We start from the raw sequence: 142,576 nt of genomic DNA on the forward strand, positions 1-142,576 counted from the left end.
TTTTTGAAAAAAAAAACTATTACATTTATTGATTTTATTTAAGTTTTAGGTTTATAATAAATTAGGATTTTAATTAAATTTATAGTAATTTTTGGTATTCAGAATTTTTTATTTTTTTCAAAACGAATTTTTATCATTTAATTTTTCTTATTAACCGAGTGACCTGTTAGTTTATTATAGTATCTTTTATTACGACGACTTTTATAGTCCAGCAATGAAACTATTTTTCGTCGAACATTTACATTTGAAGTAATGAAAGTTATTAATTTTATATTAATTATAATATTATTTTATATTATTTACAAAACCTCACATCATTTTACATATAAAATCGAGTAAACTGTAGTTCAACAGAACAATATGTAACTTAATTAGCAAAAATTAAATGAGCGATAATTAATTAAAGATCATAAAAAAATATTTATGTACATTAAAAAACTAATAAAAAATACCGGAATTTATCAAAACTTATTAAAAATCTAAGTTGTTCAACAACGTCCCTAGTAACTAATTACCTTTATGAGGACCTAAAACTAATTATGTCACCAGTAAAAATATATGTACGCATGTATTTTTTTTTTATAATAACAAAAAATAATATAATTATATTATAAATACAAATATAAATAATTTTTATTATATATAATTATTATATATATTATAAGTAAAATATTAAGTAAAAAATTCATAATTAAAAAGGAATATTTAAGAGATAAAATTGGTAAAATAATTATTTTAATTTAAAAAAATATTATCGATTAAAGGATAAATTTAATATATATATATATATATATATATATATATATATTATGTATTATATTGAATATGTAATTAAAGAAAGCCTTATGGTTCTAACATATTTTTACTAACTAATTGAGTATATAATAAAGCTGTAGAATCCCACGTTGTTCATCAAATATTTATCTTAAAAATAGGTCTAGGAAAACAAAATTATTTCTTCTCTTTCCCAAAAATCTTGATACGATATGAACTTACTTCCCTCTATTTTCAAAATTTGGCAGTCATACAATATTAAAAATTGAAATAACGGAGAACAAACTAAATCCATCGAAAATCACCCACGAAAGAAATTCTTTGAAACATTCCCTTTTAATATATTATTCTCAGATTTTCACCATTGAAAATCTGTGATAAAAGATGTTATTATCCGTACATTTATTTCAAGAAATTTTGATAATGAAAAATTTCATCGTGCTATAAAATTTTCATCGTGAAACACAACACAAAAAAAAACAAATAACAAACAAGAGAAATACATACAACCAACACCATTAGTTATTGAAATAAAGAAAACTTAATCAAATCCTTATTGTATTAGGTCTTGGAATATAAATTCTCTACTTGCACATTTCTTTTATCATTTTACTAATATGAAAGATGAATCGTACATGTTTATTTAAATTTTTGTTTGTTTGAAGTACTAGTGCGACCATATATAATAATAGATACTAAAATTGTGCTTGGTCTAACGAGAGTGAAAAGAATGTAATGAAGAGCAAGAACGAGAACACGGTGATCAAGAAATATAAGAACAAAAGAATAAAATATTGTACTTTCTAGAATGGAGAACGCAATAGCAAGTTTAAAGGAGTGAGATAGGAATATTGTACTTTTTAGAATTAAAATGTTTTTGGTGAAGCAAAACTAATGGTTCATAATATTGTTTATATCAACTCTACAATAAATGAATCTAAAAGTGGTTTTGAGATTGATTCCTCATACAAGTGATGTGCAAATTTAGTTTTAAAAGTAATAAAAAGAAGTCGGTCAACATTTCAGATTGATTGTGACGAGGACAATTCAAAAGTTACTTTTGTCTTGGTATAAAGTTTGATTCAGATTATTATTTTTTTTTTCGAAAGATGTCTATGTTTTTATATTGGTTATTAAGAAATTGTATTGTCATGATAAAAAAGAGAGTACGAGTTATGGTCTTATACCACAAAGTATATTAATCAACAATCTAATAATCTACCTATATCGACGTTCACTTAAAATTTGAAATTTGGAATAAGTGATTAAGTTGTCCTATAGTTAAATTGTAGATCATTTTTGAATTAATTTATACTAATTTAAAAGAAAATTTATATCAATTCTGAAAAGATATTCGGTTGTTAAAAATTTAGGATTTAACAGAGTAAAAAAGATGTATATTTTCTTGTGTTTTTTATTTTTAAAAGTTTGTTTTTTTAGTACTCCTTATTTTTAACCTCAATTTTTGTAAGGATAATTTATTTATAAATATAACTCTCGTACGAATGATGATAAAGAACCGAATAGATGACCTTCTTCTCTCATTCCTTTTATCTAGTCACTAAATCACATTGTTATTATTAATTATATAATGTGTATATAATTAATTATTGGGTCTAAGGTAATTAATATGGATTGAATTTTATAAAAAATATATAAGTAAGTGTAATATTAAATTAAATTTGAATTAATTATCATTAATGTAATTTTATTTATTTAAAAGAAAAAACTGTTCATAAATATCGTACATGTGAGTTTCATATTTTATTTAATGTTCACCGATAAAAGTTAAAAAATAATTAAATAATAAAATAACTATGTTTTAATGTTGTTAAAAATTAAATATTATTAAACATAAGGAAGTTTAAATTAACATAACAACCAGAACAAAAAAATAGTGTTAAACATTTAAAAAATTTATAAAAAAAAACTAAAATATCAATTTTTTTTTTATAAAACTTAAAGACATATCTTTCAAAGGTTTACAGTCTTCACATTTGAAATTTTCACCTTGAGAGACTCTTGAAATGTCACCAGATATATTTTTTTCTTGTTAGTAGAGACTTAAAAATTTCAAAGTCATTCTTCTGTATGTTATTGTCTACAAATTTAAAAGGATATTTTTCTCTTTATAAAATTTATTATATGCATTTATAATATCTTATTTAATGTATTTAATTATTTCGATTTTCAATATAAAAGTGAAGAAATCAATGTAAATTAATTTTCCTTTAAGTGATCTAGACACGGGTTAACATTCTCCTTAATTATTTAATTACTAACTAAACTATTATCGATTGATAAAGAAGAGAAGTTGAGAAACATCATTTTTCTATTATCACTATACGACCTAGCATGTTTATCATTCTTTTGCGTTTCCCATTGGTAAAAACAGAACACACCTAAAATTATAAGTGATTCGATCTGATGAATGTCAAATATCTCGTCACCCCACAGTCCACATACAAGTAAAAGAAAACACCAGTTTTCAAAGGTTCACATGCTATATAGCTCGTAAATCCTTTTGAACTCGGTGATTACATAAATTTCATTAGCCATGAGGATCATTTCAGCAACCTAATACAGAAGCAGATAAAATGTTTGATAAATTTGTGAGTGGGTTGAGGATGGCATAGTGAGGAAGCATTAACAAAGAACATTGAGTTGAGAATGCACGATAGGTAGCTAGGTTTGAGAGATGCCTGAGGGTTCAGTTCTACTACTTTTGAGAGCCACGCTGATGAACAGTACACGTAAATTGATGGGAGATCATGAGAATCATAATTGGACAAGAGAAGGGACACACATGCAAGTCACGAGAAAAAGTGGTGTGGTCTTTTGGTGAGGGTGAGTGTATAGTTGAAAATGATTAAGTTTCATGTGCTTCACTGATTCAATGCCGCTAAGAAAAAGAAGGTATGAAAATGGCACGATGACCAGTAAAATAAAGCAGCATTTTCCAAAGCTGGAGGAATAAAGAAGTGGTTAAACGGGTTCCGTACACAAACTGATGATTGACACTTGGCTGAGTTGGTGCAAGTTGCGTTAATGAATCCGCAGACGTTGATCGAGGTGCCATCTGAAAAATAAAATTCCGGCGAGATCGAATCTTATTGGTGAATGAGAAGATGTTCACTGTTCACGTGGGTTGGAGAAATGATGTGTGGAAAGGTGGAGAAATTTGGAGACAAAGAGGAAGCTTTATGAGCATTTGAGCACTAAAAATTGTAGGCCAAATCGAGTATTTTTAAATTTACTAGGGACCTAAAAACCATGATCTATATTTCTAACTATAGTAGCGCGTGGGGATGTCCCAGTTTGTTTACGGGTAGCGCAAACAATGCTACCATTTTTCTCAACCTCCACACACGCGTGCCAAGGCTTCCCTCGATTCTCGAACACTGTTCTATCAACTCTTTCGCACCTCACTGCTCAACCACTTCAACTCACACCTTCTTTAACAATTCAATTCTTATTATTCAGAACAACATCAATCTACTAAATGCCAAATGCAGTTCTATATTTCTTGTTATTGTTGTTTTTATTCATACATGGTCACTAAGACGAATTTTACTTGATACTACTCATAATTCTTAAGCTAATGGAAGAATCTAAAAAGTTGAATTTATCAAAACATGAGAAAGTATTGGATTGGGATGGATATATGAGAATTTTAGCTGCTTTGTTTGAAGGTTGCTCATATTGGTCGGTATGTGAGGTGTATTGCTTTTAATTATTTAAAAAGTACAAAATTGTAATGTCATCTCATAGTCATATATGTTGATTCTAGTGTTGTCCACTTCATAGCCAATGTTTTCGCATGAAAATTAATTTCGTACATTCTTATAATGAAACTACACGTAATATATTATTCAGTTAGAACTTTTGAGAGGAAAATCTTTTATCTATATTCTTCTCTTCTTCTCCTTCGTTGACATTATTCTCTCCATCTCATTTCTTCTATGTGTTGGCACAAATCTCTTCTTCCCCTTCATTCACATTATTCTCTCCATCTCATTTCTTCTATGTGTTAGTACAAAAATAACAAGTGCATTGATCGCAATGTAACAAATAATAAGTATTTATGGTTCTCTCTCAATTGACTTGTAGAACACATGACAACTCTTACATTCAATAACTCAATTAGACAACAATATTTACAAAATGACAAAAAAAAATTAGTATTTTATCAAACACTTAGTGTGCAAGTGAAAATTAACATAAAATATTTACAATTTTCAAGATTAGATTTGAACCACTACATTCACAATCATCTCAGTTTCATATTTATGCCAAAATCAACTCACAGGCTACTCAAATTCTATCTTTAGTGACTTTTAACCTATGATAACTCACCAAGTTCAAATTCTTTGAATCCTCAACAAGTGAAATGCATTAAGTTCAAGACTCTTAAAATACTAATGAATGATGTTTTATCTCTAGATACAATTAGGTACTTAATTTTAGTTTTAGATTCAAAAAACATTTTTCTCAAGAACTATCAATCAAACCATGGGTGATCAAGTTACAACAAACATTAAGCATAGAAATAAAATATTAATATAGAAATGGAAAAACATATATATATTTTGGATGAGGTAAAATACTAACTTATCAGAACTTACAAAGAAAAAATACAACCTAATGTATTTAGTTGGATGAGGTAAAATTAGTTCATTAAGTTATCTGATCTAATAGACATTCCTACTTAACATAATAAAAAAAAGTACATCGAACATGAAATGGTATACAATTGTCTCTATCTTTCAAATTTTGTACATATATACACAAACGTAACAATATATATACATTTTTGAAAAAAAAAGAAAACTTATTTTGTTCAATTTTAGTGTTTACAAGATAAGTTTTCTAAATTACATATGATATTACTTATCATAGTCAAAGTCTAGAAAAGAATATCTTATATGATGAACATGTCATATTTATATATATTTTTCATATAACTCGAGATAATTTGATTATTTGTGTTAGTTCTTAGGTAACGTATGCTTATTGTATTTTATTTTTATTAGTAAAATGAAATACAATAAAAAAATGTAAAAGTTATCCTAACTTATATAGAAAAAAAAAGAAAAGAAAAACAAGAAAAAAGTAATCTTGTGACCTCTTCGTTCTACTTGACCAGAGAAATTTATGTAAATATTGGTAGTTAAGGACGACAAAGCGGGTCGGTCCGTGTTATTTTTCTCACTTTGATCGCTTAAAAAGCGAGTCAGATAAAAAACAAACTGAAAATCTTAATTCACCTTGTCAAAATTGAACCGTTCTTTTTAGCTTTTTAAGTTTTATATTTTTAAAATTTATTATATATATATATATATATATATATATATATATATATATATTTTAAAAGCACGATAATTATTTTTAAAGTTTTAATTGATTAACTAATTTTTGTAATTGAATAAATTAAAATAATTTTTATTTTTATAAAAAAAAATTCATTACAATTAATAATTAAAATTTAATTTTTAATATTGTTATATATTTACAACCTTCAAATAATATAATATCAAAAAATTTAATAATTTTTCATTAAAAGGAAAAGTGACAAATCAAAACATACTTTTCCAATCTAATTTGCTAAATTTTAGTGACCCTGCCTGCGTGTCCAGACCCATTTTGCTCCTGTTGACCCGTTCTTTGACAGGACAAGTTTGAATTTTCAGGCTGACTCACCTTATCCCATTCTCTATAACTTACTATCAAGATATGTTAGTTACAAGATGACAAATATATTAAAAAGAGGTAAGAAAACAGAGAAGAAAAGAAAACAATAAAGAAGCAAAAGAAGGAAGTCATCTTGTTCTCTTCCTACTTCACCAAACAGGCTTACATGTTGGTTACAAGTCAAAATACTAAAAAATAGCAATTCCTAAACATTGCAAATATTCTTCTTAATCAATCTTTCTATCATATGGTTTGTTTTCCACATTAGCAATTGCATCATAAGCTAACTCTTTGGAACTACAAGGCATGTAACCCATCCAATCTTTTCTCAAGTTTCAGCGCAAATGGAATATATTTCATTGTAAAATCTAAAGACGATAATACTACTAGTAATGTTTTACTAATATTTCAGCTACGCTATTAATTTGTCAAAACCAACTCTATCTATGTCTAAATAGAGCAAATAAACCTTTAATAAATTTATTTGAGTACAAATTTATTATATAAGAGTTAGTATTTTATTCATTTCACTTATAGTATTAATACAATGCATTATATTCCTAAAATAAATAATGTTTCTTTTTGCATATTTAAATCTAATAAAACTATATACCCCATTGTTGTAAATAAATAGAGTTGAAGTGGATGTGTGAGAATGGTTTAGTAAGAAGAACATAGTATGCACCTTTAACGTGTCAGAGGCTTATACGGCTGGCGGCGCCATAAAAATTCTCAAAACTATTGAAGCAATACATTTTATCCTTGAATACTTCACTGTACAAAGTATGCAAAAACTAAAGTCACTGGTTTTATCAGTGATCCAATTTTTAATTTAACCCCACATAGTAATCTGCCCCACTGTCCACTGCCACAAGCGGCTTATACACCTTTCACCCAGAAACTGCTTTTTCTGCTTATAAAATGGAAACCCAGCGCCACACCATTCTTCCCTTGCACCATCTTCAATAGCGTTCACAACCAAGTAAGAATTTTTTTCCTTTACTGAACTATGTCTATGCCTTCACTTTTTCTATTCATATATATATATATATATATATATATATAAATACATAACTCCAATACATAATTGCTTCAGAAACCCTAAACTGTGAACTCAAAGCTACAAATGGGAAGGGGGAAGATTGTGATTGAAAGGATCGACAATTCCACCAGCCGGCAAGTGACTTTCTCAAAGAGGAGAAAGGGATTGATCAAGAAAGCCAAAGAGCTTGCAATCCTCTGTGATGCACAAGTTGGTCTTCTCATATTCTCCAGCACGGGAAAGCTTTACGAGTATGCCAGCACCAGGTTTGATTATCATCACCGTCATCTTTTTTAGTTAATTGCAATAATACCATGTTTCTCCCACTCTATGTTTGTTCCCAGATGCATAATTATGCTTATGATTTTAATAGATCGGTACCAAAAGGTTTATCTGTTGTACGAACCTTAATTAATTCATCTCTATTTGAGCGAACTTCCATGTATTTTAGGTCTCACTCAACATATAAATCTCTCTATCTCTATAATGCAAAAAAGATAAATAAATGCATGGCTACAACTTCTGAGAGATCACGCTCAAGGCATGGACTTGATATATACATATAGTAAGAGAATCTTGTGTAATCATGTAGTTATATATATATCTGCAAAATTACTACAGTTACATGATTGCAGGAGATTCTTCTGATGCTAGACAGTCCTAGATAGCATGTGTATTCATTTGTTTCAACCCATATGAGTTAACAACACTTTTCTCAAGTTTCTGACAATGTATATAGTAAAGCTGATGCTGGATCAGAATTTAACCTGCCAGAGTTTGTGGGGTATTGGGAGAGTATCATCTTGGAAACGTAATAAATGTGCATTATGCTGAAGTCAATAATGAAAAGGGCTGCGGTTTGAATATGATAATATTTTTAAGGGACAATAGATATCCTAAATAACAAAAAAAAAAAAACCTTATCCTTGAACTCATGATGTAACATCACATCTCTGAATCTAAGCTTCCTGTTTTCCTCATCCAAAGGCAGAGACCCCTCAGAGAAGAGATAACTATATTATTTGTTTCTGTGAAGAGATAAGAAGAGGAAAAAAAGAAGTATAGGTATGATACATGATATAACATGACAGGAAGTGGGAAACTGTGGGAAAGTGGGAGATAGAGATAGATGATAAGTATTAAGTAGGTATTTGGAAAAATGGAATAGTGAAAAATCACTCCTCAGTCGTCAATTTCTTCTAGTCTCAGCTCAGCTCCATGCATGACCTATCTTATATTGAACATCACCAATCCAACCTAGCTATTTTCCTCAGAAAGAATTGGAAATTCTGCATAATGCATATATGGTTCATATATGGTTCATAAGACATTACAACAAACGATATATAGGCATTATTAAGGTGGAAATACAGAAATTGAAAGTAGAACTTTTGTGGGCATGAAAAGGAAAAGGGCATTATTAACCAGCAAATCATTGACCACAGAGCTGTAACCAACGTATACAGATTTGTTTTGAATAAGCAGATAGTATCTGATTAGATGCATCTTTTAGCTGTGTGATGCCCCATCAACCTAGTCTTTTCTAATTTTAGAAGGTTACATATAAAAGTATGCGTGATTCGAAATGTGAATAATTTTAGCCATGGAAACGATTGTAGCTGATGATACCATGGGTTTGATTAGTCGATGTCAACATCATTGAGGATGTGGATGTGTTAGGTAGAAGCACATTGGTGGCATGTCCCCTCCCATAAGCAAATGATGAAGTCCCATTTAGGATCCCTATCATTGGCAAATGCATGCATCGGATAAAGTGATGTCACCACTAATTTTGATGTAGACAACCTTATCAGGTAATTAAAACCTAGCTATCGAACCAATTTTTTGGTAGGTTTCTTTGTCATTATTGTTTTGGTTTCTTTTATAAATATACATATTTGGCCAAGTGGTGAGTGGTGTTTTACTATGATCCTCTATATATACTTGTTTCCTAGTCTTAGACCATGCATTGAACCTTTCGCTTTTAAACTAAACTTCATAACGTCGTGTAGAACAATAAGGACGCGTTGTGGATAGGTTTTCATCTTTTTTTTTTTTAAAATTAAACTTTTTACAATGATAATAATGAAAATAAAAATTGAAATCTCATACATAGCATCCAAAAGTCCTCACCACCCTGACCCTAACTATTCTTCTGGTTATTAGTTCAACCAAAATAATTATGAGTAAATAAATTTTGAATGAAAATTAAAAAAAAAAATTAAATCATAGTGGTAACATTTTTTATAGAACTTTTTTACACATTATTTATAATTTAATAATTTTTCTTCAAAATTGTTTCTCCAATTAAAATTTTGACCATACATTTAAGAATTTGAATAGACAATAAAATGTATTTTTTTAAAAAGAACGTGCTTTTAATCCTTATGCATAAGTGAGTATTAAACTAGTTGATGAATAATTAAAAACGTAATTTATTTAGAAAATTTATTTGAATGTCTCGGACAAATTATAAATGACGTAATAACTTGTTAGGTTAAAATCACTATGTTATACGTCAATTAACGTTGTTTTCTTAATATATATATATATATATATATATATATATATATATATATATATATATATATATATATATATATATATAAATTTCAATTAAAAATAAATATAAAAACTAGGTTGGGAACAAATCTTTTATTATATATTCATAAAAATTTTGAAACAGTTGAGTATAAAAAACATAGTAAAACTCATTTTTATTATTAAGTAAAATCTATTAATTGCAAAGTTACTTCTATTTAACTTTTTCAAAAAGCAAAAAATTTAAAACCTAACGCAAAACAGTATATTGAAAATAAAAACTATTTTCATTAAAAAAAAGTAACCATGCATTTTTAGACTTCTCACTGAAATTTTTAAGAGATCACTAACTTTTAAAATAAACTATTCAAACGTGTACTGTTTATTGTATTTTATCATTCGATTTTTTTTTTTTTTTACGAAAACCTTTAACCAAACTTACGCAATAGTATTAATTATATGTGTATATTAATGACTTTGCAGCCTAAAATTTATCTCATGCAAGAACAAACATTTTGGTTCGAATTCATAACTAGACGGTGGAAGGATTTCCTATAATTTTTCAAGTTTTCTTTTATCTATTCTTGTTATATTGTAGATGATATTACAATAAGAAAATTATTGAATAATGACTAATTTTAATGATAAAAAATAATTAATCACTATAATGACCAATTTATAAATAAAAATTATTGACAAATAAAATAGTTTCAAAAAAATATAATTGATCTCTAAATTAGTAACTAAAATAGTTTATATTATGAATTAGTATATAAATTAGTCACTAATATTAAATACTAAGATTTTGACCACAGAAAAAATTGATCTCTACTTAGAAAATTAATTTTTAAATTGGTCTTTAAATGAAATTTAATTAGTCTAACTCTAGATAAAACCAAAAGTAACAGATAATTTAAAAAAAAAATGAAGTGTTTAGTATTGGAAGCCTAACAAGTGAAGATATAATATGTTGTTTGTGAAGCCAAATTATTTCATTTCATGTGTTAATATTGCATATAATGTTTGGAATTTTACTTAAATATTGAAGACATATATATCAAATCCTTAGTTACATATCTCCAATAGGATAAAAAAATTTGCTTCAGTTGTGCTAGCTTGTGGCCAAAATCACATCTTCAACAACCTTATCACAAAGTATAATTTCACATTTAAAAAGATGAGGAAACCCTAATGAAAACAGAAAGAAGTTGAATTATAATTATTTGAGATATGCTTGGCGTACATTATAATACTGATAACAAAAGTTACAACAGGAAATTTGGTGCAATATGCAAAGTAGACGCACAGGGAAACATAACAAAAGCATGCATTACTCTAACATATGCGCCATGCAAGCTCGCAAAGTTTATATACCATAACTAAAGGTAGTACAAATTAAGAACTTAGGAGAAATAAAAATATCTACAATGTAATCATAAGAATGCATGAACTAGAAACATAGTGTTGGTATTGGGGTGTGGAAAACTCTAGAATTATATCATAATAGGTCAAGAACAAATAGTTAAATTAAATATGTATGTTTTTTCAAGGTTGCATGAGGAAGAAGCTACATAATTTAACTTAGGAGGATCATCAAATATATACTAGAAGTCATGAGAAGTTATAAGGGGAGAAGTACACCATAAGATAATTTGAAAATTTTTGTAAAGATCAAGGTGTGAAAAGAAAACTAACTAAAATATAAACGATAATAACTAAAGAATCAAATACTGTAAAAGGTCAAAGCCAAAGGTTTTTTTTTTTTTCCACGGAGCTAGTAATGCAATAGTTTATTTACTAAATAATATACCATAAAATTAAGGAAATGTTTAATGTTTTTTTTATACATATTTTTTATCTATATAAATATTTAGTAATTTTATTAGTGATTAATCTCTAACAACAGCTGCATGACGCAACTTTTGATAAAATATCCTCTATTAATAGCTCTCTTTTTTTTTTTTTCAGAACCCTAAACCTTAGATGCAGCTCTACTCATTGACTATAATTCTATATTAATATTTGAAGATTTATAATCAAAGATGATTATTGATTATGGATTGAATTTTTTAAATTTAATTCGGATTTAATAAAATAAATGGATCTAAAATTTGTATTTATTTTAGTTAGTTCAAATTGATTTATATTTTTTAATTCAATTTGATTTGGATTAAATCCAAATAAATTTGGTTTACTCATTAGATTAAAATTAAATTATTTTTAAATTTAAATTTGAATTGGTCTACATAAATTCATTGTGATCAAATCTAGTTTAATATAAATTTGATCACACTAGATCTAATATGACATGGGTTTAACTCTATCAAACTAAACTTCTTTTGACTAAACCTAGTTTGACTAAAACTCGATTAAGTCCAACTTGATTCGGTTTAACTCATCCTAACCTAGCTAGTCTAGGCCACTATAACATGTGTTTCCCTTGTTTGACCCACACTTGCTTGAGTTCAACCTAACTCAATCAAAGCTTGACTTGAACCTAACCTCACTTAGTTTAACTTGACTTGGATATGATCTTATCCAAATGGGATGGGTCCAACTCAACTTGATATAATAGATTTGACGTGGACATGACTTATCTAAGCCCAACATCAGGCCTACTCAACTTAGCCCAACTTGGTCTAACTCATCTCAGTCGTTTTGACTTGATCTAATCTAAATATATTATAAGTTAGGATTAAATCCAATTTAGCTTAACCTCACCTCGACCTAGCTTAACTTAAGTCCAAATATTGCCTTAGGTTTAGCCTAACTCAGTTTGACTTTGGAGTAATTTGATTTGACTTAGATCTGATCCAATATGAAATTGGATCCTACAGCCTAACATAATATGGGTTGTGCTTGTTCAAACCTAAAATGGATCTAACCTTGCTTAACTTAACTTTGGCATGGTCTAATCCTATTTGTTTTAGGTTTGATTTGACCTAACTTTGCATGATTTAAACTCAATCCAATCGACCATGAATAAGTTAGACTCAATTCAATTTTGTCTTACTTGACCTAAAATTTCATAAAGCTGGCCTAGACTTATATATTGATTTTAGATTTTCAAAACCTAAAAAATTATCCAATTTATATCCAATCCAGTGTAACTAAATGGATTGCACTGGAAATTCAAAAATATAAATTTATATTTGAGATAAATTTATTAAAATAATATTAATTTAAATCATTATGGATTAAAGTCGAAGATATATATGAATTTTTTTTGTTCAATATGAGTAAGGTAATCGTTCAAATGTGATACATATTTTAAGAGAACCTAGTGGAACCGACAAAAAGGTGGAGTAGAAATTCCGACAACTAAGATTTAGAACAATTGAACGGCAATTGAGCAATCAATTCCTAAACAGTTTATTGAGTAATAGTTAGCATGAGACGAGCCTAAAAATTACTTCGCTTTGTAGCATTGCAATTATTCAGATGATTAAACTAATGTCAAATGTATGTGTAATACGATTCTATTCATAAAGACCATGATGGTTTCTGAACTTGAGTCTTCAAGGGGTATGACATGAATAAATCAGAGAAAAACATAAAATAAGATAGAGATGAAAGTCTAGTAGATTGATAAGTCGAGTGAAGATTCGTCATACAGATGTTAATCTTTGATATGAATCGGAAGCCTAAACCAAAAACAAAGAGAATCCTCTCTTTAATGAAATCAAATTCAATATATGTCTAAAATTGTTTACATTGTTTTTGGTACCTCTGTATATAGACACATAAGTTTAAGAAAACCTGAAAACCTGAAAACCCTACAAGAAGACTCAAGCCCAAAACATAAAAGCATAAACTAATTTATAAAAGAAAGACCAAAGTCCAAAAATATAGAACATAACTGATTTCTAAGAGGAAATCCAAAATCTAAAAACATAAATTAATTTTCCTAAAAACTATCCTTGAAATGTGCTTCAAGCCATGATCTGCATATCCTTGGAATTTCAGATTACTTGTAACATCAGGAGCTTCGAATAATTTTGATCTTCCCATCTCTTACTCTTTGTCTTTGTCATAGGTTCTTTCAATTGTAAAGGTTCATCTTCAATTCCTTTTTGTATGAAATCTTGGAATAGTCTTCTATCAGTGTGATATAGGGATTGAAATGGATCGATAGTATTCACTTAATAAAATGTTAACCATCCTCCATTATTTCTTCATGGTCACCGATAATAAATATACGTCATTATGTGGCCATTTTTGCTAAAGAAACAAAAAAAGTGCATATATCTTGTTTCTACTTCTGCCTTATGCTGATATATCAGAGTCCAATTTATTGGTAGATATATCTCTCGGTGGTTTGCTGTGATATTTATTTTCACTGTGTCTTTTCCTATCTTTTCTTGATGAATGGAATTCTTAATTTTGTATACAAAATAAGAAAAATGGAAAGATTTTTTTGTTACCAGCATGAAATCCATAATTGAAAGATACAACGCATGCAAGGAAGAACAACACCATCAGATAAATCCAGAAGCCGAAGTCAAGGTATGTTCCTGCTAATCACTCTTCACAATTTCCTTACCCTTTTCAGGCTTAAATAAAAACTATAAGCAAGATATGTTTCAAACTCACACTTAAGTTTCGGACATATTATTAGTAGAATATATTCAAGCATTAAGTGTTACAAAATGTCTAGTTTCTGACATATCCGTTTGGGGAATGTTTGGATCTAAGTCAAAACGATAACAATGCATCTCTTGCATTTCTTTTCCCTCAGTATTACTTATATCATTTTACTTTATTCTTGGTAGTTTTGGCAGAGGGAGGCAGAGATTCTAAGGCAACAGTTACAGATTCTACAAGAAAACCATCGGTATAAACTTTTAAAATTTATTTAGCAATTTTTTATATTCTATAAAATTAGATAAAACAGGACATTACAGTACTATAGCAGATTGGCTGCATGTCATGTCTATGATATTTTGTTAAGATTTTACTGCCACTGTCTATTCAATCTCAAATCATTAGTAGTGACCTTTTTTTTTTTTTGTTTTTTACCGAAGTAATCCTCCTATTGAATTTGCAGGAAAACCAAAAATAAGATAAAGAAACCATGAAGTAATCAAAGATAGCTATACTTTGATGGGAAAAATAATGCAATGGTTATTGTCATGTCATGCACTGCCATTAAGCGTCCTCTTGTGTTTCTTACCCTGTCAATACTACCAAATAAAACAATTAACTCTGCACTGATCCAAGAAATAAAATGCATACTCTTCCAGAAAATAAAATATCATCACGCATACTTTCTTGCTAGGAAGAAACATGGACTTAAATATTTGAATATGCACACACTACTTTCTTGATCTAAATCTCTCACACAAATAGTTCTCTTTTTTTTTTTTCAGAATAGCATAAAAAATAGTCCATGCAGAAGAAGCACTCACTTTTATCTCCATCTTAGACTACTTACAATAAACATTTATACTATGTCTCACCAGGTACAATCCATAAAGAAGGTTGTGGCAGAATAATGACCTTCTTACTTTACTTTTTCTTCTCTAAATCAAGTAAAGGAACTTCACATGTCAATCATAGGACTATGTACATGTACACAACACGATTGGATTGAACACAAATTTTGACTATGTACATGTACATAACAAGATTGGATTGAACACAAATTCAACCGTAGAGTTCATTATCAATCTTACCCTACTTCAAAATAGTCTTTTTTCATTTTTGTCGATAGAAGATAAACCAACGGATTCACATATCTCATTAAGCCCCATGCATAAGAGCACTAACATTTTCAGGACACAGGCAAATGATGGGAGAACAACTTTATGGTCTGAGTGTGAGAAACCTACAAGATCTAGAGAATCAACTGGAAATGAGCCTCCAAGGTGTCCGTATGAAAAAGGTCAAGTGCTTTTTAAATTCACTAGAGAATGAAGTGACTAATCTCATTAATCTCATTACTAGAAATCGATTAACAAGTTTAGCCAAATTCTGCAGGAACAAATTCTAAAAGATGAAATCCAAGAGCTGAACCGGAAGGTCTTTCTGAAATAACTTGTGTTATTCGTCTCAAAACTTTTGTAACATTGACTCACCTTCACATTTTTCCTTTTTTTCACAAACAGGGAAACCTTATCTTCCAGGAAAATGTGGAACTTTACAAGAAGGTAAACCTCATTCACCAAGAACACACACACTAATATGCAAAATGGCTTCCAAAAAAATTACAAGAGACTTATTATCTTCACATAGGCCATGAAGTGCAACAAATAGAAAGCACAGATGCTTAATAATGAGGCTTGATGTCCCAGGTGTATGGTACAACAGATACAGCCACAGCAAGCAGAAATGCATTTGTTCCTCTTCCATTTGGTATGCATGCAGGAGGGCATCCACAAGAATTAGTCCAACTTCAGTTATGCCAGCCTGAACAAGAAGCTTATGAGACATCAGACACTGCCACAAAATAATGCTCAACTCTAATTTCGTCTAATATTTTAGTAAAAGAAAGCTATATAATGATATTTGCAGCTCAATAATGAATCACACAAGAAGTGAAGAGTTCTAGGCCTAGGGGATGAATATTTCTCACTTTACTTCCCTCGGAGAATCCCAGCAGAGAACAATGCACTCCCTGATATTGTATTGGTTATGTAAAATCTAATCAGTAAAATGATATTTGCTTGTAAAACTTCATATGAAAAAAAAAATCTTGAATAACACAGCTTGGACATACATTTTTCCTTCTTTAACCAATTGTTCTTGAAGGAGATAAACCATAAAGTATATGATATCCAATTCAAAGTTTCTCTGTTAAGCATACAAAAACACAGAATAGAGAACTAACCGGTGCTACTGTTAATGTAGAAGAAGATAAATATTGTATCAGCTCTAGATCTGTTTTGAACACAAGAAAACAAAGCCTTTACAATTATGAAGGTCCAACGCATCACTCTCATGTAAGCGAAATCATTAATTAGCATTTCATATACGCTATAGTAACACTCCATACGCGGTTTCTCACACATGCAAATGCTATCTTTTTGCATGCAATCTTATTGTCTGTAGCTGCACACAAATGCAAAAGTTCAATTCGCACGTGTTGGTGCTGTGTATGTCCATCGCTACAGAAATCCAATCGAACAGCATTTCATGGAAGCAATTAAGAGACATACAGGTTTAAGATAAAAATGGAATGATATAAATGAAACCTTTTTGCAATAAAGCACATACATGGCACGTTGAATGTTGATTACTGCATAGGGTGGATTTTGACGTTGTATTTGTATCGTATCCTCTTTCACATAAGATATCAAATTGATCGGTGTTTTGAGGAGAAACACGAAACCAATAAAATGAGTCTAACCTAAATATAAGAAATTGACACAATTCTAACTCCTTAATACAATAGATTTATAAGTTTTGATAGTGCTCAACTTTTTTATTTTATTTTTACGGCTTAAATATCTTTTTGGTCCTCATTTTCGTCGTGTTTGTTATGGATGGTCCTCATTCTGACAAAATGTTTAAAATAGTTCTCATTTTTTACCGAATGTTTAAAATGGTCCTCATTTTCGCAATTCGTGTTTTATTTGGTCATTTTCTGTAATGTCGTTTAAATCATTAATGGAACATTGTACAGGTGATACGGTTTGTATTAGGGTGTGTTACGTGTACTGTACAGGTGTGGTAATTAGATATTTGGAGATAAATAAGTGAGCTAGGGTTTTGGTAAGGAATGTTTGGGCAGTTGGTGAGTTTTGGCAATCTTGTTCCTCCATTCTCAATTGGTGTTGCTGCAATCTTCTTCTTCCTGCAATCCCATTATAGGTATGTTACGGTCCCAATCTTTGTGCACTATTGGTGATTCAACGAGAAATGTATTAACCCCGAGTTGTAACTGCGGAGAGATGGCAGCTTTGAGGATGGCAAGAACTCCAAAGAATATTGGTAGAAAATTTTGGGTACAATCTGTTTTTATTTTTGCGTTAATAATAAATTGGTTTATTGATTTACATAGTGGTGGTTCCAATAATGTGGGCTGCAACTTTTTTCAAATGGTGGTGTTGATGAAAAGGATGTCATCATCATGACACAAATGAGGCAGATTAATGATTTGGAGAAGTCATTGAAGGTTGTTGAGAAGAGACTGCAATTAGTAATAGGGTTCACTTGTGTTGTTATTGTATTATTCGTACTGTTATTATGTGTAATCTTTTAAAGTCCAATCTATTTTGTACTATTGTTAAATGAAGAAATGAATTAATTTGATTATGTTGATATTAGTCCCAACATGTTCAAAATGATATCTTAATCTAAGCATTGAAGTAAGTGATATTGATCTAAGCTTGGGAAAAATTAAATTGATCTAAGTCGGGAAGAAGTTAAATTCATAACGTTAATTCATCCTCATCAAAATGCACTACATCAATGTTTGGCAAAAGTGAAATTGAACGAAGTTTAAGGAAAGTCAAAATACAGTACATCAATAATGAATTTTACATCAGAAATTCCAAAAAATAACTAAGACGTTTGTAGTTGCTATCATGGCCTCCTCCTAATCTGTAATTTTATCCTAAACTGCTGAGATGGTTCTTCTGGTGTTGGTAGTGGTGCTGCTTGACTCTCCACTTCATTCCTTGGTAGTTGAGTTGTTTGAGTTTTAGCAGTTGGTGCATTCTCAGCAGTTTAAGCATCTAGTGCAGTCTCAACAGGTAATTTAGAAACCATGCAGAACATCACAACAATCGAAAAACAAATAAACCCCAAGATAAAATTACGAAAATCCTAACCCACGAGCAAACACAACCCAGAAAATCCTAAACCCACTTACCTCGTTGATGATGATTAATTGGAAAATTGAAATGAAGAGCGCAACTGCAATCCAATGATGAAATGACAAGTATTAGTTGCTTCCTCTGCAAATTCGAGCTCAAGAAAGACGAAGATGAAGAAATTTTCCTAATTGCAAAATTTTCCCTAAATTGAAAAATTAACGTTAATTAGCCACATGTACACTACACGTAACACACCCTAATACAAACCGTGTCACCTGTACAATGCTCCGTTAATGATTTAAACGGCGTTACAGAAAAGGACCAAATAAAACATGAATTGCGAAAACGATGACCATTTTAATCATTCGGTAAAAAATGAGGACCATTTTGAACATTATGTCAAAATGATGATCATCCGCAACAAACACTACAAAAATAAGGACCAAAAAGATATTTAAGCCTACTTTTACCGAGAGTTATACTTACTCTTAGATTACCAACCATTAAGTAACCATTAGAATAAGTGGTGCAATCCAAGTCATATAAGTATCTATCGAGAAATCACGCAATAAAAAAAAAATCTCTTCAAGCAGAAGCACACCCACAAATAAAAGCAGAAAAATAGAAATAAAAGCATATAGAAAATAGGAAATTTAAAATAGTTCAGCACCTCAAGGTCTACATTTACAAATACTTGACAAAAAGTATTATCACTCAAGTTCGATCTACATCTACAAATAATTAACAAAAAGTATTATCATTCAAATACAATTTTTGGAGAATCAAAACTGCAAAACCTTTTGCAATTTTTCTAGCATAAATTAGAAACATTCCAATGATACAGAAGTACCCAATCAATACTTTATTTTTATAGTACTTTCCTATTGTTCCCTTCTTCATATTATTATTATTTTATGTGAGACTTTGGTGAATAAGAAATCATACCAACCTAGTACCTACACATGTTGTTTTTCACATGTTTTCCATGACAAACACGAAACTATAATTGTGGCAAATATTGAAACGTTACCTTTCCTGATATGTCTCTCAATACAAGGGAAACAAATTGGTTATATATATATATATATATATATATATATATATATATATATATATATATATATATATATATATATATATATATTTTGGAAAATTTGTTAATTCACTACTTTTTCCTTTCCATTTTTTCAAAACGGTCCTTAGTTTGGGCAATTGTCATGATAATCAATCAAAATAGTGTTGTGATAAAGTATGATTTTAGGGGAAGGATGTTTTTCTTCTTTTTCTTCGAAAACTTGTTCCTTGTTAGTCTTCTCTAAATAAATAAGGTTTAATTACTCAGATAGTACCCACTTTGATAGAGATGTGTCAATCTAGTACTCTATCTCACATTTTGAAAAAGTGCTTCAATTAGGTCTCTTTCAGACGGAGTTGACTAACGTCGTTAACGACGTACCACGTGTAAGTATGTGGTTTTTGTAATTTTTTTAAATTTTTTGAAATTTTTTTTAAAAAAATACCACGTGTCAGTGTCACTATCAGATGTCATTGTGTTGATTTCAATTTAGTTCCCATATTTGTCTTTTTGTTTCAATTTAGTACTTACTTATGTGTATCTGATTCAATTTTGACCTATTTTTTTAATAATTAAAATATTTTTGTAATCCATTTTTTATAAGATTCAAACTAATTAAGTATAAATATTTTTACTAAACTAAGTACTAATATTTATATTGTTTCTCTCAATTGAAACACTTTTTCAAAAGTTGAGATGCAATTGACATTTTTTTAAAAGCAGGTACCAGATTGACACACCTCTACCAAAGTGGGTACCATCCGAGTAATTAAACCAATAAATAAAAAATGTGATTTTAGTCTTATCAATCTTTTATAACTTGTGATGGAATGTTAGTTTTGTTTTTGTAATTTTTTAAAGAATGAACCTTTTGAACCATCTCTGTTTCTTTTGATAACCCAAACCTTGATAGCTAATGACTAACTTAGAGTTTAATTGGTCACTAATTATACTTTTTTATTCATAAAATAGTGACTATTTTAGAGACCAATAATTTTTAGTTTATAAATTAGTCATTGTAGTGACCAATTATTTTTTTGTCTCTAAAATTGGTTGCTAATTAAGAATTTTTTTTGTAGTGCATATGAAAATCTACATAGAGTTTAGATACATCACATTCAACCATCAATTAAGTGGACGTTTAGCTACTCCTATACACATTTGAAACTAAAAAATGGATAAAAAGAGTGGGATGGATGAAGAAAAAAGAAGTATTTGAGCTTTAGACGTGCCTTTGTCGTTGCTCTCATCCCAAGTTGCGTTTCTAATCGGAGAAACTACTTCATTTCATCCAAACTTGACTTTTCAACCACTACCAAAAAGCATCTTCTCGCTAGGTGAGCATAACCTCTCACTCACTGGGCGAGTATTGTACTTGCTGGACGAGTGTACAATATTTTCGTTAGGCGAGGATTTAAGTGGCTAGGCGAGAGAACATTCTTTTGGTTGAGTGAGCTATCTATTAGCTGAGCAAGAAGGTCCTGAAAAGTAATTCTTCATTACTCTCCAATTTTTCACTTTTCTACAAAATAATCCAATAAAAGGTTAATTTTATCTATCTTAAAAAAAATATTAAAATCTTAACTCTTTCCATGAAAATAACATAAAATGCATGATTTGAAGACAAATAAGAAGTCATAACAAGCATGAAAAATAAGTAATTATCACATTTATCACCTAAGTTCAAGTCAGGCTGAGTTGGCTTGTGCCTAAGTTAAACAAGATCCACCTCAAACTAAATTAGAGTGGGGCCATGTTTATTAGGGTTTAAGTCGGGCCGAGATAGCCTCAAATCATGCTAGAAGATAAGTTGGATTGGAACTATGTTGGGTTGGATCCAAGGTAAGAAAGGTTAAATATGTTTGTGGCTATCACGTAAAGTTAGTTGAATTGGATCGAGTCAAGTCTAGGTTAGGTTTAACCTAAACTAGCAACGAAGTCAGAGTTAATTCAAATCAATCTTGATCAGACCAAGTCAACATAAGTTAGATTAAGTCTTGCTCAACTTAAATTTGTTCATATTGGGACAATCTCAAATTAAGTTAAATTAGATCAAACCTACATTAGACCAAATCATGTTTAACCTAGATCGTCCTCGATTTAATTGAGTTAGATCAACATCAAGTTAAGTTTAGTAGAATCTAACATACTTAGACTCATTTTAGCTAGATTAAACTTTAATCAGACCAATTTAAATTCAATTGAAAAAAATATATTTATAAATTGCATTTAATCTAATTTAATCAAAATATGAAAAGTCCAATTAAATTTGATTTAATTAAAAATAGATTTAAATTTTTCATATAATCGAACTTTTGAAAAAGATCACCACCCTTACTCAAACATGAGTTTGTATATGCATTAGAAAAATATTAGCTATTATATTTGTATACTAACTATTTAATGTAACAGGTTCGTAAAATATAATGTTTTATTAATATTATCTTAAATCGGTAAAGCAACCATACTTTTGAAACAAATTAAATTGTTAAAATAACGATACTTTATATTAACCTTCCCTAACATTTATTATTTATAAACTAAAATAATTAAAATTATTTTTAGAAAATAAAATTTAAATATAATTAATTTTAAAAAATTAATATGTATAATTAATTTTAAAAAAATAATATGTAAAATAAAGTTTGTACTCATTGTATTATAAATTTTATTAAATTTCTAATTTGGGTAGAAACTCCTAGATATCTTGATAAAAGATAATTATTATTAAGTTAACTTAGTTGAGTTTAAAAAATAAAATGAAAATTGTAATTTTACTTTAACTTAATATATATTATTTACAAATTAAAAAGAGAAAAAAGTAGAAGAAAAATCAAAAACAAAATAAGTAATATGATAAATGAATATAAAGTATAAAACTGTATGCGCTCAATTTTGATATTTTTTTTAGTATAAAGTTTTGCCTTTAATAAATTAAATACTTATTCTAAAGTTAACCATTTTTAATCATTTCTATTGTTAAAGATTCTAAACATTTCATAAATTAAAGAAAATACAGGGTGAAAAGAAATGGTTAGGTGGCCGTCATATTCTTCTTGCTTTTTCTCCTTTTCATTTTTTTGCTACAGCACGAGTTCCTTAGGTTGTACTCTTCAGATCTACTTCTTAATTTCATATCAGCGTCTGATTCCTGGAATAATTGTCCCTTTATGTGTTAGAATACCAAAAAAACTTAAGTGAAGTGCAACTATGCTACCCTAAACCCAAAAAAGAAAGTAGCAAAATGCAGATTTCTGTAAATAATAATTCTCAATACCAACCACTATCATGTTCTTTCTGTACATGTGAATAAATAAACGACATATACCCCACAACCACACCCCATGACATGATCAAAATCACAAACAAACAAGTTAACATGCTTGCCTCATTACAATTTTTCAAACGTATTACACATCTTCAAACAATTTCATCTCAGTTAAGAGTGTGGTGGTGGCTTTTTGAAGCCACAATAAATATTCCAACCATACATCATAGTCCTCAAGACTTCACTGTTAAAAAGGCGTTAAATTTCACACCCCAGAATCTGCATTCTTCTGTCTTCATAATCCAAAGAGAAAAATTCATTTGCAGAGCATCTCCTTTTTTCTCCTAATGAAAAATATGAAGGGGGTTTCTTAGTTGATAAACACATACTCTAGTTCACTCACCAGAAACTGCTAGAGAGCATCATGCGATAAAACACAGACAACAATCAGAATTGAAGCAAAGATTGCATAGTAAAGTAATACTACTGGTGGATCCAATATATATACAGAAAAGTTTTCGATTGAAAGAACTATGGTACTTTGAGAAATGTGAATGAGATACACCATATACAATCTTGAAGAAGGAATAACTTGTTTGTGCCATACACTAATTAAAAGATGGCATGTGTGGAAACAGAAGGGTCAATGTCCTTGTTTTGAATCCTAAGCAGGTAAAAACCAGAGTTACATAAAATCAATGATGTAAATCCCACCTAAGATCTTGCAACCCTGGTCTTGGTTGGTGAAGATGGCAACCCTCATCGAAGTTCTGGGAGTAGCTAACAGGGTCATATTGAAATGATATAGGTTTGGATCTACACAAGGTCTTGCTCTCCCTCATGAACTTTCTGAGGATGTTCTTCCACCTTCTCACTCTCTTTCTGGGGCTGCTGCAGTAGTGGATTCTCGAGTACTGGAACTCGTTGTGGATTGGCAAGCACGAAGGGGACATCATGCACCCCGGCATGTATGAGGAACGCTGCACTGTCACTGTGAGATCCTTTTCCATTGGAGTGGAGTTTGACATGTTATGTTATCCTTCCTTTTGAGGTGTGTGTGTGTATGTGTGTGAGTGTGAGTGTGTATGCTTCTTTATCATCTCAATTATTTTCTTTGGCTAAGAGTTAGTGGCTTTAGGCTGTTACCATTTTTGCATAGTACCATATGCTGTAAAAGGGTAATTCTCATTCAAAGTTTTCTTCTTCAAAGATTTTTTAAACGTGTTGGTTTAATCTGTCATTAATTATATAACAGGGTACGTTGTCTTATTCTGGTTATTAATTGGAGTTAACAGTATGGATTAGAAAATAAGTAGCCGTATGTAAGTGACAAAAGAACAATCGGTGTAAGGTATAGAGCCAAATCTGAAAATCAATGAACTGAATTATTATCAGGAAATCGTCATATTAGTATCAATTATTAGTTTGAAAATATGAAACAGAGATATTAATTCCTTATTTTTTTAGGGTAAGAGACATATAGCATCAATCACTAAAGATAAGTGATATTTTCTTTTACTGAATAGAAACTTTCACCCAGTAAAGAGTAACAATGATATCTTTCAACACATTTTAAGGGAGAAAATATTATGAATTTGGAGCTAATGGATATTGCACAATACAAATTGGAAAAACTAAACCATATTATGATAAAAGGGTAAGATAAAGATTTTGAATTTTCCAATCAATGTTAAACAAAATGGGATTGATGTTCATGACTGGAGGATTAGAGTTATGGAAAGGGGAGAGGAAAAGGACAGAACATGAGCCAAGCAATTCCTTGGAATAATGTCTTTGTAAACCATTCAGTAACGGAAACATTGGAGAAAAACATAGTGAAAGAAAAGGTAAAAGAAATTAATCGATGGCAAAAAGAGCAACAAATCATGAGGATGGGGGCATGTGAATTTGGTACAATCACAGCTCCACAAACCACACCTAACGCTGTATTTGTGTGGGGACTTGGGAATCTGTCGTGTCTCTCTAACTCACCAAGTGCTGAAGCAGAGGATAGTGTCGTTAGCTAAAAGAAAATTCAGCACCTTCCTTGGTCTTGGTGCCATTTTTTTTTCTGGCTTGCCTTAGTTCATAGCTGGATTCCTTTTACATCTTACTTCATCTTGCATCTCTTACACACATTTTATTTTAGTCTTTAGGGGCACCATTTTTTATCAAGGGAGTGCTAGTTTATTTTATTTATTGTTTACAAAGTTTAAGATTTTCATACACGCTTTGAAACTACTTTAGTCCCTTATCATCACAAAAAACAAAAACTGGTTTTAGTGGTTTGTGAGCTAGTAAGTGTGATTGTAGTTGGATGCTTCAAAATTTGAATTTTTGTGTAGACTTACTGTCATGAGCAACGTAGACAAGCATAAGGGTCATCTGGGGGGGCTATAAGAATCTTATGCACATGTTGAATGTGGATCAGAAGATGGGAGCAGAAAGATTGTGAGCCCACATGCACTCACCTACTAAATGATAAAACCCTATCCCCTACCCTTGTTTCTTTCCATTGCCCCACATTCAATCAACTTATTATAAAATTGAATCAGATCAAATGAAAAAGACTTCTACAGCTATAAACAATTATGCACTATTATCTGGTTACAGAAAAAAAGAGTTTAATGTTGTTGGTGTGCATTCATTATTTTCCTCATAAAGTAAAACTATTATATTGTTTACATAGTTTATATACAGAGGAATGTAAAAGAATAATAAATGGAATAACTTTGAAAGCATATTCTATCTGGTCTGAAGTGATTTTGTTTTATTTTATTCACTATAGTCTTAGTCTTCTTCACTAATTCCTAGGTTAGGCTCCTGTTTGGTGAGAATTTTAATGTAGGAGTTGCTTGATCAGTTTGTCCATGTTCCAAAAATGGTTATCAGGTGTGTTTACCTGTAAAATGAACAGTGTGATGATAGTAAAAATCAATTAAGTATGTGCCTAGCTATATTGAACATGTAAGAAATGGCTATGATGTAGGTTGTACATGAGGGACCCAAGAACAGGACACAGCACATATGAATTATGATGATGATCTTCCTCGTCACAAGCCCTTTAAGCTGCAAAATTGTTCTTTTAAATGGCTTAGAATGAACTCAAATTTATGCACCTGCAATTGGATGAATCTAATTCAAAAGCTTCTACATATATTTTATCCATATATTTTAAGATATATTAAATATATATTTCATATTATAATCAAAAAGCTGGAATAGCTCAGTTGGTTAGAGCGTGTGGCTGTTAACCACAAGGTCGGAGGTTCAAACCCTCCTTCTAGCGTTTGTTTTTTTTTTTCATTTGTATTTTACTTTCGTTTCTCTGCACTTTTTTTTATTTTGTTTTTCTTGGGCCTATGTTGGGTTCATATTGCTGTATACACGGGCTTAGCCCAATCCGAACGGGTTGCTTTGGGCTATTATTCTAATAGAACTTCGGCAAACATAAAAAGAATATTATAATTTAAGTTTTCTTAAAATGGTTGAGTAATTTAATCAAATAATTAAACAAATACACAAACAAAAATGATTTTCAATTGCTTTAGAATATATAACTGTTTTCTTCTTTATTTATATGTGTGATTCATGAACCAGTCTATGCAAAAGACCTCACACGTGTCAATCCACGCCATTCTTATATTTTATAATCACCACAAAAATGAAATTCTAAGATGTGTATAGTTTATTTTTCACCAATAAGAAATTAAACGTAAGACTTGTCCACCAAACCTACGTTTGGGATTTTTTTTCACTTATATGTCTTTTAATTTTTTCACTTATAATTCAAGAACCCTAATGTTGAATACAGAAGAAAATATATGTATGTAATGTAAACTTGTGTATGCTATTTTATTGTAAAAGGAAAGATTGCTATGGGTGGATGTTGACTTAGATTTGAAACGGCTAATTCCTAATAAATAATACATAAAATAAATTTATTTGATATACTGAAACAGAAGAGTAACTGCATAAAATAAAATATATTCTAAACTAACCCACGTACTCTCAATTCTAGGAGAGTTTTTAAGGATTTCCTAAAGGTGACAGAGTTTTGTGATGCAGTATTATGTTTGGCTCTGAAGATCAAGTAAAAAAATTGATCTAAAAATAAATAAAAGTATAACTTATCTGACAAGCATCGAAACCAAATCAAATCAAATGAAATGAAATAAAATAAAATAAAATAAAAAGTACTTAAAAAAAAATAATCTTTTACTTTATTCTCAACTTATCATTTCATATTTTAGCTAAAACAACTCTAAAAAAGTTTCCAATAATAACAATTCAAAACATGCTCATCAACCCTATTTCCTTAAAGTTCCATGCTTGTATCTTTTGTTCAAATTAAAATTTTCAAGTGCAAAGTAAACTCCAAAACGCGTATCTCATCACTCTTTCGAAAAGGATACATCTATAGTGAACAAAAGAAAAACCTCAACACTTACACCGAATCATAACATTACACAAATATCAAAACCAAAATCAAGCGAAAGTAATTGTCATAACTGGTTTCACAAATTTTAGTTAACTAAGGTGCCCTGAATAAGACTTTTGGATGTGAAACAGAATTGAACTACAACAACAAAAGTAAAAATAGGAAAGTAAATAGAAACAAAATTGTCCCATGCTAGATTTTTGACGAACCTGGACACAAAAATCATTGTATACAGAAACTCTCAAAATGAGACGCACAGGTCTATTGGGTACCCTTCTTATAGCAAACATTCTCATGGCAACACGTCTCACCCTCACTTTCTCTCGTTCCATTCCCCCATTACTCATAACTCGCACTTCTTGTTCCGTTTCACACCTCAAACAATTCCCCAAATCCCATCCTTGTCCCCTCTGGTCTTCCTCCTTCTCCTTCTGCCTCAGACTCCGCAAGTCCACTTCTCCTCTTATCGCTTCTTCTTCTCCCTTCATGGCCGCTTCTTCGCCCAACGCCCTCGTCGAAGACAACCCTCTTCTGCAAAACTTCGACTTCCCACCCTTCGATGTCGTCGAGCCCAAGCACGTGCGACCCGGAATTCGCGCCCTCCTCGGCGAGCTGGTAATTATGACAAGTTCGATTCTTTTCTCTCATTTTGGATTCTCCGTCGGGATTCGGGAAATGGGTCGGGGCTGATTCGGGTTTTTGTGGCTGGTTTGTTGATGGGGGTTTTGATAGGAACGTGAATTGGAGGATCTGGAACGAAATGTGGAACCGTCGTGGCCAAAGCTGGTGGAACCGTTGGAGAAGATAGTTGATCGGCTAACTGTTGTTTGGGGCATGGTCAATCATCTAAAGGCTGTTAAGGATAGTTCTGAGTTACGTTCTGCTATTGAAGATGTTCAGGTATTGTTTTTAAATTGAAAATTAAATAAATTGGGTGCTTTTTTTAATGTGTATTTGCTTAATTTTTTATTCTTTTGGTTCTGTTTTGTTTTTGTATTAGTATATTAGTATACTTGTTTTTTATACAATTGGGTTGTAGTCTAACAATTTGTGGGATTTAGTATGTTTTGTTTAGTTGGCTTATAACACATGAGCCATGTTGGAATATGTTATTCAGCTTTTTATATTTGGATGATGAGAACAGTGGCTTTGGTGTGCTAACGAGGATTGGTGGATTACTTTCTGTTTGCAGGCAGAGAAGGTTAAGTTTCAGCTTAGACTGGGTCAAAGTAAACCTATTTATAATGCGTTCAAAGCCATTCGAGAGTCTCCTGATTGGCAGACACTTAGTGATGCTCGTAAGCGCATTGTTGAAAGTAAGTTATTATGATATCTTATTGATATGCTGTTGTTGTGATGTGATTTTGTTTCAGTACCGCCATGCTTTTACGGTAAAAGTTGCTTGAAATTGATGTCTGTATCCCAATGCCTCTTTTCAGCTTATAGACTTTCATTTAATAAGGTGAAAGACGCAGGGTGTGAAGTTGGGGTAAAGTTTTCTGATTTCTGAGTCAACTTGGTCACCAATTTGATGCTGAGCTTTTTAGTGTTTGATTTGTGATATGTAATATCTGTGTGACATTGTCTGTCTTACACGTAGCTAAAGACCTTGTATAATCAATACTCTAGGCCATGCTAGATCTCAGACTGTTGTTCCATTCACTGTTCACTCAATTTTAAACATGTATTATTTTGAGCCCATCATTTTACGTTTAACTAATAAAAGAATGTGTGTCTTTGCAGGCCAAATAAAGGAGGCGGTTCTGAATGGAGTTTCCCTTGAAGATGATAAAAGAGAAAGTTTTAACAAAATTGAACAGGTGTGCTATTTTAACTACTAAACAAAATTATAAACTATAGCTTTTAGTCGCACATGCTATTTGATTCCCATCGTTTAGTGATTATGTACTAGGTTTTGTAATCTGGTTATATCTTGATCTTTTTTCTCTATTCTGTGGAAGTATCCAGGCCTATCCTTTTCTCAGTCAAGGGTAGAAATGAAATTTCAATTATGCACATTATGAAAATGTGAGTGACAAATAACATAATAGGCAACATGAACTTTGAAAATTGAGAAAGATCCAAATGCAGTATATGGATTTTAAACAGCACTTCGCAATCCCAATGTTATTAGCAGTAATTGGGAAGAGTGGAGGATTTTGCTTAATATCCCAACTCCAAATTAAACCAAGTAATAAATTTTTTATTAAATAATTCTTTGTGTGTGATCAAATTCCAAAAGCACAGTGATCGGACTTTCATAACTTAGCAATATTCCATGCACTGGTTCTTTTCTTTTAGTTACAGTTTTATTTTCTCTCTGGATTTTATCCATAGGAACTGGAAAAGTTATCACAAAAGTTTGGAGAGAATGTTCTAGATGCAACAAAGAAGTTTGAAAAACTAATCACAGATCAGAAGGAAATCGAAGGATTACCTGCTACTGCTCTTGGGTTGGCTGCACAAAGTGCAGTAACCAAGGTATATATATCTTACATGTTTTGAATTATTCTCAAGTTGTGACAATCATCTATGTTTTTGAGTTTTGATTACTTAATGGGCAAATGCAGGGTCATGAAAATGCCACCGCTGAGAATGGACCATGGTTAATTACATTGGATGCTCCTAGTTTTATTGCTGTTATGCAACATGCACGCAACCGATCTTTGCGTGAGGAGATCTACCGTGCATATGTATCACGGGCATCTAGTGGAGATTTGGATAATACAGAAATAATTAATCAAATTTTAAAGCTAAGGTTGGAAAAGGCCAAACTTCTCAACTACAATAACTATGCTGAGGTACGATTCATGTGCCATATTATGAATACAACCCAGTTGTACGTTGCTTATGTATAAATACTCTATCAGGTTAGCATGGCAACCAAAATGGCAACTGTTGATAAAGCTGAAGAACTTCTTGAAAAGCTTCGCAGAGCTTCCTGGGATCCTGCAGTGCAAGGTAGTGTGTATAAAATGTGTTTCTGATTGTGTTTGCATCAGGCTTTGAATTGTATACCCTTTTATTATTTATTCATGAGGATAATGCATTGCATATAAGCTTTCTGGAGTTGGCCTTTCATTGGCATTGAATATGTTGTTTTGGAAGGATTCTAATTGCCAATTCATGATAGTTCTGACATATATGCACCATGGGGGACTGTATTATCTATCTAAAATTTGGTTTTTTTATATAGATGTGTGTCTTCGTTTAATCAGGAAATAAGTTAGGTGTTGCATCTTTCTTTGCAGATATTGAAGACCTTAAGGAATTCTCCAAAAGTCAGAATGCATTAGAAGCTAGTGATTTGACTCATTGGGACATTAGCTTTTGGAGTGAGAGGCTACGCGAGTCAAAATATGATATTAATGAGGTTTCTCTATTGCACTATCTCAGTTATCTTTTAGAAAGACAAAAGAAATTAAGAAACAAGCTCAATTAACTATTACATTGGAGAATTATGAAATATAGAACGATTAGAAGAAAGATCTACATTATTTAGTATCAAATACATTGTTCATGTATTAAATTATTCATGCAGTCAATACTTTTTATACAACTATTTTATTATCAGCTGTAGAATTGTTATGGCTTACAGTCTGTTTGAATGCTCTTTTCCTATGGTAAAGTAAGAAGAACTTATCGTCAGCCTGCAAAATATTGACTGTTGCAAATTATCCATTGATGTTTGTTTTCAAAAATATTATTGTTTAAAGTTTCACATTTCACAATTAGGCTTATTGCACATTTTAAATTCTGGAAGCTATTATTTGTATTCATGTCAATTGCCAACAAGAGTTTCTTCCTCTCACAGTCCTACCCTCTAATTACAGATTATGGTTTGCTAATACTTGTTCACACCATTGACTGGTGTACTTGCTGTTTCAACAAGATTTTATTACTTTCAATGTGTCTGTCTTATTTTTATTGTAAACATTTTATTGGAGTTGGAAATGCTCATGCTTCTGCTTCTGCATCTCATAGGAAGAACTGCGTCCCTTTTTCTCTCTGCCAAAAGTTATGGACGGTCTCTTTAAACTTGCGAACTCACTTTTTGGCATTGAAATTGAACCAGCTGATGGTGTAGCTCCGGTAAACTTGGTTCTTTTTCGTTTAGCTATGATTCTTGAATGGGGAGCACCTATTTAAACTTCCTGACACGTTATTATTGTTAATCAGGTCTGGAATAATGATGTCAAGTTCTTCCGTGTTAAGGATTCTTCTGGTAGTCCAATTGCGTATTTTTATTTTGATCCTTATAGTCGTCCTGCGGAAAAAAGGCAAGGTGCATGGATGGATGAAGTCTTTGCTCGAAGTCGTGTATTATCACGTGATGGTACCTCAGCAAGGTTGCCCGTTGCTCACATGGTGTGCAATCAAACTCCTCCAGTAGGAAACAAGCCAAGTCTAATGACATTCCGCGAGGTAACCTCAAATTTATGTTATGTGTCTGTCTATTTTATAACTTTTTGCTATGATCGTTATCTGAGATAAAAAAGGTTTGCCTACGCTATGCTTTAAAGCTAATTAAAACACTCATTGTGACTGGTAGTGTCTGCTCTTGATATGTTTGCATATTTTAGTCTGAGTAAAGGGAACAATTACTGTCTTTCATTTATTATTTTGTTCGGAGAAATGATATTTGGTTTGATTTCAATGGTGTTCAGTTGATATTTTTCCAATTGACTGTATTCTAGTCAATTTGTTGAAGTGAAGGCATTTGTTGCAGTGCAATCAAAATATTCATAAATTAGTGTGTAATGGAAAACAGAATATTTCCCGTCCATACTAAATTTGTAAAATTTAAAGTAAAATCTTGAAACATCTTGTTGGATTTGGTATAGTGTACAAAGACAAAGCCATACTAAGTCTAAACTTTTCAAGGCTCTCATGTTTCTGCCAATTGTTAAACTAATCAGTAGTTGCACCAGATGACTGCTTATAATAAAAATATAGAATGGCTAAAGGTTCGTTTCAGAAAACCCCAATATGTTCTGAACTCAACAACTTGATACCTGATTCAGAAAACCCCCATAATTGGGCAGCACACAAGTCAGGTTTAGGGGGAAAATGACCTGATTGGATAATTTAGAATTGGGTTTGGTTGAGTTGGTTTTGGCATATTTTTGTTAACTACCCAACTGAAACGGAACAAGTAAATAAAAATTATTAAAATTTGGCCTAACAATATATCGACTGAGATACAATATATGTTTGGACAAATTTCTATGTGCATCTTAGAAAGAAAAGAAAAAAGAAAAAAGAAAAAATTGAAATGAATTTCTCTGTAAGTTAAAATTAGTGTATTTATAAAATAGTTTGTTAAAGTTCTCATCGTTTTTCTAAATTCTTATTTTCAATTTGTGAATTAGCTATTTTTAGCTTGTGAAGGAGTTCATCTCATTTCTTTCTTATTTTTCTTTTATAGAAGTGCTTATGATAAGTTTGTCCAAACAGACCATATTTTACATACATTATTGTGTATAGAATTGGCGGCAGTTACTAATTTGTGCACCTATCTATAATATCATGTGGTTTAAACTATCTTTTTCTTTTTTTTAGGTGGAGACTGTCTTCCATGAATTCGGTCATGCACTTCAGCATATGCTTACCAAGCAAGATGAGGGTCTGGTTGCTGGTATTAGAGGGATAGAGTGGGATGCTGTTGAATTACCTTCTCAGTTCATGGAAAACTGGTGTTACCACAGGTAAGTAAATATGTCCATGTCAGAATATACAAATAAACACTGCTTATGAGAATCTAACGTCCCTTGGTGATGAATATTACAATTTGTTTTTCTTTAAGCCTATAAGGTTGAGTAAACAGCTAGCATTTTACATCTGTATGCTCACACAAAACTTTTGCAGTTCTTTTGCATGCGAAAGATAGTTTTATGTTGACTGTTCTTGTTCTTCATGCAACTGAGTTTCGCCTTTTACAGAAATGTTCATGCATGTAACCGTTGTCTGCTGTTTTTGAGCATAAAAGGTCAAATAACACATGAAGTTCTGTTTGAAATTAATTAAATTGGTGAATTCTTGTGTATATTGTAACTTGAATATATCTTAAACATTAGTACCTCAAAATTTAATCTTAGTTGTTATCATCAAAACAGTTAATGGAAGGGTTGTATGATATGACTAGACTGTCTGAGACTAGATTGTTCGAGTTCAAGTCTTGCAAAACTAACATTATAGTTTTTGAATTAAAAAACATCTGGTATTTTCTATTTATGGTGTTTCTTTTTTACTATAGAGAAACTTTAATGGGCATTGCAAAGCATTTTGAAACTGGTGAGAGTCTCCCTGAAGAAGTATATTTGAAGCTTGTTGCTGCTAGGACTTTTCGAGCTGGCTCTCTAAGTCTTCGACAGGTCAGTGTGAATGTAATTGCTGGTTATTCCTTTCTGTAATTTTGAAGTTGCGGATGTTACTCTCATTAACTTATCAATCAAAGCTGAACTACTTCATTTCTAATTCAGAACATTATTATGTGATAACTAGTTTGTTCATGTGGGTTTGGTGGTCTAAAAGTGGTCTGCCTCAGTATAGGTTCATTTGGGACCTCCCATCCCTTATTCCATATTCTTTTACATAAATATAGTGCTTTGGCACCCCTGCATCCCAAAAATTAAAATCTGCACCATGGCTTTACTTCATTGACTTTTCTGTAAGGCTTCAATATTCTGTTAATTGATCCTAGATTTTATTTATCAATGCTAATTGTGTCCTTAGATTCTTGTATTGTTAAAATATGCGTTTTCCCATGATTCCTTCTAATCTGTCTATAAATATAATGTGCAGTTAAAATTCGCAAGTCTAGATCTGGAACTTCATACAAAGTATGTTCCTGGGGGACCTGAGTCCATCTATGATGTTGACCGCAGAGTTTCTGAGAAAACTCAAGTGATTCCTCCATTACCAGAGGACAGGTTCCTTTGCAGCTTTAGCCATATATTTGCAGGTTTGCTGCACCTCTTGTTTTTCTTGGTAGTTGGTAATTATGCAAATGTCTCAACAAAAAAAAAAAAAAATAAATTGATTTTTGGGGTTTCCATTTGTTAGGTGGATATGCAGCTGGATACTATAGCTACAAGGTATATTCCGCATTGCTTTAATGTTGATTAACATTGCTTATGTGTTGAGGATCTCTTTTGGATGTGTTTTCCTCTCCTTTTTTGGTAGACTCCGTTTTCCCCTATAGAAACATCCCTGTCCCTCCAATGAATGGAGACAGAGCTATTTGTTTCTTATGGTAAATTTTCCTGTTATGCAGTGGGCTGAGGTGCTGTCTGCAGATGCTTTCTCAGCATTTGAGGATGCTGGATTGGATAATGACAAGGTACATTTCTTTTTTCTTTTTATTGTGCGGGATGGAGGACCTATACTGTTAATATTGTTGTACTTTACTCTTTATGGACTTGCCTTTGTATTTAATGAACAAAATCCTCTGTTTTCCATGTTTAATACTCCTGATTAGTAGTATGAGAATAGGAGGAAGAAAGTGGAAATAGGGTGTGTGATTATAATTGTTGTTTGGTTGAACGGAAATAGAGTGAAATTAGGATGGAGTCCAAAGCTATCCTTTTACTCTGTTTTTTACCTATTTTCATTCATCTTTCTATCTTTCCTTATTTTTCTCATATTTTCATCTACCATTTTTCTTTCTATCCAATCTATTTCTTTTTTTCTACCAAACAAACCACAAGAGGACGCTATCGTACATGTTACTTGCAACTTGGTATAGTTACTGATGGTTTATTGTTTACAATAATAAGGTTAAAGTAGTCAGTTAGTGTCTACAGTTGAATAAACTATACCTTTTATAGTTTATATACTTGAAAATATTTTATTTTTAAAAACATAGGGTTTATAAGGTAAAATTTTTTAAACTATTAAGATGAGAAATAAGTGAGTAATTAGTCTTTCTAATAATGATGTCTAATGAGTCCTCAACATGGTCCATAAATGGGCCAAGTTGTTCCTCCTTGACCTATGATTCTTACATGTTTGAGTTTTATTATTATGTTTTTTTAATCGGCAACAAGAGTTTTGATTACTATGTGTTTTACTTACATGTGCACAGGCTGTTAAAGAAACGGGGCACAGGTTCCGGGAGACCATTCTTGCTCTTGGAGGTGGCAAGGAACCACTGGATGTAAGATCATTTCTTTTGTCCACTCTGTTAATAAGACAGTTCAATGTAATAATGGTGCTGCTGTTTATGCAGGTTTTTGTGCAATTCCGTGGTCGAGAACCAACACCAGATGCGTTGCTTAGGCACAATGGCCTATTACCAGTTGCAGCTTCATGATAGAGTTGCCACTTCTATACTTAATAAATGGGACTCAATTACGGAAACAAAAAAAGGGAATCGTACTTTTTTCATTTATAGTTTTTCTTACTCTTTTAAATTTGCTTTTACGACACTCAAAGGAATTTAATTTAAGAAATGATTATTCTGCCATTTACATTTCAAACAACATCCCCTTATAATTTATGGTTTATTCGCTTTCTGAAAGAAAAGTCGAGGAAAGAGTGTCAGAAAAACTAGCAGAAAGAAAAATAGCTGTACCAAGACTGACATAGAAGTAAGATAAAAGGGTATCTATCTATCACACAAGTGTCAATAAGTCGTACAGAATTGCACTTTTCTCTTGGTATCTTTCCAAATTGAATCGGAAGATTTTAGGGGGACTCATCTTTTTTAAGATTTTCCTTTCTGTCTTTTGAAACTACCAAACAATTGAAGGATTGAAATTTGTAACGTTCTCTTTTCATCAGCAGTTTTTCCTTTCCCTTTTCATCAAATTAAGCACATTAATAAATTTCATGTATGATTAATCTATAACAAAATTACATTTTCGGAGTTAAAACATTGGTTTAGTGGTAAAAGTTAGAAGGACGGTGGAAAAATTGAGTTAAATTCTTTTTACTAATAAAAAATTAACAACTAAGATTTTTCGATAAAGAAAAAAAATTACAGTTTCTAGAAATTTTCAACTTAAACCAACAATATCTATGCAGGAAGAAAGGCTTTTCTTCTTCCTCTTACAAAAAGTTGAAATTACAAATTGTTCTGTGGGAGTTTTCAAACTTTCTTCACTCTGTTGGAAAAACAGTATTGAAACTTTAAAAATTTGTAGAGACATTCGAGAACATGCAATAAGATTTATAATCTAAAATGAAATTTAAATTGTTTTGAGAATGAATTTGATTAAATGGTGTTTGAGAATGAATAGAGTGAGGGCCTAGAATTGTTAGTGTTTGGTACATGATTGTGAAGGCTACGTTCTAACAACTTCTATTCCTTGCCTTCACGTCTTCCAAATAGGTGGCTCCCCTATCTACCGTCAACAAACCTTTCTTTCAACTTTTGTTCAAATATTATCTTCCATTTTCTTGAATGCAAAATTATTAAACAAAATCAAAATGAGCAAGTAGTAGACACTACATAAATTATTTATCTCTAAATTAATCCAATTTAAACTATTAACATTCTTGTCCAACCACTTGATGCTTTGTTCGGTAGACACAATCTACTATTTCTGGAATGGAATTTATTTGAGATGATTTAGGAGAATTCTTTGTGTTTGGTTTAAGTTATTTATGACAATCTATAGGACTAGTTTCAAAAGAAAAATATGAGGTGTAAGACCATAAGGAAGGGGATATGTGGAGATTGTTTGGTAAATCCATTATGATACACGAATCTTTTCACGGAAAATTCAGAGCCTCTATTATTTTTTGTTTTCAATTTTTTATTTCTCGTGTTTTTCTTTGATTTTTTTTCTTCCAACTTTTCGCGTTTTCAAACAACCGGGCGTAATGGTCTTTAATGCATAACAAAAATTCTCATCAAGTCTTTTCATTTAATTCACATGTTTTATCTGTAACAAAAATTAAACAAAAGAAAAATCACACATAAAAGTTTCATAATGATAACCTTCAACCAAAGGGGGATATGTTAGTTTGGCATTAACTCTCTCTTCTCTCTCACTGGCAATAATGAAGTCAACCCTCCATTTCTTCCCCTTTCCTTGCCATTACCATTTTTCAACTAACTCACTTTGTCTTCCTGCCACTGCAGAAAGCAAACAAAAATCTTCCTATCTTTTTTACTCTGTCAAAGAAGGACAATAAAAATTTATCTTCAATTGAAAAACAAATAAGTTAGTATCATAAAAACAATAGAGTTAACTTGTGTCAACTTATGATTCAATTTCCATCCACATATCTATCCTTATCATGGTGTCACTGAAGAATCTTTACCACCTAATTTTGAAATCTAAGGACAAAAAAAGTGTACTCTAAGACAAATCTCACCTTGTAATAAATTAGTAGTCTCCACTAAACTCAGTCACTATTGGTAAAACAAAATAGAGATACAGTAAAAAAAATTGTCTCTTTTATAATAATTAACTTCAAAATAGCATTTAAAATAATGTATAATTGATTACATCTAACAAAACTAAAGTTATAGTATGAGAGAGGAGTAGGAAGCAAACTGTGCATTTTAATCTGCAGAGTTAGCATTGGATCTGAAAGCGAGCTGAAGAAAAAGAGAAAGAAAGGAGAATGGCTCGCGCGGGAGGGATAACAAATGCAGTAAACGTTGGAATCGCAGTGCAAGCCGATTGGGAAAACCGCGAATTCATCTCTCATATATCTCTCAACGTTCGTCGCCTCTTCGACTTCCTTGTTCAATTTGGTACACACACTTTTCCTTCTCTCCCAAACGACCCGTCACGGTGTCGTTTTGTCTATCCGTGAAACCGCATCACCATTGTGTTCTTCACCTTATTGGGTATCCCATGAGTGTTGGAGCACGTTGAATCACGCCAAAAGTATTTCAAAGTTTGAGTTTTTATTCTGCCCCTTTAAAATTTAATGTGTTTTTCAGAGGCTACGACGAAGAGCAAGTTGGCGTCTCTGAATGAGAAGCTGGATGTGTTGGAGCGCAGGTTGGAACTGCTCGAAGTTCAAGTGGGCAATGCCTCGGCCAACCCTTCTCTTTTTGCCACATGATTTTGTGTTGTAATACGATTTTCCAGTAAGCACTCTCCACCTATGATGTAAAATCTAAACGGAATTCTTGATATGTATCTCGTTTATAAATCAAAAGTGAAGTGTTTCATCATTGTCATGCTTTGTTTTGTAACTATAGCTCTTGGTTTCTCTATTTATTGTGTGATCCTATATTTTACTGCACTGCTTTATTTGCAAGTTGGAGTTCATAAGCACGGGTTGTTGCAATTCTCAGATTCTTACCCTGTTTGACATGTGACTTAACTCACAATGCCTTCTAACTTAGTCCCTTCCTATGCCATTGTATATTTGTTTGGATAAAATTCTCTTGAAGCATCTGTAGGAAAAGAATAAGTAGAAAAAGAAAAAAAAAATTCTCCATAACCTTAAATTAGCCGAAATTAGGCTATGTAAATAAGTTATAAAAATCAGCTTTTAAAAAAAGTAATATAAGAAGGTTTCTGTAAACCAACTAATATATTAAGTTAATTTTAGTTTTCTTTTTATTTTTCTCCTTTTTTTTTCTTTTTTATAAGTTTTTTAAAAAAAAAAATTATCTACGTAGGCTTGTAGTCCCTCTCATCGTAGATATGTGTTTTCATTGCACATGCCCAGTGCTTAAGCTTACATGATAAAGTGGTGTTCCTCTGCCACCTCAGTTTCATTTGCGACATACTTTTAATGCATAATCAATCGCTTGAGGTTTGAAGCATCAGTCATCTTAGATGTAGTAAGTAATTGAAGAATGTAGTAATAGAAAGAACGCATCAATTGATTGAGAGCGTTATTATTATACCTTCAATTTTGTAGGAAAAGGAAGCTTAGTAGAATGAATACGGATTTCTGGTATAGATAGAAATGGATTATTACATACTAATTTGGTGATGTGATGTGACATAAGTTACACCACGATTTAAAGTACCATTTATACTCTATTCTTTGTTTTTAGTCTGTACTGACTGTATACTATCTTTTTTTCTTCATAACGGTCTACTGAGTTTGACATTTTACATATACACAGTGAAGAATGTTAATATTGCCCTTAACAGATTTTTCGCCAATTCCCAACAGCATCCCTGTTTTGCCTTTGGAGGATAAGTTCTGAATTTTTCACACTGCCCAATCTCTTCCCTTCCACCTTTATTTTTCTTGTTCTCATTCTAGCTCGGACTTTGGTGTTCTTAAGGGGGCATAATTTACAACTTAGAGGAAACAGTGTAGCTTATGAATATGAAGTTGATCACGCAAAAGTCTCAGTGATTAGTTGTTCAATATGTAGGTCATTTTTCCTTGGAGGGCAAAAATTATTATCACTTTGTAACTATGGAACTCAAGCTTGCCTTTGAATCAGAAAATCGTTTCTTATGCTAACTTTTAGTATTGCAACTGCATAGTATGGCAGATACGCTGTCACTACAATTTCGGACCTTTTCTGCAGTATTGTCATCAACACGTTATTTCTTAATTAGGGGGCATGCCGGGGAAAAAGTGGAGGAAGAAGAGTGTTCGAACTGGCTCCTTGATAACAGTAGTAATTGTCTGTTAAATTTTGAAGAGCTTAAAGCTTCCCTCTTCTTTTCTCTGAAACAGAAATGAAAATAAGTTTCATTGAATCAGGCGCCTCTAATAATCTCTTTTGCCTACATTATCTTGTTCAACCAAGCATCAGGACATTAATTATGATTTATTCAGTCTCTATGTACATTTTGAATGTATCTCTACTCAAGGCTATTATAAACGAGAAATATTCTTTCTGCACTTGTTTTCTGACGTTTTTTTACGATTAGGAGAAAGATAAGGAGATAGGGTAAGATAAAGACAGTAATGAGAATATATGGAAAAAAAATTAAGTTGTGAAAAAATGTTATAGAATATATTGTAAGGATGTAATAACTCGTTAAAAACTATGCGTTGTAATAGTCAATCATTTTTTCTATAATACCCACCAAAGAATAGGTGTTTCAGGGACGCGATCAACTCAGAATGAGGATGGTTGGTTTCCCAGGAAATTGTTTTCTTTTAATAAAGTTGCTTCGCAAAAACCTTTCTTCTCCCTCCGTGTCATTTGAGAGTTTGGACAGTCCAAAACTTGGAAATTGTCTTTTATGCTGAACACATTCCTCCTCCATGAACCGTGGATGTAGGAAGATACTGACGCGATGATTATTTATCAGTAGTACTTCAATCGTGATTCCACAATAATAAGAACATACAAGTGGCCAACATTTATGTTGTTGACATGTTTCTACCGTAAGAAAAAGGGATAAAAGGACCCCTTAATAATTGCTTGGCTGGACTTAATATATTCCCTACAGATTTAGGTGTTCGTCCTGCTTTATGTAACCTGTCCAAGTCCATCAATAAAAGATTTAGCTTTGTTCGATGCACAGTTGTACTTTTTTAAGATTAAATCACAATCAATTTAGTTTACGCAATTTTTTATCAGCCAAGCTTGGACTTGGCAAATGATATGGCCTTTTGCATTTGACACCTACTTTATTCTTTTCACTCATAAAATGAGGCTGAGCAAGAGAGATTAGTCTGAAGGTGCATAGAGTGGATGAAAGTAACATCACAAAAACTAGCATTTTCTCCTTTACCATATGAAATGTATAATTACTAAAGAAGTTATGAAAAACGAATCAAAAGAATTCCATTTTCAACCATTTACTATCTCGGCTGAGGATGGGATAAGGCTTGGGTTGTGATGGTTGATTCTGCTGTTGATGAAGTTGAGGGCAGCACCCTTTTCTCTATGACAATAGAGTAGCGGTTGGATCCTCCAAGACTGTCAATGGACTTCATGTATTCTGATGCATTGTTTTCTATGATGAGAGCATCCTCTAGCTCACGAACAATGTCTACCATGCTTGGTCTATATGCTGAGAAGGGTTCAAGACATTGCAGTGCTACTTCCACCACTCTCCACATTGCCTCTGCATGGTATCCCCCCTTGATGCCAGGATCCACAATTTCTTCCATCTTTGATGCTCTTATATATGGCTTAGCCTGCAATGCATGCAGAGTTATTTCTTAGTTAGTGATGTGAACATAATGTGATTCCGTACAGTCCAGTAAAATAAAACATTTAGGACATGGAGCATACCCATTCAACCAAGCTCCACTCATTCCGTGGTCTCTTTATGTCAAGAGGTTCCCTCCCAGTCACAATTTCAAGTAAAACCACGCCATAGCTGAAGACATCACTCTTCTCAGATAATTGTTGAGTTTTGTAGTATCTGCAGTACATGGGGACAAAATTCTGGTATTGTCAAAGTTGTTTAGATCATAGTTGCGTTTTGCAACAAAGGAAAAATAGAGTTGAAGTGACAGATTCTTCTTCATCTCGTTTGAAATTGCTCAGATTATCATTTGTCATTTGTCTTGTGTATGGAACAGTCTAGTTTCCTACACGTTTATGAATAATTATACACTTCATATAGGAAATTCTAATCAGAAACATTTCTTCAATCTGTTTGTTGTTGACAGGGCTTCCATGACACAAGTCAATTGGTACATGATAGGAGAGTTGAGCCTTTTTCTTTCAGATATTATTTGTGTTTAAGGGCCTTTCTTTTTTGAGATGATTCCTAGAATCCTTCATGTGGGTAGTATTAATAAATCTTTTTCTCAAAGTGATGGAGTAAAGCAGTATTAGAATTTGAGGTTAAGACATGGTCGAAAATGTCTACTTACTCAGGATCCAGGTACCCTGCAGTTCCTCTGACTTCAAGAGAAACGTTACTGTCTCCTTCTTGAGGAGCATATTTTGAGAAACCAAAATCGGCAACCTTAGCGCACATGCTATGATCTAGAAGTATATTACTTGATTTCACATCCCTGTGTATTACTGAACGTCCTGGAAATGTGTGAAGATATGCCAAACCTGCTTGCTAAAAATTTGTTAGCATTCAAGATGATATAGATGAAAATTGTAACGAGGACAGTTAAGTCTAAGGATGCATCGTGCCATGTTTCTCTTTATATCAAAGTAGATTTATGATGAACCAATTAAAGCATTCTCTCTCTCTCTCTCTCTCTTTTCTACTGTATTGAAACAATGAAGAAAAACTATCAATGATGTGGTTTCTGTCCCTCCCAGTAAATCGCACTATGTTTCCTTTATCTAAAATACTAAGGAAAAAGTTTCATTAACTCCTCCTAATCTTCCAACCCCTATTTAACACCTAATAAATTATTTTATGCAGTGATAGTCTGACAAAACTTAATCTTCTCTTTTTTCTCTTTTTTAATCTTAACATCAAGAATTCAGGAGCTTGTTCCTCTTCCAATTTAAATCATTATTTGCTAGATTTAATGTTTTAATTTAAAAGATTAACGTCAACACTCAACATTGTCAATAACACCAAAAGAAAAATATTAAAACGAAAATTGATAAATTGTTTGAAGAAAATTGAAGTAATACTTGTGGAGTTTGTCCAAAGTGTTGCCATAGGGTATGAAAAATACTATTATGAAATACATGCTCTTTGCCGGATTTTTCTGGTATTCCCCCTCAAATACCTTCACCCTAATCATTCTAAGCTACAAGGTGGTAGAAACCAATCATCGTTGTCAATCAGTGAAGCTTCATCACTTTACTTATGATTTCCTAGAGTTCTTTTGTTCGATAGAATCAATATGCATCTTTTTAGTTTATTTTCCTGCCTGATTTGGTTCAAGCTCATGTGTTAATTAGGTATATTTGCTGCATCTTGGGAAAAGTAAAACATCATATTACTTGCCTCGAGCTGCACCAAGAGCAATAGAGAGTCTAGTTGGCCAGTCTAATATTTTTCTCTTTGCAGGTTCCCCTGTTATAAAGTTGAATTTTAGAAATTAATGGGTACCAAAACAAATAAGCGGAAAGGATTTTGGAATATTTACCATAGAGTCTGTCTTGCAAAGAACCATTGGACATGAAAGGATACACGAGAATTTGTTGATCATTTTCATTACAGTAACCAAGAAGAGGCACTAGGTTTTCATGCTGTATTGCAGAAAGTAGGTTTAGCTGCAAGATACATCATAGACTGGTCAGATGGTGGAAAAGTAGGCCATTGTAAAATGTAAACAAAGAGGGTTCGGGAATGTAAGAGCCAGGGATGTAGTGAAAAAAAGGAGAATATCTTATATTTTCTTTAGCATTTGCCAGGATGCAAATATCAGCTTTTGAATTACTTTTGAGCCAAAAAATGTTAATTAGAAAAATTTCCTGAGAACTTTGATAGTATAATAAACTGAATAATGCCTATTGTACCTCATTATCAAATTCTCGAGTTCCCTGAGTTGATGTGGCTGAACGGACTTTCACTGCCACTTCTTGACCGTCATTTAGAGTGCCCTGGTAAACAGAACCGAATCCTCCTTCCCCTATCAATGTTTTGTACCTTTCTGTGGCAACCTCTATATCTTCCAAAGTGAATGTCTGAATTGATACAGACTTTATTAAGAAGTCATCTTTGCTTGGCAAAGAGAATATTACATCTGCATGTTTTTTATAGAAAATTATGTCATATACTCGGTGTAAATTGAACAAAACTAATCAGCATCCCTATCACGCAGAAGAAAAAACACATTGATAGCGGTGTGATCAATGAAGTTCTCGTGCTTAGTGCACAGGTATGGATTGCAAACTTGTAACAGTCATTTTGTTAGAAATTTGCACGCTATATGTTAATTTTTTAGTATTTTTTCCCCTTCTTTATTTTCATCACTATACACAACATTATGTGCGAGTTCCTAACTGAAATGGTAGCTTAAACCTAAATTTGTTTAGAAACAATGGAAGGAAGTGGAATTAATCTTGGAGAACGGGGCTGTTGGGATTAATAGAAGGATAATGCAATTAAAGATGTATGGCTCTTTAAACCTTTCTTCAGAACAGCAGAATCTCATTTATATTTATCTTGTTTTTGTGAAGCCAATCGAAGTTTAAACTAATTCTTTTTGTTTGTAAAACTATGTACATAATAAAGATGATAATCTTTCAAGACCATTGATCTCATGATCTGGGATTGTATTTAAAGAGGGAAGTGAGTATATCTAATCTTAAAAGTAAATGTACTGTTTTAGAATGCTGAGAGACATAGGATAAAAAAGGAAAAAATGATTAGAGAAGACAAAAAGCCTACTTGTTTCCATTAAGTAGTTCTTTCCACCAAATCCTTCCCATGGAATCAACTTTTGTCTATAGCGGCAAACAAAAATGATTCCAACTGCCAATGTGATCAGAAGTGATCCACATGTAATAGCACCAATGACAAATACTTGTCCAAATCTAGGTTCTTTTGCTTTGCATCTTCCGTAACTGAAATATTAATACTAAAAAAATCAAATTATGCTTTACTTAAAGTGTCTGTTTTTTCGTTTCAAAGAGTGCATCATACTCTGTATTGATCCGGGAACCATTCAAATTAGCTGGAGTGTCTTCACTCATGCGTTTGTTGCAGCCATAATACCTATGAATGAATAGAGTACAAACAAAATGTGTAGAAAATATATTAAAAAACTAAATAATCAAAAGTGACTTCTTGGTGTTGAAATAGAATGTTAACTCAAATACTTACAAAGATTTCAAATATGGCAGTGAGACAATTGATTCTGGAAGTGACCCCATAAGATCATTGTAGCTTAGATCTCTGCTCGGAAATATATATCAATCAACATATGAACAAGTTTCAGTGGTAGGAAATTTTCTTGATGACACTACTAGGAAAATTCTCTATGATTTGAATCTAAGTGCAGGAAGGAACAAATAAGATCATTATATCTGCACCTACTAAAGTGTCATAGAGAAATAAGGGTCAGTATGCTCATGAATATTATAGATACTGCCTAATTTGATATTTTCTACCTCTTATGTGACTGACCTAATTCCATAGAGTTATGCATAGGATGTTAGAGCATGTACAGAGACATCAAATCAGAAGGATTTATTTCAATAGAGTGCTAACCCTAATGAAATTATGTGTTGTCCATATGTGTATAGGATACTGAATCCATGTAATACTACACGGTTATGCTTCCTCGCTGCTTCAAGACAGAGAACGAAGGCTAGGAACTAAACTTGCTTATTAAATCATGCAATTTTTGCCACCCATTTAAATCAAATTTCAGGTAAATGCATGTTGAGCCGTGTAAAATTAAACCTGACTAGCAATTCGTTCAGTAATTAAGTGTTTTGGTTCTGCTTATTTTCATGTTAACATTAACAAGTATAATAGAAGTACTATAATTCAGCTTGTGGCATCTAGTCATAGCTAAACATTAGAAGGGATCATTACATTGACATCAACAAGGAGGACGGTGGAAACGAGGGAATATAACCATTGAAATTGTTGTGGCTCAGGTTCCTGCACATGACCAAATAGTTACATCCATGCATACAACAGAGTCCCTGGTTATCCTCCAAAAATAGATGCAGAAGCAATTGAAAAAGGGTTTTGAAGGCAATACAGTATTTTTAAGTTGGTCATCTCAGTAACAGTAGAAGGAATTTGTCCTTTGAAATTACTTGAGGAAAGATCCCTGGAAATAGAGAAAAATATAGATAACATAAAAAAACACTTCATTTATCTAAACAAGAACCTACTTAGCTAGATATGTGGATTGGTTGACAATTGCATGTATCAAAGCGTTAAAGCCATTGTCTATATTGGTCTTTGACTAGTATTCCTATAGAAATAGTTGTGAGATTGAGTGCATGTTTGGTAAAGTATACATGGAGTAAAAATACATCTTTCTTGCTTGTGGCAGTGTTTTAACTAGAACTGACGGACTTACAGCTTGGTGATAACAGACGAGCCATTTGAACCATCACACTCTATTCCGTGCCAGGGGAAAATACAAGGGTCTCCAGTCCAACTCTCTAGCACTTTAGTGTTTTGGTTTTGCAACAACAGTTCTTCTCTAATCTTCTGAATCACTTCCACTAAAGTAAAAATAAGAGAAAGAGATTGAAGACTGGTTACAAATTAAAATACATCCATACACCATCTTAATTATAGAAATGAATAAGAAAATGGAATGTAAAACACTTAAGGGTGTATTTGGACAAACTTCTCCATAAGGTTTTCTAAAAGAGAAAAACAAGAAAAAATTATATGAACTACTCAAAATTAGCTCACCACAAATTAAAAAATAAAAATCTATAGAAGTTATACGAAAAAGTTTCTACAAATTAGTTTGTGTAAAATAATTTTAACTTTTGAAGAAGCTGATATAATTTTTTTTCTCGTTAGCTTTCTCTTCTAGAAATTCTTAGAGAGAAGTTTGTCCAAATAGGTCCCCAAGTGAAATAACCCCACCCAGAAAAGGAGGAAAACAACACAGACACACTACCATCTTTTTGGTTGGTCTCTTCAATCCATGATCGCATTTGCAAGATCTCATAAGCATTCAAAAGGGGTCCAAACTCAGCACCAGATGCCTTGACCAAGGTTAAATTAAGTAAACCGTTTGCGGAAACATTCAAGACAGTGTATGTATAGTTGGACCCTCTCGCCAATATGTCAAATTTTTCCCTTTGAATCTCACTATTAACATAGATGTCAAACACCCTTTTTCCTTCTTTGACGGTGCTATTTAATTCAAGGAAGTAGAGAAATACACGATATTCATAATCCTCAGTGTCAAGGCTGCTGTGGATTTCCAATCTCTCAGGGTGGGTAAGAGCTGTCTGTAGGACTCGTAGAGGTGGTGTCATGTTGGATTTGAGGTCAAAATTGCTAACATTGTAAGACAATTGGAGAGCAGATGATGGACTTGAAGTTGCTTTCCATATTCTATCACTTGGGTCATCTGGGAACCTATAATTTGGAAATAGCCATATTATAAGACCTTCTGTTCATGTTCATAGTCCATGATACCAAGAAGCTAAACAAGTTTATAAACCAAACACTAAACATAAATCGCTTTAATAAACTAAGGATAAATCCCTTTGACACCCTTTTTGCAATTTGCACTACTTATGGTATATACGTTTTGACAGTAATTCTTGTGCGTCACATAATAATGGATTGAGTGATAATAGATTTTTGGCTTCGCGTTTTCTTGTTATTTTCATTACGATGCATCTTATTGCATCATAAAGAAAAGAAGCTGTGCATAAAGGTGTGTTACACTTCTGTCTATTAGGTGAAGATAGGTTATCTCATGCAGTTATTGGTGTGATCCTTGCACATGGAGCTCAACTTCATTGTGTCTAAATCATTACCAAGAAAAATGCAAAATTGCTATTATTTATCCCATAAACATGTTGATTGAATATTTAACATCCATTCCCTATATTGTGAATATAATGCTTTCAGAAAAACCTTAGTGATAACTCCTAAGCCTTGTAGATTTCTAGGAGATACACTTCTTTGATAAATGGTGGTGAAGTTTACCTCAAACTAAAGTATATGACATACCTGATTTCATCTTTTGTACCCCAGAGACTATTTCTGCTTATCAATTTTAAAACACTGGCAGGCAAATCATGTAGTAGGTAATCTTCTGGCAATGGCCTTAATTCCAGCTGAGAAATAAACGGATCCACCTCCCCCTTCACTAAGCAGAAGTCAATGTAGTCTTTGGTAGCCCTAAAAACTCCCTCAATCTCAATTTCCAAGTCCTGGGGCGTGGATGGTCTCACTGCACCTAATTGTGTTACCCCAATTGAAACATTAAAGGAAGAATTTATACTGTCAAATGGAAATGTGCCCCTTATCAGATATACTTTATTCTTAATTGTTGGTAAACTGTAACATCTCTTTCCTTCATCTAGAGAAAACAGTCGAACTTTTTCATTCAAATCAATTTTAGGTCTTCTGCAGCTTCCTCTGTCAGGGAACCATGTGTAATCTGTTGTGTAATTTAAGGTGGTCTGGGGATCTGTGTAATTTGAATCAGCACAACATGCTATGTTTTCAAACCCTACAAAAATGTCACGGATTAGACTTATTTTGTACTAAAAGGGATGTTCCCCTAAATAAATTTGAGCAACATAAATAAAAGAAAGTGTAAAATGGTTTTAAGATTCTCTGGGTGGAAACTGGAAAGCCCTATCAGTTCTATTTCTTCATCCTCACAAATTTTGTTTGTTTTTTCTCATTTTAACCTTGATCATCAGTTGACCTTTAGTTTATATTAAATTTTTTGCTATAATTATTGGAAAATATACCAGGTAATAGACATCATGATCTAAAAGAATTATAATCTTAACTTACTAACCTTCAGTTGCAGAGCCAGAAACTGATCTGATAAATATATGCAGACAAACAGCGCATGCCACAACCAGTCTCAATACCCAAATTTCTGGTAACTCCATCATAATCTGAAATAGTGGTTACCCCATTGGTTTACAAACTTGAATCATGGCAACTAACTCTTCATCTTCCACCTAGTACCATAAATTTTCTTCTGAATTTCATTTCTTTCTCTGCCTTGATCACCAACACTCTTGAGTTTTCCTATATCTCAGATTAGGGGAGAAATAAAAGAAAGCTTGCTTAATCCCATAATTCTGAGAACTTATGTCTTGTGGAAGACTTTGAAGCCATTTTGCACATGTACTGAATTGGATGGAGGATTAGAAGAACAAATATCTTTGAGAAATAGGGGTTTGACTTCAAGCCTGGAAACTGCAGGAGGTAGTAGCTAGGAAAGAGATGGAAGACGAGTAAGGAGATTGAATTAGTATAAATCCATTGTTAAATATTTCTTTTATAGTTTTATATGTTATTGATGTTAAACATTATTTTTCATGGAGTGGTGGTGGTGGTTGCTTGATTATGTGTATTTAATATTGATATAGTTTAAAATAATTGGACAGACCACTCCTTCGTCTTCTTCTGCCTTCATTCCTCTCATTTGAAACCATGGATGTTACATGATCAAAATAAGAGTGGTATCTTGGAACAAATTTGAACTTTTCTGGAATACATACGTAGCAATTGTTAGTGACGTATCGTTGAATATATTTATTATATATTGCATACTTAGCTTTCCACTAATGTTGACCTATGCATTTTTATACTAATGGTTATGAGCATTATTGTTAGAGTCTCATGTTTCTGATTACGCTTTAGGTAGGTAATGAAGTTATTGGGGGAAAGAATTCAAATAAAAAATTACTAAAGATAGGAATTGTGAAGGGTATCAAAGATGAGACTGTTCATTCTCATGCCTAGCACTATCAACACACCAATTATTCCCTTTCATGTTTTCTATAATATTTTGCTTATAGATAAACATTTGAAACCAAGTATCAAGAGGAAGTGGCTCAAGGAAACCCCAAAAGAGCAGGTAACCCCTTCACATCCTTGTAGTACTAGCCTAACTTTTAAGCGTGATCTGACTAAAAATTTACTTTGCAAATTAAATTAACATCCATTTTGCAAGATTTAGCAGAATTTCTGGTCAATATAATTGCTTACCTAATCTCATATATAACTTCTTAGTCATATATAAAAAGAAAACTCCAAAGGGCATAGGAAATAGACTCCATACTACATCCTATTCATTATTCATTATTATAAACATATTTTACACTTAATTATTTTGATAGAAACAAAGCGTGCTTAGGATCCAATCCCATTTGTGTTTGAGCTTGTTACATATATTGATTAAAAAATTCACATACCGAGTCAAAACTCAGATGTTCAACATGTGAACATAATATTATCATGATTAAATTTGCTGTAATGTGCACTGATGAAATCAGGTTGTTATGTGGTAGGATACCTTAAGGTAAACTAGAATTCAATAATTTATCTATTAGTATTTTTAAGGTTTGTGAGCGTAATAATATTACTGATAGTTGAAGTTATTCTTTCTCTTCTTGAGTGCTAGGGAGCTGTTGCATCAGTAAATTTTCAAAAGGAGCAGAATATATATTCGTTTCTGAATTCTTATGTTTGGGATCTGTTATAAGGTTTTAACGTATAACTACATGATGGGTTGCTGTAATGATCAGAAATCTTGCACCCATATGTACAGAAACTGATTAAATCAGCAACAATCATAGTACTAAGGTTGAAATTAGTCTCAAATACAGTGGATAAGGAAAATTCTGTAGCAAGAAGAAAAAAACTAGGGTGAATGTAGAAGGTTCTGTTTTGCCTAGTAAAATATAGAAAAGAATGTTCAAAACTAGGGTGACATGTTTAACTGGAAATGATAATTAAGAATTAAGAAATTATAGTTTGTCATTTATCTAACTAAAGCCCTTTTAACTTTTTCTAATTCAAACAACCATTAGCAGGTAAAATTTGTAATTCAGTTTAGGAAATGCGTTTTTCCTTGTTCCAATAATATAAAATTTTCTCATTATTTTAATTTTATCTATCTCTAGTCAGAACAATCAGATTATAATGGAAGGCATTGTAAATACAGAAAGGACAGATGTCGATATGATTAACATATAATGTTATGCTTGGTCAGTCTCAATCCCATAGCACACGTTCAAGAACATCTCATTAACTAAAAACTTCTATTCTGTGTAAAAAGAATATTGTTATTTATAGAATTAGTCCGAGTAACAAGTTGCATAGAAAATTTATATATTGCCGGTAATTTCAAAGCTGGTAAAAGGATTCAAATAGAAGATCAAGTTAGAAGAATTTGATGCAGCCATCATCATATTTTTTGGAATTTTACATGAACATTAAGTCAATCCAATTCAATTTCCTAATTCTTCACTTCAAGTTTGAAATCTTAATCTATGGTGACATTCATTAATAAATCATCTTGCCAAACTCAGGTTAAATTGGCCTTTTGGGTATGATTAAAGGTTTTCCCCATTATATATATATATTGTATATTTTGGCCAAAGATTTTAAATATGATTATTCCATCCAAGTTGGCTTGCCTATACCCGACAAAGCGAATTTGATACTTCCAATGGATTTAGTAGCATATTTCTGTATTAAGCTTTGTCTGTTAATAATACATATATATGTCCAAAACCTTCGTTATAAGGCCAAACTTCAACTCTGCGAATTATCTTTGAGAAACGAAATAAAAAATCATCCAAACAGTTGGCACGCCAACTGGTAGAAGACCTTTCATAATCAATCATCAACCAAAGTAATAGTAATAAAAAGCAAAAGGAAACATTCGATTCATCTTTAATAAGTCAATCTAATTGGAATTATCTACTAACATTAATCAATTTTATATTACTGTCAACGGGAAAACCCAAGTTTTTGAAACTCAAGTAATATTTGCTTTTCATTCATTTCAATGGATTTGATGTCAAATTCTTCTTCCAAATGGAAATGAACTAGAGTTACTACCATCCCTCTTTTAGTCTTATTATTTTGTACCACATTATCTATCGTATCTTTTTTTAATTTTGTCGGATAAGAATAAAAAAAGTAAAATTATTGAATATAGGAAACTTAAAATATAACATAAATATCGAATAGATTATTTGGTTTGAGAAAAATGGAAAAGAAGGATATAAAAAAAAAAAAAAAAAAAACCTAGCATTTCTTATGTTACTCACAGTTTTAAACAGCAAAAAAAAAAAAAGAAGACAGATTTCAATCAACCAAGCAAGCAAAGCAATTCCAGGTTTCCGTTTATTTATTCTCTTTCATTTCTATTTCTCCACGATTCTCTTCTGTCAGTTAAAAAACATACACACACACACACACTCATACTTATATACTTGTAATTTTTTTCTATCTCTTTATTATATTATACTACCTATGCTTTTCTCTCATACTGGGTGTAATTTGGTGTTTTGAGTATTCTTGTGTCATTTTTCTTGGGAAAATTTTGTACACTGTGATTAGATCTAACTTTAAATTCTATTTTAAAATACTTTTTATTTTCTGAAAATCAAGCCTAAGAAAGATCATCAGCATGAGGAAGTTCATCAGATTGCCATAAACTCATAAACACATTATATCACATTGACTTAAGAGAAAACACTGAAAAAAGCCAGATCATTGGTAGGTCTATGTCTTTCCTTATGCAAAACAACAGTTAAATATCGCTGAGATTTGTTAAAAGGTTTGCTCTAATTCCTTGATTTGCTTTATTGTACGGTATAGAAAAAGCCCATCAAGCTATATAATTTACAAAGCTTGATGCAAAACAAAATACACTGAAGCAACATATTTAACATCATAAAACAATGTTTGCAGTGCAAAACAAATGAAATGATTCACTAACTCACACAGTTTCCCTTAGATACAGTTCTCTACGACCTCTGGTTTTTCGATGCAAAACGAAGGACTAGATAAAATAAAACCCTGTATAGCACAGCCCAACCAAACATTATAAGCACAACTGTTCTCTTCCTACGTCCATCTGTCTTGATGTGTAGACTCTCCAAGATCTGAAAACCGGTAATGGGTACTCCATCCATATATCCAAAGGTATCGTTCACCTGGTACTGGTTCATCAAAAGCCCTTCATAAGGGTATGTCATCGTTGAAATTGTGTTCATCCAACGCCAGTAACGGGGAATGTCATGGCTGCTCAAGAAGTATCCACAGAACAAGAAGAACAAGGCTGTGAAGGCAATAACCATAGCATAACCCAATATGTAGTTTGGCACCACTGAGCTCACAAACACCACGAATGAATTTGTTGACAGAAGAGAAACAAAGAGAACAAGCAAGAAGTAAAGAAAAGGGCCTCTGAGTTTTAGGGCAAACCAAACAATGCCTGCATAGACAGCTGCTTGGAGAAGAATAAATGGCGTGTGAGTGATTATGCCTGCAATGGTGTAAGTGGAAGCTCTGTAGGCATTGTGAGAAGTTTCCCTTATGAAGATGAACCTTTCTTGGATGAAGGCTGGGACAGCATCGTTGGAAGAGAAGAAGAAGAGGCACACTGTGAAGATGAAGAAGCTGAGGCGGTTGGTGATTCCTTGCAAATCTTTTCTAGGGTTGTGGAACATGGTGGCCATCATGAAGCCCATGAAGGTGAGAACCATCAATCTTGAGAGAAAAAGCTCAGGGGTGCGCCTTATGTTTATGAAGTTGCGGCGAATGAGTATCCATATCTCCGTTATGTAAGAATTTACAAACTTTGGACCAAGGTGTTCTTCTGTGCCATTTGAGGGAGTGAGGTAGTCATTCTCATTCACTGTGTAGTCACTGCTGCGTGGTGTTGGAGTGGCTTGAAAGATTTCACTCGAGTACGTGTAGAAGCCAGGTGAAGTATTGTTTCTGCATAACAACACCAATATTTATATTGCTATATACGTAAACCAATGAGAAATTATGAATGATAGGTATAATTTGAAAATAACAAGTTATATAAACCTTGTGGTATTGTGGAGCTTGTGATCATTCTTAAGCCGTGCTGGTGTGAACTTGAGAAATGCTGCACTATTCCCAGTGCTCCACGACATGGAAGTGTTGTTATAGGGACTTCTGAGACTGTGATCAAAATCGTCCATTGCCCTTCTACTCACCTGCGAGGAGTGAGAAAACTCCGCAGACTTCTCCTCAAACCTGTGGCTAAGGTGCGAGGAATTGGCATAAGAGGGTGCAACAGTGGACACTGAATGAGGGTGGTTGGATAAAGGAGGTGGTTTGACCCCAGTGCGTGCAAACTCTGCAAGTGCTTCGACTCCAACCTCACTCTGATCGTACTCTTGGATCACGTCAATGAGACTTTCAATGGGGTTCTCTCCCTTGGGGACTTTGCGTGGCATGCGTGACAAGTGGAGGGTCACGTCTTGCGGCGACCCTTGAAACATGAGCTGGCCCCGTGCGAGGATGATGAGGTGGTCGAGGAGGAGCTGGATTCTGGACGAGGGCTGGTGGATGGTGAGGATGACGGTGCTGCCGCTGCGTGCGATGTCGTGCACTTTCTCGATCACGCTGTGGGCGCTGGTGGAGTCTAGCCCTGAGGTTGGCTCGTCCAGAAAGAGAAGCGATGGGCCGTGGATTATGTCCACGCCGATTGACACGCGCCGCCGCTCTCCGCCGGACACTCCTCTTGTCCCTTCATCTCCTATGTAGGTGTTCCGAGATGACTGCAGCACCAGAACAGAGGTAAATGAGAAGAAGTTTCAGTCACACTTGAAGGATGTACATACATAGAGAAGATAGAACTTGGAATCAGAGAAACCATATCATCTTTAGGAATGGAATGGCAGATGCTACATAAATATTCACATTGACACAATTAAAAACATTGGATGGATAAGTAATAAATATTGTAAGAGTAATCAACAACAAAGCATGTTGAGGCAACACATCCAAAGAAAATAGGGATTAAAAAAGAAGCTGAAAAGGGATGTAAAATTAGAATGAATGAGATGGGGCAAATTTGGTCTAACATAGTCACATTAAGAAATGGGTGGTAATTTCAAATAGTATGGCCGGTATGCCTTAGTTTGGGTAATTCAATTATGTAATTGATCATTCATATTGGCTTTCTAAATGTAATTTGGGTAAGTGTTGGATCTTAGTTACGAGTAATGAAAGTATAATTATGATGAGAATAAGGATAATTTTTGAATAATGATATTTTTATTCACTTTTTTATCTATTTTTAATTCATTATTTCAATCATTATTTGATTTTCTATTTTGATTTATTTATTTTAGTGGTGTGATTAATGATCTAAAAATAATTGAAATAATAAATTACAAGTGAGTAAAAAAAGTTGGTCAAAATATTATTATTTATAATTTTTAAGTAGGTTTTCTATTGGATTTTGTATATATATTATATATGGATCAGAGCATTTCAAATTATTTATTTAATATATAAAAACACAAAGTAGAAAGATAACTGGTTATTGGTTTCTTGTTACTTTCATTCGCTTGTAATGAGAGTTTAATTTTAGTCAAAGGTATGGATTAACAACGAATGTGTATATAGGCTTCAAACTAAGGTAATCTTGCTAGAGGTCAAGATATGTAGTAAGTTATTATTTTCACATTGGACAAATTATTACATACACTTTACATTCCTATTTATTTTTCAATTTCTCTCTATCTCTACAACTATAAATGTTAATTTTTTTAATAACCAAAATATATTTAAAAGTGGATAGAAATGTCAAAACGAGTTTCATGTGAGTTAACCCGGCTCACCATGTGTTCGAACCGGCACTTAATCCACCTGTTAAACAGGTTTGAATCGGGCTGAGGGTGGGTTGACCCACTTAACCCACAAACATTTCTTTTACAATTTTTTTAAAGTTTTTTTGTTATAATTATATACTACTTCTAATTATAGAAGTTCACAATTTCATATTTTTAAATATTAGAATATTGCTTAATAATATTTGAATAGTTTGAATGTTCAATTAATTTGTTTGTTTAGTTATATGCATTCACTTTAATCTTTATCTACTATAAATATAATAACATTTTAAGAATTAGGTGAACACTTTGATTTCACTCTTATAAAAAATAAATTAAGTCAATTTACTCTCATTAAAATACAATAAATATATAAAATAAATTACAAAAAAAATTCGTAAGTGAATCAATCCACTAACCCACCAACCCATGGTGATCGGATCAAGTTGCAAAATTTGTGGGTCACCAAAAAGTGATACGGGTTGAGTTGGTCCTTTTTTAATTCAACCCGTGATTAGTCAATCCATGTGAGTCGGGTTACCTTATATGTTGACACCTTATGTCATGTAATATATTTAATGTTAATATATTTTTTTTGTTGCACTAGATACTCTACTTAAAAATCCACTTTTAAAAGTGTGTGAACCATTAAAAAAGTTAACTTTTATATTTGTAAAGAAAGAAAAATATTAAAAAGTAAAATAACTTATATAAGGTGTGTGTAAAAATTTGTTGATTATCAAAATAATAGCAATACATAAACTAGAATGCAAGATGCATTGCAGATAATGAAGTCTAGAATGCATAATGCATTGCAGAGAATGAAGTATAGAAAAAAATTCTTAGACACGGATAACTACCATTTAAGAATCCATTATAAGAATAAATTGTTCTAATAAATGTAAACTTTTTCATTTGTAAAATATATATATATATATATATATATATATATATATATATATATATATATATATATATATATATATAACGGATAATAAGGAAGAATGGTGTCATAATGAGAGAAAAAAACATTTTATAAGTATCAAATAATCATTATCCAAAGTTTATCAGTTTTTTTTTTTCTCGCAATTTTGACTGAGTTATTATTATGAGTTGAGATAGGTATAATCATACTAAGTCTTATTAATCTTCTACTGAATAATTTAGTTTATATTTTAATTAATAATAGATTGTTTAGAAGAAAAAGTTGGTTGAACATACTATAAACTGCATTCGCTAAACTGCGTGTATTTTAAAGGAGTGAAACCCTAAATCATTGTTACTTCTTTATCTACATCAGTTAAGCTTTCGAATAATGTTCATGACAACATATAATCAAGAAATTATATATATCTTAAAAAGACATCAAAGAATGAGATTTGAATACCGTTAAGCCAAGCTGGTCAATGAGCTTCTCCACCCTCTGTTTCTTATCAGCAAGAGAGAGTGGTCCAAGGCGAAAATCAGCAGCAAACATGAAAGTCTCATAAACAGTTAGCATAGGGAAAAGCCTATCTTCCTGCATGATATATGCAGAACTTCTTTTGATCAAACTTGCATTCATGGTTGCACCATCCAACGAAACCTTCCCTTTGAGGCTTCCACTAGCAATCCTCCCAGCAAGACCATCCAAGAGAGTGGACTTTCCTGCACCACTAGGACCCATCACTGCAGTGATACAACCCTTTGGTGCATAACTAGTGATATCATGCAGCAAGTCCACCTCTTCACTCGACCAATTCCCATCCACTTTGGCCTTTTTTGTGACAGTGTAAGTGAGGCACTCGAACACAAGACCCCCGGTGAAGCTCACCGGTGGTTTCCTTATGTCAATCACTGTTTCAACGCGATGGTGGTGGTGGCCATTGGCTTGAGCCATAGTTGAAGCTAAGGTGTTTGAGAAAATGTTGAGAGTAGAGCCTGTTCAGAAGGGCTCTGAAACTGAAAGGGTGGAGCGTTAAGGACGTATTAAAAGAAGGGATATTTCAGAAAAGGACTTTTTGCAGCCGGTGAAAGATGGTGCTTCCAAAGCTATTCACGACGCTGTCTTCGTTGAAGAATCCATTTCAGGTTGTTTCCATCGAAAAGGTGAAAGTGGCTTCTCGTTTTCTTCATCGCTTGCTTCCTTATATTCGCAAACATTAAGCATGCATATGTCTATCATTTTTCATATAATATTCAGTAAACAAAGGCTGGCAATGAAGCATACCTTTTTGGATTTATATATACATTTCATTATTGTATTTATGTGTAATGCTAACGGACTTACCAATTACAACTATTACAAAAACAAAAGATTGTTACTTTCGAATTCCTTTTCTGGCATAATATTAAAGATTAGATGTGATTAATATGATTCATTGGAAAATGGTATTATAGCGCCATCCTTTTCAACAATGGATATTGAAACGTACGTTTTGCTTCGGTATTCGGCTTAAGATCCTTGTCCCTGTAACTCCCTTTCAAAAGTAGAAGTTACCATTAGGTGTTGAACAAACATCAAAGGACAATGAAGTGTGATTTTCTTAGCTGGAATCTCTTTTTCTTCCGAATCAAGCTATATGTTGATGATGATCTACAACGTTTTTCTAATAAATAATTGTGTTATGAATTTGACTTACTTCAACTTTTTTTGTGTTTATGAAACACGTGAAAAACTAAAACGATTTGATCCCCGCGAAGTATGTTTTAGGATAAATAAGTCACCTATTGTTAATTAGTAAACCCGAAGAAGATATTTCAACGAATGCATGTTTTATAAATATATGTCTATAATGTATAACTAATAATTTTATGGTGAACAAATGAGATTACATGTTACCTTAATTGAAGTGGGTTTCTTAATCTAAAAAGCCATAAAGTAATTAATTTTTTAACAAATCTTTTGAATGATAAATAGTACATTAATAATTAATATAGTAACTAAAATTTATTAATAATTTAGATATCAATTTACAAAATAAAAAATTATTGGTTACTAATATAGTAACTATTATGAATAAAAAATTATAATTAGTTGTTAAATTGGTCACTAATTAATTAGAGACTAATTTAAAAATCAATTTATTTGATACCAAAATTCTTGGTAACTATGATTAGTGATCAATCTCCTTTAGTAGCTAAATTTTATAAACAAATTTAGTGACCAATTATAAATTTTATTCTTAATAGTGACTATTTTAGTAACCAATATTTTTTATTTTGTAAATTGATATTTAAATTAATCACTTTAGTGACTAACAACTTTTGGTTGCTAAAGTTGATTGTTAATAAAATATTTTCTTATAATGTATATTGAGAGAGAAAACAATATTTTGACCACATCTCAAAAAATTACACCCATTATAACTTACTTTAATAATATATATATATATATATATATATATATATGTTGGAAAAAATTCAAATGAGTCAAAAGTTCCATATTATATATAATAAACAAGTTAAAACATTATATGAGAATAAAAGCTCATAACATCATTACCTTAAGACTTTTGGGTAAAAATGGCATCAAATGTCTTATATATGTAAGACTAATATCATATATATTTAAGACCACAATCTCTCGATAACCATAACTCATATGAAAAAATATATAAATCCAACAACAGTATCAGATCCAATGGTCCGCAGTGACTAACCGCATAACCATAACGAAAAGGGGTCACCATACACATGAAGGGAAATATATCATAGGAAAAAGAAAAAAAAAAGGACTCACCCTTATGGGAGATTGTTGGAAAAAATCCAAGTGTGAGTCAAAAGTCTCACATTGAATAAAATATACAAGTTAAACACTATATAAGAATAAAAGCTCATAAAACTCTTGAGGGGATATTGTTGGAAAAAAAATCTAAGTGTGAGTCAAAAGTCTTATATTGGATAAAATAGACAAGTTAAACACTATATATGAATAAAATTCCATAACACCATTATCTTAAGGTTGGTGTCATATATATCAAGTGTGAATGATCGCATAATCATAACAAAAAGGGGATCACCATACACTTGAAGGGAATATCATATGAAAAAGAAAAAAAAAAATACCTTGAAGGGAGATTGTTGGAAAAAATCCAAGTATGAGTCAAAAGTCTCATATCGGATAAAATAGATAAATTAAACACTATATAAGAATAAAAGCTCATAACACCATTATCAAAGTTTTTGGATTAAAGTATTAACAAATGTTTTATATATATATAAGACCAATATTATATATATATATATATATATATATATATATATATATATATATATAATTACAATATTCGTCGACATGATAATTAAAAGTTGTAAGGTTAATCTTTATTAACTAATTGTTTAGTATAGAAAAATGACAAGATGTTATCTCTCTGTATGTAATATGTTTTCGCCGAATATTTGGAAATTTTACAGGCAAGTCGGAAACAAAACTTTAACTTTGCAAAAAACGGATTCTATCTTCGACCTTTTCACGATGCCATCTCAAAAGTGTCCTGTGCTTCTTAATTTAAGATATTATAAAGTACTTGCAACCAAAATCAGCAAACTAGGACGGTTCACGACGTCTTCATAGAATTTTATAAAATAATTTTATCATTATTTTTATTTTTATTATTACTTTTTAGATAATTAAGGTTCTTATTTAATAAATTGAAAAATAAAAATATTTGATTCTTATATGAGCCGACTCTATGTTGACTTTTTTATATTGTCTTTTATCCTCTACTGAGTATTAAAAATATATTAATATTGATATTTTAAAAATCTTTTTAATATATTTTGTAACATCAAAATTAGTATTCATTAGTATATTTTCAAGCACAATAAAAAAACAATACAGAAGAACTCAGCAAACAATCAAATCCTTCTTATTTGTGAAAATATTGTGCAAATAAGTGAAAATTGAAGAATATAAAACAAAATCAATTATTAATATATTGGGTTACTTCAATTATAAAAAATAATATAAATGAAAATTATTGATTATCGAAGAATATCTTAACAAAATCAGTTATCGACAGATTTAGTTTAATTACAAATTTCAAACCTATTCCAATTCGAGAAGATCCTGTGAATAGGAGTTTTGACAAAGTTAGAGAGACAAGTCTTTTAGGGGGGAACGAATAGGGAACTAACCCTAAAGGTCGAAGACTCATTCCGAAGGCTGGAGGCATTCATTTGTTTTTTTCTAGTGTTCAAAATGTATGAGTAACTAACTCTCTTGTTCATGGGAGCTTGACATAATCTATTTTTGATCTTTAAGATTTCTACTATCTAGTATATTTCTTTTCCATTACCGTAGACATTCATTTAAGTCCGCATTTTGATTTGGAGAGCTTGGTACAAACTTAACTGGGAATCAAACTTATAAAATATTAATGATCATACAATTATAAAATATTAGGGGACATATAATTATGGAATATAAGGGGTCATATAATAAACCTTAACAATATATAAAGAGATTCCCTCTTTTGTGTCCATATTTCAAAATACCAATTTTACCCTTTAAAATATAATTATTTATAAAAATTTTGAAAATTGGTCGTTACTTTTACAAATTTTGTTATAAAATCGTCTATCTCTGCTCTTCTCTTTTTCTCTATTTATCTGCAGATATTCTCTCATTTTTTTTGATATATTTCACTTTATTTTTAGTAAATATAATTTTATTTTATATATTATAACTTAATAACATTACATTATCATCACCTACTAATATAATATCACATATATTTAAAAAATGCGTATATATGTCGCGCCTGTGTCTATGTTAGTTGACTGTAAAAACAATTCACCTCATTATTTAAGATGACCGGTTAGTTAATGAGGCACAAGATGCAAAAGTCAATCTACTTAAATCCACTCTTCCAGATCCATTTTCAAATTCAAACACACTCTAAATATATGTGAGGGGTGTGATAATAATCTATTAAGAAAAAAAGATGAAAAAACATAAATACAATCAGATTAAATTACGAAGGAAAAGATAAAACACAATATTTTTTCATTCGAGCTCGTTTTTTATCGGTTTAATTTCAATTTAAAAGATCGACCCATCACATCATATATATATATATATATATATATATATATATATATATATATATGGTCTCCCTTTTTCTTTTTCTGTTTCTTATTTTACTTTACCAGTAGCTTTCTTAGTTAATATACCCAAAAGTATTGTTGAAGACAGTCTTTGTGTTGTGTGTTGCTGAGGAGAATATGCCTGAGGTGGAAAACTCCATCAAAAATGTTTTTAATATTATTATAGTCATATATGGTAATTTCTTTTCTGCATAGCAAAGGGTAGTTAAGTGCAAAGAAAGTGAAAATATATTTTCCAAAGCTTGTGATGTTTCAGTTGTTGTGTTTCTTATGTGACTTATTTTGCTTCATTTGCTTGTGAACAAAGGTGAAGAAAGGTGAAGAAAGGACAAGTCAGGGAATGAAATAATTTGTTTGAACTTCATTACAACAGGATTTCTAAAATACTATTTATTGGATGAACCAACCTTTAATTATTTATTTTATTTAACGCTGTGATTCTTAATATTGTCCTCTCCTTCGAATATTAACATAGTATTTTGTTTGTATCTAAATCTAACTTATACGTAATTGTTTTATATAACTCAACTTTTAATTAAATAATTAATGAATGGGACAGAGGAAAAATTGAGATCAGAGAACATTGAAGTTTAAGCAACAATATGGTATAGGCCTGGTGCTTTTATGGTCTTTTTAAAATCTTAGATTAGAGTGGTAGGCCATCTTACAAGTTGAAACTTCACTGCTTCACGGTTCAATCCTCAAACCATTCTACAATATTATTAGAGAAAATGTTGATTTAGTTGATGATTTTATTGATTTCTTTGAGGGAATATACTCAAAACTTTACTTTGTATGAAAATTTTCGAACAATTTCATTTTTTAAATATTTTGTTTGAATAAAATAATTTAAATTTAATAAATTTTGAGTTACTTGTTTAGATAAAGTATTTCAACTACCACCAAATTAAAAAAATAAATATCAAATAATTGTTAAAAAATAAAAAGTATAAATATGGATAATTTTTGTTGTTGATATGGATTGATATCATGTTTTCGTGTCAAAATTATTTAAGAGTTATTTTTTTCATTTTATATTTACATTTTTTTTCTTAATTTACGATCAAAGATATTATTTTCATGTTATAAAATGTTAGATTAGACCAAACCCAACTAAGATAGTATTAGAGGAGGCTCTCGAAGATTGCATCAAGGAGTCAAACCAAATCAACTCAAGTCCAATTGAATTGAGTTGGTCTACATTAACTTAAGCTAAGGAGGCTTGAGTTTCGATCGAGTCAAGTTGGTCAGACTTAGGTCGAGTAGAATTAATCAGTGGCAAGTTCATCCAAATTTATCCGGTCCTAGTCGGATTTATTTGTCAAGTCGAGTCTTATGTTGAACCGATTCTACTTAGGCTCATGTTGAATTGAGTCTATCCGAATTCATATGGACTTGATCAACCTAAAATATGAAGACTAAAATATGAATTTGAGAATGAGAAAAATTTTAAATTGTTACTTTTTATGTTATCCAATTACACTAATAAAATTATAAAATTTCAATTTTTTTTTTCAAAACAACATATTTTCTCATAAAGCATTTAATTTTTTTTAGATATATCATGTTCTTATTTTATCCCAACGTAAATTTAAGGTAATGTGTTTAATTCAAAATGTGAAGACAATTTGTATATGTTTTTTTATTATATATTGCGCATATTAGTTATCTATCTTCAATATGAAACCAGGGATGTGATTGAAATCCCTACATATTCCTAATATACTTAAGAATATATTAGTAGTCACTCATTGAAAGTATCGTGTGATTTGATTCTTACACTATGTTTTTTGAGAGAATTTATTGTTCATGTGAAATGGGAAGAGAGGATTAGTATGTAATTATCTTATTTCTTTGGGGTGATAGAAACGTTTAGCAATGATTAGTGGGGTCATTCCAGATGCAATCTTCCTATTAGAGATGTCAAAAAAATCTGTACCCGCGGGTATCCATGGATAAAACCCGCAACGGGTAAGAAACGGGTATTAAAAATGGATACCCGCTACCCGCGGGTACGAGTATTTTTGATACCCGCATGTTAACGGGGCGGATATGGGTATCATAGTATCCGTACCCGTGGATACCCGTACTCGCTAAACTTTAATTTAGAAAAATACCCTTATATATATATATATATATATATATATATATATATATATATATATATATATATATATATATATATATATATATATTAGTAAAAAACATTATGAGTCTTCATTCAATAATGGTGGTCAGATTCTTACCCCACAACTGAGTAAATTACTTTGAGATACTGTGGAGGCATTGATGTGTCTCCAAGACTGGTTATGGACCAACATGGAAGGTAATGAAATTAACACTTTTACTTAAATATTTTAATTAAGTGATTGTTAGAAATTTTTAATGAACTTCTTATGTTTTCAGGCTCTTCTAGATTAAAATTGGACAACATGAAACTTTATAAAATGTTGCAAGAGGTGTACATTAATGAAGTTAGTAATTTCTTTAATATTTTATTCAAAAATAAACTACAATATAAATTGGTCGTGATTTTTTATTTGTTTGTTTTCCAAGAATCAATTAGAGAAAAGAGACTTCTTGATTCAAGCACTAATTATGGTTAAATATTTATTTTTTTAAATATTTTTGTAAATACCCGCGGGTACCCGTGGATACCCGCGGATATGAAAAAAAATAGACGGATACCCGCATAACGGATATCCGACAGATATGGGTACGGATACGGGGCGAATATTTATTTAGCGGGTAGCGTACGGGGGAGCTACTACCCGTACCCTACCCGCCCCGTTGACATCCCTACTTCCTATGCATGGTAAGATTAGAGGGTGACACACTCCAATTTATGAAATTAGCCTTCATATTTTAGTTTCCTTGCATTTGATATATTCATTTCTCCTTATTATGAAAACAACAAAATAAAAATTAATAACACAAATAAAAATTTATTACTTTTAAAATTATTATTAAAAATTTAAACAAAATCTCCATATAAATAAATTATTTCTCACCTTACATATTAAATTTATTTTCATACCAAATATATTATATTATTCGTTTTTTTATAAATATTTTTTTTTATAATTTCAATCATTTAATAAAATTTATAAAAATAATTTTAAATTATTTATATATCATTTTATTTTACTTTTAACGCTAAAAACATTTTGGTAATCTAACTTTTTTATGTATTAATTTTTTTTAATATGTCACATAAGTCAATTTAATTACAAACTGTACTCTTTAATTCATTCCAAAATCATCTCCAAATTCCAAATTCCTTAAGAAAAATAACATCAATTTTATCCTCTAATCCTTCCCATCTTTTCTTCTCTCTCTTTCAAATCATTCTTCCAATAAAAAAATACAGCCTTAAAATCTTTATATATCTCTACGATGATATATTAGTAGTCACTTGTTGAAATTATTGTCTAGTGAATCCTTAATCGGAGGTTTTACCGAAATATATTTGAAATCCCTCCCTTGAGGTTGACTAACCATTAATCCACATCTTTTATAGTTTTTTTAACATTTTTTGTATTATAATTATTTTATATTTTTAATTATATATGTTGACATTTTAGTTTTTTTAAAGCTAGAATGGTATTAAATAATATTTCATCTTATCCATGAAAAACACAAGTCTCTTAATATTCTAAACCTTTAAAAAAATTACATAAGTCATAGAGAGGATAATTTAAATTTCGAAAAACACTCATCTTTTTCTTAGAAATCAGTGTTTAACAATTTCTACTTTTAATTTAAATTGATCAATTTTTGCTTGATTAAAACTAACACGAAATTTAAAAATAAAAGTATAAATAATTAGTATATATAAATTAAGTATGAAATAAACAAAAATTCCATGATTAAGCTATCCGTACAAGTTCAACTCCAAAACACAAACATAAAAATTGGATGCACCGATTCATAGCGAAATCCAAATAATCCACCAAAATTAATAAAGAATTTGGATAAAAGAAAATAATTTTTTTAAAAATAAGAATAATAGAGATACATAAAAATAAATAAATTAATATTTTTAATAAAAAAATGGAACTAAAAAATAATTTAACCAAAAATTTATCTTATTTATCTTTGATCAACTATTAATTTCTAACTAAAGATTAAACAAATTTCCTTTTATCATCAATACATGTAGCTTCGAATAGTCTCATAATTAAAGTGAACGGTAATTTAAATAATAATTAAAGTTGAAAAACTAAAATAAAATTTTCAAAACTATTTTTAGTTTAACATCCATAAATTAAAAATAAAATAGTTAATATCTTTTGTTATATGAAAGAGTAAAAGGAACTTACTATAACTAAAGACATAACTAAACTAAATGCTTTTTCTTTTGAATAAGATGAACCAAAAGCCATAACTTGTGAGGACTATATTTAAAATTTGAAAAACTATTGATAAAACAGGATATCCAATTTCTTTTTGAAGAAATCATGAGAAATAGTTATGGATGAATTTTTTTTCACAAATATCACCATTTGTTCAAATAATTTTATTCTTATTAATTTATTCACAGCAGCTCTGCTTTGTTCATGAAACGGATAAGAGAATATGATATATAAACAAAATTCGGGAAAATTTGCCTCTGTTGAATGTCATCTGAAGAGCAAAAAGTGAGAGAATTCGGTGTTGTGGCTGAAGGAACTACCTTAACATGAAAGGGTACTTCAACAGCAACACCACCTTCACCTCTTTCAAAAATAACCTCTCCCCAACTTTACCCACATCCCCTTCCTCCTATACTTCTTCAAACTTCTCCCCTTCCTTCTTAAGCCAAAGACAAAACCTTAAAGTTCAGAATTTCAAACCCCATGTCGTTATATGCACTTCTCTGTCCAGTGAGTATCATTTCCCCCTTATTTTTTTGCAGTCATTTTGTTTCCCGTTGTTTATTTCTTAATATGCTGTATTCTTTTTATGTTTTCAACTTTATGGGTTTACAAAAAAGTTTGAATTTTGGTCTTTATTTGAAGTGTTAAGGGTGTCTCTAGGGTTGGGTAGTAATATAATGTGAAGGGGAGTGCAGACTATGAAGTTCACACTATAAAGTACAGTGACATGTTCAATATCTTTTTATTTTATTTGTCTGTTGATTTTGTTTTGTTTTAGTTTACTGAATTGTTGACAGTGTTAAGGAATTAGAATGCCACTGGTTGTCCATGATGTGCTAACAAACCACGAGAAAAGAAAACATCTTTATTTTTTTTTTTTAGGATATGTTTTTCTTATCTTGTTCCTTTTTTTCTGACTAATGCCTTGGTGTAATTTTTTGTGTCTCACTAAAAAATGAAACTCCTTTCAGGTCAACAGGCTAGCAGTGCTTCTACAGCTCAAGCTGAGGAGCAAGAGGTTGAAATTGCAAATGGTTACACCATGACTCAATTTTGTGACAAAATCATAGATCTCTTTTTGAATGAGAAAACCAAATCAAAAGAATGGAGGGGGTACTTGATATTCAGAGAGGAATGGAAAAAATACAAGGATAGATTCTACAGTAGGTGCCAAAGAAGGGCCGAGTTGGAGAATGACCCAATTATGAAGGAAAAATTTATTTCATTGCAAAGAAAAGTGAAGAAGGTAGTCTCCATGTTTTTATGTTCCTCACAACCATGCCCCCTTCCAATGTTGATTAAAGAAATAGATTATTCTGCTGCATAATGAAAGTTGAAAAAGGCAACGAAACTTCTAAACAACTATTCGTTTTCGCCATTTTTTTGTCTCAAAATGTGGAAAGCAAAAATTCTAATCCCGTATTTTTTTTAACAGAAAAGATGCAGATACATTATCCTGGAAGTTCTTGCTAAACTAATAATAAGATAACATTATTATTCTTGTTACTAATCAGTTTATTTTGTAAGAAAGCACAAATCTGTACATCAATCAAAGTTTAATTTCATATCTAGGGAGTTGCCTGGCTTTAGATCTTCTTTCCCTGGTTTTTATTTGATCAGGAGTAAGCATTGCAGATTGATGATGAAATGGAAGTACACTATGCACTCCTCAAGGAAATACAAGATAGCCCAACAGACATTAATGCCATAGTTGCACGAAGGCGTAGAGATTTTACAGGAGAATTCTTCCACTACCTCTCTCTTATTTCAGAAACATATGACAGCTTGGAAGACCGTGATGGTAATTATGCAGAAGTACAAATAAATGTTTATTTTGGGTATTTGGCTCAACGTTTGTTGATTCTGTAACCAGTAATCACCAGAAGAAATGAGTAAAATAGTTAAGAATGTTTATAGTTGTAACTTGTAATAAGAGAGAATGAACTGATCATAAAATTAGATTTCTTTTAGGAAGAAGATGTGAGAAGTTTAAGACTTGTCTGGTAGATGTTTACAGTATTAAGCTTTGAGGTTTAATGTTGGTCTTGCCATTAAATATACATAATGAGTCTTCCCCTTGCACCTTGGACAAAGATAACATTTGTGATCATGCTCCTTGTGTAGGATGTTTCTTATGAGTGGCATTGGCATGTTTTGTTTGAACAGGGATTTCCAGGCTGGGAAGTAGATGTTTGTCAGCTGTCAGTGCATATGATAATACTCTAGAGGTTGTGGACACGTTAGATGCTGCACAGGCCAAATTTGATGATATCCTCAATTCTCCTTCTATTGATGTTGCTTGTCAGAAGATCAAAAGTCTTGCAAAGGCAAAGGAACTTGATTCTTCATTGATATTGTTGATAAGCAGTGCTTGGGCTAAAGCAAAAGAATCTACAACGATGAAGAATGAGGTGTGAATTTTATGATGTCCCTTGGATTTGTTCTGTATTCCATCCTTTTGGAAGATAGGACATGGATTTCTAATTGTCCCCAGCAAATATTAATAAAAGGCTCTATAAAACCTAAAATCAAATAGAGTGTGTTTCTCTTGTAGGTGTGTATAAACATACATAAAATTTCTTTTTCTGCTGCTTTCCGCTTGCTCTGCTAATTTTAAAAGGTTTTGACTTGCATTCTTATTTTTTAAGTTTTACAGAACTTCAAAGAAAAATGGTGGTTGTTTATGTTACATTGCAGATAGTCAGAAAGGCATTAATATGGACCATCTTTCAGCATAATTCTTCACGTAGTTACATTATTACATACATTGGTTATGACTATGAAGTTACATGGGATGGAAATTTTAAGAGGTTTTCATGTCTTTCCCTATATAATACTGATACCTACCAGGATAGGAAGCTAAAGTACGAATCTTTTACTGTGGTCTTAGGAATGAAACAAACTGAATTGATGGTTCTGATTTATAAATCAATCGGTATAATCTGAACGTCTTCCTTCTTGTCCTTCTTGTTCATTAGCATGTTGGTCCTTAATTTTGACTGCTGAAGCTTAGAAGATATTATTAGACTGCATTATGATTTGTGCTCAACAACCTTGCTTTATTATGTGCAGGTGAAAGATATAATGTATCAATTGTACAAGGCCACAAAGAGCAGCCTAAGGAGTATCACTCCAAAAGAAATAAAGCTACTGAAGCATTTGTTAAACATCATAGATCCTGAGGAGCGATTCTCTGCATTGGCAACAGCTTTCTCCCCTGGTGATGAACATGAAGCCAAAGACCCTTATGCTCAATACACGTGAGAGAATTTCCTTCTGGTTCATTCTAAACTATTATCTTATTGTTGTGATAAATATGATATATTGCTTTAATTTTGATGTGGTTAAACAGCACCCCACAGGAGCTGCACAAGTGGATTAAGATCATGCTTGATGCGTATCATCTGAACAAGGAAGAAACAGATTTGAGAGAAGCCAGGCAAATGACTGACCCTATTGTAATTCAGAGGTTGTTTATCCTGAAAGATACTATTGAACAAGAATATATGGCAAAAGGTACAACAGAGAAGTCTGAGACGAAAGATGACTCTAAACCAGTAGAGTTTTGAGTTGCTTCTCATGAACATCCTTTCTTACCAATGTGTTTCTTGTTCCGTGCCTTTTTTGGATCAAGAGTATGAAGGGTTGAAGTGGAGAAAAAAAGTGAAGTTACTACCCTTTCAAAGTTTTGTAATACATTCCAGTTAGATGTTAACATATTTCTTCTGATTTTCATTGCAAAGTTGAGGATTGTACTTCTAGGTGTAGATTATGAAGCATGTTGCATGAGAAAGTTAGATGATGATAAATCATTTTGAGTAGAGGCTGGCACATAAACATATCAATCCAATTTGAACCGCTCAACCGAAAGAAAATCTAAATTTGTTTATATTGAATTGTGTTTCATATTTTATTTCTACAACTCGAAAGTAGAAAATTTAAAATGAATCCAAAATCATCTGTCAATGCAAGTATTGTATAAAATGTTTAACTCTTAATTACAAAGTCTTAGTTTTCAGTATGATGTTTTTTTAAATATAACTAATTTATGTTTTTATTTATTTTCATAGTTTAAAAATAACTATTTTAAAAGTTTGTGTTGATCTATTTAACTCATCAATCAATTTTGAGTTGAGTCAAACTAATATTTTTTAACATAATATGTTAAGTGAGTGTGATTGAAATAATTTACTTATAAGATGAGTGAGTATAAGTCACTCCTGACTTTTTCAACACTATTTCTATCAGTTGTTCACTTTTTAGAAATATGTTGATCATAAAAAAAAAAAATTATTTGTAAAGAAAATGAAGAGATTGAAAGGTAAAGTAGTGAATGTCAAATACGTGTAAAAATTTGTTGGATATCAAAATAATATTATCTTTTTAATATTTATGTCTGCAAACAATTCATATGATCATGTAATATATTTGTATTTTTAATATTTTTATTAACTTTGGACTTTATAGAATTTAGTTTTTTTTTTCATCATTTCACAATCATACACCTAATTTAAATTTCAAGATAAGTTTTCTATTTTATTATTTTAATAATGAGTATGATAGTCTAATACAAACATATCGAATCATCATTTAGTTTGATTCAGTGGGAGAACAAAATAAAAGAAATATTTGAACCAAACTAGTTAAAAATGGATTGATTTAGACGAAAATAATCACTAACCCGATTTCAATGTTTTTGTTGACTTTTTTTGTGGATCAACCTAAAAGAATAACTCCAATATCCTGAGTAAACTTGTCCTTTTATAAATGAATAACCCTCACTTTTTTTCTTGGAGACTTTTCTTAATAAATAAAAAAAAAGCAAGATTTTAGGAGTAGATAATAAACTTAGGGATGAAAAATAAATCTACATTTTCAGTATTACTTCAACTCGTCCTAATTTAATGAAGAATTTCCATATCAGAAAGCAAAGGTATAGATAATAATTATTTTTATAATTATTTAATACTTTTGTGATTATTCTTCATATTCTATTATAGGATTTTATAATTATAATTTAGTCCTTAAAATTGACATTAAAAACTATGAAAATTTTCTTTTGTTATAATTCTTATTTTTTATGGAAAAAAAAGACACAATTTTAATAGCCAATAAAGAATGTAATACCTACCTACCTCATAGGCACATTACCAGTTCCAATCACTATTATATGACATGGTTTTCTAGTTTTTGAACTTTCATTTATGATCTATTTATTTTTTCTGGGGATAGACAGTGATGGAAAACTGTGCCCATATCATATTATGGCATCAACTCAGCTGTTTTCAATGCAAAGAATCCGCAACATAACGTGAAGCATCTAACTTCAACTTTGCCCTTTAACATATTACTGGGCATTATCGTTTCTAATATATTTATATCCATATATTATTTGGTCACGCCATGGTCGTTTTCGCAGTTAGCGAAGGGTACACGAAATTGAAAAGAAGAGAGGATAGAAGGTCCTTGAATTTGTCTTCTATTATTACTTTTAGGGTTGATATTTAACCATCACTGTCTCTTATGTTATACAAAATATAAAAAGAAGCTGTTAGTGGATTTTTATACAAAATGTGTTTTGTTTTGGTCTTAAAATCCTTTCGAGTCTCTATCAATTTTTTTTATTTTAACCCGAGATGTAAGAATTTTGTATTAAATAAATGATAGCGTGATTGATAAATATTACAGAATAAATATATATTACCTAAATAATAAAAAACTAAAATGGTTTTTTTCCAATGAGATAAAAAAAGTTCACAGTTTTGTAGAGAATAAAACGACAGGGAAAATGAACTGATTATAGGACTAAAATAAAAGTAATGATATATTTTATTAAAAAATAACCAATATATTTTCCCTTATTTACTATTTTAAGAAATAAAAATTGTTGAAAATTTTGGTACAAGTGATGATTATGGTTGGATGGAGTATTTTTCTGTACTATTTATTAGAGCTGACGTACAACATTCCTGGAACTGGTTTCAGGTGCAGTACAAGTCAGAACAGATACACAACGTAAGACACCAGTTGAATCATGTAATGCCCATTGCGATGTCAAAAAGAACATAAGAAGATCAGTCAAATACAGATCCTCCTTTTGAGGAATTTCCTTATCTGCAGCTATAGTATCTCTGCCTCAGTTTCTGCGAAACTGGTAATCCCCAAATGCCCTGTTTTCTTCCATTTTTTTTTTGTTGATACAATAAATTTGTATATTGCTTGTATGTTGTGGATGATCGTAGCATGTTTGTTTTTGTTACATGAGCTTAATTTAAAGATTTCTCTTGAAATTTTCCTGTTGACCAACCTGTAGATATTTTTCCTTTATATTTGTTCTTGTGACCCATTTTTGAATATGATATTTTTCTTTTCTTGTGTGTAACAAAAAAGAAATGTTTGTGGAACATGCTTTCTTGCGAATAAATTTTCCATTTTGACTGCAAATTTTGAGACAAAACTGTCTAAAGGGCACTTTAACTTACACCAGAATGTTTCCGGAAGGTTGCTGTTTTTCAGGTTAAATTGAGAGATGGAGGCAAAACAAGAAATGGAATGGAATGAAGCTCAGAAGATTCCGCTAAGCGTGGATCTTTTAGTTGCCGCAAAAAGGCAGCTTCAGTTTCTTGCAGCTGTTGACAGGAACCGTCACCTCTATGATGGCCCTGCCCTTGAGAGAGCTATCTATAGGTGAACATTCCATGAAGTATTTCCTGCATTTGCTGCAGATAAAGTTTCGTGCTTAAATAGTTTCAAAGAACAATTGCTTGTTATTTTTACTTATTTATTTATTTCACTAAGCTTGAGTCAAGAATTCTATAAAGGGTATTAGGAATGAACCTTTAGAAGGGTGTATTCTGTTTGAAACATCCTCTTTCATCCTTTCGCATCGTTTCAACTGAACAACATTATTTTCTTCTGCTGATTTAATAACAATGAAAGTGTGTGTTCAGGTACAATGCTTGTTGGCTTCCCTTGCTTGCCAAGCATTCTGAGTCTCAGATTTTTGAAGGGCCCTTGGTAGTTCCTCTTGACTGTGAATGGGTCTGGCACTGTCACAGACTCAACCCGGTAGGCTTCAGACCAGGATATATATATTATTCCTGATTATTAACAATGCTGTTTAATTGGGTTGAGGTACTAGTAATAAAATTTGGTTCCAATTTATTACACAGGTGAGATACAAATCTGACTGTGAGGAGCTTTATGGACGAGTACTTGACAACTTTGGTGTTGTCTCTACTGTTGAAGGAGTTTGTGGCAGGAAAACTGAAGAAATCTGGAATAAACTGTATCCCGATGAACCCTACACTGCTGATTTGATTAATATTCTCCCAGGGGATATCTCTGAAAGGATTTCTAGGCTTGAAAAGTACACCAAGTATGATCTGATTTCAGCTGCTAAAAGGCAGAGTCCATTCTTTTACCAGGTAAAGGAAAGTTAAGTTTGTTCATAAGCTTGATATTCTAGCAGAATTACCAAGTCTTACCATGCCAGTTCTAGTCTGTCATTTGTCTCTGTCAAAGCCCTGATTAAAATGTTAACATGGTTTAGGCTGTGTTCACCTGACTCTTCTTCAATTTTATCAATTTGTGATTGACTGTGTTTTTCTTGCTAGCCAATACATGCATGTGGTTTCATAAGTACCTTGTTTTGAAAGATCTTAAGTTCATACAACTTTATTGAGACATTCTTAATTGGCAGCATCTCCAAATAACATTAATATCATGTGGTGATATATGAATGTAGCTTTCAGTTTTAGTAGCATTACAAACAGTTTTGAGAAATTAACTAACTACATACTAATTTTGCATCATCTCAAGGGATTCAATATCTGTTTTCTTTGTCATAGGTATCAAGACCCCACATGAAAAATGACCTCTTTATCAAGGAAGCTGTGGCCAGATACAGAGGGTTTCTATATCTTATCAAGAGAAACAAGGAAGAGGGTATAAAACGCTTTTGTGTTCCAACATATGATATTGACCTGATCTGGCACTCTCATCAGTTATATCCAGTTTCTTATTGTAAAGACCTCAATGAAGCACTTGGAAAAGTATTGGAACATGACGATACTGACTCAGACAGAACTAAAGGCAAGAAACTGGATATTGGTTTTTCTGGAACCACCAAACAGTGGGAAGTCACATTTGGTACTAGATATTGGAAAGCTGGAGCAATGTATAGGGGTAATGCACCATCTCCTATAGAAAATAACCCTCTTTCATCTAACAATACTTGCAAGAAGGTTGTTTCTTCGAATGAGTACCCACAAGAAATTTCACTACCAGATCGAAAAGTTATGGAGGTACTTTAAGATCTCCTCTTATGTGCCATATGTTACGTTTATGCATGTATTAACAATTCCGTGCAAATTTTTTTGAGTCGTGTATACGAATATGCAAATATAACTCCATGCCACATATCATGAAATGTTTGTATTACCAAGCCCTTTACTGGATCAATTTTATGTAAATGTTTCTGCCTAGAAATGCTTTTCGTCATATCACTGAGACAGCTTTTGTTTATATGAGATAACATTTGCAATTTCCTCGTACATTCAACCAGGTTTTCTTGGAGTTCGTGGGGATTAAAAACTTACCAGAAGAACAGGAAGGAGATATATTTGTTTTATTTTCCAAATCACAACCTGATGCATTCTTTGGTGCTAAAAGAAGACTGACTATTTTATCGCAATCTAGACAGAAACAGGTTGCATCTTTCCAGTGTGAACCTACGGGAGAGCTGCTTTTTGAACTCGCGTCCTATTCTTCCTCCAAATTATCTGTTGGAAAATCAACAAAGACAATGGCTTCAGCTTCTTTCTCTATAAAAGACTATTTTAACCCAGTTTCAAAACTCCATGTGGAGAAATGGTTTGAGTCGGTACCAAGTTCTGGTACTGTGAGCTCAAAGCCAATCTTGTTACGAGTAGCCATCTCATTTTCTGTCCCAGTTCCTGCCCCATATAAACTCAAAATGACTCTGTCTCCTGTTAGATCTCAACATGCTAATGGCTGGACACATGTCACTGATGAAAATGGAAACAGAATCATCCGCCTTCAAATGAGGTACATCTACCCTCTATGTTATACCAGATAACAATGGAAGCTCCTTGCCAAAATGTGTACTTCATTTTATTATGGTCGAGTTAACTGGTGTTAATTAGGTGATTGATGCGGGCTAGTTACTGCTTAAGTGATTTTCTTTGTGTCCTGAAAATATCAACTTGTTCTATCTGTATGTGAATACATTATGTTTGTCATACATGTTTTTGAATACACATTATCTAGTATTACTGGCTCTTGTAATGAAGTATTCTCAATTGATTAAGCAAATAATAATCTTCCCAATAACGAATTACATTTTAGGGAATTGGAGAATGCAAAGAACATAGGAAACCTCGGAAAGAAGGTTGTTGGCGTCATGAAGTCCGGCGAAACTCGCACTCTAGCTGAGTTTATTGAAAATGGGTGGTCTGTTTTGGAGAATCTGTGGTTCACCCACCTCCCACACAAGTGCAAAAACGATGGCCATCTCTTTGAGCTCACTGGTGCCAAGACGGTATGTATTTCCATTTTAAAATATATTGTCCTGCCAAGAGCTCTCTTGGATCTTGAATCTTGATTACTCATTTGATGTTTCACATATCCAGTAACAAGTACAACTTTCAATAGCATTGATGCACATAAGATTGCTAATGCGCATGCCTCAAATGAGACAAATTCAAAGTTATAATATTAAATTCATGTAACTTTTACAGTTGAAATTTTTTCCTGGAAGAAAGCTAGACTATGAGGTGGGACACCATGGAAAACGGGGAAGTGAAATGGACTTCTTGACAGCTATTGAATTCTCCATAGAAGAGCCTTATGGGAAAGCAGTGGCATTGCTTGACTTGAGATCTAAACATGTCACGGTACTCACTTTCTTGCTATTATATATGTTACACATTTTGTATAGAGAGACACTTTTGTTCTGCATTATTACTGAGTTTTGTTTTCTGCCTTTTCTGGTTGTTTTTGTAAAGGCAAAGGAAAAGTGGATGGTGCTGCCCGCAACCATTTTGGCTTTTATTGCTGCTGATGTAATGAAAAAGGAAGAATATAAAGGCGTCATTGCTAATGCTAACAGTAAAGATTTGAAGGTGAATGGTGTATACGAGGAAAATGAAAAGAAAGTCTGGAACGGAATGGGGCTGAGTCCTAATGTGTGCAGTGAAGATGATGGTATATCAAAGAACTCTGGACTCTCCAGTGGAGGCTGTGGCAGTGGCTGTGGAAGTGGTTGTGGGAATGCAGTGGGAAGTGCTGGCTGCGGTGGCTGTGGTGCTGGTTGTGGCGGAGGCTGTGGTGCTATCATTAGGAGTGGTGGTTGCGGCGGTTGTGGTGCTGGTTGTGGTGGTTGTGGCGGAGGCTGTGGAAGTATAATCAGGAGTGGTGGCTGTGGGGGTTGTGGTGCTGGTTGTGGTGGTTGTGGCGGAGGTTGTGGAGCTATCATTAGGAGTGGTGGCTGCGGGGGTTGTGGTGCTGGTTGTGGTGGTTGTGGCGGAGGTTGTGGAGCTATCATTAGGAGTGGTGGTTGCGGGGGTTGTGGTGCTGGTTGTGGTGGTTGTGGTGGAGGATGTGGAAATATGATTAAGAGTGGTGGTTGTGGCGGTTGTGGTGGAGGCTGTGGAGGAGAGGTTGTGAACGAGGAGATAGAGTACGTGATCGAAGAAGCAGTTACTGCATGAAATTGACATGCATGATTATGCATGTTATCAATGTAATGTATATATGAACGTGTGTCTACGACCTCAGCTTTGCTTCTCTTCCATCAATGTCTTTGTTGGACAGAAAAGGTAGAAAAATAAGAAGGAGAAGGTCGAATGTGTAATAAATAATCAACTAAACATGATAATCACTCTCAACTACCTCTGAGTGTGTTCTTATGCTCCTATGTTTGTGCAAGCTCCTATAAGTAAGGATATAAAATATTATGATATGTGAAATAAATTCTACACGTGCCAAAGTTTTCTTCCTTCGTCATTTTATGGATTTTGATAGCCAAATTTGAAAGATGGAACTTTGAGCTGTGAATAAATTGATTGTATATATCGAATTATTCCTATTAAGAAACGGTATATTCAACATTCATCAACTTACTATACTTAGATTACTAAACATGATTCATGACATAACATTGTCCTTCTCCATATTTTAGTTGAGAGAACCATCTTGCATGTACATTTTAGAAATGATCTAGTAATATATGTTTTAATACTATTTTTTTAATAAATTAATGGAGTTTTGGATGATACTCTAGTAATATATGTTTTGGATGTTCTAGAAAGTTGGAAAGAAGTTTTATTTTCTAGTATGAAATGTGTGGACTGGGAGATCTTGATTTGGTTAGAAGAGGTGTTACTTGCTAAAATTGGTTCTTTAGAAATTGTTGTATGGTTTTTTGATAGAACATGTTTGGAGGAGAGACTTTGAGAGACTTTGGTTGAAGATCGGTTCTTCTTTATTCTGTCATGGTCTTTCAATCAATGAGTGGTTCTTGCAATTTTAGAGAGAACAAGATGACATGAGTGCTTGCATCCTAAGATATGCATAATTCAAAGTTTATAATGTCTTTTGTGAAGGAAACTATTAAAACTTAGCAGAAGTTTGCACATAAAAGATGGATTTGAATTTCAAAATATGGTACACAGAAGTCATGGATACATTTTGATTATCTTAATTAAATTTAAAAATGCAGAGGATGACATTCAATTTTTTTTTAGAAATAAGAAGTGGGGTTTGAAGTTATGTGCATAGGATGAGTTTCAATTTTTTTTTTTAAATTTGAAATTTTGTATACTATTACATAGAACACGATTTTTGTACAGAAAGTCATATTTGTCAAATACGACTTATCTCCCAAATGATAATTTTTTTAATCTGTTCCTTATGATAAAATTGGTTAAAATTTTGTTCCTTATGATAAAATTGGTTAAAATTACATCATTTTTTGAAAAAAACACCAATGTTTATGCAGATGTATAAATGTCAGTGTCAACTCTAAAATCAACCACACTAGAGAATACAATATGTGGTTATGGTTTTTGAAGGACACAAGATTTTGCCGGAGAGGCTGAAAAATATCCATACTCCAAAAATTATCCCTATGTTATAATTTTAAATTGATTAAGAAATTTTCATTGTTTGAAATTAAATTAAATTAAAGAATGGAAGAGTTAAAGAAAATCTTATAAATAAAAGTTTCTTCATGAGAAGTCCTTTTACAACCAGGATCTCATTTGAAAAATGGATGAGCAGTTTCTTTGTCATTTTAGTTTCCTTAGTTTATTTGTTTCATAAGACCTAATTATCCTGAGTTCAAGTCAATTATTCCATGTAGATTTGATTGTCATGGATGCATTAACGTTAACTAATCCTAGAAACATGTCTATTTTCTCATATTAGCTAAAAACAACAATAGTTAAAAAAAATATACAATCTGGTAGAATAAGTTAAAAAATTATTAACTTACATTAATTTCATAATTTATGCATAAAAATCATCAATAATAGGACATGAAGAGGGTAGGTAAATTACACCTTGCAGAAAGAAAAAAAATTGTTGCAGAAAACTATAGGGTCACACTCAGCTTTTGATAAAGTCACATTGGCTGTATGCCAAAGTTACTAATTTCCACACTCCAAATTCAAAATGATTAGACCTAAGACAAATGGGGAACCCGTGATGGACCAACCCAATTGAATGCACAACAATTTTTTTCTTTGTAATTGCACAAGAATAGTTTGGTTTCTAATTTCGACATTGCAGATCAAATCACTGAAGAACCAATAATCTTCAGTAAGAGAGGATAAACCACACACACACCAAACACAACAGTGACCAAGTTGGAAAATACACGATACTCATATCAAGTAAAAATATACAGTACATACATATACTATGCTAACTAATAAAGCCTGATAGTGCATGCATATTTTTGTAGCTTCTTTATTTAATTTTTCCATTTGTAGTAATCAAACTTTGATGCTGTCAACTGATAAATATGATCGAAGGGTCACAGCAGCACTCGTCTATGAGGCAGCAACAACACAGAGCTGCAAGACTGAAGCAAGAACAAAAAAAGTTTTTTTTTTTCTTTTTTTTATTCCTGATGCTAATGAAAAGCGAGAAAGAAGAATAAAAGTAATAAAGGAAAAAGTGTGAACAGAACTAACCATCCTTCAAGGAATCCAGTTTGTCTTCTGGGTGGTGGAGCAGCATAATATTGCGGTGGTGCCATCACCGGAGGACCTTGATAGTACCCTGCCATCAAAAGTTTCCCATAAAGTAAAAAACAAAATAAAATTGATGCAGAATGAAAGAACACAGAACCAAATCTGAAAAAAAAAAATGAAATTTTTAAATTCAGAGGATGAAACTTGTTATGAGTACAATCATGGTGCAGTTGTTTTCCAAACTGCAGGGGATCCATTTCGATGAAACTAAGAATAATGAACTTAAAGGTTTTGCTTGATTCTGTGAGCATAAACAAAAGAGAAAAAAGAATAGAAATTTACCTTGTCCTTGAGCAGGGTAGGGATATGCATACTTGGGGTCACTCATTTATGGCAAAAAGTTGAGAGCTTTGTTGCAGAAATGTAACACAAGCAGAGAAGACGCAGAAGAAAGTTCCTGTGTGTTATGTATGTTTTCTTCACGCGCAAAATCTACTCTCTACTTACCATTTTATTCCTTTTTTTTTTTGCCTTCCCTTGTCACCTTTAGAAATATATTATTTTTAATTTTTAAAAACATTATTTTCTCATCTTTCTTCACCTTCACCGATACGAAAACCTATTTTTGTAATGAAAAGGATGTCCAAAAGAACAAAAGCAACTTTTCATACCAAGTTCTCCCAGAACCTACCCTGTTCAAAACTCATCTCCTTCATTAGACTTACGCCAACAATTTTATTTTAATAGCTTTACGTTATAAAATTAAACCCGCGTGTTTTGAAGACAGAGACTACATTATATTTCACTTTTTTAACTTACCAAAATTTGTTTTAACTAGTATTTAAAATCTCTGATTAATAATAAAAATATTTTTATGTTAAAAAAATAGTGGAGAATAAAAATTATGACATAATAAAGAAATATATAGTATAGTTTTTATTAGTTAATGATAAAAAAACAACTTTATGAAAAGAATGAATTTTTTAGTATGTTTAATAAGACTTTCTAAACACTAGTTAAGGAATGAAAAAGAAATTGAATATTTTATTTGGAGTTATATTAAGAATTAGCATTATTAAGTTGTTAATAAAAATCAATTTTTTTATCAATTCTCTTCTAAATGCAAATTTTGTATGTCAGTAAATATATATTATCCTTATTCCTTATCTGGTTCATTTGATGAGGATCAGGTATTGATAGGGTTGAGAGGTGTTTCCCGTTGCTTCTAGAAGATTGAAGATTTCGTTGATCAATGTTCATGCTTATCTTCGCCCTTTATGCTGGAACAACTAACATTTATTTTTATTTTGAAACACAATACTTGTTATTTTAAACCAGAGATTATCCGTAAAATGAATATGACATTATTTCTTACTTATACCGTATACTCCTATTTCTACAGTTAAGAAAACAACACATAAAAGAAATGGTGGGGTAATATTATTTTATTTTGTTGGAAAGCTGAAAAGAAATAATATAATGAAGATCTTGATTATATTCTTTAATTTTAGTTGTTTAATAATAGGAGGGTGTTGTTTGTTTACTCCCCAGAAAGAACCTAATTCTGCAGACGTTGGTAGTAGTTGTTTAGGTGTTATTGTGCGAATGCATTTTGTCAAAAGAAAGAATAGTCTTATCTGTTCATGTGTTTTACTTTCGGCCACATTGCAAATTTCAAATTCCTTTCAAAGTGAGGATGCATATACATTCTCATTATTCCTTTCTAAAGTACACAAATATAGAAAATCTTAAAAAAAAAAGTGTTGTATCATTTAGTTCAAATTTTCTTTATCTGAAATCTTCGAATAGATAAGTAGTGGTTAGAAGAGAGGTGTTTGAGTAGAAAGAGAGATTGGAGGTAGATGCAAATGCTCTGCAAACAAATATTTAAAGCACATTAAGAGGATATATGTTTTGTCTGACTGTATTATGGAGTCTAATTTATATATATAAAAAAATAAGTTTTTTTACCAAATTAGTATATTTTTTTAATTTATAAAAATAAGTAACTTTTAAAAAATTATTGACTTATGAATAAGTCGTTGTAAATCCTAAATTCTAAATTCTAAAAAATTTATTCTGAAAAAATTATGTTAGAATGACATGATTTTATTAACTTTATTGTGAAGAACTTACGTAAAATGGCATCATTTATGTTTGTGCATTTTAAACTAAAATTGTGTTAAAATAACATGATTTTAGTTCAATTTTAGTAAAAATTATGTTAAAATAACACGATTTCAATTTAAAATATATTAAATTAAAATACTATCATAATAAATTTTTTAATAAAATTATGTCACATTTTTACAAATTTATGAGAATAAAATCATATTACCTTAGTACAACTTATATATAAGTTAACGGTACTTAATCTAAAATATTGAAATAATAAATTTATAGATATTTATTATTTTTATATAATGTCCAACTTTTATTTTTACTTAGACTTATTAACACAAAAAACTCTAAACTAAAACATAGGAGTACATATTATGTAATTTAAAATATACATGTTAATTTTCTCATTTGTTATTATTTTTTTCCGTCACCGGTTTTGGTAAATATATATTAAGTTTTCCCGGAAACAAAAATGACTGGTCACGTTTTTGCTGTGTAAATTTTGGTGGTTGGAAAGAATATGTGAGAAAAATTCATTAAGGCAAGTGAAAAGGAGAGTTGAATTTTCAATTGGTGAGATCATGAAATGGTGTTTTTGAAGAAGTTTGATGATGAGTGACAGCTTTGGAAACTTCCAAATAACATATGACGATGAGATAGGTATTGACCTATTGGAGTAGTTGGTAATTATTTAGTTATCTTTAAATTGTTTTTTAAGTTAGATTAACAGTGTAAAAAAAAGTTAATTAAAACCTTAAAACTTATACTAATAATAAACCCTTTAGATATTCATAGTGTTGGAGTGACCAACTCCTCAAAATCAAATTGCGTATTTATAATTCCTTTTAGGCTTTCCGAATTGATTACTTTGTTAACAAGTAATTACCAGCCACAATTATTTATTAGGTTGACAAATAAATAAGCATGAGATGAGGGTTCGTGTATTTAATTAAATATGATGCTAAGCAAAGGTCCAATCACTTCTTCTCAAGGTTGTATCTGTACAATGAGAAAGGATTAATTATCTTTTTATTAATTTTAAGATCAACAAACTTTATTAAGAACCATGTAAAAAAAATTATTCATTTTTTTCCTCTATAAAATTTAAAATTACTATTTTTAGTTTTTATAAAATTTGTGAATTTTTTTAATAATAATTTCTATAAAATATATCTCAAAAATTCCAAATCACTACTTTTAGTTTATAATATTAACTTCATGATGAGTAAATATCATCTATCTTACTAATCTTAGAAATTGAATATATCACAAACTGATATTATCTCACAATTTTAATTTGTCTCAATTGGAATAATGAGTTAATAAATCATCTAAACTAGATAAAAATAAAATAAAAATATCAATTTTCAAGGATGAAGAATAAAGAATACGGAAACTAAAATTAATAAAAAATTACTTATTGTATAGAGAGTAAAAACATATTCAAGTCATAATTCAAATTAAAGTTTTATTATAAATAACATGATCATATAAAAAAATTTATGTGTTAATCTTAAATTATTAAATGATCGGAATTTTTGTATAACTTTTAAATATGTATTTTAAAATTCAACAAGTGTTTCTCTAAGGAGCTCTGAAAGGATTATCGGAAGCATGAAAATATGATTGGGTTTGGAATCGTATTCATGGTTGATAATATAATATCTGCTAAATTCCACAATAATAAATAAATGCGAAGAAATTCTCCACCAAGTTGCTTTTATTATATAATTGGATTTAAATATGACGGATTGAAATCATTCAATTATTCCAGAAAAAAAAATTCTAGTTGAATCATAATTGAATATTGTTAACTAAAAACGTGATAATACCCTAAAAGTTTTGGCATGCAAATGAGAAACTATCGTAATTTAGATAGGAAGTGTTGCAGAAAATTTGTTTATGTTATTAAACCAAAAATAATTATTACCATTTGTTATCAAAATTCAATTGCCATTTGTTATCTAAATTCAATTGTTAATTTTTGAAATTTTGTTATGTCAAAGATGATTTGCACCTTTATTGGTTTTTCTTTGAATATAGGCCCAAATGAACGAGAAATATTCTTCCACCACATACGTTATTTATTTCCTGCACCTCATCAATCTCTTCTCCCATCACAATTGTTGAGTCTCATATCAACGAGATAATTTCAAATATATAAGTAGTGCATATCTTACTTTATCTTACTTTATAAGTTAGTTTTATAAAATTAAATTAAATTTAAAATTTATTTTTTAATATAATACAAGAGTCATTATTTAAAGTCTATTATAACAAAATTTATATCTTAAGATAGTATTAGAATCATGATTTAAAAAGCATAGTTGAGACTGTGTTTACAAGAATAAATTCCGGAATTGATGGGGTGCGGGAAGAAAAATAAAGGGGTGAGGAAGTAACTGCCCATACATACTCTGAACCTTGTTACGTCCTTTCACATTCTACCATTCTTCACGCCACTAATAGTTATTCAACTGCTACACACGAAGGGTTTTAACATATTCATTGGTCATTTTCCCTTTATGTTAAACACGTCCTGCAGGAAAACAAAAACTAATCTATAAACTCCTTTATAACTGGAACCAGCGAACAACGATCATGACCAATGAACATAATTTTCTCTGTTCCCATTTTTACCTAAACAAATTCATGAGCAAAAGGCTTGGATTCTCGACGAACATCATTTGAATTTTATCATTCTCGACGAACATCATTTGAATTTTATCATATCGGCTTATTCAGTAAGTTACACATTTAGCATTTTACAAGCAATCAATAAATTTGAATTGAAACAATGTGCTCCACATCGCCTACACTCAAAGTGTGGGAGCCCATTGGCAAAATCCTTCTTCCTTGCTCATCTGCAAAGCTCAAGTGCTCACAAGGATGCACCAAAATGCTTGTGTCAGCAGATTTGTTAGCAACAGTATGCAGACTGCTGAACCCAACCAACTGGGTTTCTGGAGAACCATCTACAACTCTCGGCCCTTTAGAGAACAACATCACAACATGACTTCCATCCAAATCACCAAGGTTGGTCACAGAAATATGCACTGAGAAACTCAATGAATTGCAATTTTGCAACTTATTAATTGGAACATAATCAGCTCCATAAACTTCTTTCCCTGCCTGATATAATCTTTTTCTAGAACCATCTTTGATTATTCTTGACAGACTAATTTTACTTGGGGCTGATAAGAAATTGTAAGAAAAATGACTGTAGCTTAAACCATGGCCAAATCCGTATACTCTACTTCCAGTATAAAACCGGTAGGTTCTTCCTGGGTAACCACGTGAAGGATCAGCTCGCATGTTCATGTCATTCATGGGAACATTAGTAAATGCCTCAGGGTACCAAGTCAATGGTAGTCTTCCCACTGCATTACAAAAAGGACTTGGATATTTAAAACTCTTCTGGTGAGAAGAAAAATCATTTAACAGCAGTTAGCTTAAAATAGTAACTGTGACTATTGGAGTGCAAAGAGCTTTATCTAATTTCAAATGTTCAAAATGGATGAAAACATGAAAACACCCTTGTCTAACAGCATATTCATTTATAACTTACAAGTATACATACCTGGATTAAACTCTCCAAAGATTATTTCAGCTAGGGCTTTTCCGCCAGCTTCACCAGGGTACCCAACCCAAAGAATACTTCCAATTTTTTCATTTTTTTCAGCAAAAGAGACATCAAGAGGTCCTCCACCAATAAGAACTAGAATGGCTGGATTTTTACTGGCATCAGCTACAGAGGATACAAGGTCCATCTGTTTACCAGGCAAGAGAAGACTAACTCGATCATGATCCTCTGTCTCTTGCGTTGCATCAAGTCCGACAACTATAACAACAAAATCAGCTTGTTTTGCAGTGTCAAGAGCCTCACCGAAACCATCATCAGACTCGCACGATACATCATGGCAACCAAAAGAAAATGATATCCTCTCTGCAAACTCTTCAAGTCCTCCGTATAAGCTTGTTAAGGAGCAAGGAATTCCTACATTGTTAGGTGCAAAATCATGCAGTTCAGTATCAGGGATTTGAGGGGTCTTATAAAAGATAAAGAAACATTTAGAGTAATGATGGACTAAAAATTATAAAACACACAAGTAGTAAATTGCTAAAACGACAATTATTTCAGAATATGGGAAAATTACTACATTCCAATATGAAAATAATACCTGAGTAGCCACCACCTAGTTTGGTTGTAGTTGCCAATGGACCAATGACAGCCAAGGAGGCACCAATATCCCTATTCAAGGGAAGAAACTTCTTGTCATTCTTCAGCAGTACAATTCCCTGCCTTGCAGCTTCAAGCGCCAGTGTTTTGTGTTCTGGGTTACAAACATCCTTTGATCCCAATTTTCCAAATTGGCCTTTTAGAGGGTCTCCATCAAACAGTCCAAGGCGCAGTTGAACAGAAAAAAGGTTAAGAAGAGCTCTATCTATATCTTCCTCTTTAATTTTACCTTGTTCAATAGCATATTCTGTATTTCTAAGCATAAACGTTCCACAATCAATATCCAAACCTGATGAATTGAGAAAGGATCAGAAACTGTTGAGTTCGAACAATGTTGCTGCAACAAATTCAATGAAAGATGCATTTAAACAGATAAACGAAAGCACCTGCTTTGAGAACATCAGCGACAGCATCCTCACTGGAATTAGCGTATTTCTGATACTCATAAACCGTGGCCACAGCATCACAGTCTGAGGTGATGTACCTATAAACAAAAGTCAAAACCACCAATCCTGATAATCAACAAAAGATTCGTATCTTTTTGTTTTTCATCATAATTTTTCACAATGATACAAATTCATAGACCCAATTTCCATACCCTTTGAACCCCCACTTGTCTCTAGCCAGTCCCAAGAGTTCCTCACTTGCACAAGCAGGAACACCGTTCACCTCATTGTAGGAACACATCAAGCAGCTAGCTTTACCTTGCTGGATACAACCACGAAACGGTGGCTGATATGTATCTTCCAAATCCTGTTCTGATACCTACAATCACAAAACTAATTGATGAAGGCTAACCAACACATTACAAATCCAAACAATACTAACAACAAAAGCCTTGCAAAAAACACAATTCTATGAATTGTTAATGTAAATATTTTTACATTATCAACCAACCACATATAATTCTAACTTATAATCAAATATTATAAAAATCAATGAATTTACATGGTCAGTTTAGAAAACCCTTAGATGAGGTCTAAAATTCTACCATGTCTGGTCCATTCAAGTGGGTATTCTCTGGTTTCCTAGCATGACTGAGGGCCAGTACCGTAACTCCATGGACTGTTACTCCATCGTGACAGTACGCCAGTATGCTTGTGCTATCCGCTTAACGATATTTAACCTGGTTGCCTAAGAACTAGACAGTACAAGAATCATTTCGTCACAAAAGGCTAGCACAAATCTTGGACGTAACAATAATCTTTAAGTCTTGACCAGTAGAGGATAATGATGCTAAGGTGTGTCTGAGCTCTAGATAGGCTAGTAGCTCGGGAGGTACATTATTATCAATGGCCATTTGTGATTGTATGACTAAGTGCATTGTATTCAAATTCCAATTCTAAGCTCTCATACACTACCTTCCTACTCGTTCTAGCCAAAGATATTCAGAGATTTTAAGCTAGAAGCATATAACGTGTGTCCTTCACGGTCATGGTGTAAAGGTCTATTTATAGACCCAAAACAATTAATATTCAGTCCTTTTAAGAGAATCGGGCCCTGAGTCTTAAGATAACAACCTTTGTGAAGATAGTTTCACAAAGGTTGATGTGTTTTCTAGGAAAGTTGAGATGGCCAACTACCACATTCGAGTGAAGTCCGATTAGTTCATCTAAGACATCATGCAATGACTGAGTTGAAGAGAGTCCTGAGCGTATACTACTGATTCTGAAGATATTAAGTACATATCCATTTACTTGTTTATTTGTTTAGGACTACTATTCATTTCTGCGTATAAAGAAGAAATCAATCATCAGAAAATATGATCACTAAGAGAACTCACCACAGCATTGAAGTTATACCTCGAGAACTGCTTCCACATGTCCAAATCATAAGCAGTGAAATGTTTGCAACACGCAGACACCATAAGTTTATCATCATCATCATCGCCAACAGCATCTTGGATTCCGCGAATCCCCTGAAGGCCTCGGACATACTCAACAGCATAGGCAGAAGCGAGCATGGGATCTTCCCCGGGAGTCTCCTGGCCGCGGCCCCACCTGGGGTCTCTGAAGATGTTGATGTTGGGGGCCCAGAAGGTGAGACCGGCCTGGCCCACATTGAACATGGCGCGGGCCTCGCGGGCGATGGCGGCGGCGGTGCGGAACCAGAGGGAGCGGTTGAAGGAGGCGGCTGAGAGGATGACTTGGGGGAAGTTGGTGGCGGAGGGGATGGTGCCGTTGAAGGAGACTCCGGGGCCATTGATCGCAAGGCCGTGGAGAGACTCGGACCACCACTGGTAGGCGGGGATGCCGAGGCGGGGAATGGAAGAGGCGTTGTTGGAGAGAAGGAGGATCTTCTCCGGGAGAGTGAGGAGAGAAACGATGGATCGCGCTCGAGCGAGAGTGGGAAGGGAAGCGTCGCAGAAAGGGTAAGAGTGGTGGGGGAATTTGCAAGCGTAGTCGGTGCTTCTTACGGTGGCTATTTCAGAGACAAGGAACAACATCAGAAGCAACATCACCGTGGAACTCCATGCCCATTGCTTCCTCATCTCACTCTTTCTTTCTTCGAAACACTCACTCACTCTGTTATGTTTTCTTAGTTAATATACCAGATACTGTCAAAACAGTTTTCTATTTGCGTTGACGAGTATTAAATTAAGCAATAAATCTTTTCACGGTTTTGATTATATTTGGTAATGTTCATTTATTATTTTCGTAAATGCAATCAAGTGTTGAAAAGTTTATGTGACATGTAAACTTCATCTAAAATATAGAGATTATTGCATAAAGAACTTTTTTAAAAGAAAAAATATACAAGAAAGAAGAAAAATGCCCCATTAAGAGTATGTATGGAAAAAAGCAAGTATAGATTTACTAAAATTGAAGTTGGATTTAGTTAAACATCACTTACTAATATAGAGTTGCAAACTTGTGTCAGAGAGGCTTTTATCCATTTATGCACCAAGTTATTTAGCTGTTTACGTGTCTTATATTCCTAAAAGTAGACTTTGCGTGTTTTCTTTTTAACTTCTGTTTTTTTCTTAAATGGGAATTGTATATGACAATTTGTTGAAAAATGTAAACGGTTAGCGTTTAAACTTTTTAAATTACATTTAAAAGATTTTGCATTCTCATTTTACATTAATCAATTTGAAAACATTTTTGACATGATTTTCAAATAACAGGCTTTTGTTTCGTGCATCCTCGTGTTTTCTTCTTCTTGCACCCCAGCATGCTTGAGGAAACGACATTTTTATCCTTCATACTCCCTGTACCAGCGGCACCCCTTCACTTCCATTGAGAGCCACCGCCAAAACTACTGTTAGAACGACATTGTCCTCCATCACTATGAGCTATCCAAAGTAAACACCGTTGTTGCCTCCAAGAGCGGTAGCAAGCTAAAGGAAAAGAGAGAGTTGTCGCCTCCTATGCCCGAAATGGAATTTGTGTTCAAAGGATAGGATTGAAAATAGATATTAAGAGAGGAAAAAGTGAAGCATTCAGAGTCCACAAAGCCAAATGGATCGAATTCTAGATTCTAAAATATACGATTCGTAGTGTAACCTGTAATCTAAGTTTTATATTTTTCGACAAAAAAGTTTGTGTTCCCACAAAAAGTTAGAAGAGATTTGTTAACTTAGGTAAAATTGAGAGCTCTAAAGCCAAATCGAACATTATCTCTTTTTTAAGATGAATTTTTCTATTTGTAAGTAAATAAAAAGAAAGTTTACATGTTTCCACCTCTCATTGAATTTTGGGAGTGGGTAAATTCTTGTTACAACTAAAAGTTACCTTAATATATGACAATTTTTTATTAAAACTCGTTTTATAATAAGTTTTTATTGAATCGAAATCAAAATGATTATGTTGAAGTCAATCATTTCCTGAATGATATAATTATAAATTACATAATTTAAAATATATTATAAAATTTAATATTTGACATTATAAAATCTAAAATATATAATAAAATTAGTATTTTGAATTATTTGAAATATAATTTTTTATTAAATTACGTGATCTAAAATACTAATTTTATATTTTGAATTATATAATTTGAAATAAAAAAATTATAATACTAGGTTGTTTAATTCGTAATATTTACGTATTACAAATCTAAAACTTAAATTAAAAAAAAAAAAACATATGCTATTTATTTCATTAGGGGTATAATATGTATTTTGAATATTATGAGGGTGCCAGAAGAATACATGAAGTGCAGAAAGCAATGTCCATAATATTATCTTATGCTCTTTCTCTCTTTATTTGGGCCGTAACTCATATTTTCCGCTTCTCAAAACATAAAGGCTACTCCTTTCCTTTTTTAAAAAAGAGACAAAGTATCAACTAACTTAAATTTACATTAGAAACATTGTGATATGGATATAAGATCCTAAGTAATTTATTTTTAAAATAATATAAATTAATAATGATTATCATCATGTAATTTAATAACAAGTATCAAAATAATACAAGAAGACAAGGGAACAAATGTATAAAATTAGGGGAGCAAAATAAACTTTTTTTTTTATATATTTGATAATAATTTTAAGAAAACCAGATTATAAGTGTGTACTTTCAGACACTCATATACAAGTAGGTCTGTCACTGACAAAAAAGAAAATAAATAGACAAAGAAATCAAGAAATGAATCAAATATCATTATCTTAAAAGATTACCATCATATCATACATAATAATTTTTTAATATAAAGGAATTATTTTAAGTTATCAAATTAAAAACTTAAAAAATATTTTTATCCTTTAAACAAAGAGTCTTTTAATATTAAGAATAATATTGTATTATAATAAAAAATTGTTAAGCACAAATTAAAATGTATTTTATATGTTAAAAAATTTGGTTATTATAAATTTTAGCCACAGAAAATAAACATTTATCATATACACGTGTTGAAATAGTAGTTATTATGAAAATCAATCATGTACAAGATGGTGTATTCCAATTAAAGTTCTAAAATAATCATTACAAAATTAATATTTTTATATGACAAAATAGATTATTAAATAACAAAGTAAATTTTCTTTTTACATAACTAACACATCTCTATTAAATTCTATTAAAAAATTGGAGCTCAAAGTTTTAGGAACACTTATCAATGAACATAAAAATTGTATAGTTTTTCACATCTACTCTTTTATATATAATACTTCAATCTGACGATATGTTTTAAAATATCAAACTCGCTGTCTCTTGGATTAAGAAGATAAGGTGGATTGACACGTTTTTCTTAAAATAATGAAAGATCACAAGTTTTAACAATAATATACAAATGCTGTTACTTCAAGCAATTCTTATTGAGGAATTTACATTGGGTACGATGAGACGTTCTCATTCTAAAAGAACCGAGACAAGAATAAAGTTTTTATTTCATGATACCAAAAAAAATCATAAATTATAACAAAAAGGAATCAAACACATCATTGAGAATGACGCGACAAAATCTATCCATGAAAAATGACTGACACAGTTAAATTCTTTACTCTTCTTTATTGGTCCGAAAAATTCTACTTTTGTTGGGCTTAATGAACTAATTGGGCTTAAGCTTAACTCAGTGGCCCAAATAAACAGTGAGTAGTAGGCCCAGACAAGCCACATGCACCGTACATGATAGTGGTGTGAACATATATAGCTCAATAGAAAATCTGTTTCGACAAAAACAAATACACTTTGTCTCAATCTATGTTTTATGTCTGTCTCAAATCTTAATAAACATGTTGAACATATGAACAAGGTATTAGGATGAAGTTAGAATGTATTATGCAACATTAAAAGAAAAACAAAGCCTCTCTATAAATGGAAACAACCCCATTATTCTAGTTTCTGCACCCCAATTCAGTCAGAAAAATTTGTGAATAAAGTTTGATTTGGGTGGCCCCTGTCTCATTTGGATGATTATACAAAGATTCTCTAGCGTTTGTCCTGGAATCTTTCAATTTCATATAGTTTATATAGTTTCATGCATCAATAGTCAGAAGAAACAAAGTGTGTGCCAATCAATGGATTAGTGTGTGTTAACTGGTTCTTCCAGACACCAAAATAACAAAAAATAGAATGGGTCCAAGACAAATTGGATTAACTAAGACAAGAAAGTGTAGATCACGGTCTTCATTATTTGTCGTGTTATAACATGTCGTATTAATCGGTGATCATAGCATAAATCTATTGTGGGTATTATCTAGTATTTGACATTCTGCAAGTCTGCAATCAATTGAACCTGTGAAAAAAAAATGTAGCTAAATTTCACCACCTCGTGTGGCTGTAAACAGAAATAACAGTGCAGAAATATGATTTGTTTTGTTGATGCAAATGCAAGTAAGCTGCATGAATGAATGATCTAATGATCACGATCTCATTTTTGGAATTTAGTTAATGAAGCATTCCATTTTACACACATTGTGTCGAAAATAATGTAGCATGTGAGTTTTGAGAAAAGTTACAGTAATGATATCTTGGTTTGATATGGTGATTTAGTGACAGGTAAAAGCAGACAAGTAGAAAAGGTGAGAGATAGAAGTTTCAATTGGATGTGATATAAAGCGAGGAATGTGAATAGTTGGATCCACATGAAGCTATGTTTTTCATTAGTAGCTAGAAGGCTATAAAGTTTCAAACCATGAGTATCACTTGATGCTGACAGTGATCGGAGACTTATCATGCAATGATATTAGTGATATCTTGATGTAGCAAACAAAACAAATGGAAATGATAACTATATACAAGATCTCAGTTTGAGGTATTAAGCAAATGGAAATGATGATTACCACGTTTTAGGAGCATTTTCAACAAGGTTGAATTCATTTTTCACAGAAAAAGGAATTACACTAGGTTGGTGGAAAAGAATAGTGGTAATAACGTGGACTTGTATAAAGTTGAGGAAATAGTTGATATACAAATATTAACATGTTTAGCAGTCACCTCAATATGATGATGTTATGCTTACAACTTTAATCATATATATTACTGTCATCATTAGCTACCACCATAGCCTTTTCGTATGATGTTTAATTTCTGATACTATATATCACTTTGACATTCGGTTATAGTTGCAGCTAACTTTAGTTAGCTACTTTCTTTCACCTTTTTATTTTTCTTTAATGTCATTGTTAGACATGGATGCGAGAGTTTCAAGTTGCAGCTAATTACTTATAAGCACTCTTAAAAGAGAAATAAGTCCTCTGGGTTATTCGGATCTAACTTGGATATATGATTGTTGTAGCCATGAATTTCAGTGTCGTAAGTTGCAGCCACTTGTGTGTGTTTTCGTTAAAAGTTGGAAGTAATCTCATTTATTCGAACAAACTCACTTCCATGAATGATAGCATATACGTGTGCATTGCTTTAGATTGTTTCCTCCTTACCGTCACTATTTGGATGGTTATAAGTTGAATATTATAAATTTAAGTACGAATAGAAAGTTTTAGAGTTTAAGTATATGACTCTGAATGTATAAGATACATAAATATTAAACCCATAAACTAAATTATATTTTATAATGTATATTCTAAAATAAATTATTTTAATATAAATATAATTCCATGTTATACATTTATTCTCTTTATGTGAAAAAGTTCTAATCTTTCTAATACATAAATAGTTTAAAATATTTATTTTTAAAGGCTATGATGAGTATTAGCTGAAATTATTTAAATCAAAACTCAAATTCGTTTCAGAATTAACGACGGGTCTAAGTTTAAAATTAAAATTCCACAAAATTAATTTTGAAGCGAATCATGCAGTAAACTGGAGCAAATAATAAACATCTCAAGGCAAACATTTATGTCACTTTTACATATGAAGTTCAAAATTATTTTATTAGTATTTATTCACGCTATTATAAAATATTGTTCTTTTTAGATTCTATTTCCGAAATTATCATTGTTTATCACTAAAGGCGTAAAATTATTTCAATATTTAATTATTCAACTCTAAGCTCAAACTAGTTCTGATGAATTTAAATATCAATTTATAAATTAAAAATTATTAATAATAAAAATAGTTTCAAAAAATTATATTGATCTCTGTATTGGTAACAAAAATAATTTCTATTGTGAATTGGTATCTAAATTAATTACTATTAGTAGCCAGTAAGGTTTTTCTTATCAAAGAAATTGGTCTTTAATTAAAAAAATTATCAATAAATTTATCTTTCAACATGTTTTTAGTCGTTAAAATTAATCATTATATTTAGTTGTATATAGTAATTCGAATAATTAGTAATCAATAATTTTCATAAGATAATTTTAGTAACCAATAATAATAACTAACTATTTTTTTTAAATGAAATTTTTTTTGTAGTATTTCAATTAAATATGAACTTAAGAGAGGTGAAAAAAGAAGTGCCTGAAAAAACTACTACTGTTATTATTTTAGAAATAAATACTAGCCATTGAATTATGTAAGGCCCCTTTCTTTTCTGCCCCCTTTTAAGGGCTGCCCTACAGTAATGGACCTAAAGGTCGGCCCATAGGATAAAAGCCTTTCATGTTGTCCTAATCCCACACTCACTTTCACTCTTTCAGAAATCAGCCATCACCCTTCTACTCCGTGAGAGAGAGCTCTGCTAGGGTTTGGAGTCGTCATAGCATTTGAAAGCTCAGCCTCGTTCTTCCGTTCCACGTAAGTTCTTCCTAACTCAGACCCCATGTTCTTTTGTGTCCCGTATGTTCTCAGTTAGAGTTCCCTAATGAACTCGTGTTCGGAACCTGCCACAGATTTCAGCTCGCGAAACTGTCCCGTGAGCTATCGATCTTCACTGTTCGAGTGTCAAAGCTGTAACTAAACCAGGTACGGGGAGTTAGGGTTTTTAATTTCGAATCATTCTTCTGAACCGTGTATGAGTTGGGTGTTGATTTTATGGTGTGATATTTCATTTTGATGCGTGAGAGTATATTGCATGAATTGTGTGGGTGAAGAACATGGCTGCTGCAGGTGAAACAGTGGCGAGACCTGTTAATCTCGCTCAAGCGGGCCAGTCTCGCCTAGGCGAGACAAACAGGGGCTCGCCTAGACCAGCTTACGCGAGTGGTCGCCCAGGCGACCCGCTTTTTATTTTGAGCGAGCAGGCAACTCGCCCAGGCGAGAGGGATCTCGCCTAAGCGAGATCCCGTGCGTGCTCCTGCCCCCTTTTTGAGCCCTCGCCTAGGCGAAGAGGGACTCGCCTGAGCGAGCACGTCTCGCTTGAGCGAGACCCTTCAGCCCTGAGTGAGGGGCTGGGCGAGGCAATGTGCTGTTTGGATGTTTGGTTGTTCCTGGATGGTTAGTATTGGTTTGGAAATGAATGGGATAATGAGAAATATGTATATAATGGGATGTTATGTATGCTTGGCATGATTTGTGAATTTGCGTATGAAGGGTTGAGTATGATCTTGGCATGTGAAATGAATGAGTGGTTTGGGACCAAAGGAACACGATATTGACATGAGATGAGACCCTAGACTCATGGGATGGTGATGATCAGATGTATGGATTCAAAATGTGATGCATCTGAGGAATAAATCTCATGGATGGGTATGGAATTGTAAACATGATTTTGATGTTCTCCTACTGCTGTTTTATGAATGTTGGTCCGTGTCAGCGTGTAATTTCTTGGGGTCTCTAGGTGAGACCTCCGGGGCTACGCTTCAGTGGTCGGGACGTAATTCCATGGCCCTGTTAGTGGGTGTCCATGGTGGTGCCCCATCTGTATAACTAGGTAAGGATTCAAGGTAAGGACTGCATCCTGACACTCTAAGGGGCCAGTTAGTCTCACTTAGAGCGGACTGACTCCTGTGGTGAGAGTAGCAGGAGGCCTGAAATTCATTAAGGGCTAACCTTGTGGTGAGGGAAATTTGATTCATCGTAACACTTGTAACACATAGCTCAGGATCGAGCAGCTCAGGGTCGAGCAGAGATATTCACTACAAGTGCAAGCATCTGCTGAATCCGACCAAGTTATACGTATCCGGATGAGTCGAGTCGAGTCGTAGTGTATTGAATGAGGAGTCATAACATGTTTGGTTGTTAGATGGATATGAGATGATGAAAATATATTTGACTGTATGATGAATATGTTGTTGGCTCTAGCTTATTCGTTTTGTTGCATGGTTTTGTTGTATGTGGTTGTTCTTCCTTGCGATGATCGTTAACTTGGTTGATGGGAACAGATGGGCGAGGTTCTCGTGATCAACAAGGGAATGACGATTCCGCTGCTTAGCCATCTGGGCTAGAGTTATTTTATTCATGTTATCTCTAGGGCTACGGCCCCTGTATCGTTTTATGTTTTCCTACTCTACACTCTTTGTTAGTATTGCATTCAGCTTTCCTTTGGCATCGTGGTGTGCCCGACTTTTGTAGGGGTTGTGTTAAGGACCCAAAGACTACGCTACCATACTCTTATCGCGTGACGTTTCCTTTAATTTCGTCTAATAATTAAATGGGACGTTACAAATTGAATTTTTATTTCTAAATTCTCTTTAGACTTTTTCCTATTCCATAATCTTGTAGTGCATTTAAATATATATTTCGTTTTATTATATACACTTCTAACATGTTCTATGAAATTCTTCCATTTAATTGGTTTGAAGTTTATAATATATAAATAATTATTAAGCAAAAAAAATTTCTTCCTCAAGAGAGTATATTTGCTGCTAACGATGAAAATAATTATATTAGTATGACTATTTATTTGGCGGTAATAATAGAATGAAATTGTAATTATTATATTGAAATAAATAAATAATAATTAATTTAAAAGTTAAAAAAAAAACTTAAACTATCGTAAAATGTGGGTTTGTGAAAGGCTGCACATAAGAATATTTTAGTTGAAATATACTATATTTGATATTGATTGACAATTTCTTAATTTATATGGATGGGTCAACCATGATAAAAAATATGACACTGCGTTCAAATTTAAAATTGAGAAGTTAGGATATTTTATCTAATATTATGTCAGTTAAATATTTAGTATGTCACACCATTAGAAGATCATTTGCTTGAAATGGAAGAGAGTACACCAGTTTTATGTTAACCTACAATAAGATTTGAGTTTAAATATTTACATAAATTACTCAAATTCCGCATCATTAATTTGACTCTAACCATTACACACCTGTTCTCATAATATTATAAATCTGTTGGAGTTTTAGCAATATTATTTCTAAATAGGTCTCCATCACATTAATTATTTTATCACACATTTCTCTGTCATTTATTATTTTGTTACTGAAAAAATGAAGCCTAATTTTGTGTAGAAGTATAAATTGCATAGCACATTTTAAGACAGAAGGCAGGATTACTTTACCGACATGCAATATTGATGCATTATAGCTGCAGACCGACCAGGCAAGACCTCGTAACTTTGTCCATTCCGCAAATTCTGCTAAGGAAAATTGAATAGACATATACTTGTCCCTATCTGTTTGTTGTTAGTATATCCAATTACATAGACTATACAACAACCATTATTGACCCCAAATGTTTTTCTTCTGCAGATTACAATTTTTTTTGTTATTGTTATTAGGTACTATAAACCACTGTTCTGTTTCCCATTCCATGTCTTGATTACTGCAATTTTACCTAAGAAATGTTCCATGGATGCCAATCAATATTGCATGTCAAGGAATATACTTTCATCACCAAAGCTACTTTCAGTATACAGAAAAAAGGCCACAAGGAAACATCATATCCTATAAATTAAATACAGACACCAACGTAACTGAATGCTAAATTAAACAAAACCTTGACGAACTGATTGGTGAAAGAAGCTCACTTTTAAATGAAGTGTGTTACTTTACATATAGGAAGAAAGTGTTTCCGAATTTGAATTTTCGTGACATAAAAGTGAAACTTTACCATTGTGCCAAAACACTGTTGGTGAAGAAAAAAGAAAAAAAAATTGAAATTGCAGCAATGGTAGTTAAAAATCTCGTCTTTTGATGGAACTTTTTTGGGGATAGATAACAGTGGTGTTTGTGGTGGTGAAAGATGATAAAAGAGATGGTAAGATACATATATACAACAAGAAAAGTACGAATTCTGACGTTAAAAACAGAGCTTCCATCAGCAGCAGGCAACACTGCAACAGCTATCTATCTTCTCTACCCTCTCTCTGTGTCATATCATATCATGCACTGCAATGCAATCCTATGTTAGACATTTTATCTCAAAAGAATGAGATCAATTTAGAAATCACATGATCATATATTAAAATAAAACAAAATAGTTCAATACGTTTTTTATTTTTAAATTATTATAATATATTATTTTAAAACTAAATTATAATATAATATATAATTTAATTTAATTTAAAGATAAAATAAGATATTTTATATAATAGTTTAGAAAAGAAATATATTTAACTCAAGATTTTTAAATTAGTCTTACGTAAAAAATACTGGTATTCAATTTTCATATTTCTTAGAATATTTTTGGCATCTTTTGTTGGTGAAATTGTTCTGATACCTTTTTTCACAAGGCAAAATAATGATTGCAATATCATGTGATGACACCTCTATACTACTTAAATAGGTAGTGTTTTTTTTTTTTTTAATTAAATGTGTTCTCCTAATATTATTATTAAAATGTCATTCTTTTACAAGTTTGATCATTTTCCTATATTACTTTTTTTTTATATATATTTGTTGAACACGTTTTTATAATTTTATAGACATAAAATTAGTTTTTCTCTAAATAAATTTGATATTTAGTTTAACATATTTATTTTCAGTAACTTTATATCTTTACCAGAAATATTTTATTTTATACATACAGACTCTGTTTGTGTATTTCTATAATTCTAAAAAAAAATGTTATGGGAGGAGTTTTGCTCTGAAATTACAAAAATAAATAATATTTTGCTCTTAGTGATTTATGTTTGTTTCTTTCACATAATAGTTATTTTTGTTTAAAAATAAATATTTATTATAAAATATAATTGAAAAAATCATAATACATTTTATTATGGTCAATAAAAGTTATAAAATTTATTTTTCTATTAAAAATATATGTATTTGTATGACAATAAGATTATAATTTTTTTATTTAAAAACAGTCAATAAAAATGATAAAAGATTTTTCTTTTTTACAAATAGTGTAACACATACATTTTATCTCCCTAACTTCTTTGTAACAATACCCAAAAGTCGTATTGGAGAAATTATTCCAAGAACATATAACATGGAATGTATTTCTTGTGTATCTTTTTAAGTAGTAAAGTATCTTTTTGTAGGTTTTTAATATGGCATATTAATAAGTTTGTTGTTCTGTATTATTTATGTAGATGGTTACAGAGAATTTAAAGTACTTAGTAACCAAATAATGAAAAAATCACCGTGAGTGGTCCATTCCCGCTAATAATGACTGATCCATTGGCCTTTGAAACTTTATTTATGGGTTTACTCTGATGATTAGTTATATAGTAATTAAAATTTAAATGTGAGCATTTAATATTATTTATAGATTTTTTTAACAATGGTTCAGTAGTAGTTAATTTTTAGAGTAATGAATAGAAAATTTAAATTTTTACATGTTACATACTTCCCAGAAATTTTAGGGTGGAAGATATATTGGATCATAAAGTTAGAATGTAAACATTGTAAGATTTTTTATTTTTAAAATATATTCTGAGGATTGTAGAAATAAATAAATAATTTTTTATTTTAAAAATATATATTTTTTTCAATAAAATTAAACGAGATATTAGTAAAAGTAAATTATTATATGACTCTTGTATTAAAGTAAAATTTTGTAGAAAGAAATCATTAATGACGTGACATAATACAAAAAATTAAATTGTAAATTAAATTAACAATCTTTGAATTAGTGATAATTTCATTTAGTTTAATTAATAATTTGGTTCTTATGTTTATAGATTTAACTAATTTTAACTTTTATATTCTTTTATTTAATTAAATTATTATTTTTTGTAACAAAATTTTAATATGGTATTTCTTTTAAATTAGTGATAATTTCATTTAGAAATATCATGCATCAAAAATTTGAATCATGCTCTATTTTGAATATATCATTTCTTAAAATTAGAAGGATTTCAAAATAAAAGATGATCTAATTTAACACGTGATAAACATAGATTTTAACATATGATATCCTTAAACAATGTTAACATCAAATTAACACAAAACATCCTATATTAAATCTTTTAGAAAATAAATAAAGTTCCTATTGAGAAAAAATAAATATAAGAACTAACTTAAATAAAAAATACCCTAAATATAATATATATATATATATATATATATATATATATATAATAAGTTTGTTTGCCAAAATAATTTATGGTAGATTAGATATCCAAGAAAGGAGACAATAAGGTAAAATCATGTAAAAAATATGCGAATGATGAATATTATTTACACACACTATAAAACGTATTGGCTATCATAATATCATAAGAGAACCTTCATAACATTAATTAAAAGAGACGTGAAAGGATAAAAGTTGTAAGCGATATATATTACTAAACAAGATGGTACAAAATTACAATATAAGAATATTTACTAAAAGAAAAGTGTCATTCGTTAACTAAATGACATTAAATCAACATTACATGTTAATATATATTGTGAGTTTGTATTAAAATTATAATATCATAGCCAATGAATTGAATTTTGGTAGACAAAGTCTTGCATTCTAATAAATACTCGGATTTTGTTTATTAAAACTAATCATTAACAAACAAGAGATGATCGATTAATATAGATAATAATCTGGTTCAAAAAATATTAATAACAATATCTCATGTTATGTTAATAAATATTTAAAAATTAATAAAAATGGACATGTAATACGGTAAGTAGAAATAAAAAAAAATGATGAAATGTAAAAAGAATTATTAAAGCATAATAAAAATGGAGAAGAGTGTGGGACCAAAATAATAGGAAATGGACAAAAGTTGGCGGTTTTAAAGGGATATTGAATATTGTGGGCGCAACCTGCTGATTTCATCTCTGTGATTCTGTCTTTCTTGTGTTATGTTACGTGAACTCAACAAAACAAAACAAAACAAAACAAAAACAACCTATGCATTCATATTTCAATCACCATCACTTTCTTTTTCATCACCATTTCTCATTCTCTCATCAATCACTTATCTAACTCACATTTACCTCACAAAACATCTCAATAATTCACAACTTCCCACGTTTAATCTATTTTTTATCATTCCTAATTATTACTTTCTCTTCTTCTTCTTTTTTTTCCTTTTACATCATTTAACTATTTTTTTAACCATTTGAAGACAGCATAAAGCTGTAATTTTTTTTTCACCGGAGATGTTTATAATTAACGTACTTCAAAATTGTCATAAAATATTGGTAGTTAGGTTACTAAAATGATAATACGTCGGACGGGTTGGGCTTAAGGCCAGCCCAAGAAGTGCCCAAAACACCTAAACCTAACCCTAACACCTCATTCTGCTAATTTTCAGAGAAGATTGTTCCCCTACCCCCCTTGCAGCTGAACGTAGAGCTTTGCTAGGGCATTCTCCAAGCAACCGTCGTTTCACTCTAAGGTCTCATTCGGGTAAGTTGAACTTAGACTTTACCCTTCTCTTTCCATTCATGTGCCTTGGTCTCTGTTAGATTGAATCTAAAACAGTAGGCTTAGTAATACATCTATTTTCCAGTTTTACTGCGCTGGTTTGGGTCGTCGTACCTTCCCCTTCTCAGTGAACTTCAGTGCTCCCATTCAAGGTAAGGGAAGCTAGACTTCATGCTTTTGATTCACTGTTGGTGTGCTTTGGTCCTGTTTCGTGTTTTGGTGATAATATGTTGTTTTTGATGGTACGAAAATGCTTTGGGTGTTGTTGTGAGTGAGTCCCTGATTGAATACGCGTGGTTCAGTGGTGAGTACTGATATACTCGCCCAGGCGAGCTCATCTCGCCCAGGCGAGCTCATCTCGCCCAGGCGAGCTCATCTCGCCCATGTGAGAATAACAGGAACTCGCCCAGTTTTTTTCTACTCGAGCGCTCGCCCAGGCGAGGGGCTGTGTTTTGAGCGACGAACTGTCTCGCTCAGGCGAGATAGTCTCGCCTAAGCGAGAGCTCGCAAAATTCTCCAGGAGCCACTGTTGCAGTCTCGCCTAAGCGAGAGTCTGCTGCTTGAGCGAGAGCACTCTTCTCTCCTGAGCGAGGACTCTAGCTTGAGCGAGACCTCTTTTGGATTTTTGTTATGCTTTTGTTTCATGAATGTTGATGGTTGTTTGATTGGCTGGTTCATTGACTTATTATGTATGAAGGGGTTGGATATGCATGTACTATGTATGTATGGGGGAGAATAAATGAATTGGAAATGAGCTTGGCATGAGATATATTTGATGGTTGATCACCCATACTAAAGGACATGTTAATGGTATGCGTAAGAACTTCATGACTGATTGATAATGTATGAGTAAGGTTTATGTAGGACATAATTTCATGACCCTTGTAGCGGGGCTCGTGATGGTGCCTCATCTTATGGACGTAATTCAGTGGACCCTTCTAAGGGGAGTCCCCGGTGGTGCCTCAACAATAGGACCTAATTCCATGAACCTCGAGGTGAGGGTTCACGATGGTGCCTCGAGACCAAGACGTAATTCCACGAGGGTAACGTGGTGGTGCCTCAAGGCTAGGACGTAATTCCACGAAGGCCACGTGGTGGTGCCTCTTGTAAGGGTATAATTCCGCGAAGGCCTCACGGTGACGCCTCACTGCTAGGACGTAATTCCACTGTCTCGTGGTGGTGCCTCATTAAGCGTATCCGGATAGTCAAGTTTTGGTGTCTTATATGGTTTTGGTGCCTCATATATGGATGTCTGCCATTTATGCCTGAATATGAAATTGTATGTTGAGTGTATGATATGAGAACTTTTTCACTAGCTTACCCTTTGCTTGTTTGTATGATTGTGTGTGGTTTCTTCCTTTGCAATGATCAACCTTGTTGATGTGAGCAGATGTGAAAACCTCTGGCAGTGGTAATAATAGAGATGTTGCGGTTTGATGATACCTTGGGAGACTATCAGGCTCATTATGGGGGCCTCAGCGTTGGAGTTTAGTAGTAGTAGGAGTTTCTCTCGCTCTTGGCGAGTTTTTGTATCTCGTTTAGGCATGTGGAGCCTCTTTCTTTTGTTATGGATATGTTGGAGTACTATGTATGTCATATTTCGTCTTCCCGCACTCTCTAGATATTTAATATATGTGGCTTTTATTTAAATTGATTTTATCTATTTAATTAGGACATTACAGCAAGCAAATAATTAAATATCTATAGTAATTACTTATAACTGTTTACTAAAAATTTCATTTAGTACACATGACAAATTTATTAGTGAATGCAATTTTATTTTCTCATCCTTATGTCTCTACGATATTTACTTACTTTCTTTATCTCACACTTAAAACAATGAAAACAAAAATGAATCGTTGTGGTAGTGATACATTACATTTAATGATTTAATAATGACTGAAAATAGAATATTAGTAAAAAAGTTAAAAATCAATAAAATAATATAAATTAATTATTTTTCTTAATTTATATGCTTGTGTGGAGCGTCTATCATAAGTATTAGTTAGTTACTAAGTTTTACTTTAATAATGTGATAGTTTGTTTAACATGTGACTCTAATAATTTAAATTAATTTAATACTTATTTTTAAGGATAGTTTGATCAAAATATGTTTGTGTTGATACATAGATGTTTTTAACATATTTTCTACTTGTTTAAAAGCTGCTTCGAGGAACTAGTTATTTTTTATCTACATTAATTTACTTGAAATAATCTACTTTTAATTATTTATGTTTTGAAAACTTTTTCTGTATATTATATCTCAATGGTCTTCCGATTATTATTTTAGAATATTTTAAAAATTATCGCCATATTTATTAAGATTAAAATAATTGAAATATTTAGTTAGATATAATTGAATAATTAAATAATCATTTTATATCTTGTTGGTTTATTAATTATTTTCATCAAATAAATTCAAATTATCACCGTTTAAACTTTGAATTTATAAGCTTCTAATTATTTAATAAGTTTCCAATATAGTAAGTCACTGACATAATAACTAATAAAACAGTTTTCTTTTGTTGGAAACGAGATATAAATCAGTTATTTAGGAATATCATAATTAATGGGAAGAAATAGTTGGAAATACTAAATTGACAACTTGATCATAGATTAGAAACAAATAAAAAAAATGCATTTTATTTTTATTTTTTTATTAGTGCATATATCGAAAAACCTGCATTACAAGCATATAAAAGTGAACTCTCTTATTTATATGCTTCAATTTGAACTGGTTTTGGAATTTCTAATGCAAAGAGATACAATATTAATCACAACTGTCCTTTAATTTTTGAAAAATTATATATGACTTATTTTTTGACTTTATTTTTTACTATTTAATATAATTTAATGTGAATCATTATTCTTTCAAAGAAAAAAAAATAGTAGTACATTAACTAATAATTTACACTAAATCTAAACAATGAAAGTCATATAATATCATTGTACTTAATTTATAACTATCCGGTTTACATGATACAAGTTCAACTTAAACAACAAAGATTATGTATAGCATTTATTATTAAAAAATGGAAATTTATCATTTAGGATTTCACACAATAAGAAGAGAATTTTCTACTTATCCTAACTATACCATCAAAAGATTATGGGATAATTTAAGTGTTATCATTATTCTTTGTAATCTACAGCATATTTAAACAGTTTTTGATAGTATATATTTTCTTGTAAAAAAAGAGTGAAGGTCTCTAAATATTCTTAAGTTTATAAATTAGAAAAGAGTAAAACATTGAAAATTAATAGAAAGAGGAGGACAAAGAAAGGAGAAAATAATGTGACCCTTGGTTAGTTTATGGAAAAATGGAGGGTGAAAAAACCGAAAGTGTGGTAACAAATATCAATCTCAAAGTCACAATCAAATATACGTGTGAATGTGATTTTGTGAATTACATAAAACGGTGGTGGGGTGTAATGAATAAAGTGATGCAATCATTAAGGAGTAATTTGACTTAGCAAATGAAAGAAAGAGTGAACAGGGTTCATATATATACTTACTTCGCACCTAAATTTAAAACAAGGATCTTTGGATGATAAATGATCCTTTTAATCAAGTTGGAATACAAATTCTAATTCTTTAATATGAAATACATCGACGTGAGACTTCTAAAGTTTATAATAATGTGATACCAGACATTGAGAAGTGATGAATGACTTTGAGTGAAGCATGCAAAATCTGGGTATGGTGGTCACTGTGCACATTAAATGCATATGAATTAATGATGATGAGATACGACTAATTCATGTTGTTGTTGTTCTTCTAATTACAGGGCTAGCAGCCAAGAAAATACAGAAAAATTGCCATTACATTTACGCAATACTATTAAATAATGAGTGGAGGGGCCTAGTGACAATTCTGGTGCATCCTAGCTGATACTGACAGATGAGCAATTTTAACTTTATATGACAACCTACATAGTTCATAATAGTCTGGACCCAAAACAAAAGATGCATGTAGTAGTAGTGAAATATGAAAGTGTAATTTGCTTATTGGCTAATTGGGTATGCATATAATTTAAATGAGGGTGCAATGTGATCACCTAATGTGGATATGAACGTGCAAAGTAATTAATAAACAACTTCGAATTTGATTAGATTAGCCATCTGATTGAGAAAGCAATTTGCTCACGCGATCGCTCACTGTTCAATGTTTGGCACATTACTGGCTTCTTGTTACCATTACAGACTACAAGGACAAGTGAACAGATTATAAAACTCATCATTTTGTGAACATGGTTTTGCTCATTACCGTGTTCTCTCACTGAACTGTATGGTGATTTCACAAAATCCAGACCCATGCTTGCTTATTGTATGTATAAATTGTCTGGTAGTAGAGTGTATCAGTACTTGTAGTTCTACCAACGTGATCACACACTTGATCTGTGTGGAAAATGGTTGGCAAGTGAAGATTTTTAAGGGGAAATTTCTGAGACCTGTGAAGTTATTTATTGGACCTACAGCGATCAAAAAACCAGATTACCGTACCAGTGTTGAAACTTTATGAGCTGAGGCTGAAATAAGCTTTAGGATGCAATGATAGAACAATGAATGATTGGAAGGTGTATTTTATTTTATACCCGGTGGGGGTACAGATACTTAATCTAGCTACTGATATAAATCTTAACTGATTAAAGGAATCACTAAATGTAGCAAAAGAAAAGACAAACTGTTTTTCATTAGTCTTTTCTAAGTTAAAGATATATAAAGTATTTGAAAAGAAATGAAAAGAAACAAACCAGAAAAAGGAGCTAAAATTTGTAACTTTCTATTGCAAAGTATTTGAAAGTCTTTGTGTGCTAATACTTGGCCCACTTTAATTAGCCCCTACTTAATTACAAACACTTGTCCATAATTGAAGTTAAAACAGGCTGGCATGGAAGGAAACTGATTAGCATGGAATGGTAGTTAATGAAAAATGAACAATGTTCCAAATAGTCACAATAGATGAATATTTTTTAACTGTTTTTTGATATTGTATATTGAATGATGAAAAGTATTGAATATTGTGTATAGGGTGGAGTCTAAGCTCTAAACCATGATGGGAAGGAAGGAGAGAGATGCATTATTTCTCTTTGAACGTGAAAGAGAGAGGGGGTTGCATTAAAAATGGAAGAAGTACTGACAATCTATGATGCTAATTCCACCCACTTTCGTTAAAGACAGAATTGTGGGTCAAAGTTTTCAAGGAATGGTAATTAAATAAAAATTCTGGCTGGGTGATTATTTCGGTGAAAAGGACATCAATTCACCTTGAGAGTGAGAGAGAAAGGGGAAAGAAGGAAAGAGAAAGAGATTCCATTTTAATCTGAGGCTACCTCTAGGTGCTATTTCACTAGACTTTTCACTGTAATACATTCTGTAATCATAGGTGTTTGATGAAGAATGGACCCTATTTTACCCTATTACTTCTTTACATCTTACACTATTATTTAAACAAACTTCTCCCACTTGCTTCAACTTCATCTTTTATCAACCCTTCCCTGTTTCCTATTTTCACAATTCACTTCCTTTCTAGAGGAACACAGAAAGAGGGAGAAAAATAGCACAAACATGGAGCTTTCACAACTTGGTTTTCTGGATGAGCTCCTTGCTCCAAGAAAAGACACTTGGAGTGCTTTGTCCACTGGGTTGAATGAGTTACTCCCTAGTGCTTGGAGTTTTGACTCTTTTGATGACAACCATGGTTTAGCCACTTTGAATCCTTCTTTTGCTGCATTTTCAACCCCACTAGACCACAGGTTTGAATGTCCTTATGGAAGTGAAGCAACCCACCCTTTTGTTGATGGGTTCTCATTGCCAGAGCTTGATTCATCGTACACCAGAAATGATGAGTCAGCACCACTTCTGCCACAAGAAGATAACCCATCATTGGAGGATGAAGAGTTTGGCTTTCTGGGAAGTGAAAAACAGAGTTTGGAACAAGCAAAAAATGGCTGCAAAGTTGAGGAACAGGTGACAGAGATTCCAGTCTTCAACGTGGGTTTGTGTGCAGAGAAAAAGCTCAAATCCAAAAAGCTGGAAGGACAGCCCTCAAAGAATCTCATGGCAGAAAGAAGGAGAAGAAAGCGTTTGAATGACCGTCTTTCCATGCTAAGGTCAATAGTCCCGAAGATTAGCAAGGTGATTCAACAGATACAATCTCTTTTTTTCCTACCTCGTTTTTACCCTGTCATTACCTTTTTATAAATGTCTCAATCAATGGAAATGAAATTGGCTTTCATAAGTAGGTGGCCTTTTCATGATTGTTTTCTACCAACACTTGCATTTACTGTTTGATTTTCTCTTTACCCTTTTGAACTAACATGAGAATACAAACAATGACAGATGGACAGGACCTCCATTCTGGGAGACACCATTGATTACATGAAAGAGCTTCTAGAAAGGATAGGTAAGTTGCAAGAAGAAGAAATGGAGGAGGGAACAAATCATATAAACCTCTTGGGAAATTCTAAGGAGCTAAAGCCAAATGAAGCAATGGTAAGAAATTCCCCTAAGGTATGGGCTAGTTCTTGTCACTCTCAGTCAAACCTCTAAACTCTTCCACAATCACACACCAAGTTCCTGAACCAATGTATGTGTTGTAATGCTTCTGCAGTTTGATGTTGAGAGAAGAGAGCATGACACAAGGATTAGCATCTGCTGTGCCACAAAGCTTGGATTACTCCTGTCCACAGTGAACACCCTAGAAGCATTAGGCCTTGAAATTCATCAGTGTGTTATAAGCAACTTCAATGATTTTTCAATGCAAGCAACCTGTTCTGAGGTTTGTACAAACTAGCATTTGTAACTTGTTTTAGTGCTCTCTATTTATTTACATGGCTGGAATCAAATGTGTTACTTTTTTACCTTATTGTTCTAATGGTCTTAGGTAGCTGAGCAGAGAAATTGTACGAGCCCGGAAGATATAAAGCAAGCACTGTTCAGAAATGCAGGTTATGGTGGAAGATGTCTGTAAGAGAAAGATGGAATTAGAAAAAAGTCTGAAATAACAATTTGCTGATGATGAAAGAGAAGCAAAGTTCTCCTCTTTTGTACTTCAAGATTAGGGTATTAGAAAGTTTAATGAGATTTCCCAATAAGTTGGCTTTGATTGATGGTTTGATTCTTACAAGTTTCAGCTTTACCCTGTATTTTAACATACTATAGGGTATGTTCAGTTGAAGCCTCACTTTCAACTTGTGATGAATATCCAATTTTATAGTAATGAAAAAGGCTTGTTGCCAAACACATAAGTAGAATCAACCTGATTTTAGTAGAATCCTGAATATGCGGTTGCTTCAAAAATTTCTTTTCTGGGACATTATTAAACACATAATTTTTGTGTCAACTGTATACTACTGATGTCGTGGCCACACACCAAGTGGATGACACGATTTTAAAAGGGTTCTCATCTGTCAGAGACCTAACACTTTATGAGAAGTAAGGTAGCTAAGTGAATTGGATAACAACCACTTATAAAAGGATTTAAAATCTGGCAAGTTGCTTTATCATTTCTCAATAATTTCATGATATATAAGCTCCATTATTAGAACATTACTGTTGAAATGAATGCGATCCTCTTTAGTTCCAGATAGGGAAAGTTTCAGCTTGATGGTGCCCTTTGATTTGAAGAGCTAAACTTACTGCTAAGGCAAGATAACTGCAGAATTTCTAATTTCCAAAGTACAACAACAATAATGAGCTACGATTTTTGACCCAGAAAAATTACTCTTCATTTTACCTCAAAAAAAAACTATATAGTAAATCACATAAAGCTCGTGGAAAGACAACAAATATTAGCTTCGTTCATGTTTCATTTGGCTCTCCTCTTTTTGGTTTAGTTACGGTTCATTGTTCTTGTTTGATTTCGTTCAATATAAGGTAATCCATTTTACAACTTGGCATGTTGCATCCCTGAGAAAAGTCCCTTAAAATCATCCCTTTTCAATGGCAAATGAAATGAGTTAAAACTAGATGATGACAAAATTCAGCATTTCATTAAAGCTCCTGAAGGAATAACCATCAACTTCATTTTCGAGGATCAAACAACATTAAAAGGGTAAAATGGAACATAAAATTAGCATCTTCGCAGGACCAAACATATTCTTTATTTGTTCCAAAAACAGAAACTGTAAAAAATACAAAAGATGTATGCATCAGCCGGGAGTCGAACCCGGATCTATTGCTTGGAAGGCAATTATCCTGACCGTTGGACTACTGATGCTGTTGATGAAAAAAGGATTAAACATATCAAATACTGTTCATACTAATTAATTCTTCAATCTTTGGGATCAATATCAAACATTAACACTAACGAAAAAACATGCTTTATTGAAAAAAGTATACAAAACACCAATGCAATAGAAATTCAGATATTCTATTAATAGATAATTAAAGATGGTAAATTATTTAAACCTAAGAATGGTACAACAAAAATACAAACTCCTCTAGAGCTCTTAATCTCATAATTTGATTATCTAATTGAAGCTATAATTGAAAACACTTACGCAAGATTAATTGAAAGCTTTGAAGATTGGAATCTCTTGTGGTGTAGGACAATATTTGCCAATTAAATTGAATAATTTATCAAATCAATCAATATGTTTTATCCTTAATACTTATTTAAATTGGGACATTTAACTTAATTCATTTATAATATACAAGTAATGCCAAAAAAAACATAAAGGGATTTACTCAAATGTCAAATGCTACAAACAAGAAAAAGAAATCCAATTTCAACAAACAATAACATAAGAACCTAAGCTTTACTTCATTCAAAGCACCTCGAAAATATACCAAAAGTTATAAACAAAAAAATGAAATGCGTCAGCCGGGAGTCGAACCCGGATCTATTGCTTGGAAGGCAATTATCCTAACCGTTGGACTACTGACGCTATCCATGAACCCTAATTTGCAGTTATTGTCTCCAAATCTATATTTGAACTCTAAGCCATTTAAATTTGGGGCATTTAACTTAATTATGTTATACTGTAGAATAAATCAACACATAAAAACAATCAACAGATTTACTCAAATGTCAAATGCTATAAACAATCAAAAAAAGAAAAATCGTAAGTAGTCTATCCAATTTAAACAAACAATAACAGAAGAAGCTGAGCTTTACTTCATTCAAGCACCTTTACAAACTCCTATTTTGGTAACACCATATCTTCAACTTCATTTATATTTCGATCACACAGACACTAAATATATGGGTCTGCAACTTACCATTTGCTTTTTGCACCGCCAAAAATTTACAAAATCATTTTAAATTATCATACCAAATTGATTCAGCAATCTACAATATATATGATGCTAAATAATCATTCCCATAATTCATTATTAGAACTACTCAATTTAGACGCTTATATGAAAATGGCTGAATTTATGTAATTGCATGAAACCAAATTTAGTATAACTATAATACAATATTTCTAACATAAAAAGATAACTACTTTTAAAAATAAAACAAAACTACTACCTACACACTTAATTTAACACAATTGTACTTCCACGAAAATATACCAACATTTATAAATAAAAATGAAATTGTAAAAAACTAAAAGATGATGCGTCAGCCGGGAGGCAATTATCCTGACCGTTGGACTACTGACGCAATACATAAGTGACGAAATCCGAAGATTAAAATGAAACAATGAACTCAATAATCAAAATGAAACTTAATTCTTTTAAACTCTCTTTATTCTTGCATCACGTTAGCAAGGACCGAAAAAAAAAACACAATTATTTGTTTTCATATTTCTATCTTTCGATCTTCCCCGCTTTTATTTTAGGCTTGTATATCTTCTCAATTTCTTTCTATCGAATTGAAAAGTGATATATCCTCAAATTTTTTTAGGCTTTTGAAAAAATACTCAACAATTAAATACAGTGCTCATCAGTAGTTGTTAATGTATACAGATATTGTATAAGTTAAGATTTGAGGAGTAATTGGACTTAACTCTTGGCAAATAAATTTGTTGTGGCGGGGAATAAGTAGTTGTAAAGGCACTGCAATGTCAAATCCATAAAAACTTTAAGAATAAAAGGAACACCTGGGACCAACATCTTCTTAAAGTTCTTGCGTGGATGAGTCATAAACCGTGTAGCAGAAATTCATCCATTACTATTTCTTACACCCTTTTCAAAAGGACTAGTTATCACTTTTTATAAGATTCGTTTGTAATGTATTAAATAATATATTAATGACTTTTTCTAAATTATCAATCTTTTTGTTCTTATTTTTTTCTTTTAGAAGTATTATCTGTCAAACAAATTCATACTCAAATAATGAAAAGATGGGTATAACAGACAGTTACATGAACCACAGAAAAAATCAGTTTCTATAATTTCTAAAAGTACAGATCAAAATACTATACAAGCAAAAAGACAATAAGTTTCAGTAAAAGCTATTGACTTTCATCTTCATATTGAATGCTATCATCGTTAAGTTCATCAGAACTGCAGCCGTTGTCCATGACATTGACTTGCGATTGTCGAAATTTATTGATAGCATCTCTAGCTTCAGAAACCAAGGCAACTTTTGCAGCTTTAACTGCATCCTTTCTCTTTATGCTTCTTCCTTCACCAATTATCTTCATAGAGGCTGCTCTTCTCTTTGATTCCCTACAGCGTAATTGATTGACATATTTCTCATGCAATACCCTGTTCTTTACTTTCTTTAATACCGGAGGACTAACAAGATTTGTATTGTGCGAGCCACTAAATCTTGAAAGTACCTTATTACCACTTGAAGATGATGTTTCGGTGCAACTTTGCAGGAACCCTTTGTTTTCCTTTAGCTGCTTTGGAGTAGAAAGAGATTCACTAGGCTGTAAAACATTAGTGGACAAATCTATGTTTGGTTCGAGAACGGAAAATATGTCCCCTGCACCGTCTAGATCACCTACAAGCTTGCGCTGTAACTGCTTCTCAACAGACTTCTGGGTCATAATGTTCTTTGGTTTTAGAACATTAGATCTTCTAACTTTTATGTCGATAGGGTCGAGAAGTTTACTTGCAGATAAAGAAAATTCATGAATGGGTGATTTTAATGTCTTTGCCCTTGATCGAGGCTGCAATTGAACTGGAGTCGCATGGTCTATGTGAATTCTATCAAAGCATTCCTGTTGAGACTTTCCAGGAACCTGCAACATATTTTGAACGGTAATGGTTCAACCAATAGAAGAATAAAAGATATCAATAAGCTAGCTGCATCCGCATGATGTACCTAACAAGCAATTGACTAGGACAGACTATAAAACTACATTTGTTCTTCAAGAAATATACATAAAGAAATAAAATTGTCTAAACTTTCAACACCAGTTCCTCAATGTCTGGATACGTGATTGACGTTAAATGAAATGAGATCGGATATAATAAAGATAACATGCCATTGTTCTGTATATTTTTAGGATGAAATGGAAACCATCTCATATCATATCCCCATTTTCAAGGGGAAGAAAAGTGTTACATTCCATCCCTTCCTATTTGATATGTTAAAGTAGCCATTTTTAGAGTTAGTTAATTAGTTGTTTTGGCTGAAGGGGAGGTTATGAATGCAATTTTATCAACTGGTATCAGCTGTCACGTTCATGAACACACTCTCCTTCAGCAGTGGTGGTGGAATCAACAAGAAGCAAGCATCTTTACACAAAATGGAAGAACGGTTAGAAAATAGCATTTGTGAGACGAATGAAGCAAAAATTGTGGAATTGGCAGGTGCCGGGCAAAAGGCATTACATGAATACACTTGAAAGGACCATTACTGAACTACTCCAAAAAAATCCCGAAGATTCAGAAAAGTTACCACGAGCTAACAATTCAGGACATAGACAAAATCACATTCAAGATGACGGCAGAGAATCTGGTTCTGGTAACATTCATTCACATTCTGCTGCTCCTTAATCATGTGGAACTTGGTTAGATAGAATCTATTCTCCAAGATTCAATGGTGAGAACGTGAATCAATGGATTTGCCAATGCGAAAAGTACTTTTCCATTGATTTTACTTCTGAAAATATAAGGTACGTCTGAAAAGTTATGCATTTTGAAGGGGTAAAGCTTTTGTTAAATCTATTAAACATAATCATCGGCCATCTTAGATTGCATATGCGAATTGTTAATGGATAGATTTGGTAAAATTGGGGAAGATCCAATGGTAGAACTGATGGATTTGAGGCAGCCTTCCACTATTACGTCCTATATCATAAAGAATTAGGTGCCAGAATTAATCAATTGGACCTTTCTGAAGAATAGTTGTTTCCTGGAGGGCTTAAACATGATATTCAGATGATGGTTAGGATGTTTGAGCCTACTACAGTGATGAAAGCCTTTACCTTAGCTTAACTCTGAATCTGTTACTTGTAATGAACCAAATTTAAAAACAAGAGCTATTACTTGTAATGAATCTTACTACAAGGCTTCAACGTAGTATACCTCGATAGAGTTATATAGGCACAATGTTGTAATATCAAGGTTCTTTGACTACAGAGGTATATAGGCACAATGTTGTAATATCAAGGTTCTTTGACTACAGACTGAGAACATATTTTTGTATAATGTTTAATTAATATATATAAAGATAAATACTTTGCTGATAAAAAAAGAAAACAGGGAGACAGTCAAAATTGGCAACTTCAAAAGCATAGATTCCTCGGTTGCAAGGGGCTGATACATTAAATAAAAGACCTAACAAAGATGCAGGCAATCAAAAGTACATTATTGATAAAGTTGTTCAGGAGATGTTGGATTCCTGTTTTATACAGAACAGCTGCAATTATTATGCCAAACTTGTTGTGTTAGTTGAAAAAAAGGATGGCTTTTGGAGATTGTGTGCTGATTATAGCAGCTTAACAAGTGTACAGTTAAAGCCAGGTTTCCAATTCCTTTGGTAGAAGACTCCATGGATGAATTGAATGGTTCCATGATTTTGTCCAAAATTGACCTGAGGGCAGGTTTCCATCAAGTGAGGATGGATCTTGCAGATAAACACAAAACTGCATTCAAGACACAGTGGCCAGTATGAATATTTGGTCACATCGTTTGGACTTCTAAATGTGCGTGTAACATTTCAAAGTTTGAGGAATGTTGTTTTCAGGAAATTTCTCGGAAAATTTTTGTAAGCTTTCTTTGATGATATACTGATTTATAGCACCAATGAATCTAAACATATTTATACAAAATTTGAGGAAGGTGTTGTCAATCATGAGGGGCAATAATCTGTTTTCCAAGAACTAAATGTTACTTTGAAATGGATAAAGTGAATTATATTGGTCATTTCCTGTAAAAAAAAATCAGAATCTCTACTGATCCTGTAAAGATTCAAGCTGTCAAAGATTGGCCCTTGCCTCAAACTGTCAAACAACTAAAGGTTTTTTATGCCTTACTGAGTATTACAGGAGGCTTGTTAAAGGATACGACACAATAGGAAGGCCATCAACTGATATGCTCAGGAAAGATAATTGTAGTTGGACTTGGAAGGCTATGAAACTTCCACAGTATAAGTGGATGCTTCCTGATATGAAATTGGTTTAGTTAATGCAAGAACATCTTCTTGGGGGGGGGGGGGGGGGGGGGGGTGTGCGGGCTTATTGTTGTAAAACTTTACTTCTTTATCTTATTCTCTATTAATAAAGATCCTCGAAACTCTTTCTTGTTCAGAGTTTCCTGTACCCTCTGTGTTTTTGGAACTCGTTGGAATTCCTATTACTTGAGTTACTGTACCATGAATGATAGGATACAACAAGATGAAACCCAGTATCATTCCATTCTACACCATTGCATTCAAACACAAACAGCTATCACCTTTCAGAATTATAGTGTTGCCGTAAAAGAGTACATAATAACTTATTCACTGCAATTTTTAGCTGACAATAGCATGCAAGTTTTTAGCGCACACTTGAATCACCATATCTGTTTTCTAACATTTCAGCAGACAATAAAACAAAGGCAAAACAAGAAAATCATCAACCAAGTTTTCAAACCATAGCAAACAGCTTCATTTTCTGAATCCATTCTTCCATTATCAACACTCATATTAAATCTCTTTAAACTGTAAACCATCCACATAACAGTCAGCTGTCAAGGGTTACACAAGCAAATCCCAAACATTCAAATTCAGTTAAATTGCAACAGCATAAATCACAAACTTTGTTCCAAGTTGAAGTCGAACCAAAAGTCAATATTTTCTACTGCATACACACAGAGAGGGATGCATACCAGTTTGGAAACGTTCTTCCAGAAATGGGGGCTAGGCTTTGCAGTAAGATATGCACTTTGAAGAGCCAAATCTTGTTCCTTCGTCCATCCTTTCCTTATTTCATCGTCATTGCGCTTTCTCTTGTCTCCATTTCTCCCCTTCTTTCTTTCTCCACCAAAACCCTCATCACAAACAACACGATTTTCTTCTGTTTTAACTCCAACGATCTCCCTATTTCCACCCTTCTTTCTTCCCCCACCAGCACCCTCATCCGAAACGACACCATTTCTGGTCGTTTTAACTTCAACCCTCTTCCCTATTACCCCCTTCTTTTCTCCCCCACCAGTCCCTTCATCTGAAATGACAAGATTTCCTTGCGTGTTAACTCCATCCCTACTCCCCTTGTTTCTCTCCTTCTTCCTTCGTCGACGACGCCCTTCATCCAAAGCGTCATGATTATCGAGCGTTTTAACTTCAACCCTCTTCTCCTTTCTCTCTCTATTTCTTACTCGACCAAACCCCTCATCCAAAACTACACAATTTTCCTTCGTTTCAGCTTCACCACCCTTCACCCTCGTGCCTTTCACTTTCTTATCGCTTGGCTCGTTTTTGAACCTGGGAGATCGTCGAAGAGAAGAAAACCCAACGTCCCCATTGTTAAGCTTCGGAGATATTCTCGACCCGACTGTAGAATCATTGGATTTCTTTACGGAAACAGTGGCAGATTTGGGGTTGACAGTGGTGGTGTGGTTTAGTTGTGGGAGGAACCTGGGTGACCTTCGTGGGGTGAGGAATTGACTGTCCACATAAGAGTTTCTGTCTGGCATTTTCACAAACACTCGAAGGTGTCGCTTCTACAGTGAACAAAAATTAGATGCGCAAATTTTGAATTCATACTCGAATTGGAGTGAGACGATTGCTTCATGCACCCCATGTTTTCTACACCATATGTATATTGAAATGACAGTCTTACCCTTCGTTATTCTTCTTTGCCTGTGCCCCAGGTATCTTAATTTCAATCTAATGAAAGTTACTGTATTTAATCTTTGTAATAAAAGAAAATTAAGAGATTACATTAAATAAACCAAAAATCTTATCTATAATATAAAAAAATTTAATTTCTTCTTTTGTATTCAAATTTTATAATTTCAATTTTATCTTTATAATATTATTATTTGTGAAATTTTTAAAAAATAATCGTTATTTTTAAATGTTTTGTCTATTTTCATTTTTTTCTTTATTTATTAATATTTAATTTCTCATTTGTTCATTTATTTTATTTTATTTTTTATGAATATAAATTTACATATTTAAAAAATGTATATGTAAATGTACGATGGTATGTGTTTGTGTTTAGAGTAATAATTTATAAAGATGATTTTATTACAACTTTCCTTTCCATTTTTATAAATTTTAAATTTCTCTTCATTCTAATAATTTCGAAAGAAAATTACACCATTATGATTAAAAAATCTAATCTTATATTCTTTTACGGTGGTGGTTCTTCTAACAACTCCTTTCTCAGACACATCTTTTCCTTTTCTTTTTGTTTGTGATTATTTTTACCATCAATATACAGTTTTATTTTTTTCAACAGATAAAATTTGTAACAGATAGAATCTGCAACGGATAGTTAGTACCCGTTTATAAATAGATTAGGTGCGAGTATCATATTACTCATACTCACGGATATTCGTTACTCGCAAAAAATTAAAATTTAATTTATATTTTATTAAGTTAAATTTAATTAGAATTAGTTATATTTTATTAGGTTAAATTTAATTTATATTAATTTTATTTAAATTTTATAATATATATATATATATATATATATTAAATATTTGCATGTATGAGAATATCTAAGAGTATCCGCGACTTTTAAAGAAATCTTTAAGTATTTTTTAAACGGATAAACGGATGGGTAACAGATCGAATTTTTTTTTTTGTTGTAGATAAACACGATTTGTACCCGACCTAACTCGTTGTCATCTCTAATCCGAATGCCTTTGCAATCATAAGTAGTTCAAATGTTGTAAAGATCCTATTAATATACATTTTCATCTTCATCATTGAATAACAAAGTACATCTTGAACTTACAACAAAGAAGAAGAGAACCCAAGAATGTTTATTGTGGAAACATGTTGCAGGTATATTTCTCTCCTACAATAATAATAATAATAAGTTTAAAAGAAAAATTGTTTGCCATCAATAACAAATTACTTCTATGTTAATTCTTATCATGCAACCAATCAAAAATAGATATTGTGATGAGAAATTATCCTCCTTGTTTCAATTTTGATTTAACTCAAACCACTGATTACCACGCACTTTTAAATTTAATCTCACACTAAGTTGTGTGAAAGATTCACTTTTCGGTATCTTTATTTGCAATGGGTTAAAATGTTTTAAATATTTAATATAATTTAAACAATAAATAATTAAAATAAAATCTTGTTGCTATTAATGTTTTATACAAAATTATTTTTATAGATAAATATTATTTATAAATAAACGATTTTTTACATTTATTTTATTGATTATAACCTATTTTATTTTAAAACCAAATTTATTACAATTTGCTTCTAAGTCTCTCTCTTATTTATAAATATCACCTATGTATATGAAAAAAATACATAACATAACAACAAACACAATATAAAGAGTGACGTCTTCTTCTCTATATTATCTTTGAAAACAAAAAAAGGAGTGATGTTCATAATATTAAGATATCTAAGAGATCTAACAGATTGTTGTATTTTAAGATAAAAACACAAATAATTTTTTTTTTGCATTATGCAATAAGGGTGTTTTCTCTCTAAAGACAGCATTATGTGTGCTCCAACCCAAACTATTTATACTCTTCACTTCATTTTTAATTTTGTTCTATATTATTATTATTATATTATGTTGTTTGACTTATGAATCTTTTGTTATCCTAACATTATTATTATTATTATTTATTTATATTAATATTTTCCTAACATTCTTAGAGAGAAATTTATTTTTATTTTACTTTTTCATTATTATTTATTTTAATGCAAAAGTTAGAGATGATGCTATATATGAGTTAAATTTTCATTTTCTGCTAAAATTTTTGTTCATTGAAATATATTTATATTTTTTTTTTTGTGATATATAGAGCTATTAATATGTTATGGTTCTAATAAAGATATTTGGTGGACATATTTTAAGTGTTTTATCTAATAATATTTATAAAATATCTGTCATATCAGTGGCGAATCTTCAGGCAATATATTGAGGGTGTCAAAATTTTAGTTGAATTATTTTTTTGTTCATTTATTCGTCTAAAAATGTCAAGTTGGTCTTCTAGTATTTTTTAGTCTCAATTTGGTCCCGATTTTTAAAAATTAATGTGATTCGTTAAATTTCTTGAAGTAGGGTAATGATTTTTCATCAAAGTTGAGACTAAGATTATGTCAATTATACCAACAAAGCAAATCATTCATATTCACAACTTCAATTTTGATGAAAAATATTTGGTTCGATTCAAGAAATTTTACGAATAAAGGACAAAATTGCATCATTTTTTCAAAAGTCGGACCAAATTGAGACTAAAAAAAATTAGATGACTAACTTTATATTTTTTGAACGAAAATAAAAACCAAAAGAATAATTCCAAAATTTTTATATAAACTAATCAAAACATTGTATTTACTTTTTTTATGATAATAAAAAATAATAAAATTACAATTACTGTAATTATAAAATTAAATATAAATAAATTTTATAATTTTATTATAATTAATTTTCATTTATAATAATTAAATTTTAAAAAATAAAAAAATAAAATATGATTAAATTAAACAAATAACCATTTAAAAGATAATATTAATAAAATAATTATTTTTATTTAAAAATGTTTGAAAAATAAATGTGAAAACAAACTTTTCCATATATATATATATATATATATATATATATAAATTTATTAGAGTATCAAATATATAAAATACATTAAAATTATCAATTTAAAAAAATGTATTTAAAATCATATATTAAATAATATAAATGTAAAAAGAAAAAAAAAATTGGGGGCCATGGCCCCCTTAGTCAAGGGTCTGTGTGTCATACTCATCTTTTATTGTTGGAAGTTTCACATCGATTAGAGATAACACAATTTTATAGTACATAACTGAGATGCAAATCTCACTTTATAAAACAGTTTTGTGAGATTGATTTAGGCTTAAACTCCACTTCTAATATGATATCAGAGCCATTGTTAAAAAAGTTTATCCTAGCAAGATTTAATGACATTTTGTACCTCGGCATGAGGTCAAGTTATCGGAAGTACTTGAACTCAACTATACATTTAAGGAAAAATATTATCTAAACTATGCATGTGTGAAAAAAAATTATCTTGACATTAATGTAAAAAAATAAAAAAAAATAAAATGACTAAATAATAAATATTCGTTTTATCATATTCATGAATGTGCAAATATTGTTTATGACATTAAATTAGAAGGATTTGTTTTATTTGACATCATATTTATTATTTGTATGATTTCAAAATTGCTTCCTTCATGGTGTTATTGTGTACAAAACATATAAGTTTGAATTTTTTTTATGTTTAGATTAAGTGTCTTTGTGGTGAGAAAAAAAAAATCATTATTTTTTAAAGCTTGTTTAGAATTTCAAGTCTAGCTTGTTATAAACGTGAAGTTAATACTATTATTATGTATGTTGCATATGATTTCTCAGTTGAAAGGTCATGTCTCTAATCTTAAGTTACTGAGTTAAATTATGTTTTTAACTCAAACAATTAGTTTATAGATCATGAGACTAATGTTCATGTGTATACTAATAAAAAATTATTTTGTTTATATTATAAATAAAAGATTACTAAGTAAATTTTTAGTATAATAGAGTTATTATTTCTAAACACGATATTTTTTGTTGTGAAAGAACATATTTGTGATGATTTTGTTGATGTTAAGGCTTTATGCCTTTATTTACTGTTTGACTTTATAAATTTTTTGTTATCCATATATTTATATATTTGTCTCATTCTTATTATAATATAATTATTATTTATTTGATTAATATTTTGTTAACATAAACTATATTATCTCATTATCACACCATTCCATTTTAAATAACAACGTGCAGTTCATGGGTTTTGCGAAATTAGAAAAGGTACCTAAGTCTCATTATTATGTACGTTGTTGATGATATATATCTCTCAACAATGCTTCATTTGTCAGCAATAGCATAATGTTTAATTAATGATATAATACGAATCGAATCGAATACATATACATAACAAAGATAGGTTAATAATAAAGCATAAAAAAGACAACCGAATGACAAACAATTATATGATTTGTAAAGTTGATGTACGAAACGCATTCGTGCAAATTGTTTAATGTTCTTGGCTATCCATAAACAAACTAATAGTGCAACGTAACCTAATTTTATTGCCACTCTTTTCTTAAACCAACCTCTTTAAGGATCTAATACATGGAGTTTAGTAATAAAGGAACATATTGGATTACTACTTTCGTGTGCAGGTTTTAATGGATAATTTTTAGAAAATGTATGTTTATTTTTTTCTGTATTGTTTTTTCAAACTTTTTTGTTGATTTTATAATCTTAACTTCATGAATTTAATTCTCTAATAACTTTTGAAAATATAAGATTCCAAATCTTTTATACTTAAATTTCACCATTTTTATTGTCACGTTGATAGATGAACTGGGTTTATATTTTACTAAAGTTGGGTGACTAATTAATCAGTTTTTGAAGTAAAGTATCAAATTCAAGTTGAACAAAAAGGTCACACGTGTCAATTATTTTGGTTTTTAATTTTTCAAATTTTTTATAGATTTTGACTATGTAAAATATTGTTTAGCTTAAATATCAATGTCAAGAAAATTATCAGCAAAAAGGAACCGAGATAACAAAAAAGCCATTCTACAATATTTAAAATCAAGTAATAGTTTTTTAATTAGATTTTTAAATAAAAGATGCTTACAACATTAAGGGTTTTAGTTATGTGATAAAGCAAAGTGACGGAAGCAGGAATAATGATATTATTTTCTTTATATTGGTCTCGAGGAGAAAAAAGAACAAGGGGACCAATAAAACCTTATAATTATTATATGTTAATAAAATCATATCATAACAATACTAAAAAAATATTATTTTATTACACATGAAAATATTATACAAACTTTTTAAATTTGTATTATTAAAAAATAAATTTTGTTTTCTGTAAATATAATATATTTATTAATTAAAAATAATTATCCAAATAAATAAAGAAAATCTCTTTATTTTTTAGTTTTGAACGTAAGAGTTGTAAGCACGAAAATATTCAAAATTGTTTTTGAAGAATTAATTTTTGTTTTTTTTAAAGCAAAAATAAATACATAATACCATATACATTGGCCATATTTAACTCTCTTTTTTATTTCTTAATGGCGAATGGGAAGCAGAATACACAATATACAATCAAATCACGAAGAAAACAAAATAATGAAAAGGGATTTTGTGCTATTACATGATGGCTAGAAAAACATAATATATGGGAAAAGGAGAGTGTGTATACAATACATATAAATATATAATATTTCAACGTATATGCTCTGTGATTTGTACCTAATTTCTTACAAGGAATTCCAATATGTAATTGAAAAGCATTTATCTCTTCATCATAACATAAAATATATAATGGGAAGAGAATATATATATTTTGTGTGCATAAAAAGAATGCACATGACCCACTCCATCATCATCACTCGCCAAATATATATGATACCACCTTTCACAATAAGGCCAAGAAGAAACGACCGAGTTCAGTTTTGTACTCGCAGCATCATAATGACTCAGCCATGGAAAAAAAATTACAAAAATAAATTAATATATTTTATTCAGGTACTTTTTTTTTTAAACGTTTCATCTAAAGGAGAACGCAACAGTGTTTGACTTGACATATTTTGTATTGAAAAATGAATAATGGGTGGGAGATTTCAAAATTTGATGATGAAGAATGGAGTGTGGGGTATAAAAGACAAGTTGCGACGATACACAGTGACAGAACCACTTGGCCACTACTGACTGAGAATAGAAAACGCAAAAATGAAAAAAAGTGACAAGTACTAACCATAATCACGGAAGGTACACATCTGATACTGTCTCTGTCTAAAGATAAAAAGAAATTCCAGAGTGAAATTAAATTAAAATTAGGTCATGAATAGAAGCCACTGCCCATACTTTCTATCCGACATCATAGTTTTACGACTATCCAATCTATCATTTTCCTCTCACATGTTCACAATGGCCAACATTCCCCACTTCCTCAAATCAAATCGTTGTTTTACACGCTTCCTCCTTTTTTTTATGTTTCTACCAGTGAGTTAAGGTTAATTCATATCATAACCATCCCAATATTAATGCAGATTTTTTGTTTTCTTTTGGTGTCATTGGTTTAGTTGGGGTGATTAATGAGGCTATAGTACAAACGCACTTCTTTACAAATCGAATCCATATTCTTCCCAGCTACTCTTTTATCATTTTCAATAAATTGAAAGTTGAAATTTACACACATCTAACCTATCCTTCTACCACAATTACTTGTCATAACTGCCTGAGTGGAATAACAAAAAGATAAAAAGAAAAAGTTGAATGATTTCTTGTTTTCTCAAACCCTAAACTAATATTTATCTTTTCAAAGCTGAAATTGGAAAAAGTTTGCATTTTTCAATTAACAAAACCGGCTAAATCAATTGAGTCACTTAAATTTACTAATCACCACATACAAGAGCAACGGAAATACGGAATCAAATGAAGCGGTCACGATCTGGGAATTGACCTGGTACCCACGTTGTTTTTTGTTTTTTTGTTTTTATGCTGCATCTTCACCGGGTGGTATATAGAACAAATGGTGGCAACATATATATATAAACATATTTACACACAGCACGGCTTTGTTGGTAAATAACTAACAGAAAGGCGCCACCGGCTGCGGCGGTTTGAGCGGCGGGTTTTCGACGGTGACAACGATGGTATCCGGGCGCGAAGGTTGACGCGGGCAAGGCATGGCTATGAACTTGGGCAGTTCATCCCCAGGCATCAACACTGGCAAGCTCTGACCTTTGTCTTGCTTCACCTGCAATCATAACCAAGAAATTAAAATTGAAATTAAAATTAAAATTAAATTAAATTTATATATTTAAGGCTGGGTTGAAATGAAATTGTAAGTATGAATGAAGATGAAAAAGTTACCATGGAGGGTTGGGATTGGGTGAGGGAGGGTGTAGCGTGTGGATGAGAGTGAGATTGGCGAAAAGAGCGTAACTTGTCCCAGTGGTAGCAGCAGGAGAAGATGCCGCTGAGGCTGAAGATTATGATCAAGAGGAGGGCAGTGCCTAAGGGGAAGCCGAGGGACGGTCGAGATGTGTCGACGTGGGATGGGGAGAGATCTTGGCCCTCCATCGTGTGGACTCTGCGTTGGTGATGATGTTGTTGTTTGGAGTAGCAGTGGACCTGGTACCATTGAGGTAAGAGGCGAATAGAAGAGAAATGAAAATGTGAAATGTGAAATGTGTTGCAGAGAGATATATAGTAGAGAGAGTGAAGTACGGAAGAGATAGATATATCTGTGGGTTTGGTTTGGTTTGGTGAACCAGGGCGTCACTGACAGCGATGAGCGTTACCAAAAGCCGCTTTATCGTAGTTTTTTTTATTTCCTATTTATTTTTTATTTTCTTAAAAAAATTATAATATAACACAAATAAATATCTTAGAACCTCCTAACTTAAATTCAATGACAAGACAACAACTTTATTGCTTCTAATAATTAAGAAATTTTGGATATTTTTTTGTATAGTGTAAGATTTTTCTTACAACTATTTTAAGAACCGTTAACTTCTAATTAAGGTTGATTTTGGAAAATGAGAGTTGCGACTATCCTATTCTAATAGAGAAGAAACGAGAAAGTAACAACTGCAGACGTTGTGTCGGTTGTCTGTGTAAATAGAGTAAAGTGCAAAATCATATGAGGTTTTTGTCCCATAAATACACTATGTTTTGAATTTGTAAAATAATGCTATTCAATAGATATTTGACCTGAAACATATTCTTTTTAATAATATTATAATTGTGGCAAGTAGAGAGTTAAGTTTCAACATCGACATGCTCGTTGCTTGCAAGGATGTGACAAAATATAACAATTTCATGGTTGCAAGAAAATATGAATATTTATGAAAAAGTAAAACAAAGCAATGCAGCTATTGGGAGGCATGGAAGGTTACATTACATACACCTCGCCACTTTTTCTCTAACGTGGTCTTTCAAAATTTCTATATAGCTATAAAGACACTTAATATATTACTCTCTTTTTTTTTTTTTCAAGTTTAAGGTACAGTTTTCTACATAAAAGTTATGAGACAGTGTAATCGAATTTGATTTTTTAAAATGTTTATATATTTATTTTTTATTTATAATCTTTACTTTGAATGTACAACATTTCAAGTCTGTCGTTTATTATTTGTGTTTTCAAACCAATATGTAAAGCAATTCATGAAATATAACAACATATAAATGTCCATGTAAACAAAACAAAAATAAATACAAAAAATTATAATTAAATTGTTCTAGTGTATTTTTAATTAGCATTCGCAGATTTTTGGTTGTCTTGCTCCAGAAAACAATTACAGATTACGGAACAACTTATGTTATATGTCAGTTTATAGTGTCTATATTTCATTATGAATTATCTGTCATTCAAAAAAGTATAATATATAAAATAAAATTATTGAATGACAGTTATTAGATTAGAAAAACAAAATCTATAAATATTTCTTCTGAACTGTTATACCCAATTAGTTTTAAATTTACAAGAAAAATCATAGCTTCAAACTTGATTTGTGATCAAAGTAATTTAATCAGGAAAACAATTAAAATGATAAGAAACACGTCATTTTTCATGATAAAGGACGCATAGAATTTAAAAACAAACTAAACTATACAGGCAATATATAGAGCATCTTAATATAATTTTTCTTCAATTTTTCTCATGTAATATTATATATATATATATATATATATATATATATATATATATATATATATATATTATTGGTAATAGGAATTTGAATCTTCGAACTCAGCAATAAAAATAAGAAGAGTTTAAAAAAAAATTCAATAAATATAAATATTATTATTGTTTTTTGAAGAAATAATGTAAAGAATGAATATATTACACTCTTGTAAACAATGCAGCTCAAAAATTTTATGTTTTTCATTAAAGAATAGTTTAATATTTTTTTATGTATTTATTTAAATTTTTTCATAATTGGTATAATTTATTTATATTCCATAAATTGTAATTTTTATCAAGGATTTGGTATAGTTGTTTTATGTTTTGTATTCTTTTATTCATTTTATTTTTAATAATTTTAATGTGATGACAAATGATTGGTGAATTTTGAGATATCAATAAGATGTCAAATATCACATACAATAAAATATAAAAAATTAAAAATTTAAAAAATTAAAAAAGAAAAGACACAACAATTTTAATATTGGTTAGAATTTTTTTTTAATTATCAACATGTCGATAAGATTGTTTCATTGTATTGAAAGTCACGTTCCAACCACACTTCATATATGAAAAAGTTTCTTGAAAATCTATCTGATTTTATAGAAAGCTACAACGTTAAAACTCTAAACCTATGTGTAATGAAAGAGAGATTCAAATTGCAAAAGATGAAAAGATGTCACTCGCATCTTATATATGATGAATATTCCAAAAAGAACAAGAGTAATAAGAGAACATGTAATGTAATAATCATCTCACTAATTAATTTTGTTCAAGTAAAAATTATGAGTTTAGAATTTTTATTAATTTTTTTATGTTGTTTATCTGCTGTGTCTTCAAAATATACCAATAGTTATTAATTTTAAAATTTTAAAATATATTAAAATCATCTTTAAAATATAAAAATAGTATATTTTAATAATCAACAAAAGATAACATAAAAAACTCAACAATCGAAGTCAAAAAAAATTTATATAGATTTGTGGTGAGATAAACATTTATTGTTTATGAAAAATTGTTCAGAGAACTTGATTACAAAATGATGAAAAGATATAATTCCGAAATTATCATAAAAGCTTTTATATGAAATTATTTAATTAACACGAATCTAATAGATTAATTTTACCCATAATCAATATGAATAATTTAATCAATTATCAATTAAACTTGTCTTTCAACTAAACTCCAAGTAATTGATTATTACTCAGTCTAATATATTATAGTATGAACGATTATTTGTGACTGTCTCACTTAAAAAAAAAATTGATTACAACATTATAAAACAACGTTTTAAGTCAATTTAAAAAATAATTAAGATTTTAAATGAATATAATATGCATAAACTTAAAAGAACCTACACTAATGTATGTTTAACACACATTCACACATATACGTAAAAATTTATTTTCCTAATTTAGTTTTTCATGTCTTAATCTTATTTTTTTCACTCTTCTAATAAAAGTTGGTCTTCATAATTGACATGTAAAAATGTGTTTAAAAGGTAAACACGTGTTTGTGCAATAATGATATTAAATTTTAGATGCTTGAATATGGTACCTAAATATCAATCTACATTTATTACTTAAAGTTATCCAATTTTATTAGTTTTCCAAACTAATTTTTCAAGATCCCTAAGGGCCTATTCGCATGAGGGGATTTATAAATCCTACTAATTTGGAGCGATAGATGTTGTGGTTGAATTGTATTCCAATGTTATGATTGAAGAATAAATGTGAAGACGGATTTAAGATATATTAAGAAAAGCACATCCCTCTGTGGCTTGTAACTGAGAAGATTTGGATGGATGGAGAATGGTTTCACCGTTATACCCCTTATATCCCTGTGTGTGAGTGTTGTGTGAATGAGAGAGAATGTGACTTTGTGAATGAGAGTGTAATTTTGTGAGAATGTGTTTGTGAGTGGATGATGGTGGTTTGTAATAGTAGCAACACCAGTTATGTAACTGTTGTTGTGGGTGTGTAATTGTGATAGTGTAGGGGAGCAACACATTTTATGTGACTAGTATTGTGTGTGTGTCTATATCTATAACAATATATAAATGAGATTCTTCTTTTTGTGTCAACTTTTCATTTTTCAATTTTATCCTTAATTATTATTTTAAAAATTAATTATTTTATAATTAGTTTATTTTTAACCGTTTTTTTAAAATATTTTTTATTTTAACCGTTATTCTAAAAACCTTTTTTAAGAGTTACTTTATTTAACAACTATTTTAAAATTTATTATATATATGTTTTAAAAATAAATATTGTTGATCTTATAAAAATTAAAAAATACGGATACACAAGCGTGACAGTACCTGTGTGTTCGCTAGTAATAATAATAAATATATAAAAAATGTATAATAATAATTATATATATATATATATATAATATTAATATATTAAATAATATATAATTAAATAATATTAATAATACATAATATATATATATATATATATATACTGTAATGAAATATAACAATAAATAATAAAATTAATATATAGTAATTAATAATAATAATAATTTCAAATAATAGTAATTATTATAAAAAAATAATTTAATATAATTTATCTTTTTACTAATTTTTTATTAAAAATTATCAAATAATAGTTTTTAAATTCATATTATTTAATTTTAATTTTTTTACCACATTAAATTACAAAATTATTTTTTTTTTCGTCAAGGGTATTTTGGTAAATATCAAATTTTATCTATTTTCACAATTTATTTTATCTATCACATCAATCAAATCTCTCACTAACTTTTATAAAACTTATCTCCAAATTTACTCACTTTACCTTCTAAATTCACTTAAAAAAACACACATATCCATTCATTCAAATTCACACAAATTCATCCTCACACCCTCTTTCAAATCCATCAACACAAACGAACACAGCTAAAGGTTGAAATACAGAAAATGATCAATAAAAATAAATAAAAATAGTATCTCTTAGAAATAATGTCTAAAGTTAAATTTCAATTATTTTTCAATCTCCTAAATCATATAATTTAGCTTGTATCCAAGTTTGCAATATTTATTTAAAAGAACTACTTAATCACTTGTTATTATATATATATATATATATATATATATATATATATATATATATATATATATATATATATATATATATATATATATATATAACATGGATTAAGGAAGAAGTTGGAGAATAACACACCATTTATATTTTACAAAAGTAAATATAATAAAGATCCGTCACTTACAACAAGTTATTGACGATAATAACTTATAGAACAAAGTTCCATTTTATAAAAACCCAAAATTCTCACAAAATTTTATTTCAAGAATAAAAGATACATGGACAGTCCTTTATCTTTAGACGAAATAAATGGTCAAAATCCATCTAAAGAAAAAATTAAAAATATGTATTACCTAAACTATCATGAAAGTACGGGAATATAATGTATAAGTTATAATTTTCTAATTTATGAGATGATTATATCAATATACATGTCAATCTTCTTATTTATGAAAGGAACTTAATGAACTCTTACCCTGTGTTCGTTTGAGGGGGTCGATTAAACCCATTGATTTGGGTGGATGGATAAATAATTTTTCTGATGTTTCTTTGCAATGATTTAAAAGAAAGTGAAGGAGTGAATTTGTGAAACAGTGTACAAAATTCATCCCTCCTAATCTGCGAAGATTTACACCAATAAATGATACTTTTACAGTTTTAACCTTATTTTTTTGTGTTTTATTTCTATCCGTGATGTTTCAAATATTAATCATAATATACATATTTTATTTTTCTTTCCAAATATATATATATATATATATATATATATATATATATATATATATATATATTATAGTAACCGGTAACCGGTTACATAATAATATAATAATTATTAATTAATAACATATATAATATAATAATCAATAATAATAATATGTAATAATTAATTATGTATATAATAAATATTACTATTATTAATATATATATATATATATATATATATATATAATGATAATAAATAATATAAAGTAATTAGAGATAATAATAAACAATAAAATTTGTCTATATAATGATTAATAATAATAAAATAAATTACTAATAATAATTTTAAATAATATAATTATTATAAAATTAATAACACTAATTTAATATAATTTTTAATTTTTTTAAATTTATAAATAATAGTTTTTAAATTTTAATATTTTGTCTAATTTAAAAATTACTTCATATATTTATAAGGTTATTTTAGTAATTTTTAATTTTTATCTATTATAACTTTTTATTTTATCTATTATATCACTCAAATCATTCACTAACTCTCATAAAATTTATTTCCAAATCTACTCACTTCACCCTCTAAATCCACTAAAAAAAAACACACAAATTTATCCACTTAAATTCACACAAATCCATCTTCACACTTTCTCTCAAATCCATCCACACACACAAGTGAACACAACCTTAATACTTAAGAAATTAATCAATTCAGTTTAATTCATGTAACTTAGATTTCTAAACCTCTTACAAAATACTAAAATGTTCTATAAACTTTCAAAAGTTTACAAAGATATTTTATTTCCTAATTTCTTCAAATTGTTTATTCTTTTTACAGCCTCCCTTAAAACTCTTCTCTATTTTATTTTTTTCATTTTTTTTTCATAACATCAAATTCAAATTGTAGTTCGAGCAGTTTCAAATTTCAAAAATTAGAATAGAGTTTTTGAAAAAAATAATTAATAATATTTTATAGAAAATTAAAAAAATTAAAATATAGTCAAATCAATATAACCAAGCGACATTGAAATAAGTATACAATAAAATATATTTGTAATAATTTATTAAAAAAAATACATTTTATCATACAGGTAGTATTTATACGTATTATAAATGTTATCGATACTTGCTAATTTTTTTAAAAATATAGAAAACATTTATTTTAAAGTAATTTTCTAAATATATAATATTCTAAAAATTAGTCAATCGACGACCCAACGAGTTATTAAATTTAGAAAGAAAAATAAAATCAGTACAACCTAATTTAATTTGATGAAAAGTTACATTAAAGTGAACTATATCATATATATTTGCAATGAATTTAAGTACGGACACCGATATTATGGTTCTTATTTTTTATTTTTATTATTTTAATTTTTGACATAATTTAGTATAGATTATTAGTTTTTTTTAAAGAATTGATAAAAAAGAAAATTATCACGTTAACAAATAAAGGAAGAAAATAAAAGGAAATACGAGTTAAAGTATAATTTAATTTAATGAAAAATTACATTAAAGTGAACTATATCATATACATTTGCAATGATTTTGTATAAATTATTAATTAATATATTATTATTTTTTTAAATAATTAATAAAAAAATTATCACGTCAACAAGGAAGAAAATAAAAAAAATTAAGAATTGAAGTATAATTTTATATTTTAGTATCATGGAAGAGAGAAAAAGAGAAGAAGAAAGTTATCCATGAAGAGAATGAATAAATAAATATGATAGAAAAAGACATGGAATGGATGGAGATGTTAGTAATACCGATAGCATCACTGTCACCATCTCCATAGATACGATATGCCGTCTCAACTTCAAATACTTTCTTACTTTCCTTTTGCCTCCTTACCATTTCTCTCATCTATTTTCTCCCTTTACAACACTGCACTTATATAGCCGCCTTTCTTTTTCATTGCTCTAAACTTTTCCATATTACTATTATTTTAATGCTAGACATATTCAGCACATGCTATATTTCTCATCACAACATCATATATCCAAAGAATACATATATTTCAAATTAAAATAATAATTTTATTAATTTTTAACATAATACATCGGAAGTAAACAACTTGTCATGCCACAAATATCAAAGTCGCTTTTAGTTTTGTTTCTTAGTGTGTAATAGTCTTATCCAGTAGCTGGAGCAAGTGGACATTAGCTGGTTTTTGAAAGCAGGGAAAACAAACAACAATAGACTATGGTTCCTACGATTCGCCGTAAATTCTCCTTCGCTGTTACTTATTCATAAGTGGATTTGGGACCATTGTGACCACAAACTAATTAAAGGACACTTCATGTAACACTTTTTGGATCCATGAACTTATTTGGATATGAGATTAGATGAGCATCTATGTAGACGCAAATGCTCCCTTACCATGTATCTTGCAATGTTGGGAGCATTTCACTTCCGTGCCAAATCCATGGAATCCAAGCAGCATATGATGCTGCTTCCACTTCCCCTAACTCTTTAATATCAACACCCACCTATAATATGCTATTCATTATGCTATTTTATGTAAATATTCTCTTTCATTCTTTTATATCTTTATACCTATCAATACACTACAACTCAAACTCAGTTGTATATGATATATATGTCTTGATCATGTATACAATCACAAACCTTTTTTTCTTTTTGCTGCGTGTTGTCCATGGAATTGATCACGCATGATTTGTATAGTTTTAGATATTTTTCTCTTGATTCATATTTTGTGTTTTCTTATATTTTAGTTATTTTGTGCTTGTTTTACTTAGAATTTTTTTTGAGTGATTGAAATAAGTGAATATGAAGCAATTATGGTGGAAGAAAAAGCTACACTTCAAAGAAACATGATTGGACAAACAAAGATGAATTTTGAGACAAATACTCTCGTCGAGCACCATAAGAATAACATACAATACTGAAAACATCAAGAGCAAACAAAGTTACATGACGACACAATGTGGCAGTTACTTTCGTTGGACTAGAAGACAAGCTAGTTGGGCAAGCTAAGCTTGAACAGGAGGCGTTGGGTGGTGGTTGTTGGCATTAGGCGGTGGTTAAGCAACGTTGAGTGATGGTCTGGGAGAGGCTGCCCCTTTTGTGTTTTAGTTGATGACGCCTAACGTGTTCTACGATAACACCGAATGGTAGTAGTCCTCAACTGTAAAAAATGAATATTTAATCATGTTCTCCATGAAGGGTTTGAGGGTATTCATTGTTTTCACAACTTGGCTTATTCACTTTGATTGCTTAAGAGAAGCTTTTGGAGATTGTTAGTGGTGTTGGGAAGCTATCCCTTCTCCTCCTTGCTATATTTGACCGACACATATATCCTTTTGTGCTAACACTAACTAAAATGTATTACACTTTTTTAACATGTCAAACGGTGTTTCAAATTGACCATTAAGTTGTTTAACATATTTTAACTCGAATGTTATAACACATAAAAAAAATCATTTTTTAAAGTTTAAAAATCAAATTATATGAAAGTTTAAAATATGAATGAATTCTAATTTCACAATCTCAGTTTATAGATGACAAACATATTTAACATAAAGTATCACCTGATATAAAGTATTTTAAATTTGTAGTACTTTTTTATAATTTATGATAACATTTCATTGAACGATAATTAATTAATGAAAATTTTATCGAAATTGATTCACTCTAGTTGTTAATTCAGATAAAATGCATGTATCCATTTGGTCGCGTTTTTCTTGGTTTTGTATGCCAATGGCTATAGTGTTAAAACATGACAATCGTGCTTAACATCTTGTTAGTTTAGACGCTAACGGACCGAATCACGTAACGGAATTGGGTCTTTCTCCAGTAGCAGTAATGGGCCACAGGTATGGGCTTGGGCAACTTTCAAGAGCGAAGGCAAACGTTCAACGTGTAACCCACAATAACCTGATCCAAAAGAATTGGTTATTATGTTATGGGATTCGTATAAGTGAAAATTCATTATTCTATTTTACACATCGTAACATTCTTTTACAATAAAATAAAATAAATTGTGATGTTGTTAGGAGAGGTAAAAAGGGCTCTTGACTCGAAAATGAGAAGTTGAATGGGTTCACAGTGGGATTGTTCCTTGTGAAGAGTGGTGCACGCTAAGGTATGGCTGGTCTGTTCAGCAGAGTAACACAAACACACCACGCACGCACGCAGAGTCGCGGGCGGTCACCAATTAAAGGCTTCACACGTGAGTGTAGAGTAGGAATTTAGGATGGGCCCCACCTGTTTCATTCGCCACAAAACAAAAAAAGTGGTTTGACCCTACTGCGTTGTTGCTTTCTCTGTCAGTCACGAGCCACACACGTGCCAACCCCCTCTCTCTCTCTTTCTCAAACTCCGTTTATAACTCCAACGCCATTAAATCCACTGTTCAGCTTTCATCGAACGACTCAGCGTGAAGTAAATATTGCGACTAAAAAATAGAGAAAAAAAAAGAAAAAAAAAGGAGTGGATAGCGGCAAAAGCGGAGTGGTTCCGGCATTGGGTCCCTGTGTCGTAGCAGAGCCCCGCAAAACCTGAGCCTCTCAACCAAATCAAATCTTTTTTTCCTTTTTATTTCCTTCCTTTCAATCTTATTATATGTCTATTTAGATTCCAAACATCAATGTTGTGGCAATAGTATATTGTTTGAGTCAGGTTTTTGGGTTCTTCTTCCCTTTCCCATTCTCATCAATCACACTACATTCACCACCTAACACACATGAATTCAGTCACAATAATTATTCACAAATACCCGTAATTAAAATTAAATATAATCGATCATGTATTTTAAAGTAGGAATTGAAATTAGTGAAGAGTGACGTATGGTGATGGTAGGTAGGGTAGTAGTAGGGTAGTAGGGTAGGAGAGGTATGAAACATAAAAACAAAGAAACATGACTATTAGGAATAAGGATTGTGGCTATGAGTAGAGTCTAGAGAATAGGTATAGAGAGAAAGAGAAATTGGTAATGATGAAAAAAGATGGGTGATGAGAGTGGAGGGTGTTATCTGTCCTCCTCAACACCCGGCAAACCCATTTCAATTGCCGCATTCTTGTCTCCCCTTACCTTTTTCTCACTTATCTAAACCAAATGCGCCATTCTAATTCTAATCAAAAATTATAACTTTCATTTTCCCATTCTATTTTACTACTCTCTTTTTTTGCGTTTGAAGCTTTCATTACACCGAGCCCGACATTGAATTGAATGTGCGAGACAGAAGATTATGGTATGGTTGACTTGTACCACAAGCAGAGATCTCAAAATTGTGTGTGAATCAGAGGATTATGCCATGATTCCCCTGCACTCATTATTTATGTCCGTAAAACCTTCACCTATTATGCCCTTTGGATACCTTTCCCATGCTACACAGTAAGTCCCACATCTAATAATCATAACGCTTTTATATTAACTATTTCGTATAAACATTAGTTTATTCAATTCCTAAACTACCATCCAAGACAATTAATGTGGTATTCAACAAATCTACTGTCACTATTTCTGCACTGCATTCATGCGCAATCAGATGGGATCTTTGGTTCTGATATTTTCAGCTGAAAAAACAATTAAAAGCACGTCAAAGAAAAATACAGTGACAGTGAAAACCAACTTTACCTTTTCAATTTGCGCATGCAACTCCCAATATATCATTTCTTTTATTTTATTTGATTTTTTGTAACCAGTTCTATCCAAATAAATTAATCAATTACTATTTCGGATGTAATACAACTTTATTAACGATTCTAGCTTCCATTCCATAGTTTTTATTTTTTTCTCACACTTATTATCTTGCGTAATGCGTATAATTAAACATTCCATGCTCACATGTTTTTTTCAACGAAAGAGACAGCACTATCATTTGATGTTTATCATAGGAGTTAATTATATTTTCTAAACAAACAATTTGTGATACACGACGTTTTAAGTTAAACAAATGCATAAAAAACATAATAATCAGATTCCTTGACGCTAAATTTATCCAATGATAACCTTGTTGACTAACATTTAAAATTCATTCATAACTATCTCTACCAAGGTTAATCACATTCACAATACTAACAGTGTAGTACTGTCATGTGTCAACAATTTATGGTGTTACGTTTTAGTTCACAAAGCACACAAGGGTAAATGCGTCATTTCGAAATTCCAAACGGGAACGTTGTAGCACCTGTTAACAGCGACAAGATATTTAATTTCGTGTCTCCATATGGTGAGGGAATGGACGGTTTTGATTTCTCCGCCAGAATGCATCGCTACCGTCCAACGCAAAATACGGAGTCCATATCATTGTTATGAAACTAACAAAACGACACAGCTTCCGCCATTTATTCTCCGTTTTACCCCTCAGTTCCATAATTGCGTTTAATCGCTTTTATTTGGTTTTTCCGTCTTAAGGCTTCATTCATTCAGCTTCTCCACTCATATCTCCCCAAAAGCCTTTGTTTCTTTCTGCTTATGGAAGGCCCTTAAACTTTCTCACTCTGCTTCACTTTCTCGCTTTAGCATTTTCTTACGAAAAATTTCCACAAAATCAGTACCAGTTTTCTTCTGTCTCTGATCTACCAAAACTCGCTTCCTTAGGTGCGTACCACTTCAAATTCGCTCCTCTTACTTCTAACTGTTCCTCTTTTTTCAAAGATTTCTTCAACTGTTTTCTTTCTCGGAACTTTCAGGTAGAATGTACTCCTATTTTGTTTCATCTTCTTCTTCTTTCTTCTTCTTTTTCCTCTTTTTTTTTCCTGAAAAAAAAAACTGCTGAGGAATTTGCGGGAGCACGGATCTACTTAGCTTCTGAGCTTTGTGTTTACTTATTATTTGCTGAAGAGGCTGGGTTGTGAAGAAGAGTGAACTAGAAATAGGAAGGGAGTTGTAGGGCGTCCTATTTTGTTAAGTCTTCAGTTAATTACTAACTCGCAAGCTTGTTTATGCGTCTTAATGTTGTGATTATCTATTTTTTTATGCTTAACTCTGTAATAGTAAAACCCATGCATGCTAATTATTTACTTTTACTTATTTGTTTCTCACTGTGACTAGTTGTTGGTTGAGTTGCTAGCTAATGGCGTGATCGTTATGATTGGACCTTTTTTCACCATGCTGAAGCGTGATTTTCTCATAAATGGTGTTTTGTTAATAGCATAGGGCTTTTCGTGTTGCTGTTAATCTGGAGTGAACGATGGATTTGACTTTTACTGTTTCAGTTTGTGGCAGGTTGGTTTGATTGTGTTTGGAGTGTGATGTCGCCGCCGGCGGTGGTAACAGAGGAGGATGGGCTGAGCAAGGTGTCGTCGACTGTAGCTTCTGGTTCTTCGCAGTCCTTGGATTGTTTCTCTCAGAATGGGGCTGGATTGAAAGAAAGGAATTACTTAGGGTTGTCTGATTGCTCATCAGTGGATAGCTGTGCTTCTACTGTGCCAGGCTTGGGTGATGAGAAAAAGGAGAACATGAATTTGAAGGCTACGGAGTTGAGGCTGGGTCTTCCCGGGTCACAGTCACCTGAAAGGGATCCGGATCTTTTCTCTTTAAGCTCAGCAAAGCTCGACGAGAAGCCACTGTTCCCTTTGGTTCCTACTAAAGACGGGATTTGCTTGTCGTCCCAGAAAACTGTTGTTTCCGGCAACAAGAGAGGTTTTGCTGATACCATGGATGGGTTTTCTCAGGTTAGAAGTGATGCTTGAAGTTCTTAATATTGTGAGAAATGAATTTTTTTGCTGTGTCTGAGGTTATCTATCGCAATCTTTCGTGCAGGGGAAGTTTACTGGTAATACGGGGATGAACGCAATGCTATCACCTAGGCCTTCTGGTGCTCAGCCTTCTGCAATGAAAGAAATTCCAAGCAAGTTGCAAGAACGGCCTTGTTCAGCTAATAATGGAACCAGTCATAACCATACAGGTGCTTCTATAAGTGGCAGTGCACCGGCTTCTAAGTAAGTTGAAGCTATCAGCTCAAGGAATCATGGTTTTCACGAGATTTTAGAAGTTGGACAAACGAACTCCTTAAATTCGATTTTCCCTGTGTTCTATGTATGCTTATTACGTAAAATCCGTTTTGCAGGGCACAGGTTGTCGGTTGGCCTCCTATAAGATCATTTAGGAAAAACTCCATGGCCACCACATCCAACAAGAACAATGATGAAGTGGATGGAAAACCAGGTGGTGGTGCTCTCTTCGTGAAGGTCAGCATGGATGGTGCTCCCTATCTTAGGAAAGTAGATCTAAGAAGTTATTCAACATATCAGGAGCTATCTTCTGCACTTGAGAAGATGTTCAGCTGTTTTACCTTAGGTGAGCTTTTGCAGCTCTATTTACTTAGCTGTAAATTGGTTTCTACTAATGATTTGTTTTAAAAATTATTTGATGGTTATTTTAATTTCATTTTGGATTGTGTCTTTGGTGCTTATTTATAATCAGGTCAGTGTGGTTCCCATGGAGCTCCAGGAAGAGAAATGTTGAGTGAGAGTAAGCTGAGGGATCTTCTGCACGGTTCAGAGTATGTCGTCACTTATGAAGATAAAGATGGAGACTGGATGCTTGTAGGGGATGTACCATGGGAGTAAGTACATCTAAATTCTTCTTTTGCTTTGTCATTTTTTAGTTCTTATTATATTTTCCAAGTTATAGTAATTATAGATATTTCTTTGACTATATGGTTAGGTGATTTAGCAATTATATAACCGAGAACGGTGTAAACACATATGTAATTTCTTGCTAATTCCCAATTATCAAACAATTTGGAAATTAACAAATTAATTGGAGATCATTTTGGTTACTAGTGGTTGAGGAGATAAAAAATTAGAGCAAGAGTTATTTCTTCTTTTGGCCAATTCTTCTAATTTTTGGAGAGTATACACTAGAAAATATTAAGGACACATAATAGTTGTAAGTTGTATGAAATAACAGCCAAATTACTTTAATGTGCTATTCAGGGGTATGGGTACTGAGAGCTTATGTTAAAAAACTAGTTTGTGCATAACATATTTTAAATGCGAAATATGCTGTTTTCGACAAATATGAACTGAAATATAAAAGGATATATAGCTTGAGTGCATCAAAAGTCCCTTTTCAAAGAAGATCGTAGGTATATCAACTCTTTGAGATGTTCTCAAAACATTTTCTTTGCAGAAACGATATATAGTTTGATATCGAGTCATTTAGCATGCATCGTATTGATCTATTTGGAGTCAAATTTCAACTAGTTTAACAGATATATATATATATATATATATATAAAATTAATAGAATAGAACGTACTGCTAGTTTGCTAATTAGGTGTTGGCTATAGAGATGAGGAAGTGGAGTTTAGCACATGCAGGTGAGGAAGGGTAAGATGGAGGATAACGAAGGGATGACTCGCCGAGTGGCAGTGTCTAATGAGTGAGAGGGGAAAGTAGGGGATTGTAATGGTTAATTCAGGTATGGGGCCTTTGGGAAGGGATGAACCATACGTATACTCGTTTAGTCTGTAGGGGTTTATTTTCATTTTTTCTAGCACCGTTTCTATTATTTTCCCACTTTTTGTGTATGCTATAGACTTGAACAAAACAGTATCAATCTAAAGAATTTGATCATGGCTAGGGATTTTTCTGCTCAATACCATTTCTACTGTTAATTCTGCCATATAACTTGTTGGTATGTTTTATGTTCTTGTCTATGTAGACATCAGGTCTTGGTGCAAATTAGTCAATATTTGTCCCACGAAGTGAACTGACTCATCGATTGAGATTTTTGCTTTTCCCTACTAGTTTACATTACATCCCTTTTCCACTGAACTTCATTTCTACATTTGTTGCAGAATGTTCACTGATACTTGCAAAAGGCTGAAAATTATGAAGGGTTCTGATGCCATTGGCTTAGGTGTGTATTCTCACCAATGATTTATTTTACCGTCACTCGTTATGCCTAATGTGGAAGATTAACGTGAACTAATAAGTTGTGACCTACTTAATTTGAGACGGACATATGAACTATACCTGCTGCAGATTGTGACCCTAACATGTTCATAAGAGATAACTTGAATCTAGACAAACATCATTTTATGTTTTTTCGAGGATTATTTGAAACATTCATTTATGCAAAATTGCGTGTGGTTGTGTCATTGTAAAATTTGGTCTTTGTCGATTAACCGTTAAACTAAATGCTGCGACTCAATATATATTGGATTTTTGGATGCAATTTTAAAAGGAATTTGTGTCTGCTAACATATTGCAACTCTACCACAAAAACAAATACATTTTAGTGTCAATTTAAATATTAACAACAATAATAATACTGTTTACCTTATATCGAATAATTATGCCTCAGTTTCTTAAGTGGATTTATTTTTTGCCTCAGCTCCCAGGGCCATGGAAAAGTCCAAAAGCAGGACTTAGGGTATTCGGAACTGCCTCCTTTTGTCTAATCAAAGCTTTATTACTGGATCCGGAGTGGGAAAAAAAGGAAGATGACTGAATTCCCTGAGATTAATGGTTTAACGCCCTTCAGCTGTTGTTTTTATGTTTTCGAGTCCCTTAAGAGTTTTTCTTGGTCTTGTGTTAATTTGTTACCACTATAATATCATATGAAGCTACTTGGAAGATTAGTATTTGTGGAGTCTGTAATCATTATAGGAATCTGTTTGTTTTGATGAATCGAATATCTGTTACTGCCATCACACGGTTCTAACACTATGTTTGTGATTTGTGTCTCACTCGCCTATTCTTTATCTTCCATTTTCTTCAATAGCATTCTTTCGTGTCTTATTACCATGTGAAAATCGGTATGGATAGTGTTTTTAAAATCTGGTCTGATATTAGTTGTCACCTTATTGGCATTTATATCATTGTTATTATTATTGTTTTTCATTATGTTACGTATGGACCAAAATCTTCAATACATTGATTATCTGTGCAATCAGTTATGTTGTCAATAATGGCCAATCAGCATGAACCACAGGTATTTCGTGGTCCTATTAGAAAATAACATCTACAAAAATTGAGAAAAAAAATGAAAGTGTATATATCGAAGTTTTTAGCCTGTTGTCGTTATAGAATTTGCAAAATATTATGTTATGATAGCACAGAGAATGTTATGATTCCTATTGACAGCAGGTTTTAAGTTAGCAAATAAAATGAAAATTTGAGTTTTACCTACGGGAATGACATTGCATGTTTCATGATCATTTAAATCATGTATATTGTGCCACTACTGTCATTTGATTTGAGCAATCTAATTTGCTTTACCTCGGTTTCTGATTACCAGGAACATAACGATGCTGCTCAACTGTTTACTTAATCCTATACCGAATTTTAGCTATTTTTTCACTTCACTCACATTACTAGTTTCTTCTAATTTTTCTTGTCTTCATTGCTCATTCTTCCTTCTAGTTATCTACCTTACACGGAACATGATCTGTGACCTTTCTAGCTTTCGTTAGTACGGTTTCTCTATGAACATAATGTATTCAATTAACGGGGGGACATTAAGAATCAAGCATCGAGGAGAGGTTCTGTCAGCTTAAATACTTCAATTAACACAGATGATTTCAGTGCCTGTTGAGAATTCCATTCTAAAATTTTGGGCCAGGATACAATCTAACGTTACCTTAAATGTTGTTGCTCAACAGGTCTAGAATTTAGCTGATCTGGGCTTATATTGATATTTGTTTTAAGGAGATGTGCAGTGGATTTACGCTTGACTGTATTTGAATGATAAAGTTTCAGAGGTCACTAGGAAATATGTTTTTTGATCTGTTGATGTTTTCCAATAGCCATATTTCATTTTGAAACCAGAATCTCATCAAACTTTGGTGGTAATCAAATTGCTTGATCAAATTCATTGAATGGTATTGAGAGTTCATTCCTTGAATGGTATGGTGGCATAAAAAATTATTGTTTCTCATTATCTTTAGTCGCTAGTTGTTTGTAGGATGTCTATTGGAAGAATCATAGTAATTGTTTTTTTGAAAACTAATTTAGTGAGCATTTGGAAAGGGAGGCAAAAGTAGGAAAACATTTCTCCAAAATATTGAAAAATCCAAACTTTATATTGGTAGTGGATGGCATAATTTTCATTCTTTATTATTACGAAAACGGCAATCCTGAAATATTATTTTTTATACAATAAATCAATCTCTATGAATATGTTATAGTCAAAATTCAGTCTTTACCTAAGATAATTTGAGATATGGTCAAACATGAAAAACCACGCAAAACGAGGAAAAAACTATAAATATGTTGATGTAATAATTGTGCTTCTTATTTTAGAGGCAAATTAGATTTAAGGGTATGATTCTAACCAAATCCTATTACACATCTTTCATTCTTTTGTTTTAAAGACGATTCTAGCAATAGAAGCACTAGTCTTATTTAGAGTTGGTGAGCACTACACCTTTTGGCAGGTTTTTGCATCTTACTGCAAGATATACGTACATATACATATGGAACTTCATTTTTCTCAGCTTCTTTTGACTTCTGATTAGCACTGTTGAACTTTATGGTTGTGAATACTGATCAGATTTTATGATTTATTAGTTTAATCCTTGTGAGTAATGCGTGAGGGGTTTGAAATATTCCCAGGTTAGTGCAAGAATAATTATTGACCAAAAGCATTAAATAATTAATAGAAGTACACTTATGGTAGTTTGTCATTTCTTCCAGATTCTATGGATTATAATGTTCATTTGAATTTAATCATGCTCTGCTAAATGGCATATGCTAATATGATGGCGTTTCCTCTGAAGGAAACACTACATATGTATGATAAAGCTAAAACCTTAGTGCGCATAGCCTGTTAGAGTTAGCTAGAATCGTGAAGGAAATGGTAGATAGATACAATATTCACTGAATGGTTTGAGTAAAAAAAATTTCCTTTAATGTTGATTTCTCTATAGTTGAAGTTACTGGGTTGGTGGTTAAAACCAGATACCCTTTTTTCACTGAACTTGATTTTTGTTGTTTTGGGACAGTGTGAAGGGAGACTTTGGAGTAGTGTCTAAGAGAGAGATATAATAATCCAAATCCAGAATCTCAAAAGGAAATTAGTAATGTTGGAAGGATTAAGTGTAATCATTACCTAATAGTGGAGAAAAGCTGTAGTGTGGCGAGGTTGGGTATCCATTATTGATTTATTGAAGTTGGATGTCACTTGTTTGGAATATTCTTACCCTAATGTGATATAAAGTTACACTTGTAAGTTTCTGGATATGATTATTTAACCCTGTTTTAATATAGCCCCAGCATGTTACCTCTTCAAATCTGTCACTGTTTTTGGATCAGTTTCAAGATAAGATAGCATTATTTATTTTTTATGATGAAGACAAAGCAACTCATACTTGCTTCGTTTGTTTCAGGATATATATATATAAATATATCACCTTAATTTTGAGTGTTATCTAA

General features: G+C 31.6%; 13 protein-coding genes, 3 long non-coding RNA genes and 3 other non-coding genes across 23 annotated transcripts; 10 read left to right on the forward strand and 9 right to left on the reverse strand.

Annotated features, from left to right (window-relative positions):
• The first annotated feature begins 7,244 nt into the window (after window positions 1-7,244).
• LOC114172641 (MADS-box transcription factor 23-like) lies at window positions 7,245-16,782 on the forward strand. The gene is made up of 8 exons (XM_028056978.2): window positions 7,245-7,447; window positions 7,562-7,773; window positions 14,476-14,554; window positions 14,821-14,882; window positions 15,833-15,932; window positions 16,028-16,069; window positions 16,156-16,197; window positions 16,342-16,782. Exons 2-8 carry the CDS (start codon window positions 7,592-7,594, stop codon window positions 16,498-16,500), a joined length of 666 nt encoding a protein of 221 aa, XP_027912779.2. The 5' UTR covers window positions 7,245-7,447; window positions 7,562-7,591; the 3' UTR covers window positions 16,501-16,782.
• Window positions 16,783-23,241: 6,459 nt separating this feature from the next.
• LOC114173156 (uncharacterized) lies at window positions 23,242-24,287 on the reverse strand. Its single transcript, XM_085669675.1, has 2 exons — window positions 23,865-24,287; window positions 23,242-23,484 (listed from the first exon to the last, which is right to left on the reverse strand). The coding sequence occupies exons 1-2, from the start codon at window positions 24,176-24,178 to the stop codon at window positions 23,409-23,411; spliced, it is 390 nt and encodes a 129-aa protein (XP_085525801.1). The 5' UTR covers window positions 24,179-24,287; the 3' UTR covers window positions 23,242-23,408.
• Window positions 24,288-26,365: 2,078 nt separating this feature from the next.
• Window positions 26,366-26,439, forward strand: TRNAN-GUU (transfer RNA asparagine (anticodon GUU)). Its single transcript has one exon. It is a non-coding gene; the product is annotated as a tRNA-Asn (tRNA).
• A 1,383-nt stretch (window positions 26,440-27,822) lies between these two features.
• LOC114173463 (putative cytosolic oligopeptidase A) lies at window positions 27,823-36,074 on the forward strand. Its single transcript, XM_028057891.2, has 17 exons — window positions 27,823-28,206; window positions 28,324-28,491; window positions 28,784-28,907; window positions 29,335-29,411; window positions 29,929-30,072; window positions 30,162-30,392; window positions 30,462-30,552; window positions 30,843-30,964; window positions 31,576-31,683; window positions 31,771-32,016; window positions 33,154-33,299; window positions 33,848-33,965; window positions 34,396-34,555; window positions 34,657-34,688; window positions 34,868-34,933; window positions 35,678-35,749; window positions 35,822-36,074. The coding sequence occupies exons 1-17, from the start codon at window positions 27,838-27,840 to the stop codon at window positions 35,903-35,905; spliced, it is 2,358 nt and encodes a 785-aa protein (XP_027913692.2). The 5' UTR covers window positions 27,823-27,837; the 3' UTR covers window positions 35,906-36,074.
• A 1,890-nt stretch (window positions 36,075-37,964) lies between these two features.
• Window positions 37,965-38,644, forward strand: BRK1 (BRICK1). The gene is made up of 2 exons (XM_028057892.2): window positions 37,965-38,302; window positions 38,495-38,644. Exons 1-2 carry the CDS (start codon window positions 38,170-38,172, stop codon window positions 38,617-38,619), a joined length of 258 nt encoding a protein of 85 aa, XP_027913693.1. The 5' UTR covers window positions 37,965-38,169; the 3' UTR covers window positions 38,620-38,644.
• A 2,536-nt stretch (window positions 38,645-41,180) lies between these two features.
• LOC114173499 (nodulation receptor kinase-like) lies at window positions 41,181-49,375 on the reverse strand. Its single transcript, XM_028057948.2, has 15 exons — window positions 48,835-49,375; window positions 48,033-48,537; window positions 46,963-47,429; window positions 46,405-46,552; window positions 46,078-46,149; window positions 45,906-45,974; window positions 45,189-45,260; window positions 45,009-45,080; window positions 44,754-44,929; window positions 43,880-44,106; window positions 43,507-43,633; window positions 43,365-43,433; window positions 42,316-42,505; window positions 41,726-41,858; window positions 41,181-41,628 (listed from the first exon to the last, which is right to left on the reverse strand). The coding sequence occupies exons 1-15, from the start codon at window positions 48,932-48,934 to the stop codon at window positions 41,290-41,292; spliced, it is 2,766 nt and encodes a 921-aa protein (XP_027913749.2). The 5' UTR covers window positions 48,935-49,375; the 3' UTR covers window positions 41,181-41,289.
• A 3,312-nt stretch (window positions 49,376-52,687) lies between these two features.
• On the reverse strand, window positions 52,688-57,728 carry LOC114174661 (ABC transporter G family member STR2-like). The gene is made up of 3 exons (XM_028059488.2): window positions 57,051-57,728; window positions 53,886-54,604; window positions 52,688-53,789 (listed from the first exon to the last, which is right to left on the reverse strand). Exons 1-3 carry the CDS (start codon window positions 57,540-57,542, stop codon window positions 52,814-52,816), a joined length of 2,187 nt encoding a protein of 728 aa, XP_027915289.1. The 5' UTR covers window positions 57,543-57,728; the 3' UTR covers window positions 52,688-52,813.
• Window positions 57,729-66,348: 8,620 nt separating this feature from the next.
• LOC114167846 (endoribonuclease E-like protein) lies at window positions 66,349-70,007 on the forward strand. Its single transcript, XM_028052818.2, has 6 exons — window positions 66,349-66,618; window positions 67,083-67,357; window positions 67,747-67,912; window positions 68,278-68,522; window positions 69,184-69,371; window positions 69,464-70,007. The coding sequence occupies exons 1-6, from the start codon at window positions 66,435-66,437 to the stop codon at window positions 69,678-69,680; spliced, it is 1,275 nt and encodes a 424-aa protein (XP_027908619.1). The 5' UTR covers window positions 66,349-66,434; the 3' UTR covers window positions 69,681-70,007.
• Window positions 70,008-71,995: 1,988 nt separating this feature from the next.
• Window positions 71,996-77,106, forward strand: LOC114173843 (DNA-binding protein, putative (duplicated DUF1399)). 2 transcript variants are annotated; one of them, XM_028058493.2, is made up of 9 exons: window positions 71,996-72,265; window positions 72,613-72,798; window positions 73,062-73,179; window positions 73,284-73,538; window positions 73,962-74,417; window positions 74,678-75,180; window positions 75,481-75,673; window positions 75,873-76,028; window positions 76,140-77,106. In XM_028058493.2, the coding sequence occupies exons 2-9, from the start codon at window positions 72,641-72,643 to the stop codon at window positions 76,842-76,844; spliced, it is 2,544 nt and encodes an 847-aa protein (XP_027914294.1). In that variant the 5' UTR covers window positions 71,996-72,265; window positions 72,613-72,640; the 3' UTR covers window positions 76,845-77,106. The 2 variants fall into 2 exon arrangements, with proteins under 2 accessions (XP_027914294.1, XP_085526080.1); XM_085669954.1 differs by having other exon boundaries at window positions 72,068-72,265; window positions 72,628-72,798.
• A 1,549-nt stretch (window positions 77,107-78,655) lies between these two features.
• Window positions 78,656-80,049, reverse strand: LOC114173844 (uncharacterized). The gene is made up of 3 exons (XR_003602602.2): window positions 79,674-80,049; window positions 79,332-79,419; window positions 78,656-79,219 (listed from the first exon to the last, which is right to left on the reverse strand). It is a non-coding gene; the product is annotated as an uncharacterized LOC114173844 (long non-coding RNA).
• Window positions 80,050-84,122: 4,073 nt separating this feature from the next.
• On the reverse strand, window positions 84,123-88,219 carry LOC114174162 (Glycosyl hydrolase family protein). The gene is made up of 6 exons (XM_028058937.2): window positions 87,476-88,219; window positions 86,291-86,457; window positions 86,079-86,176; window positions 85,634-85,981; window positions 85,033-85,449; window positions 84,123-84,832 (listed from the first exon to the last, which is right to left on the reverse strand). The coding sequence occupies exons 1-6, from the start codon at window positions 88,181-88,183 to the stop codon at window positions 84,228-84,230; spliced, it is 2,343 nt and encodes a 780-aa protein (XP_027914738.1). The 5' UTR covers window positions 88,184-88,219; the 3' UTR covers window positions 84,123-84,227.
• A 5,859-nt stretch (window positions 88,220-94,078) lies between these two features.
• Window positions 94,079-96,100, forward strand: LOC114167500 (uncharacterized). Its single transcript, XR_003600246.2, has 3 exons — window positions 94,079-94,271; window positions 94,367-94,439; window positions 95,798-96,100. It is a non-coding gene; the product is annotated as an uncharacterized LOC114167500 (long non-coding RNA).
• Window positions 96,101-101,039: 4,939 nt separating this feature from the next.
• Window positions 101,040-102,842, forward strand: LOC114167050 (uncharacterized). Its single transcript, XR_003600094.2, has 3 exons — window positions 101,040-101,174; window positions 101,278-101,344; window positions 102,583-102,842. It is a non-coding gene; the product is annotated as an uncharacterized LOC114167050 (long non-coding RNA).
• A 3,805-nt stretch (window positions 102,843-106,647) lies between these two features.
• Window positions 106,648-108,442, forward strand: LOC114168320 (transcription factor bHLH93-like). Of its 2 annotated transcripts, none has more exons than XM_028053103.2 (4): window positions 106,648-107,330; window positions 107,535-107,687; window positions 107,806-107,973; window positions 108,079-108,442. In XM_028053103.2, the coding sequence occupies exons 1-4, from the start codon at window positions 106,761-106,763 to the stop codon at window positions 108,163-108,165; spliced, it is 978 nt and encodes a 325-aa protein (XP_027908904.2). In that variant the 5' UTR covers window positions 106,648-106,760; the 3' UTR covers window positions 108,166-108,442. The 2 variants fall into 2 exon arrangements, with proteins under 2 accessions (XP_027908904.2, XP_027908897.2); XM_028053096.2 differs by having other exon boundaries at window positions 106,721-107,330; window positions 107,535-107,705.
• Window positions 108,443-109,341: 899 nt separating this feature from the next.
• On the reverse strand, window positions 109,342-109,413 carry TRNAG-UCC (transfer RNA glycine (anticodon UCC)). Its single transcript has one exon. It is a non-coding gene; the product is annotated as a tRNA-Gly (tRNA).
• A 598-nt stretch (window positions 109,414-110,011) lies between these two features.
• TRNAG-UCC (transfer RNA glycine (anticodon UCC)) lies at window positions 110,012-110,083 on the reverse strand. The gene has a single exon. It is a non-coding gene; the product is annotated as a tRNA-Gly (tRNA).
• Window positions 110,084-111,449: 1,366 nt separating this feature from the next.
• On the reverse strand, window positions 111,450-116,289 carry LOC114167250 (Homeodomain-like superfamily protein). Its single transcript, XM_028052274.2, has 2 exons — window positions 115,410-116,289; window positions 111,450-112,336 (listed from the first exon to the last, which is right to left on the reverse strand). Exons 1-2 carry the CDS (start codon window positions 116,214-116,216, stop codon window positions 111,599-111,601), a joined length of 1,545 nt encoding a protein of 514 aa, XP_027908075.2. The 5' UTR covers window positions 116,217-116,289; the 3' UTR covers window positions 111,450-111,598.
• Window positions 116,290-123,130: 6,841 nt separating this feature from the next.
• On the reverse strand, window positions 123,131-124,030 carry LOC114170400 (uncharacterized protein At5g65660-like). Its single transcript, XM_028055879.2, has 2 exons — window positions 123,638-124,030; window positions 123,131-123,521 (listed from the first exon to the last, which is right to left on the reverse strand). Exons 1-2 carry the CDS (start codon window positions 123,845-123,847, stop codon window positions 123,354-123,356), a joined length of 378 nt encoding a protein of 125 aa, XP_027911680.1. The 5' UTR covers window positions 123,848-124,030; the 3' UTR covers window positions 123,131-123,353.
• Window positions 124,031-135,522: 11,492 nt separating this feature from the next.
• Window positions 135,523-139,890, forward strand: LOC114173354 (auxin-responsive protein IAA8-like). Of its 3 annotated transcripts, none has more exons than XM_028057682.2 (7): window positions 135,523-135,788; window positions 136,416-136,864; window positions 136,953-137,131; window positions 137,260-137,489; window positions 137,616-137,757; window positions 138,997-139,058; window positions 139,536-139,890. In XM_028057682.2, the coding sequence occupies exons 2-7, from the start codon at window positions 136,442-136,444 to the stop codon at window positions 139,571-139,573; spliced, it is 1,074 nt and encodes a 357-aa protein (XP_027913483.2). In that variant the 5' UTR covers window positions 135,523-135,788; window positions 136,416-136,441; the 3' UTR covers window positions 139,574-139,890. The 3 variants fall into 3 exon arrangements, with proteins under 3 accessions (XP_027913483.2, XP_027913480.2, XP_027913482.2); XM_028057679.2 differs by having other exon boundaries at window positions 135,532-135,788; window positions 136,406-136,864; XM_028057681.2 differs by having other exon boundaries at window positions 135,609-135,880; window positions 136,406-136,864.
• The last annotated feature ends 2,686 nt before the right edge of the window (window positions 139,891-142,576 follow it).

Source organism: Vigna unguiculata, chromosome 2, assembly GCF_037176805.1.
Source record: "Vigna unguiculata cultivar grain cowpea cultivar isolate G323 ecotype 2 chromosome 2, ASM3717680v1, whole genome shotgun sequence".
NCBI classification, from domain to species: domain Eukaryota; kingdom Viridiplantae; phylum Streptophyta; class Magnoliopsida; order Fabales; family Fabaceae; genus Vigna; species Vigna unguiculata.

Excerpts from the sequence above, each read along its gene's own strand:
- LOC114172641 (XM_028056978.2), top strand. The coding sequence starts at position 7,592 with ATGGGAAGGGGGAAGATTGTGATTGAAAGGATCGACAATTCCACCAGC. Across the intron at positions 14,555-14,820 it reads ATCCAGAAGCCGAAGTCAAG|TTTTGGCAGAGGGAGGCAGA; the intron begins GTATGTTCCTGC and ends TATTCTTGGTAG. Across the intron at positions 16,070-16,155 it reads TCCAAGAGCTGAACCGGAAG|GGAAACCTTATCTTCCAGGA; the intron begins GTCTTTCTGAAA and ends TTTCACAAACAG.
- LOC114173156 (XM_085669675.1), bottom strand. The coding sequence starts at position 24,178 with ATGTCAAACTCCACTCCAATGGAAAAGGATCTCACAGTGACAGTGCAG. Across the intron at positions 23,485-23,864 it reads CCAGGGTTGCAAGATCTTAG|GAGATGCTCTGCAAATGAAT; the intron begins GTGGGATTTACA and ends AGGAGAAAAAAG.
- LOC114173463 (XM_028057891.2), top strand. The coding sequence starts at position 27,838 with ATGAGACGCACAGGTCTATTGGGTACCCTTCTTATAGCAAACATTCTC. Across the intron at positions 33,966-34,395 it reads GCTCTCTAAGTCTTCGACAG|TTAAAATTCGCAAGTCTAGA; the intron begins GTCAGTGTGAAT and ends TATAATGTGCAG. Across the intron at positions 35,750-35,821 it reads GTGGCAAGGAACCACTGGAT|GTTTTTGTGCAATTCCGTGG; the intron begins GTAAGATCATTT and ends CTGTTTATGCAG.
- BRK1 (XM_028057892.2), top strand. The coding sequence starts at position 38,170 with ATGGCTCGCGCGGGAGGGATAACAAATGCAGTAAACGTTGGAATCGCA. Across the intron at positions 38,303-38,494 it reads CGACTTCCTTGTTCAATTTG|AGGCTACGACGAAGAGCAAG; the intron begins GTACACACACTT and ends TGTGTTTTTCAG.
- LOC114173499 (XM_028057948.2), bottom strand. The coding sequence starts at position 48,934 with ATGATGGAGTTACCAGAAATTTGGGTATTGAGACTGGTTGTGGCATGC. Across the intron at positions 47,430-48,032 it reads GGTACAAAAGATGAAATCAG|GTTCCCAGATGACCCAAGTG; the intron begins GTATGTCATATA and ends TCCAAATTATAG. Across the intron at positions 41,629-41,725 it reads AGTGGAGCTTGGTTGAATGG|GCTAAGCCATATATAAGAGC; the intron begins GTATGCTCCATG and ends CATGCATTGCAG.
- LOC114174661 (XM_028059488.2), bottom strand. The coding sequence starts at position 57,542 with ATGGCTCAAGCCAATGGCCACCACCACCATCGCGTTGAAACAGTGATT. Across the intron at positions 54,605-57,050 it reads TTGACCAGCTTGGCTTAACG|TCATCTCGGAACACCTACAT; the intron begins GTATTCAAATCT and ends CTGGTGCTGCAG. Across the intron at positions 53,790-53,885 it reads AAGCTCCACAATACCACAAG|AAACAATACTTCACCTGGCT; the intron begins GTTTATATAACT and ends GTTGTTATGCAG.
- LOC114167846 (XM_028052818.2), top strand. The coding sequence starts at position 66,435 with ATGAAAGGGTACTTCAACAGCAACACCACCTTCACCTCTTTCAAAAAT. Across the intron at positions 66,619-67,082 it reads TATATGCACTTCTCTGTCCA|GTCAACAGGCTAGCAGTGCT; the intron begins GTGAGTATCATT and ends AACTCCTTTCAG. Across the intron at positions 69,372-69,463 it reads GACCCTTATGCTCAATACAC|CACCCCACAGGAGCTGCACA; the intron begins GTGAGAGAATTT and ends GTGGTTAAACAG.
- LOC114173843 (XM_028058493.2), top strand. The coding sequence starts at position 72,641 with ATGGAGGCAAAACAAGAAATGGAATGGAATGAAGCTCAGAAGATTCCG. Across the intron at positions 74,418-74,677 it reads CAGATCGAAAAGTTATGGAG|GTTTTCTTGGAGTTCGTGGG; the intron begins GTACTTTAAGAT and ends ACATTCAACCAG. Across the intron at positions 76,029-76,139 it reads TGAGATCTAAACATGTCACG|GCAAAGGAAAAGTGGATGGT; the intron begins GTACTCACTTTC and ends GTTTTTGTAAAG.
- LOC114174162 (XM_028058937.2), bottom strand. The coding sequence starts at position 88,183 with ATGAGGAAGCAATGGGCATGGAGTTCCACGGTGATGTTGCTTCTGATG. Across the intron at positions 86,177-86,290 it reads GACAAGTGGGGGTTCAAAGG|GTACATCACCTCAGACTGTG; the intron begins GTATGGAAATTG and ends TTTTGTTTATAG. Across the intron at positions 85,982-86,078 it reads CGCTGATGTTCTCAAAGCAG|GTTTGGATATTGATTGTGGA; the intron begins GTGCTTTCGTTT and ends TCAATTCATCAG.
- LOC114168320 (XM_028053096.2), top strand. The coding sequence starts at position 106,761 with ATGGAGCTTTCACAACTTGGTTTTCTGGATGAGCTCCTTGCTCCAAGA. Across the intron at positions 107,331-107,534 it reads TAGTCCCGAAGATTAGCAAG|ATGGACAGGACCTCCATTCT; the intron begins GTGATTCAACAG and ends AAACAATGACAG. Across the intron at positions 107,706-107,805 it reads TGGTAAGAAATTCCCCTAAG|TTTGATGTTGAGAGAAGAGA; the intron begins GTATGGGCTAGT and ends ATGCTTCTGCAG.
- LOC114167250 (XM_028052274.2), bottom strand. The coding sequence starts at position 116,216 with ATGCCAGACAGAAACTCTTATGTGGACAGTCAATTCCTCACCCCACGA. Across the intron at positions 112,337-115,409 it reads GGAAGAACGTTTCCAAACTG|GTTCCTGGAAAGTCTCAACA; the intron begins GTATGCATCCCT and ends AATATGTTGCAG.
- LOC114170400 (XM_028055879.2), bottom strand. The coding sequence starts at position 123,847 with ATGGAGGGCCAAGATCTCTCCCCATCCCACGTCGACACATCTCGACCG. Across the intron at positions 123,522-123,637 it reads CCCAATCCCAACCCTCCATG|GTGAAGCAAGACAAAGGTCA; the intron begins GTAACTTTTTCA and ends TTATGATTGCAG.
- LOC114173354 (XM_028057682.2), top strand. The coding sequence starts at position 136,442 with ATGTCGCCGCCGGCGGTGGTAACAGAGGAGGATGGGCTGAGCAAGGTG. Across the intron at positions 137,132-137,259 it reads GGCAGTGCACCGGCTTCTAA|GGCACAGGTTGTCGGTTGGC; the intron begins GTAAGTTGAAGC and ends TCCGTTTTGCAG. Across the intron at positions 137,758-138,996 it reads GTAGGGGATGTACCATGGGA|AATGTTCACTGATACTTGCA; the intron begins GTAAGTACATCT and ends CATTTGTTGCAG.